The 143,484-nt window shown below is 48.5% G+C and overlaps 1 protein-coding gene, 1 long non-coding RNA gene and 3 other non-coding genes across 14 annotated transcripts; 4 read left to right on the top strand and 1 right to left on the bottom strand.

Annotated features, from left to right (window-relative positions):
• The first annotated feature begins 7,133 nt into the window (after positions 1–7,133).
• trnag-ucc (transfer RNA glycine (anticodon UCC)) lies at positions 7,134–7,205 on the top strand. Its single transcript has one exon. It is a non-coding gene; the product is annotated as a tRNA-Gly (tRNA).
• A 5,106-nt stretch (positions 7,206–12,311) lies between these two features.
• trnag-ucc (transfer RNA glycine (anticodon UCC)) lies at positions 12,312–12,383 on the top strand. Its single transcript has one exon. It is a non-coding gene; the product is annotated as a tRNA-Gly (tRNA).
• A 30,229-nt stretch (positions 12,384–42,612) lies between these two features.
• trnae-uuc (transfer RNA glutamic acid (anticodon UUC)) lies at positions 42,613–42,685 on the top strand. The gene has a single exon. It is a non-coding gene; the product is annotated as a tRNA-Glu (tRNA).
• Positions 42,686–51,834: 9,149 nt separating this feature from the next.
• LOC137314522 (uncharacterized) lies at positions 51,835–65,689 on the bottom strand. 4 transcript variants are annotated; one of them, XR_010961218.1, is made up of 3 exons: positions 65,480–65,689; positions 55,095–58,556; positions 51,835–52,904 (listed from the first exon to the last, which is right to left on the bottom strand). It is a non-coding gene; the product is annotated as an uncharacterized lncRNA (long non-coding RNA). The 4 variants fall into 4 exon arrangements; XR_010961217.1 differs by lacking the exon at positions 51,835–52,904 and having other exon boundaries at positions 53,712–55,409; positions 58,228–58,556; XR_010961216.1 differs by lacking the exon at positions 51,835–52,904 and having other exon boundaries at positions 53,712–58,556.
• A 7,891-nt stretch (positions 65,690–73,580) lies between these two features.
• On the top strand, positions 73,581–138,328 carry LOC137314562 (NACHT, LRR and PYD domains-containing protein 3-like). Of its 7 annotated transcripts, XM_067979867.1 has the most exons (13): positions 73,582–73,758; positions 80,602–80,768; positions 123,571–123,736; positions 126,256–126,349; positions 128,786–128,952; positions 129,269–129,440; positions 129,546–129,611; positions 132,090–133,827; positions 135,618–135,704; positions 135,864–136,034; positions 136,201–136,371; positions 136,521–136,688; positions 136,861–138,328. In XM_067979867.1, the coding sequence occupies exons 4-13, from the start codon at positions 126,286–126,288 to the stop codon at positions 136,946–136,948; spliced, it is 2,892 nt and encodes a 963-aa protein (XP_067835968.1). In that variant the 5' UTR covers positions 73,582–73,758; positions 80,602–80,768; positions 123,571–123,736; positions 126,256–126,285; the 3' UTR covers positions 136,949–138,328. The 7 variants fall into 7 exon arrangements, with proteins under 7 accessions (XP_067835974.1, XP_067835968.1, XP_067835969.1 ...); XM_067979873.1 differs by lacking the exon at positions 135,618–135,704 and having other exon boundaries at positions 73,581–73,758; XM_067979868.1 differs by lacking the exon at positions 73,582–73,758 and having other exon boundaries at positions 80,570–80,768.
• The last annotated feature ends 5,156 nt before the right edge of the window (positions 138,329–143,484 follow it).

Raw genomic sequence — 143,484 nt, 5'->3', positions numbered from 1 at the left:
TGCCTTGTAGATGGTGGAATGGCTTTGGGGAGTCAGGAGGTGAGTCACTCGACGCAGAATACCGAGCCTCTGACCTGCTCTCGTAGCCATAGTATTTATATGGCTGGTCCAGTTCAGTTTCTGGTCAATAGTGACCACCAGGATGTTGATGGTGGGGGATTCGGCGATGGTAATGCCGTTGAATTTCAAGGAGAGGTGGTTAGACTCTCTCTTGTTGGAGATGGTCATTGCCTGGCACTTATCTGGCGCGAATGTTACTTGCCAGTTATGAGCCCAAGCCTGGATGTTGTCCAGGTCTTGCTGCATGCGGGCTCGGACTGCTTCATTATTTGAGGGGTTGCGACGGGAACTGAACACTGTGCAATCTTCAGCGAACATCCCCATTTCTGACCTTATGATGGAGGGAAGGTCATTCATGAAGCAGCTGAAGATGGTTGGGCCGAGGACACTGCCCTGAGGAACTCCTGCAGCAATGTCCTGGGGCTGAGATGATTGGCCTCCAACAACCACTACCATCTTCCTTTGTGCTAGGTATGACACCAGCCACTGGAGAGTTTTCCCCATGACTCCCATTGACTTCAATTTTACTCGGGTTCCTTGGTGCCACACTCAGTCAAATGCTGCCTTGATGTCAAGGGCAGTCACTCTCACCTCACCTCTGGATTTCAGCTCTTTTGTCCATGTTTGGACCAAGGCTGTAATGTGGTCTGGAGCCGAGTGGTCCTGGCGGAACCCAAACTGAGCATCGGTGAGCAGGTTATTGGTGAGTAAGTGTCACTTGATAGCACTGTCGACGACACCTTCCATCACTTTGCTGATGATTGAGAGCAGACTGATCGGGCGGTAATTGGCCGGATTGGATTTGTCCTGCTCTTTGTGTATGAGATTTTTGGACTGGTATATAATGTGTATCTCAGTCTGCACTAAAAGAATTGATACTCTATCTTTAAATCTCATTCTACGAGTACATTCTGAACAGATATCTAATTTCTTTCTCTGGTTTACTATCTTTCAATATTTCTCACTCTGATACTCTACCTGAGTTTTGGACTTTTGTGCAATTTGTGTCATATGATACACATTTCGAATGGATATTGCATGTATTAAAGTCATGTGTCTGAGAGTTCTGGGCCAGTATTCAGTTTGAATCTCGGGGTACATTATTGGGATTCATTCTGTACCTTTGAATCGGGTACCATGTGTGATTTCTATCTGGTATTTAATTCGTAGCTAATGTTGCTCTATTGTGAGATTGACACAGTGCCTTTCACTCTGAGCGTGTGATTTTGGACTGGGATTTTTGTATCTACCTGTCAGCGGGACTGAGTTAGGGGGAAATGGAACAGTGTCTACCTCACCTGCTCTGCTTGACTGTTGGATTGAAAATGTGTCTCTGGAAATTGTGATCAGTGTGGGACTGACTACTTCTGCTGTCTGAGACTGTGGAACTGATGACCTGTCTGTGTCTCTGTGGTCTGTGAGTGATAATATACCTACTGTGTGTGAGAAGGAGCTGGCTGCATTGTTCCTTCTGCCTCGTGTGGAGGAAGCATCACATTTATTCTGGATCGTTCAAGGGTTTGCCTGTAGAAAGAAAATTATCTCTTGTTACTCAGGAACATGTGAGGTAGAAAATACAGAAGTGATCAGTTTAATATCTATTGTAAACAATTTTACAACACCAAGTTATAGTCCAGCAATTTTATTTTAAATTCACAAGCTTTCGGAGATTTTCTCCTTCCTCAGGCAAATGTTTCAAGATCTCCTTGAAGCCTACGCATTTATACATATTGAACAATAATACATGGTGTTTACAGACTGCCCCTGCAACTGGGATCTTGGGTTCATGTCACGCTACACGTTACCCCACCAGCGAACGTGTAGCGTGACATGTAGCGTTACCCCACCAGGGTAACGTGTAGCGTGACATGAACCCAAGATCCCAGTTGCAGGGGCAGTCTGTAAACACCATGTATTATTGTTCAATATGTATAAATGCGTAGGCTTCAAGGAGATCTTGAAACATTTGCCTGAGGAAGGAGAAAATCTCCGAAAGCTTGTGAATTTAAAATAAAATTGCTGGACTATAACTTGGTGTTGTAAAATTGTTTACAATTGTCAACCCCAGTCCATCACCGGCATCTCCACATCATGACTTTAATATCTATGTTCATGATCATTTTGAATATCCACAAATGAAATCCAGTGATACAAACAGTGTAAGTGTCTGACTCCACTGCAGTACTTCAGCACTCAGCTTCTGCATACCAGTTGTGTTGGGCTGTTTTACAACAATTTAATGACATCCAGACACGGCCCAACCCCTGCACTGATCCATGAATGGGACTACCCGATGGGGCATGGACCTTTGTACTGGTCAGGTTTCTAATCTCCTCTCCCATGGGACTAACCGTTCAACCGAAACCAAACAGCCGCTGTTTAAAATGTGACCTTCACATTTCTCACCTGATGCCTGCAATAGATGCTCTTTGTATAACTCCCCACATCCTTACTGTCCGGCTCTGTTTCCACTCTTCACTGTCCAATCACAATAAATAGGGTGAGGCTGGAACTAAACCAGGGCCATTCATTACTGGTTTGGGTAGAGAAAGCAGCAATGATTTTAATAGCAGGTTCTTCCCATTCTCTCTCCCTTCCCTTAGACACACCCTGTCCACACACAGCCCGAGAATGACCTCTCCCTTCCCACCTCTCACTCCATGTTCCGGGACCAGTTCCTGATCCACTCCGCCTCTTACAATCAGCCCCCCGGACTCCCCCTGAACTTCCCCCGGACTCAATGCCGATCTCTGAGCCCATCTGCGGACACGGTCCCGAAGCGATGATCTGTTGTAACGAGGATGCTCTTTGCTCCCTTCCCCCGGGGGCCGTGATCTCTCCATTCCCGGCTGCTTTAAACCATCTTCTTCCGCTCACTGAGGGAATGGCGCCCACAATTCCCAATCCAAGAATCGATGGAAACTTTCCCCAATTGGAATTTTTCGAAGTCTGAGCAAAGGAAGTGGGGCTGGGGGAAAGGTCAGAGGGAACGGGGTCCACAGGCAGTGCAGGAACAGGTACCAGAATGGGAAACAGATGGGATTCCACCAGTGCCCAACGCTGGAATCCAGACTGACTTTACAATCTCCAACTATTAAACTAGATGTTTCCATCCCTGCTGTTTCTCTCGGGGTCTTTTGATGGTAAAGAGCCTTTCAGAGATAAAGTGAGCGGCTGTGAAATCAGCCAAAGGATTCTCTTCATTAATGGCCCCTATAATGTGTGACTGAGAGAGTATTTCTCAAACCAATCCTGGAGAAACATGGGAGGAAAGTGGGAGTCGGTGTATTTGATGGGACCGTGTAGGGTTAATATCAGACAGCAACAGTCGCAGATTAATTTAACCGGAGTGAAACTGTAGGTCACTGAGAGTAATATCGAACAGCCCTGAGCTGTAAAACTGCAGATAGTACAACAGGCATTAGAGGGTTAAATGTGGCCCATTGTTTCTGTCCCTCTCTGTACTGTCCCTGAGTGTGGGATTAATAGTGTTTCTGACCCTTGTACAATATCAGTGAGAGATCAGATTGCATCTTCTGTCTCTCCAACGCGATCTTTCTGGATAAAACGGCACTTTACCGGTCAGTCTGGAACTAATACTGTTAACGTCTGTCTGTCACTGTGTCTCACCGCTCTCTCTGTCTCTCTCACCGTGTCTGCCTCCCTCTCTCTCTCTGGTGCTGTATATGAAGGTGGATACTGCTATTGAGCGTGATTTGGACACAGATAGGGAGTGTAAGACTGATACTGTCTCTCTCTCTCTCTCTATTGCTGGACATGAAAGTGGGATACTGTCTGATATAAAATAGAGAGAATGAGATGTCCGGGCCGGGCCTCACTGTAACTGGGGATGTGTTCGGCTCCAGTCCCAGTTCATGGTCATAATCTTTTCACAGTTTCAGGGCGAGAGACTCTGTGAGACGGTAACACTGGCGGAGAAACTCCGCGACATAACTCAAACCCAACACACGAGATTCTCCAAATAAGCTGGATTAAGGTGTTTGTAAAACGCTGAACCCGTCTGGGAGGGGATGTGTGGGGAGATAGAACAGGGAAACAGACTGAAATGGAGGAGCCGAGTTTACTTGTTATTGAATGGACTGTATTTAGGCAGGAATATTAACGATTTCTCATTGTAACGGGGCTTATTTGAAAGCTTCGGGTTTTGGGAACCCTTGAATATGAAGCCTGGGTCTGTCAGGGTTTGTGCGGAGCGCTGAGGTTCGGTTCTATTATCGATAAACGGTTTGAAACTGTCGGATGGAGAGAACTAGAGGTGGAGTTGGAAGATCAGAGGCCGCTCTCCGCTCTTTCACTCTGACTGTCTCCTCCCCTCCCGATTTCTCTGTTTAATCCCCCATATGGAACCAAAGCGGGTCGGTGGACTCTAAACACGGTTTACTCGCTAACAGGTCGAAAGGCGAGTAATGTTCCTGATCTCCTGGGCACCAGGCAATTCACTGTTATTTGTTTCTGTACAGAGTTACATTTCAGTGATTCCCCAGTGAGTTTGATGCGTTCTGTAAATAATCCAACAAAATAGAACAGAAACGGAGCGAAGCGCTGAATTCCACAGATGTAGAAAGGTTAGTCGAGCAGTTCTGGTGAATCTTTACGAGCCCAGCATGGCAAGTAGTTTAAATAAATACAAGAAATCTGGTGATGTGTGGGCTGGGGTATGTCAGTCACCGTTTAAAATACCGGACTGTGGTCACTGCCCCGACTCCAGTCCCATTAATACCTCATCTCGTCCACAACGAGACAAAAGCAGCTCAAAGCCACACTGGTAGCATGATATCAGCGTCTCCCTTCAGACAGTAACCAGCCCTTTCACAGATACAGAGGGTGGCTCTGAAAGGAGCCTTTACATCGAGTTACATTGAAACTACAGCACAGAAACAGGCCATTCGGCCCAACTAGTCTATGCCGGCGTTTCTGCTGCTCATGAGCCTCCTCCTTCCTTACTTCATCTAACCCTATCGGCATATCCTTCTATTCCTTTCTCCCTCATGTGCTGATCTATCTTCCCCTTAAATGCCTCTCTGTTATTTGCCTCAGCTACTCCTCATAGTTGCAAGTTCCACATTCCAACCACTCTCTGGGTAAAGCAATTTCTCCTGAATTCCCTATTTGATTTATTAGCGACTATTTTATATTTATTACCTGAAGTTTTGGACTCCCCACAAGTGGAAACATTTTCTCTACATCTATCCTAACAGACCCTATCATTATCTTAAAAACCTCGATCAGATCAACCCTCAGCCTTCTCTTTTCGAGTGAAACGAGACCCAGTCTGTTCAGTCTTTCCTGATAAGAATATCCTCTCATTTCTGGTATCATCCTTGTGAATCTTGTTTGCACCTTCTCCAATGCCCCTATGTCTATAATATGGAGACGAGACCTGTTCGCAGTATTCCAAGTCTGGTCTAAACAAGGTTCTATACAAGTTTAACATAACTTCTTTGCTTTTCAACTCTATCCCTCTAGAAATGAATCCTAGTGTTTGATTTGTCTTTTTATGACCTGATTAACCTGGGTCGCTACTTTTGGTAATTTGTGTATCTGTACCACTAGATCCCTTTGCTCCACTATCCCGTTTAGACTCTTATTATCCAAGCAGTGTGTGACCTCCTGATTGTTCATTCTGCAAGTTTATTAATGTCCTCTTGCATTTTGATGCATTCTTCCTTTGTATTAACTAAATCCCCCAATTTCGTGTCGTCCACAAATTTTGGAATTGTACTTCCGATTCCCGAATCCAAATCGTTAATGTAAATTGTGAAGAACAGTGGTCCCAGCAACTGGAACTCCACTTCCCACCTTTTGCCAGTCTGAGTAGCGACCCTTAACCTCTATTCTCGGCTTTCAGTTTTGCAGCCAACTTCTTATCCATTCTGCCACCTGACCCTCACTCCACGTGCTCTGAACTTAGCCATGAGTCTACAATGTGGTACATTATAGAAGGCCTTCGGAAAATCCAAGTATATCACATCTACTGCATTAAACTTGTCTACACTTTCTGTTCCTTCTTCAAAGATTTCAATAAGGTTGGTCCTGTCCTTTGGGTTATCAGATTAAGCCTTGGCCGGTTAACTTGCTCTTGGAGCTCACAATGCTGGTTTTCTTCGGCAGCAGCACGGCCTGGATTTCAGACAACACCCTGAGCGATGGTCACCCGTCCCAGCAGCTTGTTGAGCTCCTCGTCGTTACGGATGGCCAGCTGCAGGTGTCTGGGGATGATGCGGGTCTTCTTGTTGTCCCGGGCCGCGTTACCGGCCAGCTCGAGGATTTCAGCCGTCAGATACTCGATGCACAGCGGTCAGATAGACCGGGGCTCCGGCAAGCACATGTTCAGCATAGTTCCCCTTTCGCAGGAGCCTGTGAACACGGCTAACAGGGAACTGCAGTCCGCCCCGGGATGAGCGAGACTTGGCCTTGGACAGAGCTTTACCGCCGGTTTTTCCTCTTCCAGACATTTCCACAATCTCACAAACACTTTCACAAAGAATGAAGAAATCCTCCCGCACTCGCCCTTCTTATACCTTCTGGAGGAGTACAGTGGGGGCACTTGTGATGGGTCTCTCTCAGAGTGTCTACATTGCCCGCTCACCCTCACAGATATTCTATCTTTGAACTGCTGTAATATTGACCATTAGTAATATTGCTGATCCTCCTCCTTTCCCTATTTCCCTGTCCTTTCTAAAGATCTTATAGACTTGAATATTAAGCTGCCATTCCTGCCCAGTTCGTCGTCAGGTCTCTGTCATGATTTAATGGAAGTATTTAGCTTTACTCAATGGCTGATGTGAGCTGTGGTAAAATGTATTTCCAGCTGGTCAAGTATTGCAGGTATCGACTATCTCTGCAGTCCGATGTAAGGTGGAGAATTACTGGCTGGTGTGGAATTTCCATTGATTGGGGGTTAGCGAAATCGACTGGGCGGAAACAGGAACTGCAACAGAGCGAGAAAGGATCCGTCAGAAACCAGTTAAAATGAAGAACAAATTCCAACAGCCTGCAGTGTCTGTTCAGGATCTGATGTTTGGGAAATATTGTATTTTCGATTATTTTCAGCGATGGTGGTATAGTGGTGAGCATAGCTGCCTTCCAAGCAGTTGGTCCGGGTTCGACGCCCGGCCATCGCAATTAAGTGTTCTTATTGGTTTATTTCCATCAGAAACTCTTAAGTTTGCAATCGAATTTGATGCAGTTCAGTTCGATATTGTTTCCGAAACATCATCGGGTGTAATTATAGTCAAATGTTTTCAACCTTCATTTCTTTTCCCGACAGAAGGAAAAGAGGAAAAACATGCTGGAAATATTGAGTTACCAAGGGTCGAATGAGAGTGAGGAAGGGAAATGATATGTTAGCCTTTATTGTAAGGGTGTTGTAATATAAGAGTAAGGAGGTCTTGCTGCAATTGGAGTACGAGGAGATATTGTGTAAAATTGGCTAATATTCGGTGGAGTTTAGAAGAATGAGAGGTGATCGCATTGAAATGTATAAAATTCTTAGACGGCTTGACAGGGTAGATGCTGAGAGTCTGATTCCCCTGGCTGGAGAGTCAAGAACTAGAGCTCATAGTCTCAAGATAAGCGGTCGGCCATTTAGGACCGACATGAGGAAACATTTCTTCACTCAAAGGATCGTGAATCTTTGGAATTCTCTGCACCCCAGAGGGCTGTGGATGCTCAGTCGTTGATTTATATTCACAACTGGTTTGGGGAGAGAAAGCAGCAATGATTTTAATAGCAGGTTCTTCCCATTCTCTCTCGCTTCCCCTGGACACACCCTGTCCACACACAGCCCGAGAATGACCTCTCCCTTCCCCCTCTCACTCCATGTTCAGGGACCAGTTCCTGATCCACTCCGCCTCTTACAAACATCCCCCGGACTCCCCCTGAACTTCCCCCCGACTCAATGCCGATCTCTGAGCCCATCTGCGGACACGGTCCCGAAGCGATGAGCTGCTGAAACGAGGCTGCTCTTTGCTCCCTTCCGCCGGTGGCCGTGATCTCTCCATTCCCGGCAGTTTTAAACCATCTTCTTCCGCTCACTGAGGGAATGGCGCCCACAATTCCCAATCCAAAAATCGATGGAAACTTTCCCCAAGTGGAATTTTTCCGAGTCTGAGCAAAGGAAGTGGGGCTGGGGGAGAGGTCAGAGGGAATGGGGTCCACAGGCAGTTCAGGAACAGGCACCAGAATGGGAAACAGATGGGATTCCACCAGTGCCTAACGCTGGAATCCAGACTGACTTTACAATCTCCAACTATTAAACTACATGTTTCCATCCCTGCTGTTTCTCTCGGGGTCTTTTCATGGTGAAGAGCCTTTCAGAGATAAAGTGAGCGGCTATGAAATCAGCCAAAGGATTCTCTTCATTAATGGCCCCTATAATGTGTGACTGAGAGAGGATTTCTCAAACCAATCCTGGAGAAACATGGGAGGAAAGTGGGAGTGGGTGTATTTGCTGGGACCGTGTAGGGTTAATATCAGGCAGCAACAGTCGCAGATTAATTTAACCGGAGTGAAACTGTAGATCACTGAGACTAATATCGAACAGCCCTGAGCTGTAAAACTGCAGATAGTACAACAGGCATTAGAGGGTTAAATGTGGCCCATTGTTTCTGTCCCTCTCTGTACTGTCCCTGAGTGTGGGATTAATAGTGTTTCTGATCCTTGTACAATATCAGTGAGAGATGAGATGGCATCTTCTGTCTCTCCAACGCGATCTTTCTGGATAAAACGGCACTTTACCGGTCAGTCTGGAACTAATACTGTTAACGTCTGTCTGTCACTGTGTCTCACCGCTCTCTCTGTCTCTCTCACCGTGTCTGCCTCCCTCTCTCTCTCTCTGGTGCTGTATATGAAGGTGGATACTGCTATTGAGCGTGATTTGGACACAGATAGGGAGTTTAAGACTGATACTGTCTCTCTCTCTCTATTGCTGGACATGAAAGTGGGATACTGTCTGATATAAAATAGAGAGAATGAGATGTCCGGGCCGGGCCTCACTGTAACTGGGGATGTGTTCGGCTCCAGTCCCAGTTCATGGTCATAATCTTTTCACAGATTCAGGGCGAGAGTCTCTGTGAGACGGTAACACTGGTGGAGAATCTCCGCGTCATAACTCAAACCCCAACACATGAGATTCTCCAAATAAGCTGGAAGAAGGTGTTTGTAAAACGCTGAACCCGTCTGGGAGGGGATGTGTGGGGAGATAGAACAGGGAAACAGACTGAAATGGAGGAGCCGAGTTGACTTGTTATTGAATGGACTGTATTTAGTCAGGAATATTAACGATTTTTCATTGTAACGGGGCTTATTTGAAAGCTTCGGGTTTTGGGAACCCTTGAATATGAAGCCCGGGTCTGTCAGGGTTTGTGCGGAGCGCTGAGGTTCGGTTCAATTATCGATAAACGGTTTGAAACTGTCGGATGGAGAGAACTGGAGGTGGAGCTGGAAGATCAGAGGCCGCTCTCCGCTCTGTCACTCTGACTGTCTCCTCCCCTCCCGATTTCTCTGTTTCATCCCCCATATGGAACCAAAGCGGGTCGGTGGACTCTAAACACGGTTTACTCATTAACAGGACGAAAGGCGAGTAATGTTCCTGATCTCCTGGGCACCAGGCAATTCACTGTTATTTGTTTCTGTACAGAGTTACATTTCAGTGATTCCCCAGTGAGTTTGATGCGTTATGTAAATAATCCAACAAAATAGAACAGAAATGGAGCGAAGCGCTGAATTCCACAGATGTAGAAAGGTTAGACAAGCAGTTCTGGTGATTCTTTACGAGCCCAGCATGGCAAGTAGTTTAAATAAATACAAGAAATCTGGTGATGTGTGGGCTGGGGTCAAAAAGTCACCGTTTAAAGTGCCGGACTGTGGTCACTGCCCCGACTCCAGTCCCATTAATACCTCATCTCCTCCACAACGAGACAAAAGCAGCTCAGAGCCACACTGGTAGCGTGATATCAGCGTCTCCCTTCAGACAGTAACCAGCCCTTTCACAGATACAGAGGGTGGCTCTGAAAGGAGCCTTTACATCGAGTTACATTGAACCTACAGCACAGAAACAGGCCATTCGGCCCAACTAGTCTATGCCGGCGTTTCTGCTGCTCATGAGCCTCCTCCTTCCTTACTTCATCTAACCCTATCGGCATATCCTTCTATTCCTTTCTCCCTCATGTGCTGATCTATCTTCCCCTTAAATGTCCCTCTGTTATTTGCCTCAGATACAACCTCGTAGTTGCAAGTTGCACATTCTAACCACTCTCTGAGTAAAGCAATTTCTCCTGAATTCCCTATTTGATTTATTAGTGAATATTTTATATTTATTACCTGAAGTTTTGGACTCCCCACAAGTGTAAACATTTTCTCTACATCTATCCGAACAAACCCTATCATTATCTTAAAAACCTCGATCAGATCAACCCTCAGCCTTCTCTTTTATTCTGAAACGAGACCCAGTCTGTTCAGTCTTTCCTGATAAGAATATCCTCTCATTTCTGGTATCATCCTTGTGAATCTTGTTTGCACCTTCTCCAATGCCCCGATGTCTATAATATGGAGACGAGACCTGTTCGCAGTATTCCAAGTCTGGTCTAAACAAGGTTCTATACAAGTTTAACATAACTTCTTTGCTTTTCAACTCTATCCCTCTAGAAATGAATCATAGTGTTGGATTTGTCTTTTCATGACCTGATTAACCTGGGTCGTTACTTTTAGTAATTTGTGTATCTGTCCCACTAGATCCCTTTGCTCCTCTATCCCGTTTGGACTCTTATTTTCCAAGCAATGTGTGACCTCCTGATTCTTCATTCTGCAAGTTTATTAATGGCCACTTGCATTGTGATGCTTTCTTCCTTTGTATTAACTAAATCCCCCAATTTGGTGTCGTGCACAAATTTTGGAATTGTACTTCCGATTCCCGAATCCAAATCGTTCATGTAAATTGTGAAGAACAGTGGTCCCATCACCTGGAACTCCACTTCCCACGTTTTGCCACTCTGAGTAGCGACCCGTAACCTCTATTCTCGGCTTTCAATTTTGTACCCAACTTACTGTTCATTCTGCCACCTGACCTGACTCCACGTGCTCTGAACTTAGCCATGAGTCTACAATGTGGTACATTATAGAAGGCCTTCGGAAAACCCAAGTATATCACATCTACTGCATTAAACTTGTCTACACTTTCTGTTCCTTCTTCAAAGATTTCAATAAGGTTGGTCCTGTCCTTTGGGTTATCAGATTAAGCCTTGGCCGGTTTACTTGCTCTTGGAGCTTACAATGCTGGTTTTCTTCGGCATCAGCACGGCCTGGATATCAGACAACACCCTGAGCGATGGTCACACGTCCCAGCAGCTTGTTGAGCTCCTCGTCGTTGCGGATGGCCAGCTGCACAGGTGTCTGGGGATAATGCGGGTCTTCTTGTTTGTCCCGGGCCGCGTTGCCGGGCAGCTCGAGGATTTCAGCCGTCAGATACTTGATGCACAGCAGCCAGATAGACCGGGGCTCCGGCACCCACACGTTCAGCATAGTTCCCCTTTCTCAGGAGCCTGTGAACACGGCAAACAGGGAACTGCAGTCCGGCCTGGGATGAGAGAGACTTGGCCTTGGACAGAGCTTTACCGCCGGTTTTTCCTCTTCCAGACATTTCCACAATCTCACAAACACTTTCACAAAGAATGAAGAAATCCTCCCGCACTCGCCCTTCTTATACCTTCTGGAGGAGTACAGTGGGGGCAGTTGTGATGGGTCTCTCTCAGAGTGTTTACACTGCCCGCTCACCCTCACTGATATTCTATCTTTGAACTGCTGTAATATTGACATTCAGTCATATTGCTGCTCCTCCTCCTTTCCCTATTTCCCTGTTCTTTCTAAAGATCTTATAGACTTGAATATTAAGCTGCCATTCCTGCCCAGTTGGTTGTCAGGTCTCTGATTTAATGGAATTATTTAACTTTACTCAAAGGCTGATGTGAGCTGTGGTAAAATGTATTTCCAGCTGGTCAAGTATTGCAGGTATCGACTGTCTCTTCAGTCCGATATCAGGTGAAGAATTACTGGCTGGTGTGGAATTTCCATTGATTGGGGGTTGGTGAAATCTACTGGGCGGAAACAGGAACTGCAACAGAGCGAGAAAGGATCCGTCAGAAACCAGTTCAAATGAAGAACAAAATCCAACAGCCTGCAGTGTCTGTTCAGGATCTGATGTTTGGGAACTATTTTATTGTTGATTATTTTCAGCGATGGTGGTATAGTGGTGAGCATAGCTGCCTTCCAAGCAGTTGACCTGGGTTCGATTCCCGGCCATCGCAATTAAGTGTGCTTATTAGTTTATTTCCATCAGGAACTCTTAAGTTTACAATCGAATTTGATGCAGTTCATAATCGAGTGTAATTATAGTAAAATGTTATCAACCTTCATTTCTTTTCCCGATCGAAGGAAAAGAGGAAAAACATGCTGGAAATACTGAGTTACCAAGGGTCTAATGAGAGTGAGGAAGGGACATGATCTGTTAGCCTTTATTGGAAGGGTGTTGGAATATAAGAGTAAGGAGGTCTTGCTGCAATTGTAGTATGAGGAAATATTGTGCAAAATTGGCCAATATTGGTTGGAGTTTAGAAGAATGAGAGTTGATCGCATTGAAATGTATAAAATTCTTAGACGGCTTGACAGGGTAGATGCTGAGAGTCTGATTTCTCTGGCTGGAGAGTCAAGAACTAGAGCTCATAGTCTCAAGATAAGGGGTCGGCCATTTAGGACCGACATGAGGAAACATTTCTTCACTCAAAGGATTGTGAATCTTTGGAATTCTCTACACCCCAGAGGGCTGTGGATGCTCAGTCGTTGAGTTATATTCAAAGCTGAGATCGATAGATTGTTGGACTCGAGGGGAATCAAGGGATATGGGGATCGGCGGGAAAGTGGAGTTGAGATCGAAGATCAGCCATGATCTTATTGAATGGCGGAGCAGGCTCGATGGGCCATATGGCCTATTCTGCTGCTATTTCTTATGTTCTTATGAAAAGAGCTTTATTTCCAAGTGTGCTGACGACAATAATTTAGGTAGCACAGTAAACATTGTAGATGGGAGCAGAAATTTGCAAAGGCACATTGATAGATTAAGTGAATGGGTGAAACTGTGGCAGATGGAGTTCAACGTGGGGAACTGTGAGGTCATCCCTTTGGACCATAAAACGATAGATCAGTGTATTTTCTAAATGGCAAGAAGCTAGGAACTGTGGGGGAGGATAGAGATTTAGGGGGTCCAATACATAAATCACTAAAAGTGATCACTAATTCACTAAAACAATGTTAAAATGGAGATTAAATTTTGATCTTTATCTCAAGGGAATTGGAAAAAAAAGCAGTGCTCTGGTGAGGCATCATTTAGAGTTCCGTGCTCAGTTCTGGGCACCGCACTCTCTCTAATGGCTTGGAATGAGAAGGGGTTTTTCATTAAAGGAAGCTCACTGAAATACAGGGTTTTTGAAGAGTTATGATCAGAAATGGGAGCGGAGCTCATTTCCTGCTTCACACTGTTACAACACATTGAGGAGAACAGCATCAATGAAGATAAAGGGAATGAAATGAAATGTGTCACACAGTTACATCTCGCTGCTCTGTCTGACCATTTTAGTCGCTACTTCCCTGTAGAGGGATTTGAAAATTTGAAGGAAAAGCGTTGGGTGAAAATCCTTTTGCTTTGGGAAATCCTGAATCAATAATGAGGCTAAACTTGATGCCTGAGCAAGAAAACGAGCCGGTGCGACTCACCTGTGAACACATTGAAAACACGCCACAAGTCATTCAGATTGTCATCTTTTTGGATCAGTGCTTTCAAAGAATATCCTCTGTTATGATTCGTGTTCTGTTGTTGCTGCCGTTCACAACAACCAACCTGTGCGAAATGGGATTTTCGACTTTGACAAGGTTAAAAACAAGAGAAAGAAACTCAAAAGCGCACCTGAGATGCGTGAAGCACTTTCATCCTGTGATCCAGATTGGAACGAGATCATGACCAACTGACAGACCCAACCCTCACATTGAGGAAGTGAAACTCAACCTGATCTTCTTTTACTGTATTTATACTGTATTTAAAATGTTTTTCAAGCAACGTCGATGTCTAATTTTGGTTATTACTTGAAGTGAAGTGAAGAGCGAGCATGGACTGACCTTTATTGGGATTTGATGCAAACTCCAGTCTGAAGTTATTATTGTTTGGGGTCTCTGGGGGAAGTGTTTTTCTTCCACTGGGTCACGAGAAAAATAGTTTCAGAAAATCTGTTCTACATTGTACGGTCAGTGTCTGTTCATCAAACTCGCTCTGAATTTCTCAGTCTGTCTTTCCAGAATCGGTTCTGTGGGCGACGCGGGCAATCGAACATTGACCCAGAACCTGCGACTAATGGCGGCCGCAGAGCTCACAATCCACCGCGCCCCAGAAACCCCTCTATCTCTCCAAGGCGCTGATTTCTCCGGCCGTCGGCCCTTGCCGCACCTGCGCATTGCGCCCCTTCGAATGGAGATAGATCGTATTCTACCGCGCGGGACATTCTGGGTAATCTCATCCGCCATTGAAATCCCATCTTGCTGATAATTCTGTGATGGGGTTTTTAAGGGCGAGGTTTATACAATCAAAAGCAAAATAATGCGAATGCTGGAAATGTGAAATATAAAGAGAAAATGCTGGTAATCCACATCAAGTGAGGCAGCATCCGTCGAGAAAGCCATCCTTAGGTTTCTGGTTGGAACTAGCGAACGTGCTTTTGGAGGAAGCAGCAATGAGCTCAAGGCCGTTTTCTTTACTTTGCAGACAGCCGACAGCTTAACATGTTGGTGCTGAGGCACAGGAGACCTCTTTTCCTTTCTCAAACCTAAAAGCTTTCTGTGTCTGCCCGAACACGGCTGTTTTGCTCGAGCACTTGCCTCTGCTCACCAGCAGGGAGTGCCTTTGAGTAACAACACGTCAAACCGCTTTCAGGACAAAAAGTCTTCCGTCAGTCAACCAGACAGACAGGGCTCTCGCTGCTCCCTCAAGCTGGAGGCGGCTGTTCCTTCCCGGTGACCTCGTCTGCCTTCCGCAGGCTCGGGCTCTTCTCAGCATCATTCAAGATTACTGTGGCTTCCCGTTCTGCTGTTGCTCACTTGCTGATGTACGATATCGCCGATTGGAGCAAAGTATTGATTGTATTCAGGGAGGGGCTAACCCAAGGCAAGATTTCTCTGCTGGTCATGGAGCTGCTTGGAGACGAGTGCAAAGCAGCTACTGTGAAGGGCAGGGACCGAGTAAATCTCCGTCAGGCCCACGTGACTGCACGAGTCGGGGTGTTCAAAACGGTGAACAATCACGAAACAGAAGGATCTTTGCTGCTTCCCTTCGATCGCTCAGCTGGTAGAATAGAGGACTACAGTGGAAAACAAAGCAGAGTCACCCTTAGGTTGCTGGTTTAATTTCGGCTCCAAGCAGCGAATGTGATTTTGGAATAAGAAGCAGTGAGATCAAGGCCGCTCACTGTGGCTTCCCGTTCAGCTGTTGCTCACTTGCTGATGTTCGATACCGCCGATTGGAGCAAAGTATTGAATATATTCAGGGAGAGGGCAATTCGTGGCGCTGCTTGGAGGCGAGTGTGAGGCGATCATTGTGAAGGGCAATTTCCCCAACACAGGTGGGGTATTTGCTCCAATAGTAGAGAGTTCACTGAACATGCGAGAAATAGCGGGATCGATACCCAATTCTCCACTCATTTTTTAACTTGGGGAATTGTCCCAAAACAAAAATGGTGTCAGTTTTCAGTAAATCCGCAACCCACGGAAATCCGAAGCTTCGATGAAGAGAGGTCAAGGGGCAGAAAATATTTTGGTGTGCTGCAGTAAGCAAAAGGTTTTGATTTTGGTGTTTAGCAAAGATGGAAAGATGAAGTGAGACATGGAAAAAAGCTTCACAGGTCCTGATATCATTTCTGTGGATTGAACTCAGGATTTACAAAGATAATAAAACTAATGCATTCTTTGCTGTGTTAAGAGCGTACGAACGATGGAGACTGCCAGGCAGCAGTCACAGTTCGGACAGTTTGCAAGCTATCTAAAGTCATAAAGTAATGGACAGTTGGCAAAAACAATCCAGTCAGGCAGGAGTTGACCTGACAATCTTCTGATTTGTCATTAGACACGATATCCACTGCTCCACGGTGTGCAGAGAAAGTAGCAGCTCACACTGCCACAACGCTGCGGTATGAGCAGGAAATGAGTCAGTCTCGGTCATGCACACGTGACTCCACCAGTCCGGGGGTGTCAAAAGGCGCACAGTGAATATTTACCAAAGAGAGCAATCTTGGCTGCTTCCCTTCGATCGTTCAGCTGTTACAGCGGAGGACTGCAATACAATTAACAGATAAAAGTCATCCTTAGGTTTCTGGTTGGAACTAGCGAACGTGCTTTTGGAGTAAGCAGAAATTAGCTCAAGGCCGTTTTCTTTACTTCACAGACAGCCAAAAGCTTAACATGTTGGCGCTGAGGCACAGGAGACCTCCGATCCTTTCTGAAACCAAAAGCTTTTTGTTTCCGCCCGAAAATGGCTGTTTTGCTCGAGCACTTGCCTCTGCTCACCAGCAGGGCGCACCTTTGAATAACAACACGTCAAACCGCACTCACTTTCAGGCAAATAAGCCTTCCATCAGTCAGTCAGACCGACACACAGACAGAGCTCTCGCTGTTTCCTCAAGCTCGGGCTGATGTTCTTTTCCGATGACCTCGTCTGCGTTCCGCAGGCTCGGGCTCTTCTCGGCATCATTCACGATTACTGTGCCTTTCCATTCTGCGGTTGCTCACTTGCAGATAGTCGATACCGCGGATTGGAGAAAAGTATTGAAAAAATTCAGTGAGGTGGCAATTCGTGGCGCTGCTTGGAGGCGAGTTTGAAGCGACTATTGTGAAGGGCAATTTGATTTGCCAAGCAGGGGAATTAGCTCAAATGGTAGAGTGCTCGCTTTGCATGCGAGAAGTAGCGGGATCGATGCCCGCATTCTCCACTCACTTTTTTACCTTCGGGAATTGTCCCGAAACAAAAATGGTGTCAGTTCTCAGCAAATCCAGAACCCACGTCAATCCGAAGCTTCGATAAATAGAGGTCAAGGAGCAGCAAATCTTTTGGTGTGCTGCAGTAAGCAAACGTTTGTGATCTTGGTGTTTAGCAAAGATGGAAAGATGAAGTGAGACATGGAAAAAAGCTTCACAGGTCCTGATATATTTTCTGTGGATTGAACTCAGGATTTACAAAGTTAATAAAACTAATGCACTCCCTGCTGTGTGAAAAGCACACGAACGGTGGAGACTGCCAGACAGCACTGCCAATTAGGTTAGTTTGCAAGCTATCCAAAGTCATAAAGTAGTGGACAGTTTGCAAAAACAATCCAGTCAGGTCGGAGTCGACCAGACAATCTTCAGACTTGTCATGAGACAAGGTATCTCCTGCTCCACTGGCCAAGCCTGTGCAGAGAAAGTAGCAGCTCGCACTCCCACAGCGCTGCGGTCTGAGCAGGAAATGAGTCAGTCTCGGTCATGCACACATGATTCCACGAGTCCGGGAGTGCAAAAGGCTCACAGTGAATATTTACCAAACAGAGCAATCTTGGCTGCTTCCCTTCGATCGTTCAGCTAGTCCAGCGGAGGACTGCAATACAATTGACAGATAAAAGTCATCCTTAGGTTTCTGGTTGGAACTAGCGAACGTGCTTTTGGAGTAAGCAGAAATTAGCTCAAGGCCGTTTTCTTTACTTTACAGACAGCCAAAAGCTTAACATGTTGGCGCTGTGGCACAGGAGACCTCATTTCTTTTCTTCAACAAGAAAGCTTTTTGTGTCTGCCCGAAAACGGCTGTTTTGCTCGAGCACTTGCCTCTACTCACCAGCAGGGCGGACCTTTGAATAACAACACGTCAAACCGCACTCACTTTCAGGCAAATATGCCTTCCGTCAGTCAGACCGACAGACAGACAGAGCTCTCACTGTTTCCTCAAGCTCGGGCTGCTGTTCTTTTCCGACGACCTCGTCTGCGTTCCGCAGGCTCGGGCTCTTCTCGGCATCATTCACGGTGACTGTGCCTTCCCGTTCTGCGGTTGCTCAATTGCGAATACTCGATACCGCGGATTGGAGCAAAGTATTGAAAAAATTCAGGGAGGGTGCAATTCGTGGCGCTGCCTGGAGGCGAGTATGAAGGGATTATTGTGAAGGGCAAATTCTTCCTCGCAACTGGGGAATTAGCTCAAGTGGTAGAGTGCTCGCTTAGCATGCAAGAACTAGCGGGATTGATACCCCCATTCTCTACTCACTTTTTCACCTTGGGGAGTTGTCGCGAAACAAAAATGGTGTCAGTTTTCAGCCAATCGAAAACCCACGTGAATCCTCAGCTTCGACAAAGAGAGGTCAATGGGTAATCAATCTTTTGGTGTGCTGTGGTAAGCAAACGTTTTTGATTTTGGTGTTTAGCAAAGATGGAAAGATGAAGTGAGACATGGAAAAAAGCTTCACAGGTCCTGATATCTCTTCTGTGGATTGAACGCAGGATTCACAAAGTTAATAAAACGAATGCACGCCCTGCTGTGTGAAAAGCGCATGAACGGTGGAGACTGCCAGGCAGCACTGCCAATTAGGTTAGTTTGCAAGCTATCTAAAGTCATAAAGTAATGGACAGTTGGCAAAAACAATACAGTCAGGTCGGAGCTGTCCAGACAATCTTCTGATTTGTCATTGGACACGATATCCACTGCTCCACTGGTCGAGGGTTTGCAGAGAAAGTAGCAGCTCACACTGCAACAGCGCTGCGGTCTGAGCAGGAAATGAGTCAGTCTCGGTCATGCACACGTGACTCCACGAGTCCGGGAGTGTCAAAAGGCGCACAGTGAATATTGACCAAAGAGAGCAATCTTGGCTGCTTCCCTTCGATCGTTCAGCTGGTACAGCGGAGGACTGCAATACAATTAACAGATCAAAGTCATCCTTAGGTTTCTGGTTGGAACTAGCGAACGTGCTTTTGGAGTAAGCAGAAATTAGCTCAAGGCCGTTTTCTTTACTTTCCAGACAGCCAAAAGCTTAACATGTTGGCGCTGAGGCATAGGAGACCTCCTTTCCTTTCTGAAACCTGAAAGCTTTTTGTGTCTGCCCGAAAACGGCTGTTTTGCTCGAGCACTTGCCTCTGCTCACCAGCAGGGCGTACCTTTGAATAACAACACGTCAAACCGCACTCATTTTCAGGCAAATCAGCCTTCCATCAGTCAGTCAGACAGACAGACAGAGCTCTCGCTGTTTCCTCAAGCTCGGGCTGCGGTTCTTTTCCGATGACCTCGTCTGCGTTCCGCAGGCTCGGGCTCTTCTCGGCATCATTCACGATTACTGTGCCTTCCCGTTCTGCGGTTGCTCACTTGCGAATAGTCGATACGGCGGATTGGAGCAAAGTATTGAAAAAATTCAGGGAGGTCGCAATTCGTGGCGCTGTTTGGAGGCGAGTGTGAAGCGACTATTGTGAAGGGCAATTGGTCTCGCTAAGCAGGGGAATTAGTTCAAATGGTAGAGCGCTCGCTCAGCATGCGAGAAGTAGCGGGATCGATGCCCGCATTCTCCACTCACTTTTTTACCTTGGGGAATTGTCCCGCAACAAAAATGGTGTCAGTTTTCAGCAAATCCAGAACGCACGTCAATCCTCAGCTTCGATGAATAGAGGTCAAGGAGCAGCAAATCTTTAGGTGTGCTGCAGTAAGCAAAAGTTTTTGATTTTAGTGTTTAGCAAAGATGGAAAGATGAAGTGAGACATGGAAAAAAGCTTCACAGGCCCTCATATCTTTTCTGTGGATTGAACTCAGGATTTACAAAGTTAATAAAACTAATATACTCCCTGCTGTGTGAAAAGCGCACGAACGGTGGAAACTGCCAGGCAGCACTGCCAATTAGGTTAGTTTGCAAGCTATCTAAAGTCATAAAGTGATGGACAGTTGGCAAAAAACAATCCAGTCAGCTAGGAGTTGTCCAGACAATCTTCTGATTTGTCATGAGACACGATATCCACTGCTGCACGGTGTGCAGAGAAAGTAGCAGCTCACACTGCCACAGCGCTGCGGTCTGAGCAGGAAATGAGTCAGTCTCGGTCATGCACACGTGACTCCACGAGTCCGGGAGTGTCAAAAGGCGCACAGTGAATATTTACCAAAGAGAGCAATCTTGGCTGCTTCCCTTCGTACAGCGGAGGACTGCAATACAATTATCAGATAAAAGTCATCCTTAGGTTTTTGGTTGGAACTAGCGAACGTGCTTTTGGAGTAAGCAGAAATTAGCTCAAGGCCGTTTTCTTTACTTTACAGACAGCCTACAGCTTAACATGTTGGCGCTGAGGCACAGGAGACCTCCTTTCCTTTCTTGAACCTGAAAGCTTTTTGTGTCTGCCCGAAAACGGCTGTTTTGCTCTAGCATTTGCCTCTGCTCACCAGCAGGGAGTGCCTTTGAGTAACAACACGTCAAACCGCACTCACTTTCAGGCAAATCAGCCTTCGATCGGTCAGTCAGACAGACAGAGCTCTCGCTGTTTCCTCAAGCTCGGGCTGCTGTTCTTTTCCCATGACCTCGTCTGCCTTCCGCAGGCTCGGGCTCTTCTCGGCATCATTCACGATGACTGTGCCTTCCCGTTCTGCGGTTGCTCACTTGCGAATACTCGATACCGCGGATTGGAACAAAGTATTGAAAAAATTCAGGGAGGTGGCAATTCGTGGCGCTGTTTGGAGGCGAGTGTGAAGTGAATATTGTGAAGGACAAGTGGTCTCGCTAAGCAGGGGAATTAGCTCAAATGGTAGAGCGCTCGCTTAACATGCGAGAAATAGCGGGATCGATGCCCGCTTTCTCCACTCACTGTTTTACCTTGGGGAATTGTCACGAAACAAAAATGGTGTCAGTTTTCATCAAATCCAGAACCCACGTCAATCCTCAGCTTCGATGAATAGAGGTCAAGGAGCAGTAAATCTTTTCGTGTGCTGCAGTCAGCAAAAGTTTTTGATTTTAGTGTTTAGCAAAGATGGAAAGATGAAGTGAGACATGGAAAAAAGCTTCACAGGCCCTGATATCTTTTCTGTGGATTGAACCCAGGATTTACAAAGTTAATAAAGCTAATATACTCCCTGCTGTGTGAAAAGCGCACGATCGGTGGAGACTGCCAGGCAGCACTGCCAATTAGGTTAGTTTGCAAGCTATCTAAAGTCATAAAGTGATGGACAGTTGGCAAAAAACAATCCAGTCAGCTAGGAGTTGTCCAGACAATCTTCTGATTTGTCATTAGACACGATATCCACTGCTCCACGGTGTGCAGAGAAAGTAGCAGCTCACACTGCCACAGCGCTGCGGTCTGAGCAGGAAATGAGTCAGTCTCGGTCATGCACACGTGACTCCACGAGTCCGGGAGTGTCAAAAGGCGCACAGTGAATATTGACCAAAGAGAGCAATCTTGGCTGCTTCCCTTCGATCGTTCAGCTAGTACAGCGGAGGACTGCAATACAATTAACAGATAAAAGTCATCCTTAGGTTTCTGGTTGGAACTAGCGAACGTGCTTTTGGAGTAAGCAGAAATTAGCTCAAGGCCGTTTTCTTTACTTCACAGACAGCCTACAGCTTAACATGTTGGCGCTGAGGCACAGGAGACCTCCTTTCCTTTCTGAAACCTGAAAGCTTTTTGTGTCTGCCCGAAAACGGCTGTTTTGCTCGAGCACTTGCCTCTGCTCACCAGCAGGGCGTACCTTTGAATAACAACACGTCAAACCGCACTCACTTTCAGGCAAATCAGCCTTCCATCAGTCAGACAGACCGACAGACAGACAGAGCTCTCGCTGTTTCCTCAAGCTCGGGCTGCTGTTCTTTTCCGATGACCTCGTCTGCCTTCCGCAGGCTCGGGCTCTTCTCGGCATCATTCACGATTACTGTGCCTTCCCGTTCTGCGGTTGCTCACTTGCGAATACTCGATACCGCGGATTGGAACAAAGTATTGAAAAAATTCAGGGAGGTGGCAATTCGTGGCGCTGTTTGGAGGCGAGTGTTAAGCGACTATTGTGAAGGGCAAGTGGACTCGCTAAGTAGGGGAATTAGCTCAAATGGTAGAGCGCTCGCTTTGCATGCGAGAAGTAGCGGCATCGATGCCCGCATTCTCCACTCACTGTTTTACCTTGGGGAATTGTCCCGAAACAAAAATGGTGTCAGTTTTCATCAAATCCAGAACCCACGTCAATCCTCAGCTTCGATGAATAGAGGTCAAGGAGCAGTAAATCTTTTCGTGTGCTGCAGTCAGCAAAAGTTTTTGATTTTAGTGTTTAGCAAAGATGGAAAGATGAAGTGAGACATGGAAAAAAGCTTCACAGGCCCTGATATCTTTTCTGTGGATTGAACCCAGGATTTACAAAGTTAATAAAACTAATATACTCCCTGCTGTGTGAAAAGCGCACGATCGGTGGAGACTGCCAGGCAGCACTGCCAATTAGGTTAGTTTGCAAGCTATCTAAAGTCATAAAGTGATGGACAGTTGGCAAAAAACAATCCAGTCAGCTAGGAGTTGTCCAGACAATCTTCTGATTTGTCATTAGACACGATATCCACTGCTCCACGGTGTGCAGAGAAAGTAGCAGCTCACACTGCCACAGCGCTGCGGTCTGAGCAGGAAATGAGTCAGTCTCGGTCATGCACACGTGACTCCACGAGTCCGGGAGTGTCAAAAGGCGCACAGTGAATATTGACCAAAGAGAGCAATCTTGGCTGCTTCCCTTCGATCGTTCAGCTAGTACAGCGGAGGACTGCAATACAATTAACAGAGAAAAGTCATCCTTAGGTTTCTGGTTGGAACTAGCGAACGTGCTTTTGGAGTAAGCAGAAATTAGCTCAAGGCCGTTTTCTTTACTTCACAGACAGCCTACAGCTTAACATGTTGGCGCTGAGTCACAGGAGACCTCCTTTCCTTTCTGAAACCTGAAAGCTTTTTGTGTCTGCCCGAAAACGGCTGTTTTGCTCGAGCACTTGCCTCTGCTCACCAGCAGGGCGTACCTTTGAATAAAAACACGTCAAACCGCACTCACTTTCAGGCAAATCAGCCTTCCATCAGTCAGACAGACCGACAGACAGACAGAGCTCTCGCTGTTTCCTCAAGCTCGGGCTGCTGTTCTTTTCCGATGACCTCGTCTGCCTTCCGCAGGCTCGGGCTCTTCTCGGCATCATTCACGATTACTGTGCCTTCCCGTTCTGCGGTTGCTCACTTGCGAATACTCGATACCGCGGATTGGAACAAAGTATTGAAAAAATTCAGGGAGGTGGCAATTCGTGGCGCTGTTTGGAGGCGAGTGTGAAGCGACTATTGTGAAGGACAATTGATCTTGCTAAGCAGGGGAATTAGCTCAAATGGTAGAGCACTCGCTCAGCATGCGAGAAATCGCGGGATCGATGCCTGCATTCTCCACTCACTTTTTTACCTTGGGGAATTGTCCCGAAACAAAAATGGTGTCAGTTTTCAGCAAATCCAGAACCCACGTTAATCCTCAGCTTCGATAAATCGAGATCAATGAGCAGCAAATCTTTAGGTTTGCTGCAGTCAGCAAAAGTTTTTGATTTTGGTGTTTAGCAAAGATGGAAAGATGAAGTGAGACATGGAAAAAAGCTTCACAGGTCCTGATATCTTTTCTGTGGATTGAACTCAGGATTTACAAAGTTAATAAAACTAATATACTCGATGCTGTGTGAAAAGCGCACGAACGGTGGAAACTGCCAGGCAGCACTGCCAATTAGGTTAGTTTGCAAGCTATCTAAAGTCATAAAGTGATGGACAGTTGGCAAAAAACAATCCAGTCAGCCAGGAGTTGTCCAGACAATCTTCTGATTTGTCATGAGACACGATATCCACTGCTGCACGGTGTGCAGAGAAAGTAGCAGCTCACACTGCCACAGCGCTGCGGTCTGAGCAGGAAATGAGTCAGTCTCGGTCATGCACACGTGACTCCACGAGTCCGGGAGTGTCAAAAGGCGCACAGTGAATATTTACCAAAGAGAGCAATCTTGGCTGCTTCCCTTCGTACAGCGGAGGACTGCAATACAATTATCAGATAAAAGTCATCCTTAGGTTTTTGGTTGGAACTAGCGAACGTGCTTTTGGAGTAAGCAGAAATTAGCTCAAGGCCGTTTTCTTTACTTTACAGACAGCCTACAGCTTAACATGTTGGCGCTGAGGCACAGGAGACCTCCTTTCCTTTCTTGAACCTGAAAGCTTTTTGTGTCTGCCCGAAAACGGCTGTTTTGCTCTCGCATTTGCCTCTGCTCACCAGCAGGGAGTGCCTTTGAGTAACAACACGTCAAACCGCACTCACTTTCAGGCAAATCAGCCTTCGATCGGTCAGTCAGACAGACAGAGCTCTCGCTGTTTCCTCAAGCTCGGGCTCTTCTCGGCATCATTCACGATGACTTTGCCTTCCCGTTCTGCGGTTGCTCACTTGCGAATACTCGATACCGCGGATTGGAACAAAGTATTGAAAAAATTCAGGGAGGTGGCAATTCGTGGCGCTGCTTGGAGGCGTGTGTGAAGTGACTATTGTGAAGGACAAGTGGTCTCGCAAAGCAGGGGAATTAGCTCAAATGGTAGAGCGCTCGCTTTGCATGCGAGAAGTAGCGGCATCGATGCCCGCATTCTCCACTCACTGTTTTACCTTGGGGAATTGTCCCGAAACAAAAATGGTGTCAGTTTTCATCAAATCCAGAACCCACGTCAATCCTCAGCTTCGATGAATAGAGGTCAAGGAGCAGTAAATCTTTTCGTGTGCTGCAGTCAGCAAAAGTTTTTGATTTTAGTGTTTAGCAAAGATGGAAAGATGAAGTGAGACATGGAAAAAAGCTTCACAGGCCCTGATATCTTTTCTGTGGATTGAACCCAGGATTTACAAAGTTAATAAAGCTAATATACTCCCTGCTGTGTGAAAAGCGCACGATCGGTGGAGACTGCCAGGCAGCACTGCCAATTAGGTTAGTTTGCAAGCTATCTAAAGTCATAAAGTGATGGACAGTTGGCAAAAAACAATCCAGTCAGCTAGGAGTTGTCCAGACAATCTTCTGATTTGTCATTAGACACGATATCCACTGCTCCACGGTGTGCAGAGAAAGTAGCAGCTCACACTGCCACAGCGCTGCGGTCTGAGCAGGAAATGAGTCAGTCTCGGTCATGCACACGTGACTCCACGAGTCCGGGAGTGTCAAAAGGCGCACAGTGAATATTGACCAAAGAGAGCAATCTTGGCTGCTTCCCTTCGATCGTTCAGCTAGTACAGCGGAGGACTGCAATACAATTAACAGATAAAAGTCATCCTTAGGTTTCTGGTTGGAACTAGCGAACGTGCTTTTGGAGTAAGCAGAAATTAGCTCAAGGCCGTTTTCTTTACTTCACAGACAGCCTACAGCTTAACATGTTGGCGCTGAGGCACAGGAGACCTCCTTTCCTTTCTGAAACCTGAAAGCTTTTTGTGTCTGCCCGAAAACGGCTGTTTTGCTCGAGCACTTGCCTCTGCTCACCAGCAGGGCGTACCTTTGAATAACAACACGTCAAACCGCACTCACTTTCAGGCAAATCAGCCTTCCATCAGTCAGACAGACCGACAGACAGACAGAGCTCTCGCTGTTTCCTCAAGCTCGGGCTGCTGTTCTTTTCCGATGACCTCGTCTGCCTTCCGCAGGCTCGGGCTCTTCTCGGCATCATTCACGATTACTGTGCCTTCCCGTTCTGCGGTTGCTCACTTGCGAATACTCGATACCGCGGATTGGAACAAAGTATTGAAAAAATTCAGGGAGGTGGCAATTCGTGGCGCTGTTTGGAGGCGAGTGTTAAGCGACTATTGTGAAGGGCAAGTGGACTCGCTAAGTAGGGGAATTAGCTCAAATGGTAGAGCGCTCGCTTTGCATGCGAGAAGTAGCGGCATCGATGCCCGCATTCTCCACTCACTGTTTTACCTTGGGGAATTGTCCCGAAACAAAAATGGTGTCAGTTTTCATCAAATCCAGAACCCACGTCAATCCTCAGCTTCGATGAATAGAGGTCAAGGAGCAGTAAATCTTTTCGTGTGCTGCAGTCAGCAAAAGTTTTTGATTTTAGTGTTTAGCAAAGATGGAAAGATGAAGTGAGACATGGAAAAAAGCTTCACAGGCCCTGATATCTTTTCTGTGGATTGAACCCAGGATTTACAAAGTTAATAAAACTAATATACTCCCTGCTGTGTGAAAAGCGCACGATCGGTGGAGACTGCCAGGCAGCACTGCCAATTAGGTTAGTTTGCAAGCTATCTAAAGTCATAAAGTGATGGACAGTTGGCAAAAAACAATCCAGTCAGCTAGGAGTTGTCCAGACAATCTTCTGATTTGTCATTAGACACGATATCCACTGCTCCACGGTGTGCAGAGAAAGTAGCAGCTCACACTGCCACAGCGCTGCGGTCTGAGCAGGAAATGAGTCAGTCTCGGTCATGCACACGTGACTCCACGAGTCCGGGAGTGTCAAAAGGCGCACAGTGAATATTGACCAAAGAGAGCAATCTTGGCTGCTTCCCTTCGATCGTTCAGCTAGTACAGCGGAGGACTGCAATACAATTAACAGAGAAAAGTCATCCTTAGGTTTCTGGTTGGAACTAGCGAACGTGCTTTTGGAGTAAGCAGAAATTAGCTCAAGGCCGTTTTCTTTACTTCACAGACAGCCTACAGCTTAACATGTTGGCGTTGAGGCACAGGAGACCTCCTTTCCTTTCTGAAACCTGAAAGCTTTTTGTGTCTGCCCGAAAACGGCTGTTTTGCTCGAGCACTTGCCTCTGCTCACCAGCAGGGCGTACCTTTGAATAAAAACACGTCAAACCGCACTCACTTTCAGGCAAATCAGCCTTCCATCAGTCAGACAGACCGACAGACAGACAGAGCTCTCGCTGTTTCCTCAAGCTCGGGCTGCTGTTCTTTTCCGATGACCTCGTCTGCCTTCCGCAGGCTCGGGCTCTTCTCGGCATCATTCACGATTACTGTGCCTTCCCGTTCTGCGGTTGCTCACTTGCGAATACTCGATACCGCGGATTGGAACAAAGTATTGAAAAAATTCAGGGAGGTGGCAATTCGTGGCGCTGTTTGGAGGCGAGTGTGAAGCGACTATTGTGAAGGACAATTGATCTTGCTAAGCAGGGGAATTAGCTCAAATGGTAGAGCACTCGCTCAGCATGCGAGAAATCGCGGGATCGATGCCTGCATTCTCCACTCACTTTTTTACCTTGGGGATTTGTCCCGAAACAAAAATGGTGTCAGTTTTCAGCAAATCCAGAACCCACGTTAATCCTCAGCTTCGATAAATCGAGATCAATGAGCAGCAAATCTTTAGGTTTGCTGCAGTCAGCAAAAGTTTTTGATTTTGGTGTTTAGCAAAGATGGAAAGATGAAGTGAGACATGGAAAAAAGCTTCACAGGTCCTGATATCTTTTCTGTGGATTGAACTCAGGATTTACAAAGTTAATAAAACTAATATACTCGATGCTGTGTGAAAAGCGCACGAACGGTGGAAACTGCCAGGCAGCACTGCCAATTAGGTTAGTTTGCAAGCTATCTAAAGTCATAAAGTGATGGACAGTTGGCAAAAAACAATCCAGTCAGCCAGGAGTTGTCCAGACAATCTTCTGATTTGTCATGAGACACGATATCCACTGCTGCACGGTGTGCAGAGAAAGTAGCAGCTCACACTGCCACAGCGCTGCGGTCTGAGCAGGAAATGAGTCAGTCTCGGTCATGCACACGTGACTCCACGAGTCCGGGAGTGTCAAAAGGCGCACAGTGAATATTTACCAAAGAGAGCAATCTTGGCTGCTTCCCTTCGTACAGCGGAGGACTGCAATACAATTATCAGATAAAAGTCATCCTTAGGTTTTTGGTTGGAACTAGCGAACGTGCTTTTGGAGTAAGCAGAAATTAGCTCAAGGCCGTTTTCTTTACTTTACAGACAGCCTACAGCTTAACATGTTGGCGCTGAGGCACAGGAGACCTCCTTTCCTTTCTTGAACCTGAAAGCTTTTTGTGTCTGCCCGAAAACGGCTGTTTTGCTCTCGCATTTGCCTCTGCTCACCAGCAGGGAGTGCCTTTGAGTAACAACACGTCAAACCGCACTCACTTTCAGGCAAATCAGCCTTCGATCGGTCAGTCAGACAGACAGAGCTCTCGCTGTTTCCTCAAGCTCGGGCTCTTCTCGGCATCATTCACGATGACTTTGCCTTCCCGTTCTGCGGTTGCTCACTTGCGAATACTCGATACCGCGGATTGGAACAAAGTATTGAAAAAATTCAGGGAGGTGGCAATTCGTGGCGCTGCTTGGAGGCGTGTGTGAAGTGACTATTGTGAAGGACAAGTGGTCTCGCAAAGCAGGGGAATTAGCTCAAATGGTAGAGCGCTCGCTTTGCATGCGAGAAGTAGCGGCATCGATGCCCGCATTCTCCACTCACTGTTTTACCTTGGGGAATTGTCCCGAAACAAAAATGGTGTCAGTTTTCATCAAATCCAGAACCCACGTCAATCCTCAGCTTCGATGAATAGAGGTCAAGGAGCAGTAAATCTTTTCGTGTGCTGCAGTCAGCAAAAGTTTTTGATTTTAGTGTTTAGCAAAGATGGAAAGATGAAGTGAGACATGGAAAAAAGCTTCACAGGCCCTGATATCTTTTCTGTGGATTGAACCCAGGATTTACAAAGTTAATAAAGCTAATATACTCCCTGCTGTGTGAAAAGCGCACGATCGGTGGAGACTGCCAGGCAGCACTGCCAATTAGGTTAGTTTGCAAGCTATCTAAAGTCATAAAGTGATGGACAGTTGGCAAAAAACAATCCAGTCAGCTAGGAGTTGTCCAGACAATCTTCTGATTTGTCATTAGACACGATATCCACTGCTCCACGGTGTGCAGAGAAAGTAGCAGCTCACACTGCCACAGCGCTGCGGTCTGAGCAGGAAATGAGTCAGTCTCGGTCATGCACACGTGACTCCCCGAGTCCGGGAGTGTCAAAAGGCGCACAGTGAATATTGACCAAAGAGAGCAATCTTGGCTGCTTCCCTTCGATCGTTCAGCTAGTACAGCGGAGGACTGCAATACAATTAACAGAGAAAAGTCATCCTTAGGTTTCTGGTTGGAACTAGCGAACGTGCTTTTGGAGTAAGCAGAAATTAGCTCAAGGCCGTTTTCTTTACTTCACAGACAGCCTACAGCTTAACATGTTGGCGCTGAGGCACAGGAGACCTCCTTTCCTTTCTGAAACCTGAAAGCTTTTTGTGTCTGCCCGAAAACGGCTGTTTTGCTCGAGCACTTGCCTCTGCTCACCAGCAGGGCGTACCTTTGAATAACAACACGTCAAACCGCACTCACTTTCAGGCAAATCAGCCTTCCATCAGTCAGACAGACCGACAGACAGACAGAGCTCTCGCTGTTTCCTCAAGCTCGGGCTGCTGTTCTTTTCCGATGACCTCGTCTGCCTTCCGCAGGCTCGGGCTCTTCTCGGCATCATTCACGATTACTGTGCCTTCCCGTTCTGCGGTTGCTCACTTGCGAATACTCGATACCGCGGATTGGAACAAAGTATTGAAAAAATTCAGGGAGGTGGCAATTCGTGGCGCTGTTTGGAGGCGAGTGTGAAGCGACTATTGTGAAGGACAATTGATCTTGCTAAGCAGGGGAATTAGCTCAAATGGTAGAGCACTCGCTCAGCATGCGAGAAATCGCGGGATCGATGCCTGCATTCTCCACTCACTTTTTTACCTTGGGGAATTGTCCCGAAACAAAAATGGTGTCAGTTTTCAGCAAATCCAGAACCCACGTTAATCCTCAGCTTCGATAAATCGAGATCAATGAGCAGCAAATCTTTAGGTTTGCTGCAGTCAGCAAAAGTTTTTGATTTTGGTGTTTAGCAAAGATGGAAAGATGAAGTGAGACATGGAAAAAAGCTTCACAGGTCCTGATATCTTTTCTGTGGATTGAACTCAGGATTTACAAAGTTAATAAAACTAATATACTCGATGCTGTGTGAAAAGCGCACGAACGGTGGAAACTGCCAGGCAGCACTGCCAATTAGGTTAGTTTGCAAGCTATCTAAAGTCATAAAGTGATGGACAGTTGGCAAAAAACAATCCAGTCAGCCAGGAGTTGTCCAGACAATCTTCTGATTTGTCATGAGACACGATATCCACTGCTGCACGGTGTGCAGAGAAAGTAGCAGCTCACACTGCCACAGCGCTGCGGTCTGAGCAGGAAATGAGTCAGTCTCGGTCATGCACACGTGACTCCACGAGTCCGGGAGTGTCAAAAGGCGCACAGTGAATATTTACCAAAGAGAGCAATCTTGGCTGCTTCCCTTCGTACAGCGGAGGACTGCAATACAATTATCAGATAAAAGTCATCCTTAGGTTTTTGGTTGGAACTAGCGAACGTGCTTTTGGAGTAAGCAGAAATTAGCTCAAGGCCGTTTTCTTTACTTTACAGACAGCCTACAGCTTAACATGTTGGCGCTGAGGCACAGGAGACCTCCTTTCCTTTCTTGAACCTGAAAGCTTTTTGTGTCTGCCCGAAAACGGCTGTTTTGCTCTCGCATTTGCCTCTGCTCACCAGCAGGGAGTGCCTTTGAGTAACAACACGTCAAACCGCACTCACTTTCAGGCAAATCAGCCTTCGATCGGTCAGTCAGACAGACAGAGCTCTCGCTGTTTCCTCAAGCTCGGGCTCTTCTCGGCATCATTCACGATGACTTTGCCTTCCCGTTCTGCGGTTGCTCACTTGCGAATACTCGATACCGCGGATTGGAACAAAGTATTGAAAAAATTCAGGGAGGTGGCAATTCGTGGCGCTGCTTGGAGGCGTGTGTGAAGTGACTATTGTGAAGGACAAGTGGTCTCGCAAAGCAGGGGAATTAGCTCAAATGGTAGAGCGCTCGCTTTGCATGCGAGAAGTAGCGGCATCGATGCCCGCATTCTCCACTCACTGTTTTACCTTGGGGAATTGTCCCGAAACAAAAATGGTGTCAGTTTTCATCAAATCCAGAACCCACGTCAATCCTCAGCTTCGATGAATAGAGGTCAAGGAGCAGTAAATCTTTTCGTGTGCTGCAGTCAGCAAAAGTTTTTGATTTTAGTGTTTAGCAAAGATGGAAAGATGAAGTGAGACATGGAAAAAAGCTTCACAGGCCCTGATATCTTTTCTGTGGATTGAACTCAGGATTTACAAAGTTAATAAAACTAATATACTCGATGCTGTGTGAAAAGCGCACGAACGGTGGAAACTGCCAGGCAGCAATGCCAATTAGCTTAGTTTGTAAGCTATCTAAAGTCATAAAGTGATGGACAGTTGGCAAAAAACAATCCAGTCAGCCAGGAGTTGTCCAGACAATCTTCTGATTTGTCATTAGACACGATATCCACTGCTCTACGGTGTGCAGAGAAAGTAGCAGCTCACACTGCCACAGCGCTGCGGTCTGAGCAGGAAATGAGTCAGTCTCGGTCATGCACACGTGACTCCACGAGTCCGGGAGTGTCAAAAGGCGCACAGTGAATATTGACCAAAGAGAGCAATCTTGGCTGCTTCCCTTCGATCGTTCAGCTAGTACAGCGGAGGACTGCAATACAATTAACAGAGAAAAGTCATCCTTAGGTTTCTGGTTGGAACTAGCCAACGTGCTTTTGGAGTAAGCAGAAATTAGCTCAAGGCCGTTTTCTTTACTTTACAGACAGCCAAAAGCTTAACATGTTGGCGCTGAGGCACAGGAGACCTCCTTTCCTTTCTTAAACCTGAAAGCTTCAAAGTCTGCCCGAAAACGGCAGTTTTGCTCTAGCATTTGCCTCTGCTCACCAGCAGGGAGTGCCTTTGAGTAACAACACGTCAAACCGCACTCACTTTCAGGCAAATCAGCCTTCGATCGGTCAGTCAGACAGACAGAGCTCTCGCTGTTTCCTCAAGCTCGGGCTGCTGTTCTTTTCCGATGACCTCGTCTGCCTTCCGCAGGCTCGGGCTCTTCTCGGCATCATTCACGATTACTGTGCCTTCCCGTTCTGCGGTTGCTCCCTTGCGAATACTCGATACCGCGGATTGGAACAAAGAATTGAAAAAATTCAGGGAGGTGTCAATTCGTGGCGCTGTTTGGAGGCGAGTGTTAAGCGACTATTGTGAAGGGCAAGTGGACTCGCTAAGTAGGGGAATTAGCTCAAATGGTAGAGCGCTCGATTTGCATGTGAGAAGTAGCGGGATCGATGCCCGAATTCTCCACTCACTTTTCTACCTTGGGGAATTGTCCCGAAACAAATATGGTGTCATTTTTCAGCAAATCCAGAACCCACGTCAATCCTCACCTTCGATAAATCGAGATCAATGAGCAGCAAATCTTTAGGTGTGCTGCAGTCAGCAAAAGTTTTTGATTTTGGTGTTTAGCAAAGATGGAAAGATGAAGTGAGACATGGAAAAAAGCTTCACAGGTTCTGATATCTTTTCTGTGGATTGAACTCAGGATTTACAAAGTTCATAAAACTAATGCACTCCCTGCTGTGTGAAAAGCGCACGAACGGTGGAGACTGCCAGGCAGCATTCCCAATAAGGTAAGTGTGCAAGCTATCTATAGTCATAAAGTAATGGACAGTTGGCAAAAACAATCCAGTCAGGTAGGAGTTGTCCAGACAATCTTCTGATTTGTCATTAGACACGAAATCCACTGCTCCACTGGTCTCGGGTGTGCAGAGAAAGTAGCAGCTCATACTGCCACAGCGCTGCGGTCTGAGCAGGAAATGAGTCAGTCTCGGTCATGCACACGTGACTCCACGAGTCCGGGAGTGTCAAAAGGCGCACAGTGAATATTGACCAAAGAGAGCAATCTTGGCTGCTTCCCTTCGATCGTTCAGCTAGTACAGCGGAGGACTGCAATACAATTAACAGAGAAAAGTCATCCTTAGGTTTCTGGTTGGAACTAGCCAACGTGCTTTTGGAGTAAGCAGAAATTAGCTCAAGGCCGTTTTCTTTACTTTACAGACAGCCAAAAGCTTAACATGTTGGCGCTGAGGCACAGGAGACCTCCTTTCCTTTCTTAAACCTGAAAGCTTCAAAGTCTGCCCGAAAACGGCAGTTTTGCTCTAGCATTTGCCTCTGCTCACCAGCAGGGAGTGCCTTTGAGTAACAACACGTCAAACCGCACTCACTTTCAGGCAAATCAGCCTTCGATCGGTGAGTCAGACAGACAGAGCTCTCGCTGTTTCCTCAAGCTCGGGCTGCTGTTCTTTTCCGATGACCTCGTCTGCCTTCCGCAGGCTCGGGCTCTTCTCGGCATCATTCACGATTACTGTGCCTTCCCGTTCTGCGGTTGCTCCCTTGCGAATACTCGATACCGCGGATTGGAACAAAGAATTCAAAAAATTCAGGGAGGTGTCAATTCGTGGCGCTGTTTGGAGGCGAGTGTTAAGCGACTATTGTGAAGCACAATTGGTTTCACTAAGCAGGGGAATTAGCTCAAATGGTAGAGCGCTCACTTAGCATGCGAGAAGTAGCGGCATCGATGCCCGCATTCTCCACTCACTGTTTTACCTTGGGGAATTGTCCCGAAACAAAAATGGTGTCAGTTTTCATCAAATCCAGAACCCACGTCAATCCTCAGCTTCGATGAATAGAGGTCAAGGAGCAGTAAATCTTTTCGTGTGCTGCAGTCAGCAAAAGTTTTTGATTTTAGTGTTTAGCAAAGATGGAAAGATGAAGTGAGACATGGAAAAAAGCTTCACAGGCCCTGATATCTTTTCTGTGGATTGAACCCAGGATTTACAAAGTTAATAAAGCTAATATACTCCCTGCTGTGTGAAAAGCGCACGATCGGTGGAGACTGCCAGGCAGCACTGCCAATTAGGTTAGTTTGCAAGCTATCTAAAGTCATAAAGTGATGGACAGTTGGCAAAAAACAATCCAGTCAGCTAGGAGTTGTCCAGACAATCTTCTGATTTGTCATTAGACACGATATCCACTGCTCCACGGTGTGCAGAGAAAGTAGCAGCTCACACTGCCACAGCGCTGCGGTCTGAGCAGGAAATGAGTCAGTCTCGGTAATGCACACGTGACTCCACGAGTCCGGGAGTGTCAAAAGGCGCACAGTGAATATTGACCAAAGAGAGCAATCTTGGCTGCTTCCCTTCGATCGTTCAGCTAGTACAGCGGAGGACTGCAATACAATTAACAGAGAAAAGTCATCCTTAGGTTTCTGGTTGGAACTAGCGAACGTGCTTTTGGAGTAAGCAGAAATTAGCTCAAGGCCGTTTTCTTTACTTCACAGACAGCCTACAGCTTAACATGTTGGCGCTGAGGCACAGGAGACCTCCTTTCCTTTCTGAAACCTGAAAGCTTTTTGTGTCTGCCCGAAAACGGCTGTTTTGCTCGAGCACTTGCCTCTGCTCACCAGCAGGGCGTACCTTTGAATAACAACACGTCAAACCGCACTCACTTTCAGGCAAATCAGCCTTCCATCAGTCAGACAGACCGACAGACAGACAGAGCTCTCGCTGTTTCCTCAAGCTCGGGCTGCTGTTCTTTTCCGATGACCTCGTCTGCCTTCCGCAGGCTCGGGCTCTTCTCGGCATCATTCACGATTACTGTGCCTTCCCGTTCTGCGGTTGCTCACTTGCGAATACTCGATACCGCGGATTGGAACAAAGTATTGAAAAAATTCAGGGAGGTGGCAATTCGTGGCGCTGTTTGGAGGCGAGTGTGAAGCGACTATTGTGAAGGACAATTGATCTTGCTAAGCAGGGGAATTAGCTCAAATGGTAGAGCACTCGCTCAGCATGCGAGAAATCGCGGGATCGATGCCTGCATTCTCCACTCACTTTTTTACCTTGGGGAATTGTCCCGAAACAAAAATAGTGTCAGTTTTCAGCAAATCCAGAACCCACGTCAATCCTCAGCTTCGATAAATCGAGATCAATGAGCAGCAAATCTTTAGGTTTGCTGCAGTCAGCAAAAGTTTTTGATTTTGGTGTTTAGCAAAGATGGAAAGATGAAGTGAGACATGGAAAAAAGCTTCACAGGTCCTGATATCTTTTCTGTGGATTGAACTCAGGATTTACAAAGTTAATAAAACTAATATACTCGATGCTGTGTGAAAAGCGCACGAACGGTGGAAACTGCCAGGCAGCACTGCCAATTAGCTTAGTTTGCAAGCTATCTAAAGTCATAAAGTGATGGACAGTTGGCAAAAAACAATCCAGTCAGCCAGGAGTTGTCCAGACAATCTTCTGATTTGTCATTAGACACGATATCCACTGCTCCACGGTGTGCAGAGAAAGTAGCAGCTCACACTGCCACAGCGCTGCGGTCTGAGCAGGAAATGAGTCAGTCTCGGTCATGCACACGTGACTCCACGAGTCCGGGAGTGTCAAAAGGCGCACAGTGAATATTGACCAAAGAGAGCAATCTTGGCTGCTTCCCTTCGATCGTTCAGCTAGTACAGCGGAGGACTGCAATACAATTAACAGAGAAAAGTCATCCTTAGGTTTCTGGTTGGAACTAGCCAACGTGCTTTTGGAGTAAGCAGAAATTAGCTCAAGGCCGTTTTCTTTACTTTACAGACAGCCAAAAGCTTAACATGTTGGCGCTGAGGCACAGGAGACCTCCTTTCCTTTCTTAAACCTGAAAGCTTTAAAGTCTGCCCGAAAACGGCAGTTTTGCTCCAGCATTTGCCTCTGCTCACCAGCAGGGAGTGCCTTTGAATAACAACACGTCAAACCGCACTCACTTTCAGGCAAATCAGCCTTCGATCGGTGAGTCAGACAGACAGAGCTCTCGCTGTTTCCTCAAGCTCGGGCTGCTGTACTTTTCCGATGACCTCGTCTGCCTTCCGCAGGCTCGGGCTCTTCTCGGCATCATTCACGATTACTGTGCCTTCCCGTTCTGCGGTTGCTCCCTTGCGAATACTCGATACCGCGGATTGGAACAAAGAATTGAAAAAATTCAGGGATGTGGCAATTCGTGGCGCTGTTTGGAGGCGAGTGTTAAGCGACTATTGTGAAGGGCAAGTGGACTCGCTAAGTAGGGGAATTAGCTCAAATAGTAGAGCGCTCGCTTTGCATGCGAGAAGTGGCGGGATCGATGCCCGCATTCTCCACTCACTTTTTTACCTTGGGGAATTGTCCCGAAACAAATATGGTGTCAGTTTTCAGCAAATCCAGAACCCACGTCAATCCTCAGCTTCGATAAATCGAGATCAATGAGCAGCAAATCTTTAGGTGTGCTGCAGTCAGCAAAAGTTTTTGATTTTGGTGTTTAGCAAAGATGGAAAGATGAAGTGAGACATGGAAAAAAGCTTCACAGGTCCTGATATCTTTTCTGTGGATTGAACTCAGGATTTACAAAGTTAATAAAACTAATGCACTCCCTGCTGTGTGAAAAGCGCACGAACGGTGGAGACTGCCAGGCAGCATTCCCAATAAGGTAAGTGTGCAAGCTATCTATAGTCATAAAGTAATGGACAGTTGGCAAAAACAATCCAGTCAGGTAGGAGTTGTCCAGACAATCTTCTGATTTGTCATTAGACACGAAATCCACTGCTCCACTGGTCTCGGGTGTGCAGAGAAAGTAGCAGCTCACACTGCCACAGCGCTGCGGTCTGAGCAGGAAATGAGTCAGTCTCGGTCATGCACACGTGACTCCACGAGTCCGGGAGTGTCAAAAGGCGCACAGTGAATATTGACCAAAGAGAGCAATCTTGGCTGCTTCCCTTCGATCGTTCAGCTAGTACAGCGGAGGACTGCAATACAATTAACAGATAAAAGTCATCCTTAGGTTTCTGGTTGGAACTAGCGAACGTGCTTTTGGAGTAAGCAGAAATTAGCTCAAGGCCGTTTTCTTTACTTTACAGACAGCCTACAGCTTAACATGTTGGCGCTGAGGCACAGGAGACCTCCTTTCCTTTCGTAAACCTGAAAGCTTTTTGTGTCTGCCCGAAAACGGCTGTTTTGCTCTAGCATTTGCCTCTGCTCACCAGCAGGGAGTGCCTTTGAGTAACAACACGTCAAACCGCACTCAATTTCAGGCAAATCAGCCTTCGATCGGTCAGTCAGACAGACAGACAGACAGAGCTCTCGCTGTTTCCTCAAGCTCGGGCTGCTGTTCTTTTCCGATGACCTCGTCTGCCTTCCGCAGGCTCGGGCTCTTCTCGGCATCATTCACGATTACTGTGCCTTCCCGTTCTGCGGTTGCTCACTTGCGAATACTCGATACCGCGGATTGGTACAAAGTATTGAAAAAATTCAGGGATGTGGCAATTCGTGGCGCTGTTTGGAGGCGAGTATTAAGCGACTATTGTGAAGGGCAAGTGGACTCGCTAAGTAGCGGAATTAGCTCAAATGGTAGAGCTCTCGCTTTGCATGCGAGAAGTAGCGGGATCGATGCCCGCATTCTCCACTCACGTTTTTACCTTGGGGAATTGTCCTGAAACAAATATGGTGTCAGTTTTCAGCAAATCCAGAACCCACGTCAATCCTCAGCTTCGATAAATCGAGATCAATGAGCAGCAAATCTTTAGGTGTGCTGCAGTCAGCAAAAGTTTTTGATTTTGGTGTTTAGCAAAGATGGAAAGATGAAGTGAGACATGGAAAAAAGCTTCACAGGTCCTGATATCTTTTCTGTGGATTGAACTCAGGATTTACAAAGTTAATAAAACTAATGCACTCCCTGCTGTGTGAAAAGCGCACGAACGGTGGAGACTGCCAGGCAGCATTTCCAATAAGGTAAGTGTGCAAGCTATCTATAGTCATAAAATAATGGACAGTTGGCAAAAACAATCCAGTCAGGTAGGAGTTGTCCAGACAATCTTCTGATTTGTCATTCGACACGAAATCCACTGCTCCACTGTGTGCAGAGAAAGTAGCAGCTCACACTGCCACAGCGCTGCGGTCTGAGCAGGAAATGAGTCAGTCTCGGTCATGCACACGTGACTCCACGAGTCCGGGAGTGTCAAAAGGCGCACAGTGAATATTGACCAAAGAGAGCAATCTTGGCTGCTTCCCTTCGATCGTTCAGCTAGTACAGCGGAGGACTGCAATACAATTAACAGAGAAAAGTCATCCTTAGGTTTCTGGTTGGAACTAGCGAACGTGCTTTTGGAGTAAGCAGAAATTAGCTCAAGGCCGTTTTCTTTACTTCACAGACAGCCTACAGCTTAACATGTTGGCGCTGAGGCACAGGAGACCTCCTTTCCTTTCTGAAACCTGAAAGCTTTTTGTGTCTGCCCGAAAACGGCTGTTTTGCTCGAGCACTTGCCTCTGCTCACCAGCAGGGCGTACCTTTGAATAACAACACGTCAAACCGCACTCACTTTCAGGCAAATCAGCCTTCCATCAGTCAGACAGACCGACAGACAGACAGAGGTCTCGCTGTTTCCTCAAGCTCGGGCTGCTGTTCTTTTCCGATGACCTCGTCTGCCTTCCGCAGGCTCGGGCTCTTCTCGGCATCATTCACGATTACTGTGCCTTCCCGTTCTGCGGTTGCTCACTTGCGAATACTCGATACCGCGGATTGGAACAAAGTATTGAAAAAATTCAGGGAGGTGGCAATTCGTGGCGCTGTTTGCAGGCGAGTGTTAAGCGACTATTGTGAAGGGCAAGTGGACTCGCTAAGTAGCGGAATTAGCTCAAATGGTAGAGCGCTCGCTTTGCATGCGAGAAGTAGCGGGATCGATGCCCGCATTCTCCACTCACTTTTTTACCTTGGGGAATTGTCCCGAAACAAATATGGTGTCAGTTTTCAGCAAATCCAGAACCCACGTCAATCCTCAGCTTCGATAAATCGAGATCAATGAGCAGCAAATCTTTAGGTGTGCTGCAGTCAGCAAAAGTTTTTGATTTTGGTGTTTAGCAAAGATGGAAAGATGAAGTGAGACATGGAAAAAAGCTTCACAGGTCCTGATATCTTTTCTGTGGATTGAACTCAGGATTTACAAAGTTAATAAAACTAATGCACTCCCTGCTGTGTGAAAAGCGCACGAACGGTGGAGACTGCCAGGCAGCATTCCCAATAATGTAAGTGTGCAAGCTATCTATCGTCATAAAGTAATGGACAGTTGGCAAAAACAATCCAGTCAGGTAGGAGTTGTCCAGACAATCTTCTGATTTGTCATTAGACACGAAATCCACTGCTCCACTGGTCTCGGGTGTGCAGAGAAAGTAGCAGCTCACACTGCCACAGCGCTGCGGTCTGAGCAGGAAATGAGTCAGTCTCGGTCATGCACACGTGACTCCACGAGTCCGGGAGTGTCAAAAGGCGCACAGTGAATATTGACCAAAGAGAGCAATCTTGGCTGCTTCCCTTCGATCGTTCAGCTAGTACAGCGGAGGACTGCAATACAATTAACAGAGAAAAGTCATCCTTAGGTTTCTGATTGGAACTAGCGAACGTGCTTTTGGAGTAAGCAGAAATTAGCTCAAGGCCGTTTTCTTTACTTTACAGACAGCCTACAGCTTAACATGTTGGCGCTGAGGCACAGGAGACCTCCTTTCCTTTCGTGAACCTGAAAGCTTTTTGTGTCTGCCCGAAAACGACTGTTTTGCTCTAGCATTTGCCTCTGCTCACCAGCAGGGAGTGCCTTTGAGCAACAACACGTCAAACCGCACTCAATTTCAGGCAAATCAGCCTTCGATCGGTCAGTCAGACAGACAGACAGACAGAGCTCTCGCTGTTTCCTCAAGCTCGGGCTGCTGTTCTTTTCCGATGACCTCGTCTGCCTTCCGCAGGCTCGGGCTCTTCTCGGCATCATTCACGATTACTGTGCCTTCCCGTTCTGCGGTTGCTCACTTGCGAATACTCGATACCGTGGATTGGAACAAAGTATTGAAAAAATTCAGGGAGATGGCAATTCGTGGCGCTGTTTGGAGGCGAGTGTTAAGCGACTATTGTGAAGGGCAAGTGGACTCGCTAACTAGCGGAATTAGCTCAAATGGTAGAGCGCTCGCTTTGCATGCGAGAAGTAGCGGGATCGATGCCCGCATTCTCCACTCACTTTTTTACCTTGGGGAATTGTCCCGAAACAAAAATGGTGTCAGTTTTCAGCAAAACCAGAACCCACGTCAATCCTCAGCTTCGATAAATCGAGATCAATGAGCAGCAAATCTTTAGGTTTGCTGCAGTCAGCAAAAGTTTTTGATTTTGGTGTTTAGCAAAGATGGAAAGATGAAGTGAGACATGGAAAAAAGCTTCACAGGTCCTGATATCTTTTCTGTGGATTGAACTCAGGATTTACAAAGTTAATAAAACTAATATACTCGATGCTGTGTGAAAAGCGCACGAACGGTGGAAACTGCCAGGCAGCAATGCCAATTAGGTTAGTTTGCAAGCTATCTAAAGTCATAAAGTGATGGACAGTTGGCAAAAAACAATCCAGTCAGCCAGGAGTTGTCCAGACAATCTTCTGATTTGTCATTAGACACGATATCCACTGCTCCACGGTGTGCAGAGAAAGTAGCAGCTCACACTGCCACAGCGCTGCGGTCTGAGCAGCAAATGAGTCAGTCTCGGTCATGCACACGTGACTCCACGAGTCCGGGAGTGTCTGAAGGCGCACAGTGAATATTTACCAAAGAGAGCAATCCTGGCTGCTTCCCTTCGTACAGCGGAGGACTGCAATACAATTATCAGATAAAAGTCATCCTTAGGTTTTTGGTTGGAACTAGCGAACGTGCTTTTGGAGTAAGCAGAAATTAGCTCAAGGCCGTTTTCTTTACTTCACAGACAGCCAAAAGCTTAACATGTTGGCGCTGAGGCACAGGAGACCTCCTTTCCTTTCTGAAACCAAAAGCTTTTTGTTTCCGCCCGAAAATGGCTGTTTTGCTCGAGCACTTGCCTCTGCTCACCAGCAGGGCGCACCTTTGAATAACAACACGTCAAACCGCACTCACTTTCAGGCAAATATGCCTTCCATCAGTCAGTCAGACCGACAGACAGACAGAGCTCTCGCTGTTTCCTCAAGCTCGGGCTGCTGTTCTTTTCCGACGACCTCGTCTGCGTTCCGCAGGCTCGGGCTCTTCTCGGCATCATTCACGGTGACTGTGCCTTCCCGTTCTGCGGTTGCTCAATTGCGAATACTCGATACCGCGGATTGGAGCAAAGTATTGAAAAAATTCAGGGAGGGTGCAATCCGTGGCGCTGCCTGGAGGCGAGTATGAAGGGATTATTGTGAAGGGCAAATTCTTCCTCGCAACTGGGGAATTAGCTCAAGTGGTAGAGTGCTCGCTTCGCATGCAAGAAGTAACGGGATTGATACCCCCATTCTCTACTCACTTTTTTACCTTGGGGAGTTGTCCCGAAACAAAAATGGTGTCAGTTTTCAGCCAATCGAAAACCCACGTGAATCATCAGCTTCGACAAAGAGAGGTCAATGGGTGATCAATCTTTTGGTGTGCTGCAGTGAGCAAAAGTTTTTGATTTTGGTGTTTAGCAAAGATGGAAAGATGAAGTGAGACATGGAAAAAAGCTTCACAGGTCCTGATATCTCTTCTGTGGATTGAACGCAGGATTCACAAAGTTAATAAAACTAATGCACGCCCTGCTGTGTGAAAAGCGCATGAACGGTGGAGACTGCCAGGCAGCACTGCCAATTAGGTTAGTTTGCAAGCTATCTAAAGTCATAAAGTAATGGACAGTTGGCAAAAACAATACAGTCAGGTCGGAGCTGTCCAGACAATCTTCTGATTTGTCATTGGACACGATATACACTGCTCCACTGGTCGAGGGTTTGCAGAGAAAGTAGCAGCTCACACTGCCACAGCGCTGCGGTCTGAGCAGGAAGTGAGTCAGTCTCGGTCATGCACACGTTGCTCCACGAGTCCGGGAGTGTCAAAAGGCGCACAGTGAATATTGACCAAAGAGAGCAATCTTGGCTGCTTCCCTTCGATCGTTCAGCTGGTACAGCGGAGGACTGCAATACAATTAACAGATAAAAGTCATCCTTAGGTTTCTGGTTGGAACTAGCGAACGTGCTTTTGGAGTAAGCAGAAATTAGCTCAAGGCCGTTTTCTTTACTTTCCAGACAGCCAAAAGCTTATCATGTTGGCGCTGAGGCACAGGAGACCTCCTTTCCTTTCTGAAACCTGAAAGCTTTTTGTGTCTGCCCGAAAACGGCTGTTTTCCTCGAGCACTTGCCTCTGCTCACCAGCAGGGCGTACCTTTGAATAACAATACGTCAAACCGCACTCACTTTCAGGCAAATCAGCCTTCCATCAGTCAGTCAGACCGACAGACAGACAGAGCTCTCGCTGTTTCCTCAAGCTCGGGCTGCTGTTCTTTTCCGATGACCTCGTCTGCGTTCCGCAGGCTCGGGCTCTTGGCATCATTCACGATTACTGTGCCTTCCCGTTCTGCGGTTGCTCACTTGCGAATACTCGATACCGCGGATTGGAACAAAGTATTGAAAAAATTCAGGGAGGTGGCAATTCTTGGCGCTGTTTGGAGGCGAGTGTGAAGCGACTATTGTGAAGGGCAATTGGTCTCGCTAAGCAGGGGAATTAGCTCAAATGGTAGAGCGCTCGCTTTTCATGCGAGACGTAGCGGGATCGATGCCCGCATTCTCCACTCACTTTTTTACCTTCGAGAATTGTCCCGCAACAAAAATGGTGTCAGTTTTCAGCAAATCCAGAACCCACGTCAATCCTCAGCTTCGATGAATAGAGGTCAAGGAGCAGTAAATCTTTAGGTGTGCTGCAGTAAGCAAAAGTTTTTGATTTTAGTGTTTAGCAAAGATGGAAAGATGAAGTGAGACATGGAAAAAAGCTTCACAGGCCCTGATATCTTTTCTGTGGATTGAACTCAGGATTTACAAAGTTAATAAAACTAATATACTCCCTGCTGTGTGAAAAGCGCACGAACGGTGGAAACTGCCAGGCAGCACTGCCAATTAGGTTAGTTTGCAAGCTATCTAAAGTCATAAAGTGATGGACAGTTGGCAAAAAACAATCCAGTCAGCTAGGAGTTGTCCAGACAATCTTCTGATTTGTCATTAGACACGATATCCACTGCTGCACGGTGTGCAGAGAAAGTAGCAGCTCACACTGCCACAGCGCTGCGGTCTGAGCAGGAAATGAGTCCGTCTCGGTCATGCACACGTGACTCCACGAGTCCGGGAGTGTCAAAAGGCGCACAGTGAATATTTACCAAAGAGAGCAATCTTGTCTGCTTCCTTTCGTACAGCGGAGGACTGCAATACAATTATCAGATAAAAGTCATCCTTAGGTTTTTGGTTGGAACTAGCGAACGTGCTTTTGGAGTAAGCAGAAATTAGCTAAAGGCCGTTTTCTTTACTTTACAGACAGCCTACAGCTTAACATGTTGGCGCTGAGGCACAGGAGAGCTCCTTTCCTTTCTTGAACCTGAAAGCTTTTTGTGTCTGGACGAAAACGGCTGTTTTGCTCTAGCATTTGCCTCTGCTCACCAGCAGGGAGTGCCTTTGAGTAACAACACGTCAAACCGCACTCACTTTCAGGCAAATCAGCCTTCGATCGGTCAGTCAAACAGACAGACAGACAGAGCTCTCTCTGTTTCCTCAAGCTCGGGCTGCTGTTCTTTTCCGATGACCTCGTCTGCTTTCCGCAGGCTCGGGCTCTTCTCGGCATCATTCACGATTACTGTGCCTTCCCGTTCTGCGGTTGCTCACTTGCGAATACTCGATACTGCGGATTGGAACAAAGTATTGAAAAAATTCAGGGAGGTGGCAATTCGTGGCGCTGTTTGGAGGCGAGTGTTAAGCGACTATTGTGAAGGGCAAGTGGACTCGCTAAGTAGGGAAATTAGCTCAAATGGTAGAGCGCTCGCTTTGCATGCGAGAAGTAGCGGCATCGATGCCCGCATTCTCCACTCACTTTTTTACCTTGGGGAATTGTCCCGAAACAAAAATGGTGTCAGTTTTCAGCAAATCCAGAACCCACGTCAATCCTCAGCTTCGATAAATCGAGATCAATGAGCAGCAAATCTTGAGGTGTGCTGCAGTCAGCAATTGTTTTTGATTTTGGTGCTTAGCAAAGATGGAAAGATGAAGTGAGACATGGAAAAAAGCTTCACAGGTCCTGATATCCATTCTGTGGATTGAACTCAGGATTTGCAAAGTTAATCAAACTAATGCATTCCCTGCTGTGTTAAAAGCGCACGAACAGTGGAAACGGCCAAGCAGCACTGCCAATTTGGTCAGTTTGCAAGCTATCTAAAGTCATAAAGTAATGGACAGTTTGCAAAAACAATCCCGTCAGATAGGAGTTGACCAGACAATCTTTTGGTTTGTCATGAGACACGTTAACCACTGCTCCACTGGTCTCGGGTGTGCGGAGAAAGTCGCAGCTCACACTCCCACAGCGCTGCGGTCTGAGCAGGAACCGAGTCAGTCTCGGTCATGCACACGTGACTCCACGAGTCCGGGAGTGTCAAAAGGCGCACAGTGAATATTTACCAAAGTGAGCAATCTTTGCTGCATCCCTTCGATCGTTCAGCTGGTACAGCGGAGGACTGCAATACAATTAACAGATAAAAGTCATCCTTAGCTTTCTGGTTGGAACGAGCGAACGTGCTTTTGGAGTAAGCAGAAATTTCCTCAAGGTCGTTTTCTTTACTTTACAGACAGCCGACAGCTTAACATGTTGGCGCTGAGGCACAGGAGACCGCCTTTCCATTCTGAAACCACAAAGATTTTTGTATCTGCCCGAAAACGGCTGTTTTGCTCGAGCACTTGCCTCTGCTCACCAGCAGGGAGTGCCTTTGAATAACAACACGTCAAACCGCACTAACTTTCAGCAAATAAGCCTTCCATCAGTCAGTCAGACCGACAGACAGACAGAGCTCTCGCTGTTTCCTCAAGATCGGGCTGCTGTTCATTTCCGACGACGTGGTCTGCCTTCCGCAGGCTCGGGCTCTTCTCGGCATCATTCACGATGTCTGTGCCTTTCCCTTCTGCTGTTGCTCAATTGCGAATACTCGATACCGCGGATTGGAGCAAAATATTGAAAAAATTCAGGGAGGTGGCAATTCGTGGCGCTGCTTGGAAGCGAGTGTGAAGCGATTATTGTGAAGGACAGTTTAACTTTTGTAACTGGGGAATTATCTCAAATGGTAAAGCGCTCGCTTAGCTTGTGAGAAGCAGTGGGATGGATACCCGCCTTCTATCCTCACTTTTTCTACCTTGGGGAATTGTTCCGAAACAAAAATGGTGTCAGTTTTCAGCAAATCCATGAGCCACGTCAATCCTGAGCGTCGATAAAGAGAGGTCAAGGAGCAACAAACCTGTTGGTGTGCTGCAGTAAGCAAAAGTTTTTGATTTGGAGGTTTAGCAAAGATGGAAAAATGAAGTGAGACATGGAAAAAAGGTTCACAGGTCCTGATATCTTTTCTGTGGATTGAACTCAGGATTTACAAAGTTAATAAAACTAATGTGCTCCCTGCTGTGTGAAGAGCGCACGAACGATGGAGACTGCCAGGCAGCACTGCCAATTAGGACAGTTTGCAAGCTATATAAAGTCATAAAGTAATGGACAGTTTGCAAAAACAATCCAGCTAGGTAGGAGTAGACCAGACAACCTTCTGATTTTTTTCATTAGACACGATCTCCTCTGCTCCACTGGCCCAGGTTGTGCGGAGTAAGTAACAGCTCAAACTCCCACAGCGCTGCGGTATGAGCAGGTACCGAGTCAGTCTCAGTCATGCACCCGTGACTCCACGGGTCAGGGAGTGCCAAAAGGCGCACGATGAACAATCACCAAAAAGAGAGCGATTTGCTGCTTCCCTTCGATAGCTCAGCTGGTAGGAGTGGAAAATAATAGTTAATTAAACTCAAAGCAAATTCATCCTTAAATCACTGTTACAATTCCAGTTTGAAGGAACGTGTCTGCTTTTGCATTAAGCAGCAATTAGCTCAAGGCCACTCTTTCAACTTTCCAGGCAGCCTCCAGCTCAACATGTCGACACCTCTTTTCCTTTCTCAAACCTGAAAGCTTTCTGTGTCTGTCCGAACACGGCTGTTTTGCTCCAGCATTTGCATCTGCTGACCAGCAGGGAGTGCCTTTGAGTAACAACACGTCAAAACGCACTCACTTTCAGGCAAAGAAGTCTTTTGTCAGTCAGTGGGACAGACTGGGCTCTCGCTGCTCCCTCAAGCTGTTCCTTTCCGGTGACCTCGTCTGTCTTCCCCAGGCTCGGGTTATTCTCCGCATCCATTCACGATTACTGTGGCTTCCCGTTCTTCTGTTGCTCACTTGCTGATGCTCGATACCGCCAATTGGAGCAAAGTATTGATTGTATTCAGGGAGGGGGCCAACCCAAGGCAAGATTTATCTGCTGGTCATGGAGCTGCTTGGAGGCGAGTGCAAAGCAGGTACTGTGAAGGGCAATTTACAAGAAACAACCTCAAATATGGAATAAAGCGGGCAATAGAAACATGGATACAGAATTGGCTAAGGTGGAGGAAACAGACTGTAGATGTTGTTTTTCCGACTGGAGGGAGGTGTACAGTGGTGTTCCCCAGGGGTCGGTGCTGGAAACGTTGCTTTTCTTGATATATATTAATGACTTGGCCCTGGGTGTACAGGGAACAATTTCAAAATGTGCAGATGACCCAAATTTGGAAGTGTAGTAAACAGTGAGGAGGATAGTGATAGACTTCAAGAGGATATAGACAGGCTGTTGGCATGGGCGGACACATGGCAAATGATATTTAACGCAGACAAATGCGAAGTGATGCATTTCGGTCGGAAGAATGAGGAGAGGCAATGTAGACTAAAGGGCACAACTCTAAAAGGGGTACAGGAACAGAGAGATCTGGGGGTATATGTGCACAAATCATTGAAGGTGGCAGGGCAGGTTGGGAAAGCGGTTAAAAAGCATACGGGATCCTGGGCTTTATAAATAGAGGCATAGAGTACTAAAGTATGGAAGTCATGATGAACCTTTATAAAACACTGGTTCGGCCACAACTGAGTATTGTGTCCACTTCTGGGCACCGCACTTTAGGAAAGATCTGAAGGCCTGAGAGAGGGTGCAGAAGAGATTTACTAGAATGATACCAGGGATGAGGGGCTTTAGTTATGTGGATAGACTGGAGAAGCTGGGGTTGTTCTCCTTGGAACAGAGATGGTTGCGAGGAGATTTGATCGAGGTATTCAACACCATGAAGGGGCTAATCAGAATAGATAGAGAGAAACCATTCCCATTGTCGGAAGGGTCAAGGACCAGAGGACATCGATTGAAGGTGATTGGCAAAAGAACCACAGGTGACATGAGGAAAACCTTTTTTACACAGCGAGTGGTTCGGATCTGGAATGCACTGCCCGAGGGGGTGATTCAATCATGGAAAGAAAAGAAAATGCAGGGATAAGGTGGGGGAGTTGGACTAGCTAGATTGCTCTTGCGCAGAGCCGGTGCGGATGCGATGGGCCAATTGGCCTCCTTCCGTGCTGTCACCTTTCTGTGATTCTGGTCGAGTGCTCGCTCAGCATGTGAGAGATAGCAGGATCGGTTCTTGCATTCTCCACTCACCTTTTCACTTGGGTCAATTGTCCAGAAACAAAAGTGGCGTCAGTTTTTAGCGAGCCCAAGGTCCATGTACTTCTTAAGCTTCACTGCGTGCTACGGTACAGAGAGGTCAAGTGGTAGCAAATCTTTTGGTGTGCTGCAGGAAGCAAAATTCTTGATCTTCGTCTTGAGCAAAGATGGGGAAAAAAACTTAACGATGCCTTCTTTGAGAATTGAACTCAAGATCTTCAGATTATGAGATTGACGCGCTGCCTGCTGTGCTAAGAAGGCACTTGAAGCATAAATGTCCAGGCAGCACTACCAAGTCGGACAGTTTGTAAGGTGTAAAGTCATAAGCTAATTGACAGTTTGCAAAAACCATCCATCCAGGTGGAAATCGAACCAACAATCTCCTGAATTCTGGTCAGACACGTTATTCATTTCTCCACTTGCCCAGGGTGCGGCAAGTAATTAGGAGCTCACACTCCCACAGCGCTGCGGTATGAGCAGGTACCGAGTGAGTCTCAGTCATGCCCACACGACTCCACGAGTCCGGGAGTGTCAATCGGCGCACGGTGAACAATCACTAAAGAGAGGGACCTTTGCTGCTTCCCTTCCATAGCTCAGCTGGTAGTGCAGAAAACTTGTAGAGATTAAGACTTGAAAGGAAAATCGCTGGTTTAATTCTGGCTCAAAGTACATTGCCACCAATCCCATGTGTTTTAATTTTGCACACTAATATGTGGGACTTTATCAAAAGCCTTCTGAAAATCCAAATAAAACACATCCACTGGTTCTCCCTTATCTATTCTGCCAGTTACATCCTCAAAAAACTCCAGTAGGTTTGTCAAACATGATTTCCCTTTCATAAATCCATGTTGACTTTGTCGAATCCCGTTGATATTTTCTGAGTGTCCTGTTATCACATACTTTATAATAGACTCTCACATTATCCCTACTACTGATGTTAGGCTAACCGGTCCGTAGTTCCCTGTATTCTCTCTCCTTCCTTTTTTAAACAGTGGGGTTATATTTGCCACCCTCCAATCTGTAGGAACTGTTCCATAATCGATAGAATTTTGGAAGATGACGACTAATGCATCCACTATTTCCATGGCTTACTCTTTTAGTGCTCTGGGATGCAGGTTATCAGGCCCTTGGGATTTATCGGCTTTCAGTCCAATTATTTTCTCCAGCACTATTCGTTTACTAATACGAATTTCCTTTAATTCCTCCTTCTCACTAGTCCATTGATTCTGGAGCATTTCTGGGAAATTATTTGTGTCCTCTTCCGTGAAGACAGAACCAAAGTATTTGTTTAATTGCTCTTCCATTCCCTTGTTCCCCATTATAAATTCTCCCTTTTCTTACTGTAATGGACCTACTTTTGTCTTCACTGATCTTCTTCTATTTACATACTTGTAGAAGTTTGTACAGTCCACTTTTATGTTCCTTGCAAGTTTACTCTCATACTCTATTTTTACTCTCTTAATCAATCGCTTGTTCCTTTTTTGCTGAATTCTAAACCGTTTCTAATCCTCAGGCTTGCTACTTTTTCTGGCAACTTTATATGACTCCTCTTTGGAGCTAATACTACCCTTAATTTCTTGTGTTGGCCATGGTTGGCCATTTTTCCATTTGTGTTTTTGTGCCAAAAAAGAATGTGTAACTGTTGCAATTCATGCATTCGTTCTTTAAATGTTAGCCATTGCCAATACACCGTCATGCCTTTTAATGAAGCTTCCCAATCTATCATAGCCAACTCACTCCTCACACATTCGTAGTTTCCTTTGTTCAGATTTAGGATCCTAGTTTAGGATTGAACGACTTCACTTTCCTTCTTAAAGAAGAATTCTATTATGTTATGGTCACTCTTCCCTAAAGGACCACGCACAACAAGATTATTAATTAACCCCTACTCATTGCACAATACCCAATCTAGGACAGCCTGTTCCCTGGTTGGCTCCTCAACGTACTGGTCTAAAAGACCATCTCGTACACACCCCAGGAATTCATCCTCCACAGTATGATGGTGATTTGGGTTTAGCCAGTCTATATGTAGATGAAAATCACCCATGATTATTGAAGTACCCTTGTTACATGCATCTCTCATTTCCTTTTTGATGCTGTCCCCAACATTACCACTACTGCTTAGAGGCCTATTGAAAACTTCCACCAGTGTGTTATGCCCCTTGGTGCTTCTTAACTCCACCGAGACTAATTCCACAGCGGCCATCTTGACAAAATGGCCGCATGTACGGCGGCCATCTTGGTCAAAAAGGCAGTAAGTAGGCGGCCATATTGGACAAAATGTCGGCAGCACGGCGGCCATCTTGGACAAAATGGCGGCAGGTATGGCGGCCATCTTGGACAAAACGGCTGCAAGTGCGGCGGCCATCTTGGTCAAACTGGCGGGAAGTACGGAGGCGCTCTTGGACAAAATGGCGGTTATTACGGCAGCCATCTTGGACATAATAGCGGCAAGTACCTCAACGCTGTTCTACAGGAAGAGAAGGAGGCCATTCAGCCCCTCGAGCCTGTTACACAGTTAGAAGAGACCATTCAGCCCCTCAAGGATATTGCACAGGAAAAGGAAGAGGCCATTCAGCACTTCGAGCCTGTTAAATAGGAACTGGGTGTCATTCAGCCCCTCGAGCCTGATAAGTCGGAACGGGAAGAGGCCATTCAGTCCCTCGAGCATGATATACCGGAACTGAAGGCCAATCAGCCCCTCAAGCCTGTTACATAGCAACAGGCGGAGTCCATTCAGCCTCTCGAGCCTGTTGTACGGGAACTGAAGGCCATTCAGCACATAGAGCCTATTGCATGTGAATAGGGCTAGGTCATTCAGCCCTTCGTGTCTGTTATACAGGAACTGGACGCCGTTCAGCCCCACGAGCCTTTTAGGTAGGAACAGTAGGAGGCTATTCAGTTCCTTGAGCCTGTTCGGCCATTCAATTAGATATGTACCTTAACTCCATCTATCCGCCTTAGCTCCGTAACCCTAAATATCCTTACCTAACAACAATCTATCAAACACATTTCATGAACTTTCAATTGAGCCCCAGCATTAACAGCTTTTTGAGGGAGAGAGTTCCAGATTTCCATGATCCTTTATGTGAAGAAGTGCTTCCTGACATCACCACTAATTTTAAGGTTATGCCCCCTTGTTCTGGATTCCCCACCAGAGGAAGTAGTTTCACTCTCTCTAACCGAGCAACTCCTTTCATCATCTTAAACACTTCAATTGGATCACCCATTAATCTTCTATATTCAAGGGAATACAAGCCTAGTCTATGCAACCTGTCCTCATAATTTAATTCTTTTAGCCCCGATATCATATTTGTGAAACGGCGCTACACCCCCTCCAAGGGCAATATATCCTTCCTGAGGTGCAGTGCCCAGAATTGAATGCAGTCCTCCAGATGGGCTCTAACCAGAGCTCTGTACAGCTGGAACATAACTTCCACCCCTTTATATTCCAGCCCTCTTGAAATAAAGTCCGACATTCTATTTGCCCTTTTAATTAATTTCGTAACTGTCCACTAGCTTTTAATGATCTCTGTACTTTGATCCCTAAATCTCTCTGCTCCTCCACAGTTCCGAGCTCCTCACCATTTAGAAAACTCTCTGATCTATCTTTCTTAGATCCGAAGTGGATGACCGCACATTTCCCCACATTGAACTCCATTTGCCACAGTTTTACCCACTCACATAATCTCTCAATATCCTGGGAATGCTTGGTGGTTTTGTTTGGTTGGAGAATGCTTTACATCGGATCGTTATATTAAAACGATTACAATTGTTTTTTTTTATTTTGTAGAGTTTGAACAAGATCATTATTCCCCGATCAATAAAATGTCTGTGTTTTTCAGATAGTGGCGACAGTTCAGAGATAGTTGCCTTTTACCTACTTTAACGAAGTGAAATTTTGCTGATTTAAAATCAGCTGTATTTCTAAGCTTGAAAAAGCAGCTCCTCTGTTAGGTGAGGCTTCAATCCCAATGTCTCAGTGTTTCCGTTTGTCCTGATATCAATGTAACATTTGAATGGCTCCAGGTAATGAACAGTGAAAGCCCTTCAGATTATGTCAGCCACTCGTTCTATCCAGTGCCTAATAGTGCCTGCTCTTCAGAGGGTGACAGATTCACACTACACTGGACCTTGTTTTAGACTTTAGCTGCCAAACAAATTGGTGAAACAGTAAGAGAATAAACACATAGTAGCAGTAAGACAACAGTTTTACTGTAAAGTTCAACCAGATCCTTATTGGAAAAGAAAATATATCTGTATATATATATATATATATATATATTGCATAGACTATAGCACGGCAAGAAAGAGACCATTCGGCCCATTTGGGTAAATCAGTGTCTCCGGGATTCCCTTTTTTACTACAACAACAATAACAACATTATCTATATTTGTACACTACATGGAATTGCATCGAATGTACAGCAGAGAGACAGGGTCCTTTCGGCCCGCCTGGGTAAGGAAATATCCCACAGAGTTCCCACAGTGAGCAAGTGATCCCAAAGTGCAACCAGTGAGAGTGCCCCATTGATCCACAGTGTCCCAGTGACCCACAGTTCACCCAGTGATCCCACAGTGATCGCAGAGTGACCCAGTGATCCTACAGTGCATCCAGTGATCCAAAGTGTCCCAGTGATCCCAGAGTGTCCCAGTAATCCCAGAGTGTCCCAGTGCTCTCAAAGTGATCCCAATGATCCCACAGTGCAGCCAGTGTTCTCACAGTGCACCCAGTGATTGCACGGAGCACCCAGAGGTCCCAGGATCCAAACTGCATTTGTGTAAAAGTTGCAGAGACTTTCTTTGTACATATTTATATCAATATATATATATATATATATATATGTACAAAATATTTATATATTACATAGAATGGGTAAAGTAATTTCTCCGGTAACGCCACGAAGCTGAAACAAAATGGTGCCAGTAAGGCGGCCATCTTAAATAAAATGGAGGCCATTGTCCCAGTGATCCCTCAGTCAGCCAATAATTCCACGATGATCCACTGATCCCACAGTGTCACAGTGATCCCACAATGTCACAGTGAACCTGCAGTGTCCTAGTAATCCTACAGCAACCCGTGATCCCACAGTGCTCCCAGTGATCCCACAGTGACCCAGGCAAATCTCACGTGAGCCACATTGAGTGCAGCCTGTGGTGAAGGCCTCGGTCAGTTCGCTGTGGAGAGAAAGCCTCTTGTCCAAGGATTCATCCTCCTCCCAAAAATTGTCTTTCCACATCTTCATGTTACAGCATTTCCACAAAAAAATATCCGCTGTAGGGAGAGAGATGGTGAAAAGCAATTGATTAAAAACAAAGCAAGTGATTGAAAAGGCACAGCAAGAGCCCAGAGCTCCCTCACACTCACTCACACATACACATTCACACTCACTCACTCACTCCATTACACAGGCAGGCAATCTCTCAGCAAACACCACTGACAAACAAAATCCCCAGTTACAAAGCAGAGAATCAAAAGAAAAGAGAGAAATATTGTGAGAGAGAGAGAGACAGAAAGATGCTCGGGCAGACTGAACAGCACAAGTTGCTTCTCTCTCTCCAATACAAGTTTGCACGGTTTTCATCTCCTGCTTTGCCACTCACTCCCTCACTCACCCACTCCCCCTCACCCCTCCCCTAAAAAGTGCTGGTCTGTCAGCCTGTCCTAGTTCGTGTTTGCTGCTGGGTCCAAATTGCCCCTGTGCTCATTTTCTCTTCTGTTTCTGGAGCAGGGGACAAAAAGCCCGGGCATTTTTTGCTACTTCACCCTTTATGCTGCAGTTTGCAAAGGTGAACGAACTTTCCCTTTGCTCTTTTCTCTTGTTTTAATTCGCAGTGGATAAAAAGCCTATAGTTTGTATTCAACTTACAGTTTGTGGCTTTTTCCAATCAGCCAAAGAGTTCAAATAAATTCATGACATATAAAAGAGCCAAAGCGAAAAAGTTTTTTAAAAAACCTAATACACAGCATGATCCCTCACTCAGTTACAGGGTCAATCACTCAGCAACATTCATTTACACGGAAACAAAGCCCAGTTTATAAAGGAGAAGAATCTAAAGAGTAAAAGATTGAGAGACAATCTTTGTCGACAACAACAACTTGTATTTATATATTACAGCAACTGCTATAACATCAATTTGTTTATATATTAGTATATGTGTATTATTACAACTACTGTTACAAAGCTTCCATAAGGGCAGTTGGGGAAAAGCAGAGCGGGAAATGGGACTAATTGGATAGCGCTTTCAAAGAGCTGGCACAGGCACAATGGGCTGAATGGCCTCCTCTTGCACCGTACCTTCAATGAAACCATGAACAACATCTTCAACGCCGTGAACGTGAAAAAAAATGGCCACCAGTCAGGCGGCAATCCTACTCAGCAGTAAGGCGGCCAACTTACTTGGAGGGCAAGATGGTTATATTGAGAAAATTGGCCGCCATGAAGCTTAAAGAAAATTGCCGGCCTGATCCTTGAACTAAATGGCCGTCAATAGGGCATCCATCTGACTGAGTGGTAAGGCAGCCATCTAACTGAGGGACAAGGCCGCAATGAATTTTAATCAATATGGTCCCTCTGACCTTGAATCTAAATGGTCACCAGTAAGACAGCCATCTTACTGAGGGACAAGGAGAAGCTTGTTCTGGTGAGAGATACGGAAAGGGTTAATTTGCTGTCCCTGTTAAATCACTGTTGCATTACAGTTAAAGATACAAACTGAGTGAGAATCGCACTGGCTGGTGTTTAACACAAAGACAGCGGTTCAGTGAGGGAATTAAACACCAAATGTGAACTTCGGCAAAAAAAAGATTAACATTTGGTTATTTGGACGTAATGGTTCAACAAAAGGAGAGAGCAGACATTCGGAGGAAAGGTCCGATTAGCCATTTTGTGTAGAGAATGCAATTCTAGCTTCTATTAAATAAATCAGAGTAAAATTGGACTCAATCTGAATGTCGTTCTGATCTGGGATTTAATTCATTTCTCCATTATTCATATTTTTCTTCAATCTGAAACAATAACAGTATTTGTAACAGAAACAGAACAGGAGAGTGCTGTGGGACCCTGTCCAGTATATTATCACTGCAGCAGAGGTAAAGCTGCAGTGTGATTTATTAGAGAATCCAGCAGCTCGCTGGGAAAGTTACACATGGTCCAGATGGAGGAGCAAAAAGGTGCAAAGTGGTTTTTACTTTAATTTGGGGCAATTACTTTTTATCTCCACGATGCTCTTTTTCCTAAACAAACTTTAGGCACAAACTATGGCTTTATAACGAAAACAATCATTTATTATTAATTCAATAGAAAAAGAAATGACATTAGAATTTAAATAACACCTTGGGTTAATGTCCGATTTAGAATTGCTGTAACAAAAATAAAACAACACATTCTCAATTCTCAAAATGCATAACCGTTTGGAAATCAAATGCCTATCTTAGAGTTATTCCATAACGAAAGTTATGTACTGATGGTTGGCTCAAGCTAGCCGAGAAGATTCCAGGTATTTTGATGGATACCGTTGTCGTGTCGCGTGACTTTTTCTTATATCCAGGTCATCTGCTTCACAGGCAATCTATAAACCAGCATCGAGGCATCAAGCTGGGAGGCAGCGAGCAGTCAGGAAGATTCCAGGTGAGGTGGTGCTGCCAGGAAGCGAAAAGTGAGGGTGGAGCAGTTATGGTGGATCTATGTCTCTCTCCACTCAACTTCTGCCCAGCTTTTAAAGACCGTTTCTACACAGAACAACACATCTGGGACGCTGGCTTGTCAACAACAGGTTCCTAAAAATACAACCCACGATTGATTGACACTTCACTTGTTTTCTCTCAGTGTCCACAACGTAACCAAGTTAAGTCGGCAGGAGTTCAAACGACCTCTCGCCCCCCTGGAATCGTTCTTGTTGCTATGGTGATCTATCCCCTGCTGTCTGATATTTTACAATGTGTCATTAACAATCTTTCAACAGCCCTTCCACCTTTTAATCGTCCCTTTCCTTCAGACATGATGAAGCCGATTTAGTCTCAGGCTTTCGTTTATCGTATGATTATTTACTACACAGAGCAGCTGGGAAACTCCTGCAGTAAGCAACGGTCAGGGTCAGGTACACAAGACTGAGTGACTTTATTGTGCAGCCTCCAGGCATCATCTTTAGAAATGTCAAAATTAAATCCACAAGAGTGTTACCCCAGAACAAACATGAGATGTCTGGCCTGCTTCATCTGCTGCTGTTCTGCTGGTCAGCACTCTCACACACTCCAGGCTGATTACACAGTTTCTTTGTTTATTTAATGCTTTCTGAGACCTATTTTCACTCCCGTCTCTACCCTCCTGTCACTTTATATGTTTGTCCATGTTTCACCCTGTCTGTTCTCTTTTTATATGGTTGATCTCTGTTTATTTTCTGAGTGTTTTTCTATCTTGTTATTTCCACTTCTACTGTAATTTCAGTCTCTGTCGCTGTTTATCTCTCGATCTTTTTCTGTTACTCTTAGTTTTTATCTGTACGCCTCCCTTTCTCTCTCTCTCGGTCTGTTTGTCGCTGCCTATATCCTCTCTCTGCCTTCTCTGTCTTTTTCCCATCTGCCTCCCTGTCTCTCTCGCTCGTTCTCTCTCTCTCTCTCTCTCTGACTTCATCTGTCTTTTTATCTTTCCACCTCTCTCTCCGTATCCTTCTCTCTCTTTCTGTTTTCCTCTGTCTATCTCTGTCTTTGTTTCTCCCTGTGGATCTACTTTTCCCTTTTATTTCTCTCTATTTCTTGCTGCTTCCCTTTTCATCTGTCTTTATTTCATTCTGTCTGTTTCTCACTCTCTCCAGCTCTGCTTCTGTTTACTTCTTTCTCTCTGTTTCTAGTTTACTTTTCGATCTCTTCTTTGCATCTGTTTCTGTATTTCATTGCATTTCTTTCAATATCTGTTTTAATCTTTGTATTTCTCCCCCTCTCCTGTTTTCTATTAGTCTCCATGCTTTCTATTCCACTTTCTCTCTTTCTGTTACTGTCTCTTTATGTCTTACACTCCCCTGCTCTGCCTCTCCCTCAGTCTCTAGTTATTTTAAATGGATTTCCTCCGTCTATTTACCTCTCCGTTTCTATCACGTTGTAATTCTTTATCAATGTCTCTCGTTCGTTCCATCCATGTCTGCTTTCTCTCTCTCTCTCATAATATATGTGCTTTCTTTCTGTCTTTATTTTTCTCTCCTGTCTTAATAACTCTCTCTTTATTTCTCTGCATCGCTGAATAACTCTGTCTCTGCCCTTATTTATTACGATCTCTCTCACATTCTCTGCCTTTTATGTGAATCTGTCTTAATTTTCTGCGCTTTTTAAATCGTTACATGTTTTTTGTCCGTGTGCCTCTCTCCGTCTGTCTCTCTCCATCTCTCTGTCGTTCTCGCTCTGTCTGACCCTCTCTGTCTGTCTCACTCTCTCTGTCTGCCTCTTTCTGTCTGTCTTCTCCCTCTGTCTCTCGCTCTCTCTGTCTCTCTCTGTCTTTCTTTCTCTCTGTCTCTCTCTCTATCGGTCTCGCTCTGTCTGTCTCTCGCTGTCTGCCTCTCTCTCGCTCTGTCTCACTCGCTCTGTCTGCCTCTCTCTGGCTCTGTCTCTCTCTCTATCTCTCTCTGACTGTCTCTCTCTCTCTCTTTCTGTCTCTCTCTCTATGTCTCTCCCTCTCTGCTCTCTCTCCCTTTCTCCCTCTCCATTTATATGGAGTGCGCAAATTCCAATTAGACCCTAAACAGCTACTTTAATTCCCAGCATTGCCCATTTATCGGGGTGGTGATTTAATTCAAGTCCAGCTGAGCTCCTTCGTGCTGACATTTCGAGAAAAAATTCAAGTGTCGTCTGTGGAGTAAATGCTGTCTCAATTGGTCAGATTATCAATACAATATAACATCAGAATCAGATTTCACATCATTTCAGGACTCTGTGCTGATAATATAAAATATAATTTCTATCCGCTGGGAAGTGTAGGGGATGGAGAATGAAATGGGATTTAGTTCTAGTGCTTGAAACCCTTCAGCTCTTTCTATCGTTTCATTTATTTAACAATTAGATTGAGTGGGTATTTCACCCCGTTCTTCAGCTCTTCTCTGAATTTAGTCTGGGTCAGGACATAAATACACGTGTTTGTGCAGGAACTGAGAAGCTGCAGCATCTTTGATGAGTGATTTGTGATATAACAAGGGTCAGTGTGAGAGTAAAATGACCGAATGTCTGCAATTCACATGTAAATGTAAAAGACAACCTGTGTCAGCCACAACAGTATAAAACTGCCCGATATACTGAAGAGTAAAATGATGGATTTCTTTCGGTTCTCCATCTCTGCATCACTCTGATTCTCTCCATTGCTGCGGCCCCGGAGTCCCCTGCGGACTCGACTGGACACTAAAATACGCCTGACAGTCAGAACATTGAACAGAAAAATCAGACAGACCGGGAGACAAGGGGTTAAAATGAGGTGAAACATGTCAAATGCGGCCCATGCGGGGGAAGTACGGAAGCTCGGTTTACCCACACAAAATCAGGGAACATTATCAATTATAAATTGAGGTTCATATATAAAGTACGTGGGGACACTTTCTAAACAGCCCAGCATACTCACTGTTCCCAGATCCACAGCCGCCGTTCTCTCGGTGCAATATTTAGTTTTCAGCTTCTCGCAACAAATGGCCACAAATCGATCAAAGGTGAAAGCGACTGTGAGCCAGACAGAAACCACCGTGGTTGCAAAACCCAAGAACCTAATAAAGCTGCACACAGGAGTAATGTCCAGGAATGACCGTGGGAAATACATCACATTAATCACCGTCAATATCGGATCAGTGATAACGACCAGGAGATCGGCCACTGCCATTCCCACCAGGTAGCGACTGATACATTTGGAGAGACCGCACTTTCCTCGGGACAGGATCACAATCGCCACCAAGTTAACTGTAAGAGAGAGAAAAGGAAGCAGAGAAATTACTGATCAGACCTGGAGCCAAAGCAGCAGTTTGAGAGGATCTGGGGTGAAATTTCCCGCTTTGTTGCTGCATCGAAGGGTGGAAAGTGATTCATTGACCTGGGCAGCGCTTTCGGGCAGAGAGATGTTTTTTTTTTAAACACAATGATCAATAACGAATTGGGAGATGAATACAGGAAATGAATAAAGTGAGCACCGAATCCAATGGAAGGGCTGCGTGAGGGCACAGTGCGGTGGGGAAGGGAGAAAGGGTTTTGAACACCGGCAATCCATCGGATTAAAGCCGCATTTGGGTTCCAAACGGACGGGGAAGGAGAAGGAAAGGTGAGGAAGTTGAGGGGACAGGGGGAGAAGCAGCTTGTGTGTTGCTCTGGTTTAATAGAGTCGACAGTGAGTGAGATTGGGAAGGAGTCCAGGAAAAGAGTAGTGTAGATGAACGTATGCGGGCTGGAGGTGAGTGAGGAGCAGATGGTTTGGGAAAACGGACAAACTGAAGGAACCGACGAGGAGACAGAGGATTCATTGCAGTGGGAGGATAGGCTGGGATTCACAGGGAGAGACTGCAGCAGAGTGTTATATGAAATCTAATCTATCGCTCCCACGAACACAATCCAACTAATACATTCAACAGTTCATTTATGTGGTTATTGGTGTCGGGGAACATGTGTTGGGTATAAAATGTCCAAAATAAATTTAATTTGCACATTCAATTAAACTTAAAATGAAAATAATTAATCAAATCAACCACGTTGTTTATTGAATTCAGGCTAGCTTTAAAAATACAGAATCCGAATATTTCATTATGATCAAGAAATTACTGATTCTATCATTTAAGCAAATTCTAATTATGTTTAGTGTCAAGTTGGAAAACAAGGAACATTCACAAAAACAGACTGAGGACCTGAGGGATATAAACATGAGGAGCGAGTCCCACAATAAAAACTCACCCAAACTGACCGCATCATAATAACACCTTCAAATCACATTTTCTCTGTTTAATTGTACTGGAAGTTTCAGCAGTTCATTCTGATGAATTATTCACACAACAGCCTCTCGCTTTCCCTCTCAATCGCCCTCTCTATCACTCACTCTACACTCTTTCCAAAGTAGATTTTCATATCCGATTAAATCCTATCATCCTGTGCCTGCATTCTGTTCACCAGCCCCGGGTTCCACCGATCCTATTTTCAGTGTCAATTTGTTAAATAGTGAAGCCTCTGTAGAATCGTTTAAAATTTCTACCGATCATCCAATTCTCCACCTGTTCACCTACACTGTTCACTTCCTCTGCAAATCATGGAATAAACAGAATCAAATGCCTCTCCCAGGCAGATCTCACAATAATTGAGATTCCTTCTCCTGTAATTATGAAGTGAAGTGATAGATGGCGGGACTTTTCAATTAACAAAACGCCAAAATTACACTTATAATCTACAGAAGGGTTCTGATTCCAACAGGTACGGTGCAAACTGAGACAACATAACATCAAAACATTTCATTTCACAGCGAAGTCCAGTGACAGTCAGTGAATTCATCCACAGTGAAGCAGAGAATGAGATGTGAAAGAATGAGCAGAAAACTCAGTTCAGGAACCAGACATCTGAAGCGGCGTCAGATACACACATAATGAAATAATGTTTCATAACAGTGATCACCAATAAATACCCCACTGACCTGGCCCAACACCCATACCCCACTGACCTGGCCCCACATCCTACCCCACTGACCTAGCCCAACACCCATGCCCCACTGACCAGGCCCCACATCCTACCCCACTGACCTGGCCCCTCATGCATACCCCACTGACCTGGCCCCACACCATTACCTCACCAAACTGGACGCACACACACACACCGCACTGACCTGGACCCACACCCATACCCACCGACCTGGCCCCACAACCACACCCCACTGACCCGGCCCTACACACATACCCCACTGACCCGGCGCCACACCCATACCACTCTGAACCGGCCCCACACTCATACCGCACTTACCTGGCCTCATACCCATATTCAACTGACCTGGCCCCACACCCATACACACTGACACGACTCCGCGCCCATACACCACTGATCCGGACACGCTCCCATAAATCACTGACCCGGCCGCACACCCATACCCACTGAACCGGCCCCACACCCATACCACACTGACGTGGCCCCACCCTTACCTCACCAACCTAGCCCCACACACAGACACACCGCACTGACCTAGCCCCACACACATACCCCACCTCCCTGGCCCCACACCCATACCCCACTTACCGGGCCACGCGCTCAAACCTCACTGACCCGAACCCACACCCACACCACATTGACCTGGCCCCACAACCTACCCCACCGACCTGGCCCAACACCCATACCACATTGACCTGGCCCAACACCCATACCCCACCGACCTAGCCACACACACCAACACCCCACTGCCTTGGCCTCACACACATACCCCACTGACCTGACCCCACACCGATATCGCACTGACCTCGCCCCACACCTGTATCCCACTGACCTGGCCCCATACCCATACCCCACTGACGTGGCCCCACACCCATACCTCACTGACCTGGCCCCACACCCATACCCCAATGACCTGGCCCCACACCCATACCCAGTGACCTGGCCCCACACCCATACCCCACTGACCTGGCCCCACACCCATAACCCACTGACCTGGCCCCACACCCTACCCCACCGACCTGGCCCCACACCCGTACCCCACTGACCTGGCCCCACACCCTTACCTCACCAAACTGGCTCCACACATACACCGCACTGACCCGGCACCACACCCATACCCTCTGACCCGGCGCCACACCCTTACCCTCTGACCCGGCCCCACACCCATACCACACTGACGTGGCCCCACACACCAACACCCCACTGCCTTGGCCTCACACACATACCCCACTGACCTGTCCCCACACCGACACCGCACTGACCTGGCCCCACACCCATACCACACCTCCCTGGCCGCACACCCATGCCCCACTGACCGGGCCACGCGCCCATACCTCACATACCCCATTGAGCTGGCCCAACACCCATACAACACTGACCTGGCCCTACACCCATACCCCACTGACCTGGTCCGACACCCTACCCCATTGACCTGGCCCCACAACCTCCCCCATCGACCTGGCCACACACCCTACCCTACCGACCTGGCCCAACACCCATACCCCACTGACCTGTCCCCACACCGACACCGCACTGACCTGGCCCCACACCCGTATCCCAATGACCTGGTCCCAAAGCCATACCCCACTGACCGGGCCACGCGCCCATACCCAACTGATCTGGCCCCACACCCATACCTCCTGACACGGCCCAGACACATACCCCACTAACCAGGCCCCACACCTATACCCAACTGACCCGGCCCCACACCCATTACTCACTGACCCGGCCCCACACCCATACCCAACTAACCCGGCCCCAGACACAAACCCCTCTGTTCTGGCCCCACACACATACCTCACTAAACCGGCCCCACACACATACCTCACTAACCCGGCACCGCACCCATACCTCACTGACTCGGCCCCACACCCGTACCGCTCTGACCCGGCCCCACACCCATACCGCACTGATCTGGCCCAATAACCATATGTCACTGACCTAGCCCCACACCTGTACCCCTCTGATCCGGACCCTTGCCCATACCCCACTGACCTGGCCCCACACCCATACCCCACTGACCTGGCCCAACACCCATACCCCACTGACCTGTCCCCACACTGACACCGCACTGACCTGGCCCCACAGCCATATCCCACTGACCTGGCCCCACACCCATACACTACTGACCCGGTCTCGTGCCCATACCCCACTGACCCGACCCCACACCCACAACACACTGACCCGGCCTTGCGCCCATACCCCACTGAGCCGGCCCCACACCCACACCGCACTGACCTGGCCCCACACCCATACCCCCTGACACGGCCCAGACACATACCCCACTAACCAGGCCCCACATACATACCCATCTGACCCGGCCCCACACCCATAACTCACTGACCTGGCCCCACACACACACCTCACTGCCCCGGCCCCACACACATACCTCTCTGCTCCTGCGCCACACCCATACCCCTCTGACCCGGCCCCACACCCATAACCTTCTGACCCGGCCCCACACCCATACCCCACTGACCTGGCCCCATACCCATATCCCACTGAACTGGCCCTATACCTGTATCCCACTGATCCTTACCCGTGTCCATATCCCACTGACCGGACCAGGCGCCCATACCCCACTGACCCGGCCACACACCCACACCCCACTGACCTGGCCGCACACTCATACCCCCTGACACGGCCCAGACATATACCCCACTGATCAGGCCCCACACCCATACCCATCTGACCAGGCCACAGACCAATACTTCACTGGCCCCACACCCATACCCCACTGGCTCGAACCCACACCCATACCCCATTGACACGGCCCCAGACCCATACCACTCTGAACTGGCCCCACACTCATAGACCTCTGACCCGGCCCGACACCCACAGCCCACTGACCACGCCCCACACCCAGACCCCACTGACCCGGCCCCACACCCCACTGACCCGGCCCCACACCACACCCCGCCGACCGGTCCCCACACCCGCACACCACTGACCCGGCCCCGCACCCCACTGACCCGGCCCCACACCCACACACCACTGACCCGGCCCGACACCCACACCCCACTGACCCGGCCCCACACCCACACCCCACTGACCCGGCCCGACACCCACACCGGACTGACCCGGCCCGACACCCACACCCCACTGACCCGGCCCCACACCCACACCCCACTGACCCGGCCCCACACCCACACTCCACTGAACCGGCCCCACACACACACCCCACTGACCACGCCCCACACCCAGAACTCACTGACCCGGCCCCACACACAAACACCACTGACCCGGACCCACACCCCACTGACCCGACCCCACACCCACACCTAGACACCACTGACAGGGAGCAAGAGGTTATTCTACAAGTTTAATTTCTGAATTATGAAGTTTGATGTGTAACAGGAAGTGAATGTGACAGGAGACGAGTGCAGCATTAAGTGTGACACTTACAGGAAGTGTGCGTTAGAAATAAGACTTTTATTTCATCACTAGTGCATCTCGATGGCCTTGCTCATACTGGGCCAGATGAACTGGAATGTGTTCTCACTGTTTGTTGAAACAGGCCAGAATGGGAGGCGGACATGTGTGAATGTTCACTATAATACCAGCAGTGCTGGGAGGACTGAATAACTCGTGGAATAATAATCTCCATTAAATAAGTATTCACACAGGAGTTATCAATTTCAGAAAAGTATTATTAAACCATGGCAACAGAAAGTCTTATGAATTGTACATATCTGCACAACCTACTGCTGTACTTTAATATTATTTTTCTGGATTAATAACAACTCTTCAAATTTTTTAATCGTATCTACTCCTGGTATGCCGAATACATAGATATGAGTTTATACTGAATGTTTCATGGTCTGAATATATCGATAGGAGTTTACACTGAACGTGTCATGGTCTGAATATATAGATAGGACTTTTCACTGAATGTTTCATGGTCTGAATATATAGATAAGAGTTTACACTGAATGTTTCATGGTCTTTCGGATATAAGTTGGAACCAACGCCTCTTGTACTGAGATCTGACAGATTGTTACCCTGGCAATAGAGGAACTCACTCAACCAAAGTTACTGAAAAGGACATAACAAAAACACCATCACGTGTTTGGAGTTTCGGAAAGACGAAGATTAACCCTGAACATTCAGACAATTTTTCGAACCATGAAGCTGCGATTCCAGCAACGGATTTTTTACACCACAAGAACTGATATTGGGGCTTTACTGAATTCACTATCAGTTCCAGCTCGACAGAACATTAAGCAGCACCGCATCCACAGAAGGACTTCGATAAAACAGTCACATTGTTAAAAGCAGACACCGCCTGCTCTCAAAATCTGACTGTCTTAAACCATCTAAACCTGTAACTGTTAACATTTAAATTACTGAAACATCTGATCGTCACATTCTTTGTACATCTGGAATGTTACAAAATTTGGATAAACGACATTTCTGGAAACTCCAGTTAGTGTTTAAGATGGTGTTTATATTTTCTACTAAAAGCAGACCCCATAATAATCAGGTAATTGTGATGAAAGAGCACAGAAATGAATCTGAATTATATCGGGACAAACATCACTCTCAGTTTAATAAAACGACCCCTCGGCCGAGCCCGAGAGCTGGATCATGTGATCACCCAGAACATTTATTCTGACAACACACAGAATAATCAATCGGAAGAAATTTTACAAATCATTATTAGAATACGATTTACGTATCATTTTATCACCAGTTTATATTTAAGTGATAATCATTTAATTCAACTTCAATTGTGAAATCCAGAAATAGATTTACTGATGGGAAATAACATTAAGTTAAACCCAGTATCCAGTTCAGAATTGTAAGATGATTGATTTTGATAGTTGGATATGAAGTATATTTGAATTCAGTTACACTGTCTGGTACAACATTAACACACAGTGTAATATCGATATTATGGGGGTCATAAAGGTGGGTTGTTTCCGAGTTGGAACTGGGGGCGGAGACACTGTATATCTGCTGGGCTTTGCCTCAGACTGGAGTCACCTCTTAGATCAAACCCCTTTTCTCTAAAACACACACAAGATTAATTTGTGACTGTGTGTTTTGAGACAGACACTGATCTCACTTCACATTACATTGCACGGCCTCATGCTGAATAATTGTCCTCGGTGATTAGACTCTCCCAGTCTCATTCTCACAATTTCCCCCCGAAGCTTTGTGGACTGTCTACAGGACCAGTGTTTATCTGAAGAAATGGGACTTTCTCTTACATTACTCCCCAGTCGATCTATGGAAGCTCTTTGAATCGGAAGGGTTCTCTCTGGTTGCTGCTCTCACAATCCTGTGCTGGTTCACCTGCTGTTGTTCCTCAGTCTCCAATCCCTGTTTACTTCCAGCTGTGGACTTTACTGAATCACTCCGTCATTCACCGGGAGATCTAATTCTGGAAGGGCAGAAAATGAGACCAATACTGACGGTGTGGATGATAATCTAATCGATAATTTCCCTCGCTACAGAAATTTATGTCCCTCACTGAATCCGCCCCTTCCATTGGTTCAAAACAAATGATTGATACCCCCACCCGCCAATCAGGGCCTGTTCCCACTCACAGAACCGCCCCCACATGTTTTGAACTGACAGAAAGGGCGGAAGTCACTCTCATATGAGAATCTCTATTGGAGTTTTTTGCGGATGTAAATTCGCAGGGTAGATGAAGGGGATCCAGTGGATGTTGTATATTTGGATTTTCAAAATGCATTCGATAATTTGCCACATAAAAGGTTGTTACACAAGATAAGTGCTCATGTGATTGGGGGTAATATATCAGCATGGATTGAGGATTGATTAACGGACAGAAAACAGAGAGTGGGGATAAACGGGTCATTTTCAGGTTGGCAGGCTCTAACTAGTGGAGTTGCACAAGGATCAGTGCTTGGGCCTCAGCTATTTACAATCTATATTCATGACTTAGATGAAGACACCGAATGTAATGTATCCAAGTTTGCTGACGATACAAAGCTAGGTGGGAAAGTAAGCTTTGAGGAGGACATAAAGAGTCTGCAAAGGGGAATAGACAGGTTTAGTGAGTGGGTAAGAAGGTGGCAAATGGAGCATAATGTGGTGAAATGTGATGTTATTCACTTTAGTGGGAAGAATAGAAAAACAGAATATTTTAAATGTTGAGAAACAATTACATTTTAGCGTTCAGAGAGATCTGTGCGTCCTGGTACAAGAAACACAGAAAGTTAACATGCAGGTACAGAAAATAAATATTAAGGCAAATGGCATGTTGGCCTTTATTGCATGGGAGCTGGAGTCTCAGAGTAAAGAAGCTTTCCTACAATTGTACTGAGCTTTGGTGAGACCTCACCTGGAGTATTGTTTACAGTTTTGGTCTCCTTATCGAAGAAAGGGTATACTTGCCTTACAGGCGGTGCAACGAGGGTTTACTAGATTGATTTCTGGGATGAGGGGGTCTTTCTATGAGGACAGATCAAGTAGAATGGGCCTATACAGTCTGGAGTTTAGAAGAATGAGAGGTGATGTTTTTGAATCATGTACAATTCTAAGGGCTTGAGAGGGTCGATGCTGAGAGGTTGTTTCCCTTGGCTGGATAGTCTCGAACAAGGGGGCATAGTCTCAGGATAAGGGGTCGGACATTTAGGACTGAGATATCCACCACACTCAGAGGTATTCTCTCCCCAGAGGGCTGTGGATGTTGAACAAGGCTGAGATCGATAGAGTTTTGGATTCTAAGGGATTCAAGGGAAATGGGGATCGGGCAGGAAAGTGAATTTGCCATCGATGATCAGCCAGGATCTTATTGAATTCCGGAACTGACTGGAGTGACCGCCCTGCGCCTGCATCAATTCTTATGTTCTTACGTGGATACCCAGGGGATGGACCGGGCTGTGAGACCGGGCGGGAGAGCGGGCGGGAAGAGCGGGAGTGCGGCTCCTCACTGACTGAGGCCCGGGGTTCAGGGAGAAGGAGATTTCTCGGAGCTGCTCCCTCCATACCCAGAGCCGCCAACACGTTCCCGGGCCCAGAGAGAGGGAGAAGGCGATCGCTCACATCCCCCTCGATCACCCGAACTCCCATCCAACTCACTCCACACTCACTCACATCCCCTCCCTCCATCCTCACTCAAATCTCAGTCCCTCCATCCTCATTCACACTACACCCTCCCTCCACACACACTCACACATCCCCATCCGTCCAAACTCATTCACATCCCACTCCCTCCAATTTCATTCAAATCCCCGTCCCTCAAACGCACACTCACATCCCTCTCCCGCCTCGTTCACTCACATCCCCCTCCCTCCACACTCACTCACACCCCCATCCTCCACCCTCACTCACATCCCCTCCCTCTTCCCTCATTGACACATCACCATCCCTCCAGAATCACCCACGTATCCCCATCCCTCCACCATCCCTCACATTCTCCACGCTCCAACCTCACTCACATCCGGCCTTCCACGCTCAATCACATCCACCTCCCTCCAACTGCATTCACATCCCACTCCCTCCACCACCATTCACATATCACCCTCCCTCCACAATTACTCACACATCCCCATCTCTCCACGATCATTCATAACTCCGTCCCGACACCATCACTCAGATCCCACTTCCTCCCCTCTCATTCACAACCCCCTCCGTCCACTCATTTCCCCATCTCTCCACGCTCAGTCATACCCGCATCCCTTCACAAACACTCACATCCCCCTCCCTCCACCCACACTGACACATCTCCCTCGATCCACCCACACGAACACACCCCCTTCCCTCCACGCTCACTCACACACCCCATACCTCCACCATCACTCACAACTAACTCCCTCCATCCTCACTAACATCCCCCTCACTCCACCCACACTCATAAATCCCCTTCCCTCCACGCTCTCTCACACAGCCCCATTCCTTCGCCGTCAATCACAACCAACTCCCTCCATCCTCACTTGCATCCCCCTCGCTCCACCCTCACTCACGTCACCGTCATTCCACACTCATTCACATACCCCTCCCTCCACACGCACTCACATCCCCCTCACTCATATCCCCCTCCTTCCACCCACACATTTCCCTCCTTACAGCCTCACTCGCTGGGGGAGAGTGATGTGTGAGTGAGAGTGGAGGGAGGGGTATGTCCCATTGAAGGTCGAGGGAGTGAGGTGAGTGTGAGGGTGGAGGGAGTGGGATGTGTGAGTGAGAGGGAATGGAGGGGAATACTAGTGAGATTGAAGGGAGGGGATCAGAGTGAAGGTGGAGGCAGGGGGATGTGAATGAGGGTGGAGGGTGGGGGTGTGTGAATGAGGATGGAGGGGCTGTGTGAGTGAGGGTGGAGGGAGGGGGATGTTGAGTGAGGATGGAGGGAGGGAGGTAATATGTCTGAAAGGGCTGAAGGGGGGATATTTGTGTGAGGGTGGAGGGAGGGCGATATGTCGGTATGGGCTGAGGGAGTGTGATGAGAGTGTGGGTGGAGAGAGGGGAATGTTTTAGAGAGGATGGAGGGAGGGCGATATGTCGGTAAGGGCTGAGGGAGGGTGATGTGAGTGAGGGTGGAGAGAGGGGGATGTGAATGAGGGTGGATGGAGGGGGATGTGTGAGTGAGGGTGGAGGGAGGGGGATGTGAATGAGGGTGGAGGGAGGCGGATGTGTTGGAGAAGTTGGAGGGAGCGGTTTGTGTGAGTTACGGTGGAGAGAGTGGGATGTGTTCGTGAGGATGGAAGGAGTGGGATATATGAGTGAAGCTGAAGGGAGGTGGATGTGAGTGAGGGTGGAGGGAGGGGGATGTTTTAGTGAGGATGGAGGGAGTGGGATATGTGAGTGAAGGTGAAGGGAGGTGGATGTGAGTAAGGGGGAGGAACGGGGATTTGTGAGTGAGCGTGGAGGGTGGGGGTTGTGTGAGTGACTCTGAAAGGAGGGGGATGTGTGAGTTTGGGTGGAGGGAGGGTGATGTGAATGAGCATGGATGGAGCAGGATGTTTGAGTGACAGAGGAGGGAGAGGGATATGTGAATGATGGTGGAGGGAGTGGGATGTGTGAGTAACGGTGGAGTGTGACACATGTGATTGAGTGTGGAGGGAGGGTAATGTGATTGTGCGTGGGGGGACGGGGATGTGCGTGCATGTGGAGGTAGGGGATGTGAGTGTTGGTGGAGGGAGGGGCATTTGAGTAAAATTGGTGGGAGTGGGATGTGAATGAGGTTGGACGGATGTGGATGTTTGAGTGAGTGTGGAGGGAGGGTTATGTGTGACTGAGGATGGAGGGCCGGGGATTTGAGTGAGGATGGAGGGCCGGGGATTTGAGTGAGGGTGGAGGAAGGGGATGTGATTGAGCATGGAGGGCGGGACGTGAGTGAGGATGATGGGAGTAGGATGTAACTGAGTGATGGTGGAAGGAGGGTGATGTATGAGTGAAGGTGGAGGGAATGGGATGTTTCTGTGATGGAGGTGGGAGGTGAAGTATGAGTGAGGGTGGTGGGAGTGGGCTGTTTGAGTGATGGTGGAGGGAGTTGGATGTGTGAGTGAGTGTAGAGGAAGGGGGATGTGATTGAGGGCGGAAGGACGGTGATGTGTGAGTGAGGGTGGAGGAAGGGGGATGTGTGAGTGAAGGTGGAGTGAGAGGGATATGGGTGAAGGTGGAGGGAGGGGGATTTGTGAGTGACGGTGGAGTGAGGGGGCTGAGTGAGTGAGGATGGAAGGAGGGAGATGTGAGTGCGGATTGACGGAGGAGGATGTTAGAGAGGGTGGAGGGAGTGCGATTTCAGTGAGGCCAGTGGGAGTGGGAAATGTGAGTGACGGTGGAGGGAGGTGGATATGTGATTGAGTTTGAATGCGGGGTATGTGTGAGTGAGGTTGGAGGGAGGGGGATGCGTGAGTGAGGTGTAGGGAAGGAGTTGTGTGAATGAGGGTAGTTGTAGGGTAATGGGATTGATGCTGTTAGGAGGGGGATGTGATTGAGTGTGTTGGGTGTGGCATACGAGTGAGGGTGGAGTGTGGTGGATGTGAATGAGGGTGAAGATATTGGGATGTGTGAGTGAGGGTGGAGGGAGGTGGATATGTGAGTGAGGTCGTAGGGAGGGGACTGTGTGAGTGAGTGTGGAGGGAGAGGAATGTGAGTGATGGTGGAGGGTGGGGGATGTGAATGAGGATGAAGGTTGTGGGATGTGCGAGTGAGGGTGGAGGGAGGTGGACATGTGATTGAGGGTGGAAGGAGTGGTACGTGATTGAGTGTGAAGGGAGTGGGATGTGTGAGAGACGGTGAAGCGAATGGGATGTGTGTGACGGTGGAGGGAGGGGGATGTGTTATTGAGGGGGAGGAAGGTGTATGCGAGTGAGGGAGTTGTGAGTGTGGAGTGACGGTGATGTGATGAGGGTGAAGAGAGGGGCTGCGAGTGAGGGGGGCGGACGTGTGAGTTAGTGTGAAGGGAAGGGGATGTGAGTATGTGTGAAGGGATGCGGGTGTGACTGAGCGTGGAGAGAGGGGGAAATGAGTGTGGGTGGAGGGAGAGAGTTGTGAATGATGGTGGAGAGTTTGGGATATGTGAGTGATTGCGGAGGAAGCGTGATGTATGAATGAGAGTGCAGGGAGTGGGATGTGAGTGAAGGTGGAGGGCGAGATATGAGTGTGGTTGGAGGGAGGGGTATGTGAGTGAGAGTGGAGGTAATGGGATGTGAATGAGTGTTGAGGGAGGGTATTGTGAGTGATGATGGAGGGATGGGGATGCGTGGTGATGTGTGAATGAGGGAAGAGGGAGCAGTATGTGAGTGAGTGTGGAGGGAGGGGTTTTTGGGTGAAATTAGAGGGTTTGGGATGGGAGTGAGTGTGGAGGGAGGGTGTTGTGGGTGGACGTGGAAGGAGGTGGATGTGATTGTGGGTGGAGGGAGGGGGCTGTGATTGTGGGTGGAGGGAGGGGGTGTGAGTATGTGTGGATGGTGGGGGATGTGAGTGAGTGTGGAGGGAGGGGAATGAGAGCAAACTTGGAGGGAGGGGATGTGAGTGAGTGTGGAGGGAGGGTGTTGTGGGTGGACGTGGAAGGAGGTGGATGTGATTGTGGGTGGAGGGAGGGGGCTGTGATTGTGGGTGGAGGGAGGGGGTGTGAGTATGTGTGGATGGTGGGGGATGTGAGTGAGTGTGGAGGGAGGGGAATGAGAGCAAACTTGGAGGGAGGGGATGTGAGTGTGGGTGGAGGGAGGGGGTGTGAGTGAGGGTGGAGTGTTGGGGATGTGAGTGTGGGTGAAGGGAGGGGGATTTGAGTGAAATTGAATGGAGTGGGATGTGACCGAGGTTGGACGAATGGGGATGTGTGAGTGACTGTGGAGGGAGGGGGATGTGTGAATGGGGGTGGACGGCAGGGGATTTGAGTGAGGGTGAAGGGAGGGGATGTGAGTGAGCGTGCAGAGCGGGATGTGAGTTAGGATGGAGAGAGTCGGATGTGATTGAGGGTGGAGGGAGGGGATGTGAGTGAGGATGGAGGGAGTCGAATATGAGTGAGTGTGGAGGGAGTGAGCTGGAAGTTAGGGTGGAGTGAGGGGTGTGTGATCGATCGCCTTCTCCCTCTCTCTGGGCCCGGGAACGTGTTGGCGGCTCTCGGTATTGAGGGAACAGCTCAGAGAAATCTCCTCCTCCCTGAACCCCGGGCCTCAGTCAGTGAAGAGATGCACTCCCGCTCTCCCCGACCGTTCTCACTGCCTGCTCCATTCCCATGGATGCAGGACAAGAACATAAGAATTGGTGCGGGAGTAGGCCATATGGCCTCTTCAGTGAGCTCCCAAATTCAATAAGACCATGGCTGATTTTCGACTTCAAATTAACTTTCCTGCCCGATCTCCATTTCCCTATATTCCCTAAGAGTCCAAAACTCTATCGATCTCAGCCATGAATATTTTCAACGGTTCAACACCCACAGCCCTCTGGGGGAGAGAATTCCACAGATTCACAAACCTCTGAGTGAGGAAATTTCTCCTCATCTCAGTCCGAAACTAAAATGTCCGACGCCATATCCTGAGACGATGCCTCCTTGCTCGAGGCAATCCAGCCAGGGGAAACAACCTCTCAGCATCTACCCTGTCAAATCCCTCAGAATCGTATTGCTCTCAATCTTCTAAACTCTCATTCTTCTCAACTCCAGAGCGTATAGGCCCATTCTACTTAATCTCTCCTCATAGGACAACGCCTTCATCTCAGGAATCAATCTAGTGAACCTTTGTTGCACCGCCTGTAAGGCATGTACACCCTTTCTTAGATAAGGAGACCAAAATTGTACACATTACTCCAGGTGAGGTCACATCAAAGTCCAGTACAATTGTCGGAAAACTTCTTTAATCTTATACTCCAACCCCCATGCAATAAAGGCCAACATGCTATTTGCCTTCATAATTGTTTGCTGCACCTGCATGTTAACTTTCTGTGATTCTTGTACGAGGACACCCAGAAATCTCTGAACACCAAAATTTTATTGTTTCTCACCATTTAAAATATATTCTGTTTTTCCATTCTTCCCACAAAAGTGAATAACCTCACATTTCCCCACATTATACTCCATCTGCCATATTCTTGCCCACTCACTGAACCTGTCGATATCCCTTTTCAGACTCTTTATGTCCTCCTCACAGCTTACTTTCCCACCTAGCTTTGTATCGTCAGCAAACTTGGATACCTAACACTCAGTGCTTTCATTTAAGTCATTAACATATAGTGTAAATAGCTGAGGCCCCAGCACTGATCCATGTGGCACTCCACGAGGTACAGCCTGCCAACCTGAAAATGACCCGTTTATCCCGACTCTCCGTTTTCTGTCCGTTTACCAATGCTCCATCCTCAATATTACCCCCAACCCAATGAGCCCTTACCTTGCGTAACACACTTTTGTGTGGCAACTTATTGAATGCCGTTTGAAAATTTAAAAATACAATATCCACTGGTTCCCCTTTATCGACCCTGCTCGTGACATCCTCAAAAAACTCCAATAGAAATTCACCGAGGCGAGTGATTCCGCCCTTTCTATTATTTTTTATTCGTTCATGGGATGTCGTCGTCGCTGGCGAGGCCGGCATTTATTGCCCAGCCCTAATTGCCCTTGAGAAGGTGGTGGTGAGCCGCCTTCTTCAACCGCTGCAGTCTGTGTGGTGAAGGTTCTCCCACAGTGCTGATCGGAAGGGAGGTTCTATTCTATTGGTTCATAACAAGCGGGCGTGGGGCTGTGTGTGGGACCAGGCCCTGATTGGCGGGTGGGGTTATCAATCACTTGTTTTGAACCAATGGAAGGGGCGGACTCAATGAGCGGCAATCATTTCTGCAGCGAGTGAAAGTGTCGATTCGATTCTCCTTCACACCGTCAATATTGGTCTCATTTTCAGCCCTGCCATAATTAGATCTCCCGGTGAATGACGGAGTGATTGAGAAAAGTCCACAGCTGGAAGTAAACAGGGATTGTAGACTGAGGAACAACAGCAGGGGAATCAGCACAGGATTGTGAGATCAGCAACCAGAGAGAATCCTTCCGATTCAAAGAGCTTCCATCGATCGACTGGGGAGAAAGGTAAGAGAAAGTCCCATTTACTCAGATAAACACTGGTCCTGTGGACAGTCCACAAAGGTTACAAGCTAATGGGGAAATGGTGAGAATGAGACTGGGAGAGTCTGATCACAGAGTACAATTATCCAGCATGAGGCCGTGCAATGAAACGTGAAGTGAGATCAGTTTCTGTCTCAAAGCACACAGTCACAAATGAATCTTGTGTGTGTTTTAGAGTGAAGGGGTTTGATCTAAGAGGTGACTCCAGTCTGAGGCAGTGCCGAGCAGATATGCAATGTCTCCCCGCCCCCAGCACCAACTGTGAATGAACCCACCTTTATGGTCCCCATAATATCAATATTACACTGTATTAATGTAGTACCAGTCAGTGTTACCGAATTCAAATATATTTCATATCCAACTATCAAAATCAATCATCTTACAATTCTGAACTGGATACTGGAATTAACTTAATGTTATTTCCCATCAGTAAATCTATTTCTGGATTTTAGAATTGCAGTTGAATTAAATGACAGTTTACATATAAACTGGTGATAAAATGATACGTAAATCGTATTCGAATAATGCTTTAAGCAGAAAATATATTCACTGTCTTTCAGCCCTTTTAAACACGAACTGGAGTTTCCAGAAATGTTGTTTATCCAAACTTTGTAACATTCCAGATGTATAAAGAATGTGACGATCAGATGTTTTGCCATCGAATTCAGTATTGTGGCAGTAATTTAAATGGCCACTGCTAACAGTTACATGTTTAGATGGTTTATGACAATCTGATTTTCAGAGCAGATGGGGTCTGTTTTTAATAATGTGACTGTTTGATCCTTCTGTCGATGCGGTGCTGCTTAATGTTCTGTCGAGCTCGAACTGACGGTACATTCAGTAAATTCCCAGTATCAGGTCTCGTGGTGTAAAAAAATCTTTATTGGAATGGCAGCTTCGTGGTTAGAAAAAGTGTCTGAATGTTTAGGGTTAATCTTCATCTTAACTAAACTCTAAACACGATGGTGGTTTTTGTCATTTCCGTTTCAGTTATTTTCCATGAGTGATTTCCTCTACTGCCATGGTAACAATCTGTCAGATCTCAGTACAAGAGGTGTTGGTTCCAATTTATGTCCGAAAGACCATGAAACATTCAGTGTAAACTCTTCTCTATATATTCAGACCATGAAACGGGACACCCAAATTTCTCTGAACACCAACGTTCAATAGTTTCTTACGATTTAAAAAATATCCTGTTTTTCTATTCTTCTGACCAAAGTGAATAACCTCACATTTCTCCATCTGCCACCTTCTTGCCCACTCACTTAACCTGTCTATATCTCTTTGCAGACTCTTTGTGTCCTCCTCACAGCTTACTTTCCCACCTACCTTTTATCGTCAGCAAAATTGGAGACATTACACTCGGCCCCTTCATCTAAGTCATAGAATCGTTGCAACACAGAGGGAGGCCATTCGACCCGTCGACCATGCTCCGAATCTATGCAAGAGCAATCCAGCTAGTCCCACTCCCCTGCCCTATCCCCAGAGCCCTGCAATTTTTGTTCCCTTCAAGTATTTATCCAATTCCCTTTTAAAGGCCATGATTGAACCGGGGCGGGCCCAGAGAGAGAAGTATGAGTGAGATTGGAGGGTGGAGGATGTGAGCGATGGTGAAGGGAGGGGGGTGTAAGTGACTGTGGTGGGAGGACGATGTGAATGATGATGGAGGGAGTGGGATATGTGAGAGAGGGTAGAGGGAGTGGAATGTGTGAGTGACGGTGGAAGGAGGGGGATGTATGAGAGAGGGTGGAGGCAGGGAAATGTGTGAATGAGGATGAAGGGAGGTGGATGCGTGATTGAGGGTGGGGGTTGGGGGATGTGAATGAGGATGGAGGTATGGCGATGGGAGTGAGGGTGGAGTGAGAGGATGTTTGAGTGAGGGTGGTGGGAGAGGGTATGAGTGAGGGTAGAAGGGTGGATGTGTGTGAGGCTGGATGGAAGGGGTTGTGAGTGAGTTTGGAGGGAGGGGATGTGAGTGAGTGTATTGCGAAGAGGATGTATGACTGATGGTGGAGTGTGGAGGATGTGTAAGTGAGGGTGGAGTGTGGGGTATGAGTGTTCGAGGGTGAAGGGAGGGGGATGTGAGTGACAGTGGAGGCAGGGTGATGTGTGAGTGACGGTGGAGCGAGATGAAAGTGTGAGTGGGGGTGGTGTGAGGGGTATGTCTGAGTGAATGTGGAGTGAGGGTGATGTGTGAGTGAAGGTGGAGGGATGGTGATGTGAGTGAGGATAGAGGTAGGGCGATGTAAGTGAGGTTGGGGGTGTGGGTTTTGAGTGAGGGTGGAGGGAGGAGGATGTTTGAATGAGGGTGAATGGAGATGAATGTGAATGAGGGTGGACGGAGTGGGGTGTGTGAGTGACGGTGGAGGTAGAGGGATGTGAATGAGAGTGGAGGGAGGGCCATGTGAGTGAGGGTGGAGGAAGGGACGTGTGAGTGAGGGTGCAGGGTGGTGGATGCGTTATTTTGGGTGGAGGGAAGAGGATGTGAATTAGGGTAGAGGAATTGTGATGTGTGAATGACAGTGGAGAGAGGGGGCTGTCTGAGTGAGGGTGGAGTGATGTGGATGTATGAGTGAGAGTGGAGGAAGGGGGATGTGAGTGAGGGTCGACGACGTGGGATGTGTGATTGAGGTTAGAGGGATGATGAGTGAGTGAACATGGATATAGAGGGATGTGAATGAGGGTGGAGGGAGGGGATGTGAGTGAGTATGGAGGGAAGGGGTTGCGCGTGAGGGGGAGGGAGTGGGATGTGTGAGTGAGGATGGTGGGAGGGGGATGTGTGAGTGACAGTGGAAGGAGATGGATGTGTGAGTGATGGTGGAGGGTGGGCCGTTCGTGAGTGAGGGTGAGGTGACGGGATGCGATTGCGGGCGGAGGCAGAGGATGTGTGAGTGAGTTTGGAGGGAGGTGGATGTGTGATTGACTCAGGATGGATGAGTGGTGGGAGGAGGATTTGTGAGTGAGGATGGAGGGAGGGTTAGGAGTGAATGATGGTAGAGAAAGGAGGATGTGTGAGTGAGGGTGGAGGGCGGGGAATGAGTGAATAAGGTTGGAGGAATGGTGTGTGTTTGAGTGTGCAGTTAGTGGGATGATTGTATAAGGGTGGAGGGATGGGATTTATGAGTGAGGGTGGATGGGGATGTGTCAGTGAGGGTGGATGGAGGGCGATGTGAGCGAGGTTGGTGGTAGGTCAATGTGAGTGAGGTTGGATGGTGGGGTCTGACTGAGGGTGGGATGTTTCAGTTAGGGAGGAGGGCAGAGAATGTGAATGAGGATGGAGGGTGTGGGGTGTGTGAATTAGGGTGGAGGGAATTTGATGTGTGAGTGAGCGTGGAGTGAGGGGGATGTGTGAGTGAGGGTGGAAGGAGAGGAATGTGTGAGTTAGGGTGGAGGGAGTGGAATGTGAATGACTGTGAGGGGATATGAGTGAGTGTGGAGGGAGGGGATGTGTGAGTGAGGTTGGAGAGAGGATGACGTGAGTGAGGGTGGAGCGAGGTGAATATGTGATTGATGGAGGAGGGACGGGGAAGTATATGTGAGGGTAGAGGGAGGTGGATGTGGGTGAGTTAGAGTGGAGGGAGGAGTATGTGAATAAGGGTGGACGGAGTGGGATATGTGAATTAGGGTGGAGGGAGGAGTATGTGAATAAGGGTGGAGGGAGTGGGATGTGTGAGTTAGGGTGGAGGGAGGAGTATGTGAATAAGAGTGGACAGAGTGGGATGTGTGAGTTACAGTGAAGGGAGGGGAATGTGTGAGTGAGCGTGGAGTGATGGTGATGTCTGAGTGAGTGTGGAGGGAGGGGGTTGTGTGAGTGAGGGTAGTGGGAGTGGTTATATGAGTTAGGATGGAGGCATGGAGATGTGAATGAGGGTGGAGGGAGGTGGATATGTGAGTGAGTGTTGTGGAAGGGGGTTGTGTGTGGGGGGTGGCGTAGGGAGGGAAATGTGTGAGTGCCTGTGAAGTGAGGGGGAAATGTGAGTCAGGGTGGAGGGAGGGGGATGTTCATGAGGGTGCAGTAACGGTGATGTGAGTGAGAAGGGAGGGAAGGGAATGTGAGTGAGGGTGGGGACAGGAGGATGTATGATTGAGCGTGGAGGGAGGGGAATATGAGTGAGGGTAGAGGGAGGTGAATTTGAGTGAGAAGGGAAGGAGGCGGATGTGAATGAGGTTGATAGGAACGATGTGAGTGAGTGTAGATGGAGGAGTTTGTATGTGATGATGGTAGCACGGGGTTGTGAGTGAGGCTGGAGGGAGGCGGAAGTGTGAGTGAGAGTGGAGGGAGGGGATTGTGAGTAAGGTTGATGGGACCAATGTGAATGAGGCTGGAAGGAAGTGGATGTGTGAGTGTGAGTGGAGGGAGGGGATTGTGTGTTATGGTGGAGGGAGGGGGATGTGTGAGTGAGAGTGGAGGGAGGGTGTTATGAGTCAGGGTGGAGGGAGCAGGATGTGTGTGAGGGTGGAGGGAGTCGTATGTGAGTGAGGCTGGACGGAAGTGGATGTGAGTGAGAGTGGGGTGAGGGGGATGTGAAAGAGGATCTAGGGATAGGGATATGAATGCGTGTTGAGGGAGGGTGATCTGAGTAAGAGTGGAGAGAGGGGCATGTGCTTGAGGGTGGAGTGAGGGGGATGTGTGTGAGGGTGGATGGAAGTGGATGTGAGTGAGTGTGGAAGGAGTGGGATGTGAATGAGTGTTGTGGGAGGGTGAGGTGAGTGAGAGTGGAGGGAGGAGATGTGAAACAGGGTGGAGTGATGGGGATGTGGTACAGGGTGAGGGTGCAGGGAGGGGGATGTGTGCGAGGGTGGAGGGAGGGGATGTGTGTGAGGGTGGAGGGAGGTGGTGTGTGTGAGTGTGGAGGGAGGGGGATGTGTGTGAGGGTGGAGGGTGGAGGATGTGAGAGACGGTGGAGGGATAGGGATGTGGGTGACTGTGGAGGGAGAGGCACGTGAATGAGGGTGCACGGAGGGTCATGTGAGTGACTGTGTTGTCCCTCTCTCTGGGCCCGGGAACGTGTGGCAGCTCCAGGGAGTGTGCTTGTGGCTCAGATAAATCTCCCCCTCCCTGAACCCCGGGCTTCAGTCAGTGAGGAGCTGCACTCCCGCACTCTCCGCCCGGTCTCACTGCCTGGTATCACCGCCCGGTCCATCCCCTGGGTCACCTCATAAGAACATACAAAATAGGAGCAGGGCTGGGCCATCCGGCCCCTCGATCCTGCTCCGCCATTCAATAAGATCATGGCTGATCTTCAACCTCAACTCCACTTTCCCGTCTGATCCCCATATCCCTTGAGTCAATTACAGTCCAAAAATCTCTCAATCTCAGCCTTGAATATACTCAACGATTGACCATCCACAGCCCCCCGGGGAAAAAGAAATCCAAAGGTTCACAACCCTCTGAATGAAGAAATTTCTCCTCATCTTATTCTTAAAAGTCTGACCCCGTATCCTGAGACTATGCCCCCTTGTTCTAGACTATCCAGCCAGGGGAAACAACCTCTCAGCATCGACCCTGTCAAAACCCCTCAGAATCTTATATGATTCAATAATATCACCTCTCATTCTTCGAAACTCCAGAGAGTATCGGCCCATTCTACTCAATCTCTCCTCATAGGACAACCCTCTCATCCCAGGAATCAATCCAGTGAACCCATCTTGCACTGCCTGTAAGACAAGTATATCCTTCCATAGATAAAGAGACCAAAAGTGTGCACAGTACTCCAGGTGAGGTCTCATCAAAGCCCGATACAATTCTCGGAAGAATTCCTTACACTTGAACTCCAACCCCCTTGCAATAAAGGCCAAAATGCTATTTGCCTTCATGATTGTTTGCTGTACCTGCATGTTAACTTTCTTTGTTTCTTGTACGAGGACACCTCTGAACGCTAAAATGTAACAGTTTCTCACCATTTAAAAAATATTCTGTTTTTCTTTGCTTCGGACAAAAGTGAATAACCTCACATTTCCCCACATTATACTCTATCTGCCATATTTTTGCCCACTCACTGAAGCTGTCTATATCACTTTGCAGACTCTTTGTGTCATCCTCATTGCTTACTTTCCCACCTAGCTTTGTATCGTCAGCAAACTTGGATACACAGCACTCGGTGCCTTCATCTAAGTCATTAATATAGATTGTAAATAGCTGAGGCCCCAGCACTGATCCTTGTGGCACTCCACTGGTTACAGCCTGCCAACCTGAAAATGACTCGTTTATCCCGACTCTCTGTTTTCTGTTCGTGAACCAATTCTCAATCCTCAATATTAGCCCAACCCAATGAGCCCTTCTCTTGTGTAACAAACTATTGTGTGGCAATTTATTGACTGCCTTTTGAAAATCGAAATAAGCAACATCCGCTAGTTCCCCTTTATCTACCCTGCTCGTGACATCCTCAAAAAACTCCTACAGAGATTCGCATAGGCGAGTGACTTCCGCCCGTTCTATTATTTTTTTATTCGTTCATGGGATGTGGACATCGCTGGCGAGGCCAGCATTTATTGCCCAGCCCTAATTGCCCTTGAGAAGGTGGTGGTAAGCCGCCTTCTTCAACCGCTGCAGTCTGTGTGGTGAAGGTTCTCCCACAGTGCTGATCGGAAGGGAGGTTCTATTCTATTGGTTCATAACAAGCGGGCGTGGGGCTGTGTGTGGGACCAGGCACTGATTGGCGGGTGGGGTTATCAATCACTTGTTTTGAACCAATGGAAGTGGCGGACTCAATGAGCGGCATTCATTTCTGCAGCGAGGGAAAGTGCAGATTAGATTCTCCTTCACACCGTCAGGATTGGTCTCATTTTCTGCCCTGCCATTATTAGATCTCCCGGTGAATGACGAAGTGATTGAGAAAAGTCCACAGCTGGAAGTAAACAGGGATTGTGGACTGAGGAACAACAGCAGGTGAATCAGCACAGGATTGTGAGAGCAGCAACCAGAGAGAACCCTTCCGATTCAAAGAGCTTCCGCAGATCGACTGGGAAGAAAGGTAAGAGAAAGTGTCATTTCCTCAAATGAACACTGGTCCTGTAGACAGTCCACAAAGGTTACAAGGTAAAGGGGGAAATGGCGAGAATGAGACTGGGAGAGTCTAATCACCGAGTACAATTATCCAGCATGAGGCAGTGCAATGAAATGTGAAGTGAGATCAGTTTCTGTCTCAAATCACACAGTCACAAATGAATCTTGTGTGTGTTTTAGAGTGAAGGGGTTTGATCGAAGAGATGACTCCAGTCTGATGCGGAGCCCATCAGGTTTAAAGTGTCTCCCCGCCCCCTGCACCAACTTGGAAAGAACCCACCGTTCTTGTCTCCATAATATCGATATTATACTGTGTGTTAATGTAATGCCAGACAGTATTACTGAATTCAAATATATTTCATATCCATCAAAATCAACCATCTTACAATTCTGAACTGGATACTGGGTTTTGCTTAATATTATTTCCCATCAGTAAATCTATTTCTGGATTTCACACTTGCAGTTGAATTAAATGATTATCATTTAAATATAAACTGGTGATAAAATGATACGCAAATCTTATTTAATGGATTGTAAAAATTCTTCCAATTGATTATTTTGTGTGTTGTCAGAATAATGTTTTGGGTGATCACCTGATCCAGCCTCTGCCGAGGGTTCTTTTTAATAAACTGAGAGCGATGTTTGTCCCCATACAATCCAGATTCATTTCCGTGCTCTTTGATTCGATAGAAGTGTTCAAAATCATGGCGATTTAGATTAAGTAGATAAAGTGAAACAGCTCCCATTGTTGGAAGGGTCAAGAACCAGATGACGCACATTTAAGGTGATTGGCGAAAGAACCAAATGCAGTGAGTTTAATGGTCTGGAATGCGCTGCCTGACAGGGTGGTGGAAGCAGATTCAAAAGCGAATTGGATAAATTGTGTAAGGGAAAATATTTGCAGGTCTACGTGGAAAGAGCGGGGGAATGGGATTAAATGTAATGCTCTGACTAAGAGCCGGCACAGGCTCGATGGCCTGAATGGTCTCCTTCGATGCTGTAATCATTCCGTTATTCTATCCAATTCCTTTTTCAAGTTACTATTGAATCTGCTTCCACCACCCGTTCAGGTAGTGCATTCCAGATCATAATATCTGGCCACATCAAAATGCAAATCTCTTCATCTCCCCCCGCCTGCTTCTTTTGTCAATTATCTTAAATCTGTGTCCCCTGGTTATCGACACATATTAATCTTAAAAGCCTTTTTCTAACCATCCGTTTATCGATTTATAATTATGTTTAATCTAACTTAACAGGTATAAATAGAGGATCGTGTTTTCAAAATATCAGTGAGAGACAGGCCCTTGAGATTAATGTACAAGTCTGGCGTGCCATGTAACTTTCATATTACAAAGCGATCATAAATAATACCGTTGTTAAGAAATGGCGGGGTGAAAATATGTTTTTGAAAAACAAGCATAATTGCAGCGACACAAAGTTCAAAACACTTTTTTTCCATTTGGCAGCTGTAAGTTGCCAGCGAGCTCAAGGAACGGAAACGAGATCTGTTGCATTGCCCGTCTCTGCTGACAACGGTTTGTAAACTGGAGAATGGGTGTAAAGTAGATCAGTTGCATCGCCCCCCTCTGCTGACTGAGGTTTGTAAACTGGAGAGTGGGGGGTAAAGTAGATCTGCTGCATCGCCCCCCTCTGCTGACTGAGGTTTGTAAACTGGAGAATGGGTGTAAAGTAGATCTGTTGCATCGCCCCCCTCTGCTGACTCAGGTTTGTAACCTGGAGACTGGGGTAAAGTAGATCTGTTGCATCGCCCCCCTCTGCTGACTGAGGTTTGTAACCTGGAGACTGGGCGGTAAAGGAGATCTGTTGCATCGCCCCGCCTCTGCTGACTGCGGTTTGTATCCTGGAGACTGGGGGGTAAAGTATATCTGTTGCATCGCCCCCCTCTGCTGACTGCGGTTTGTAACCTGGAGACTGGGGGGTAAAGTAGATCTGTTGCATCGCCCGCCTCTGCTGACTGCGGTTTGTATCCTGGAGACTGGGGGGTAAAGTAGATCTGTTGCATCGCCCCCCTCTGCTGACTGCGGTTTGTAACCTGGAGACTGGGGGGTAAAGTAGATCTGTTGCATCGCCCCACTCAACTGACTGAGGTTTGTAACCTGGAGACTGGGGGGGTAAAGTAGATCTGTTGCATCGCCCCCCTCTGCTGACTGAAGTTTGTAACCTGGAGACTGGGGGGTAAAGTAGATCTGTTGCATCGCCCCCCTCTGCTGACTGAGGCTTGTAACCTGGAGACTGGGGGGTAAAGTAGATCTGTTGCATCTCCCCCCTCTGCTGACAGCGGTTTGTAACCTGGAGAATGGGGGGTAAAGTAGATCTGCTGCATCGCCCCCCTCTGCTGACTGAGGCTTGAAACCTGGAGACTGGGGGGTAAAGTAGATCTGTTGCATCGCCCGCCTCATCTGGCTGCGGTTTGTATCCTGGAGACTGGGGGGTAAAGTAGATCTGTTGCATCGCCCACCTCTGCTGACTGCGGTTTGTATCCTGGAGACTGGGGGGTAAAGTAGATCAGTTGCATCGCCCCCATCTGCTGACTGAGGTTTTAAACTGGAGAGTGGGGGGTAAAGTAGATCTGCTGCATCGCCCCCCTCTGCTGACTGAGGTTTGTAAACTGGAGAATGGGTGTAAAGTAGATCTGTTGCATCGCCCCCCTCTGCTGACTCAGGTTTGTAACCTGGAGACTGGGGTAAAGTAGATCTGTTGCATCGCCCCCCTCTGTTGACTGAGGTTTGTAACCTGGAGACTGGGCGGTAAAGGAGATCTGTTGCATCGCCCCGCCTCTGCTGACTGCGGTTTGTATCCTGGAGACTGGGGGGTAAAGTAGATCTGTTGCATTGCCCCCCTCTGCTGACTGCGGTTTGTAACCTGGAGACTGGGGGTAAAGTAGATCTGTTGCATCGCCCGCCTCTGCTGACTGCGGTTTGTATCCTGGAGACTGGGGGGTAAAGTAGATCTGTTGCATCGCCCCCCTCTGCTGACTGAGGCTTGTAACCTGGAGACTGGGGGGTAAAGTAGATCTGTTGCATCGCCCCACTCAACTGACTGAGGTTTGTAACCTGGAGACTGGGGGGGTAAAGTAGATCTGTTGCATCGCCCCCCTCTGCTGACTGAGGTTTGTAACCTTGTGACTGGGGGGTAAAGTAGATCTGTTGCATCGCCCCCCTCTGCTGACTGAGGCTTGTAACCTGGAGACTGGGGGGTAAAGTAGATCTGTTGCATCGCCCCCCTCTGCTGACTGCGGTTTGAAACCTGGAGACTGGGGGGTAAAGTAGATCTGTTGCATCGCCCGCCTCATCTGGCTGCGGTTTGTATCCTGGAGACTGGGGGGTAAAGTAGATCTGTTGCATCGCCCACCTCTGCTGACTGAGGTTTTTAACCTGGTGACTGGGGGGTAAAGTAGATCTGTTGCATCTCCCCCCTCTGCTGACTGAGGTTTGTAAATTGGAGACTGGGGGGTAAAGTAGATCTGTTGCATCGCCCCCCTCTGCTGACTGAGGTTTGTAACTTGGAGACTGGGGGGTAAAGTAGATCTGTTTCATCGCCCCACTCTGCTGACTGTGGTTTGTAACCTGGAGACTGGGGGGTAAAGTAGATCTGTTGCATCGCCCCCCTCAGCTTACTGAGGCTTGTAACCTGGAGACTGGGGGGTAAAGTAGATCTGTTGCATCTCACCCCTCTGCTGACAGCGGTTTGTAACCTGGAGAATGGGGGGTAAAGTAGATCTGTTGCATCGCCCACCTCTGCTGACTGAGGTTTGTAAACTGGTGACTGGGGAGTAAAGTAGATCTGTTGCATCGCCCCCCTCTGCTGACTGCGGTTTGAAACCTGGAGACTGGGGGGTAAAGTAGATCTGTTGCATCGCCCCCCTCTGCTGACTGAGGTTTGTAACCTGGAGACTGGGGGGTAAAGTAGATCTGTTGCATCGCCCCCCTCTGCTGACTGCGATTTTTAACCTGGAGACTGGGGGGTAAAGTAGATTTGTTGCATCGCCCCCCTCTGCTGACTGAGGCTTGAACCTGGAGACTGGGGGGTAAAGTAGATCTGTTGCATCGCCCTCCTCTGCTGACAGCGGTTTGTAACCTGGAGACTGGGGGGTAAAGTAGATCTGTTGTATCTCCCCCCTCTGCTGACTGCGGTTTGTAACTTGGAGACTGTGGGGTAAAGTAGATCTGTTTCATCGCCCCACTCTGCTGACTGTGGTTTGTAACCTGGAGACTGGGGGGTAAAGTAGATCTGTTGCATCGCCCCCCTCTGCTGACTGAGGCTTGTAACCTGGAGATTGGGGGGTAAAGTAGATCTGCTGCATCGCCCCCCTCTGCTGACTGAGGTTTGTAACCTGGAGACTGGGGGGTAAAGTAGATCTGTTGCATCGCCCCCCTCTGCTGACTGAGTTTTGTAACCTGGAGACTGGGGGGTAAAGCAGATCTCTTGCATCGCCCCCCTCTGCTGACTGAGGCTTGTAACCTGGAGACTGGGGGGTAAAGTAGATCTGTTGCATCCCCCCCCCCTCTGCTGACAGCGGTTTGTAACCTGGAGAATGGGGGGTAAAGTAGATCTGCTGCATCGCCCCCCTCTGCTGACTGCGGTTTGAAACCTGGAGACTGGGGGGTAAAGTAGATCTGTTGCATCGCCCCCCTCTGCTGACTGAGGTTTGTAACCTGGTGACTGGTGGGTAAAGTAGATCTGTTGCATCTCCCCCCTCTGCTGACTGAGGTTTGTAACTTGGAGACTGGGGGGTAAAGTAGATCTGTTTCATCGCCCCACTCTGCTGACTGTGATTTGTAACCTGGAGACTGGGGGGTAAAGTAGATCTGTTGCATCGCCCCCCTCTGCTGACTGAGGCTTGTAACCTGGAGACTGGGGGGTAAAGTAGATATGTTGCATCTCCCCCCTCTGCTGACAGCGGTTTGTAACCTGGAGAATGGGGGGTAAAGTAGATCTGTTGCATCTCCCCCCTCTGCTGACTGAGGTTTGTAACTTGGAGACTGGGGGGTAAAGTAGATCTGTTTCATCGCCCCACTCTGCTGACTGTGGTTTGTAACCTGGAGACTGGGGGGTAAAGTAGATCTGTTGCATCGCCACCCGCTGCTGACTGAGGCTTGTAACCTGGAGATTGGGGGGTAAAGTAGATTTGCTGCATCGCCCCCCTCTGCTGACTGCGATGTGTAACCTGGAGACTGGGGGGTAAAGTAGATTTGTTGCATCGCCCCCCTCTGCTGACTGAGGCTTGAACCTGGAGACTTGGGGGTAAAGTAGATCTGTTGAAGCGCCCTCCTCTGCTGACAGCGGTTTGTAACCTGGAGACTGGGGGGTAAAGTAGATCTGTTGCATCTCCCCCCTCTGCTGACTGCGGTTTGTAACCTGGTGACTGGGAGTTTAAATAGATCAGTTGCATCGCCCCCCTCTGCTGACTGAGGTTTGTAACCTGGAGACTGGGGGGTAAAGTAGATCTGTTGCATCTCCCCCCTCTGCTGACTGAGGTTTGTAACTTGGAGACTGGGGGGTAAAGTAGATCTGTTTCATCGCCCCAATCTGCTGACTGTGGTTTGTAACCTGGAGACTGGGGGGTAAAGTAGATCTGTTGCATCGCCCCCCTCTGCTGACTGAGGCTTGTAACCTGGAGATTGGGGGTTAAAGTAGATCTGCTGCATCGCCCCCCTCTGCTGACTGAGGTTTGTAACCTGGAGACTGGGGGGTAAAGTAGATCTGTTGCATCGCCCCCCTCTGCTGACAACGGTTTGTATCCTGGAGACTGGGGGGTAAAGTAGATCTGTTGCATCGCCCATCTCTGCTGACTGAGGTTTGTAACCTGGTGACTGGGGGTAAAGTAGATCTGTTGCATCTCCCCCCTCTGCTGACTGAGGTTTGTAACTTGGAGACTGGGGGGGTAAAGTAGATCTGTTTCATCGCCCCACTCTGGTGACTGTGGTTTGTAACCTGGAGACTGGGGGGTAAAGTAGTTCTGTTGCATCGCCCCCCTCTGCTGACTGAGGCTTGTAACCTGGAGATTGGGGGGTAAAGTAGATTTGCTGCATCGCCCCCCTCTGCTGACTGAGGTTTGTAACCTGGAGACTGGGGGGTAAAGTAGATTTGTTGCATCGCCCCCCTCTGCTGACTGAGGCGTGAACCTGGAGACTGGGGGATAAAGTAGATCTGTTGCATCTCCCCCCTCTGCTGACAGCGGTTTGTAAACTGGAGAATGGGGGGGCGGGGGGTAAAGTAGATCGGTTGCATCGCCCCCCTCTGCTGACTGCGATTTGTAACCTGGAGACTGGGGGGTAAAGTAGATCTCTTGCATCTCCCCCCTCTGCTGACTGCGGTTTTGTAACCTGGAGACTGGGAGTTTAAGTAGATCAGTTGCATCGCCCCCCTCTGCTGACTGAGGTTTGTAACCTGGAGACTGGGGGGTAAAGTAGATCTGTTGCATCTCCCCCCTCTGCTGACTGAGGTTTGTAACTTGAAGACTGGGGGGTAAAGTAGATCTGTTTCATCGCCCCACTCTGCTGACTGTGGTTTGTAACCTGGAGACTGGGGGGTAAAGTAGATCTGTTGCATCGCCCCCCTCTGCTGACTGAGGCTTGTAACCTGGAGATTGGGGGGTAAAGTAGATCTGCTGCATCGCCCTCCTCTGCTGACTGATGTTTGTAACCTGGAGACTGGGGGGTAAAGTAGATCTGTTGTATCGCCCCCCTCTGCTGACAACGGTTTGTAACCTGGAGACTGGGAGGTAAAGTAGATCTGTTGCATCGCCCCATTCTGCTGACTGAGGTTTGTAACCTGGAGACTGGGGGGTAAAGTAGATTTGTTGCATCGCCCCCCTCTGCTGACTGAGGCTTGAACCTGGAGACTGGGGGGTAAAGTAGATCTGTTGCGTCTCCCCCCTCTGCTGACTGCGGTTTGTAACCTGGAGACTGGGAGTTTAAGTAGATCAGTTGCATCGCCCCCCTCTGCTGACTGAGGTTTGTAACCTGGAGACTGGGGGGTAAAGTCGATCTGTTGCATCGCCCCCCTCTGCTGAATGGGTCGATATGAGGAAGAGGTTTCTGATACTTTGCCCCGAGACGCCACTTGCAGTGTCTGATCCAACCAGTGATATGGACACGTGTCTTCTGGGAATTTAACTTGTTCAGTCCCAGTCTGTGTTGGATTTTACAAGTTGTTGATGGTTCAAGGTTGGGTTTCATCATCCTGCCGCTTGTCCCCAACACAAAATACACACGGATACTCAGTCACTCACTGATATACAGAGGCATCGTCTCTCTCACACACGTTCACTCAGAGTCACTCACTGATATACAGAGGCATCGTCTCTCTCACACACGTTCACTCAGAGTCACTCACTGATATACAGAGGCATCCTCTCTCACACACTCACTCCGAGTCACTCACTGATATACAGAGGCATCCTCTCTCTCACACACACTCACTCATTCACTGATATACAGAGGCACCCTCGCTCACACTCACTCATTCACTGATAGACAGAGGCATCCTCTCTCTCACTCTCACTCACTGATATACGCACACATCCTTTCTCACTGTGTCTCTTACACGGTACCCTGCCATTGTGTGGTGACCCAGTGCCTTCCCCAAAGTGTTTGATACTGTATCATTACCCGTGTGTTTCACTCCAAACCCAATGACATTATATAGGAACAGGAGGAGGCCGTTCAGCCACTCGAGCCTGTTACACTGGAATTGGGGGAGGCCGTTCAGCCCCTCGAGCCTGTTACACAGGAACAGAAGGAGGCCGTTCAGCCCCTCGAGCCTGTTACACAGGAACAGGAGGAGGCCATCCGGCCCCTCGAGCCTGTTACACAGGAACAGGAGGAGGCCATTCAGCCCCTCGAGCCTGTTATACTGGAACAGGAGGAGGCCATTCAACCCCTCGAGCCGGTTACACCGGAACAGGGGGAGTCCGTTCAGCTCCTCGAGGTTGTTACACAGGAAAAGGAGGAGGCCATTCATCCCCTCGATCCTTTCCCGCCATTCTATTAAATCGTAACCGATCTGTACTTCAACTTCCTATCACCTCAACACACCTAATAAAAGGGTAGATTTGATTCCCTGTTACTTTGTACTGAAAACAGAATCTGACTCTATTGGGGAAACTGGAAACCAGGGACACAGACAGACTAAGTGAGTGAGGAAAACTGTGGGAGATGGTGTTTAATGTGGGCAAGTGTGAGGTCATCCACTTTGGATCAGAAAAAGACAAATCGGAATATTTTCTGAATGGGAAGAGTGTGGGAACTGTGGATGAGCAGATAAATTTAGGGGTCCAAGTACATAAATCTCTAAAACCCAGTGGGCAGGTACACGAAGTGATCAAAAAGACTAATGTAATGTTGGCCTTTATCTCAAGGGCTGGAATATGAAGTGGAGGAAGTTATGTTACATATTTCCATAGCTCTGGTTAGAGCCCGTCGAGAGCTCGATCAATCAATGAGGTAGATTTTAAGGAGCGTCTTGAAGGAGGAGAGAGAGGCGCAGAGGTTTAGCGAGGAAATTCCAGAGCTTGGGGTCCAGGCAGCTGAAGGCACGGCCGCCAGTGGTGAAGCAATGGAAATGGGGGGATCGGCAAGAGGCGAGATTTGTAGGAGCGCATAGATCGCGGAGGGTTGTAGGGCTGGAGGAGGTTACAGAGATGGGGAGGGGGGAGGGTCGTGCAGGGATTTCAAAACCAGGATGAGAATTTTAAAATGGAGGCGTTCCCAGACCGTGAGCCAATGTAGGTCAGTGAGCAAAGCGGGTGATGGGCGAACGGGACTTTGTGCGAGTTCTGACATGGGCAGCAGAGTTTAGGATGTTTATGGAGGGTGGAAGATGGGAGGACGGGCAGGAGAGTATTGGAATAGTGGAGTCTGGAGGTGAGAAAGGAATGGATGAGTCTGATTAACCGTCTGATTCACACTCCCGCCAGGGGGAGGATGGCGGTGGATTGAGATGATGGCGGTGGATTGAGATGATAGCGGTGGATGGGGACCGGTTGATCTTCTCCAGGGGGAGGATGGCGGTGGATTGAGATGATGGCGGTGGATGGGGACCGGTTGATCCTCTCCAGGGGGAGGATGGCGGTGGATTGAGATGATGGCGGTGGATGGGGACCGGTTGATCGTCTCCAGGGGGAGGATGGCGGTGGATTGAGATGATGGCGGTGAATGGGGACCGGTTGATCTTCTCCAGGGGCAGGATGGCGGTGGATTGAGATGATGGCGGTGGATGGGGACCGGTTGATCTTCTCCAGGGGCAGGATGGCGGTGGATTGAGATGATGGCGGTGGATGGGGACCGGTTGATCCTCTCAAGGGGGAGGATGGCGGTGGATTGAGATGATGGCGGTGGATAGGGACCGGTTGATCCTCTCCAGGGGGAGGATGGCGGTGGATTGAGATGATGGCGGTGGATGGGGACCAGTTGATCGTCTCCAGTCCTCTGGATTCTTCCATCAGTCAGGTCGCGACCCCGCCGGATTGCTGACATCACACAAGCGCGCTGCATCCGGGCCCGCGCTGAGTCGGTGAAACGGCCGAAAGGGTTTAAAAATCTGGAGACACGTGACCCTTTCTGCGGTCGGTCAATCAACTGAGAGAGGGCGGTGCCTGTGGGGGAGGCGTTCATTTGTCCCGAGTGTGCAGTGCGCAGACCCTGCCCCGGAAGGGCCCCGGGGGAGGAGTCAGTTGGGGATGACAGGGGGACGGACTTGTCAATCGGGTTTGATCCAATAGGGACAAAATCTATGGGGGGAGTTGGAGAATGAGAGAGAGCCCCTGACATTAATCAGTGATGGGTGGGGAGGGGGGAGAGGGAGGAGGGGGGAGAGGGAGAAGGGGGGAGAGGGAGAATGAGAGAGAGCCCCTGACTTTAATTAGTGATGGGTGGGGGGAGGGGGAGAATGAGAGAGAGCCACTTACTTCAATCAGTGATGGGTGGCGGGAGGGGGGAGGGAGAATGAGAGAGCCCCTGACTTTAATCAGTGATGGGTGGGGGGTGGGGGGAGGGGGAGAGGGAGAATGAGAGAGAGCCCCTTACTTTAATCAGTGATGGAGGGGGAGAGGGAGAATGACAGAGAGCCCCTTACTTTAATTAGTGTTGGGTGGAGTGAGGGGGAGAGGGCGAATGAGAGAGAGCCCCATACTTTAATCAGTGATGGGTGGAGGGAGAGGGAGAGGGCGAATGAGAGAGAGCCCCATACTTTAATCAGTGATGTTTGGGGGGAGAGGGAGAGGGAGAATGCGAGAGAGCCCCTTCCTTTAATCAGTGATGGGTGGGGGGAGAGGGAGCGGGAGAATGAGCGAGAGCCCCTTCCTTTAATCAGTGATGGGTGGGGGGAGAGGGAGAATGAGAGCGAGCCCCTTAATTTAATCAATGATGGGTGGGGGGAGAGGGAGAGGGAGAATGAGAGAGCCCCTTACTTTTATCAGTGAAGGGTGGTGGGAGGGGGAGAAGGAGAATGAGAGAGAGCCCCTCACTTTAATCAGTGATGGGGGAAGGGTGAGAGGGAGAATGAGAGAGAGCCCCTTCCCTTAATCAGTGATGGGTGGGGGGAGAGGGAGTGGGAGAATGCGAGAGAGCCCCTTACTTTAATCAGTGATGGGTGGGGGGAGGGTGAGAGGGAGAATGAGAGGGAGTCCCTCACTTTAATCAGTGATGGGTGGGGGGAGAGTGGAGAGGGAGAATGAGATAGAGCCCCTTACTTTAATCATTGATGTGTGGGGGGAGTTGTGGATGGACAATGCGAGAGAGACCCTTACTTTCATCAGTGATGGGTGGGGGAGGGGGCAGAGGGAGTATGAGAGCGAGCCCTCAACTTTCATCAGTGATTGGCGGGGGGAGGGGGAGGGGGAGAATGAGAGAGAGCCCCTCACTTTAATCAGTGATTGGGGAGGGGTGAGAGGGAGAATGAGAGAGAGCCCTCAACTTTAATCAGTGATGGGGGAGGGGTGAGAGGGAGAATGGGAGAGAGCCCCTTACTTTAATCAGTGATAGGTGGGGGGAGGGGGGAGATTGAATGAGAGAGAGCCCCTTCCTTTAATCAGTGATGGGTGGGGGGAGTTTTGAGGGAGAATGAGAGAGAGCCCCTTACTTTAATCAGTGTTGGGTGGAGGGAGGGGGAGAGGGAGAATGAGAGAGAGCCCCTTACTTTAATCATTGATTGGCGGGGGGAGAGGGAGCGGGAGAATGAGAGAGAGCCCCTTACTTTAATCAATGATGGGAGGGGGGAGAGGGAGAATGAGAGAGAGCCCCTTACTTTAATCACTGATGGGTGGGGGGAGGGGGAGAGCGAGAATGAGAGAGAGCCCCTTACTTTAATCAGTGATGGGTGGGGGTAGGGGAGAGGGATAATGAGAGAGAGCCTCTTACTTTAATCAGTGATGGGTGGGGGTAGGGGAGAGGGATAATGAGAGAGAGCCTCTTACTTTAATCAGTGATGGGTGGGGGGTGAGGTCGAGGGAGAATGACGGAGAGAGCCCCTTACTTTAATCAGTGATGGGTGGGGGTAGAGGGAGAGGGAGATTGAGAGAGAGCCCCTTACTTTCGTCAGTGATGGGTGGGGGGAGAGGGAGAGGGAGAATGAGAGAGTGCCCCTTAATTTAATCAGTGATGGGCGGGGGTTAGAGGGAGAATGAGAGGGAGCCCCTAACTTTAATCATTGATGGGCGGGGGTTGGAGGGAGAATGAGAGGGATCCCCTTACTTTAATCATTGATGGGTGGGGGGAGGGGGAGAGGGAGAATGAGAGAGAGACCCTGACTTCAATCAGTGATGGGTGTGGGGAGGGGGAGAGGGAGAATGACAGAGTGCCCTCTACTTTAATCAGTGATGGGCGGTCGGAGGGGGAGAGGGAGAATGAGAGGGAGCCCCTTACTTTAATCAGCGATGGGCGGAGGGAGAGAGAGAATGACAGAGAGCCCCTCACTTCAATCAGTGATGGGCGGGGGGAGAGGGGAGAGGGAGCCCCTTACTTCAATCAGTGATGGGCGGGGGGAGGGGGGAGAGGGAGAATGAGAGAGAGCCCCTGAAATTAATCAGTGATCGGTAGGAGGAGAGGGAGAATGAGACAGAGCCCCTTACTTTCATCAGTGATGGGTGGGGGGAGAGGGAGAATGAGAGAGAGCCCCTTACTTTTTTCAGTGTTGGCTGGGGTGGGGAGAGAGGGAGAATGAGAGAGAGCCCCTTACTTTAATCAGTGATGGGTGGGGTGAGGGGGGAGAGGGAGAATGAGAGAGAGCCCCTCACTTTAATCAGTGATGGGTGGGGGGAGAGGGGAGAGGGAGAATGAGAGAGAGCCCCTTACTTTCATCAGTGATGGGTGGGTGGAGAGGGAGAGGGAGAATGAGAGAGAGCCCCTTACTTTCGTCAGTGATGGGTGGGGGGAGAGGGAGAGGGAGAACGAGAGAGTGTCCCTTAATTTAATCAGTGATGAGCGGGGGATAGAGGGAGAATGAGAGGTTGCCTCGAACTATAATCATTGATGGGCGGGGGTTAGAGGGAGAATGAGAGGGAGCCCCTTACTTTAATCAGTGAAGGGAGGTGGGAGGGGAAGGGGGAGAGGGAGAGGGAGAATGAGAGAGCCCCTTACTTTAATCAGTGAAGGGAGGTGGGAGGGGAAGGGGGAGAGGGAGAGGGAGAATGAGAGAGAGCCCCCCTTCCCTTAATCAGTGATGGGTGGGGGGAGAGGGAGTGGGAGAATGCGAGAGAGCCCCTTACTTTAATCAGTGATGGGTGGGGGGAGGGTGAGAGGGAGAATGAGAGGGGGCCCCTCACTTTAATCAGTGATGGGTGGGGGGAGAGTGGAGAGGGAGATTGAGATCGAGCCCCTTACTTTAATCATTGATGTGTGGGGGGAGTTGTGGATGGAGAATGCGAGAGAGACCCTTACTTTCATCAGTGATGGGTGGGGGAGGGGGCAGAGGGAGTATGAGAGCGAGCCCTCAACTTTCATCAGTGATTGGCGGGGGGAGGGGGAGAGTGAGAATGAGAGAGAGCCCCTCACTTTAATCAGTGATGGGGGAGGGGTGAGAGGTAGAATGAGAGAGAGCCCTCAACTTTAATCAGTGATGGGGGAGGGGTGAGAGGGAGAATGGGAGAGAGCCCCTTACTTTAATCAGTGATAGGTGGGGGGAGGGGGAGAGGGAGAATGAGAGAGAGCCCCTGACTTTAATCAGTGATGGGTGGGGGGAGGGGGGAGATTGAATGAGAGAGAGCCCCTTCCTTTAATCAGTGATGGGTGGGGGGAGGGGGGAGATTGAATGAGAGAGAGCCCCTTCCTTTAATCAGTGATGGGTGGGGGGAGTTTTGAGGGAGAATGAGAGAGAGCCCCTTACTTTAATCAGTGTTGGGTGGAGGGAGGCGGAGAGGGAGAATGAGAGAGAGCCCCTTACTTTAATCATTGATTGGCGTGGGGAGAGGGAGAGGGAGAATGAGAGAGAGCCCCTTACTTTAATCAGTGATGGGTGGTGGGAGAGGGAGAATGAGAGAGAGCCCCTTACTTTAATCAGTGATGGGTGGTGGGAGAGGGAGAATGAGAGAGAGCCCCTTACTTTAATCAGTGATGGGTGGGGGTAGGGGAGAGGGATAATGAGAGAGAGCCTCTTACTTTAATCAGTGATGGGGGAGGGTGGAGAGCGAGAATGAGAGAGAGCCCCTTACTTTAATCAGTGATGGGTGGGGGTAGGGGAGAGGGATAATGAGAGAGAGCCTCTTACTTTAATCAGTGATGGGTGGGGGTAGGGGAGAGGGATAATGAGAGAGAGCCTCTTACTTTAATCAGTGATGGGTGGGGGGAGAGGTCGAGGGAGAATGACGGAGAGAGCCCCTTACTTTAATCAGTGATGGGTGGGGGTAGAGGGAGAGGGAGATTGAGAGAGAGCCCCTTACTTTCGTCAGTGATGGGTGGGGGGAGAGGGAGAGGGAGAATGAGAGAGTGCCCCTTAATTTAATCAGTGATGGGCGGGGGTTAGAGGGAGAATGAGAGGGAGCCCCTTACTTTAATCATTGATGGGCGGGGGTTGGAGGGAGAATGAGAGGGATCCCCTTACTTTAATCATTGATGGGTGGGGGGAGGGGGAGAGGGAGAATGAGAGAGAGACCCTGACTTCAATCAGTGATGGGTGTGGGGAGGGGGAGAGGGAGAATGACAGAGTGCCCTCTACTTTAATCAGTGATGGGCGGTCGGGGGGGAGAGGAAGAATGAGAGGGAGCCCCTTACTTTAATCAGCGATGGGCGGAGGGAGAGGGAGAATGACAGAGAGCCCCTCACTTCAATCAGTGATGGGCGGGGGGAGAGGGGAGAGGGAGCCCCTTACTTCAATCAGTGATGGGCGGGGGGAGGGGGGAGAGGGAGAATGAGAGAGAGCCCCTGAAATTAATCAGTGATCGGTAGGAGGAGAGGGAGAATGAGACAGAGCCCCTTACTTTCATCAGTGATGGGTGGGGGGAGAGGGAGAATGAGAGAGAGCCCCTTACTTTTTTCAGTGTTGGCTGGGGTGGGGAGAGAGGGAGAATGAGAGAGAGCCCCTTACTTTAATCAGTGATGGGTGGGGTGAGGGGGGAGAGGGAGAATGAGAGAGAGCCCCTCACTTTAATCAGTGATGGGTGGGGGGAGAGGGGAGAGGGAGAATGAGAGAGAGCCCCTTACTTTCATCAGTGATGGGTGGGGGGAGAGGGAGAGGGAGAATGAGAGAGAGCCCCTTACTTTCGTCAGTGATGGGTGGGGGAAGAGGGAGAGGGAGAACGAGAGAGTGTCCCTTAATTTAATCAGTGATGGGCGGGGGATAGAGGGAGAATGAGAGGTTGCCCCGAACGATAATCATTGATGGGCGGGGGTGAGAGGGAGAATGAGAGGGAGCCCCTGACTTTAATCAGGAATGGTTGAGTCGAGGGGGGAGAGGGAGAATGAGAGAGAGCCCCTCACTTTAATCAGTGATGGATGGGGGGAGAGTGGAGAGGGAGAATGAGAGAGAGCCCCTTACTTTAATGAGTGATGGGTCGGGGGAGGGGGGAGAGGAAGAATGAGAGAGAGCCCGTTACTTTAATCAGTGATGGGTGGGGGGAGTGGGAGAGGGAGAATGAGAGAGAGCCCCTTATTTCAATCAGTGATGTGTGGGTGGAGTGGGAGAGGGAGAATGAGAGAGAGCCCCTTACTTTAATCAGTGATGTGTGGGGGGAGTGGGAGAGGGAGAATGAGAGAGAGACCCTTACTTTATTCAGTGATGGGTCGGGGGAGGGGGGAGAGGAAGAATGAGAGAGAGCCCCTTACTTTATTCAGTGATGTGTGGGTGGAGTGGGAGAGGGAGAATGAGAGAGAACCCCTTACTTTAATCAGTGATGTGTGGGGGAAGTGGGAGAGGGAGAATGAGAGAGAGACCCTTACTTTATTCAGTGATGGGTCGGGGGAGGGGGGAGAGGAAGAATGAGAGAGAGCCCCTTACTTTATTCAGTGATGGGTCGGGGGAGGGGTAGAGGAAGAATGAGAGAGAGCCCCTTACTTTAATCAGTGATGGGGAGGGGGAGAGGGAGAATGAGAAAGAGCCCCTTGCTTTAATCAGTGATGCGTGGGGGGAGTGGGGAGGGAGAATGAGAGAGAGCCCCGAACTTAAATCAGTGATGGGTGGGGGGAGTAGGAGAGGGAGAATGAGAGAGAGCCCCTGACTTTAATCAGTGATGTGTCGGGGGATTGGGAGAGGGAGAATGAGAGAGAGCCCCTGACTTTCATCAGTGATGGGTGGGGGGAGGGGGGAGAGGGAGAATGAGAGAGAACCCCTTACTTTATTCAGTGATGGGTCGGGGGAGGGGGGAGAGGAAGAATGAGAGAGAGCCCCTTACTTTATTCAGTGATGGGTCGGGGGAGGGGGGAGAGGAAGAATGAGAGAGAGCCCCTTACTTTAATCAGTGATGGGGAGGGGGAGAGGGAGAATGAGAGAGAGACCCTTCCTTTAATCAGTGATTGGTGCGGGGAGGGGTCAGAGGGAGAATGAGAGAGAGCCCATTACTTTAATCAGCGATAGGTGGGGGAGGGGGGAGAGGGAGAATGAGAGAGAGCCCCTGACTTTAATCAGTGATGGGTGGGGGGTGGGGTGTGAGGGGAGGGCGGAGAGGGAGAATGAGAGAGAGCCCCTGACTTCAATCAGTGATGGGTCGGGGGCGGGGTGAGAGGAAGAATGAGAGAGAGCCCCTTATTTCAATCAGTGATGGGTCGGGGACGAGGGAGAATGAGAGAGAGCCCCTGACTTAAATCAGTAATGGGTGGGGGAGGGGAGTGAGGGAGAATGAGAGAGAGCCCCTGACTTTAATCAGTGATGGGTGTGGGGAGGGGGAGAGGGAGAATGAGAGAGAGAGCCCCTTACTTTCATCAGTGATGGGTCGGGGGAAGGGGGAGAGGAAGAATGAGAGAGAGCCCCTTACTTTAATCAGTGATGGGTGGGGGAGGGGGAGAGGGAGAATGAGAGAGAGCCCCTTACTTTAATCAGTGATGGGTGGGGGAGGGGGAGAGGGAGAATGAGAGAGGGCCCCTTACTTTGATCAGTGATGTGTCGGGGGAGAGGGAGAATGAGAGAGAGCCCCTTACTTTAATCAGTGATGGGTGGGGGGAGGGAGAATGAGAGAGAGCCCCTGACTTTAATCAGTGATGGGTGTGGGGAGGGGGAGAGGGAGAATGAGAGAGAGCCCCTGACTTTCATCAGTGATGGGTGGGGGGGAGGGAGAATGAGAGAGAGCCCCTGACTTTCATCAGTGATGGGTGTGGGGAGGGGGAGAGGGAGAATGAGAGAGAGTGCCTCACTTTCATCAGTGATGGGTGGGGGAGGGGGAGAGGGAGAATGAGAGAAAGCCCCTGACTTTAATCAGTGATGGGTGGGGGGAGAGAGAGAATGAGAGAGAGCCCCTTTCTTTAATCAGTGATGTGTCGGGGGAGGGGGGAGTGCAAGAATGATAGAGAGCCCCTTACCTTAATCAGTGATGGGTCGGGGGCAGGGGGAGAGGAAGAATGAGAGAGAGCCCCTTACTTTAATCAGTGATGGGTGGGGGGAGGGGGGAGAGGGAGAATGAGAGGGAGCCCCTGACTTTAATCAGTGATGGGTGGAGGGAGAGGGTGAGGGAGAATGAGAGAGAGCCCCTGACTTTAATCAGTGATGGGTGGGGCGAGGGGGGAGAGGGAGAATGAGAGAGAGCCCCTCACTTTAATCAGTGATATGTGGGGGGAGTGGGAGAGGGAGAATGAGAGACAGCCCCTTACTTTATTCAGTGATGGGTACGGGGAGGGGGGAGAGGAAGAATGAGAGAAAGCCCCTTACTTTAATCAGTGATGGGGAGGGGGAGAGGGAGAATGAGAGAGAGCCCCTTACTTTAATCAGTGATGCGTGGGGGGAGTGGGGAGGGAGAATGAGAGAGAGCCCCGAACTTAAATCAGTAATGGGTGGGGGGAGGGGGAGAGAGAGAATGAGAGAGAGCCCCTTACTTTAATCAGTGAAGTGTGGGGGGAGTGGGAGAGGGAGAATGAGAGAGAGACCCTCACTTTATTCAGTGATGGGTCGGGGGAGGGGGGAGAGGAAGAATGAGAGAGAGCCCCTTACTTTAATCAGTGATGGGTGGGGGGAGGGTGGAGAGGGAGAATGAGAGAGAGCCCCTTACTTTAATCAGTGATGGGTCGGGGAGAGGGAGAATGAGAGAGAGCCCCTTACTTTAATCAGTTATGCGTGGGGGGAGTGGGAGAGGGAGAATGAGAGAGAGCCCCGAACTTAAATCAGTAATGGGTGGGGGGAGGGGGAGTGGGAGAATGAGAGAGAGCCCCTTACTTTAATCAGTGATGTGTGGGGGGAGTGGGAGAGGGAGAATGAGAGAGAGCCCCTGACTTTAATCAGTGATGGGTCGGGGGAGGGGTGAGAGGAAGAATGAGAGTGAGCCCCTTCCTTGAATCAGTGATGGGTGGGGGAGGGGTCAGAGGGAGAATGAGAGAGAGCCCCTTACTTTAATCAGTGATGGGTGGGTGGTGGGGTGTGGGGGGAGGGGGGAGGGGGTAAATGAGAGAGAGCCCCTTACTTTAATCAGTGATGGGTTGGGGGAGGGGGAGAGGGAGAATGAGAGAGAGCCCCTTACTTTCATCAGTGATGGGTGGGGGGAGGGTGACGGGGAGAATGAGAGAGAGCCCCTTACTTTAATCAGTGATGCGTGGGGGGAGTGGGGAGGGAGAATGAGAGAGAGCCCCGAACTCAAATCAGTAATGGGTGGGGGGAGGGGGAGAGAGAGAATGAGAGAGAGCCCCTTACTTTAATCAGTGATGTGTGGGGGGAGTGGGAGAGGGAGAATGAGAGAGAGCCCCTGACTTTAATCAGTGATGGGTGGGGGGAGGGGTGAGAGGAAGAATGAGAGAGAGCCCCTTCCTTTAATCAGCGATAGGTGGGGGAGGGGGGAGAGGGAGAATGAGAGAGAGCCCCTGACTTTAATCAGTGATGGGTGGGGGGTGGGGTGTGGGGGGAGGGGGGATGGGGAGAATGAGAGAGAGCCCCTTACTTTAATCAGTGATGGGTCGGGGGAGAGGGAGAATGAGAGAGAGCCCCTTACTTTAATCAGTGATGGGTCGGGGGAGAGGGAGAATGAGAGAGAGCCCCTCACTTTAATCAGTGATGGGTGGGGGTGAGGAGAATGAGAGAGAGCCCCTTACTTTAATCAGTGATGTGTCGGGGGAGAGGGAGAATGAGAGAGAGCCCCTCACTTTAATCAGTGATGGGTAGGGGGAGGGGGGAGAGGAAGAATGAGAGAGAGCCCCTTACTTTAATCAGTGATGCGTGGGGGGATGGGGGAGGGAGAATGAGAGAGAGCCCCAAACTTAAATCATTAATGGGTGGGGGAGGGGGAGAGGGAGAATGAGAGAGAGCCCCTTACTTTAATCAGCGATGGGTGGGGGAGGGGGGAGAGGGAGAATGAGAGAGAGCCCCTTACTTTAATCAGCGATGGGTGGGGGAGGGGGGAGAGGGAGAATGAGAGAGAGCCCCTTACTTTAATCAGTGATGGGTGGGGGAGGGGGGAGAGGGAGAATGAGAGAGAGCCTCTTCCTTTCATCAGCGATGGGCGGGGGGAGAGCGAGAATGACAGAGAGCCCCTTACTTCAAACAGTGATGGGTGGGGGGAGAGGGAGAATGAGAGGGTGCCCCTTTCTTTAATTAGTGATGGGTGGGGGGAGGGGGAGGGGAAGGGGGAGGGGGAGAGGGAGAATGAGAGAGAGCCCCTTACTTTAATCAGTGATGGTCGGGGGGAGGGTGGAGAGGGAGAATGAGAGAGAGTCCCTTACTTTAATCAGTGATGGGTGGGGGGAGTGGGAGAGGGAGAATGAGAGAGAGCCCCTTACTTTATTCAGTGATAGGTTGGGGGAGGGGGAGGGGTAGGGGGGAGAGGAAGAATGAGAGAGAGCCCCTTCCTTTAATCAGTGATGGGTAGGGGGTGAGGGGGAGAGGGAGAATGAGAGAGAGACCCTTACTTTCATCAGTGATTGGTGGGGGAGGGGGAGAGGGAGAATGAGAGAGAGCCCCTTCCTTTAATCAGTGAATGGCGGGGGGAGAGGGAGAATGAGAGAGAGCCCCTGACTTTAATCAGTGATGTGTGGTGGAGAGGGGAGAGGGAGAATGAGAGAGAGCCCCATACTTTATTCAGTGATGGGAGGTGGGAGGGGGAGTGGGAGAGGGAGAATGAGAGAGAGCCACTTACTTTAATCAGCGATGGGCGGGGGGAGAGGGAGAATGACAGAGACCCCCTTACTTTAATCAGTGATGGGTGGGGGTGAGGTGGAGGGAGAATGAGAGAGAGCCCCTTACTTTAATCAGTGATGGGGAGGGGGAGAGGGAGAATGAGAGAGAGCCCCTTACTTTAATCAGTGATGCGTGGGGGGAGTGGGGAGGGAGAATGAGAGAGAGCCCCGAACTAAAATCAGTTGTGGGTGGGGGGAGGGGGAGAGAGAGAATGAGAGAGAGCCCCTGACTTTCATCACTGATGGGTGGGTGAGGGGTAGAGTGAGAATTTAAGAGAGCCCCATACGTTAATCAGCGATGGGTGGGGGGAGGGGGTGAGGGAGAATGAGAGAGAGTCCATTACTTTCATCAGCGATGGGTGGGGGAGGGGGAGAGGGAGAATGAGGGAGAGCCCCTTACTTTAATCAGTGATGGGTGGGGGGTGGGGGAGAGGGAGAATGAGAGAGAGCCACTTACTTTAATCAGTGATGGGTGGGGGGAGGGTGACGGGGAGAATGAGAGAGAGCCCCTTACTTTAATCAGTGATGCGTGGGGGGAGTGGGGAGGGAGAATGAGAGAGAGCCCCGAACTCAAATCAGTAATGGGTGGGGGGAGGGGGAGAGAGAGAATGAGAGAGAGCCCCTTACTTTAATCAGTGATATGTGGGGGGAGTGGGAGAGGGAGAATGAGAGAGAGCCCCTGACTTTAATCAGTGATGGGTGGGGGGAGGGGGGAGAGGGAGAATGAGAGAGAGCACCTTCCTTTCATCAGTGATGGGTGGAGGGAGGGGTCAGAGGGAGAATGAGAGAGAGCCCATTACTTTAATCAGCGATAGGTGGGGGAGGGGGGAGAGGGAGAATGAGAGAGAGCCCCTGACTTTAATCAGTGATGGGTGGGGGGTGGGGTGTGGGGGGAGGGGGGATGGGGAGAATGAGAGAGAGCCCCTTACTTTAATCAGTGATGGGTCGGGGGAGAGGGAGAATGAGAGAGAGCCCCTTACTTTAATCAGTGATGGGTCGGGGGAGAGGGAGAATAAGAGAGAGCACCTCACTTCAATCAGTGATGGGTGGGGGGGAGGGAGAATGAGAGCGAGCCCCTGACTTTAGTCAGTGATGGGTGGGGGAGGGGGAGAGGGAGAATGAAAGAGTGCCCCCTACTTTAATCAGTGATGGGTGGGGGGAGGGGTGAGAGGAAGAATGAGAGAGAGCCCCTTCCTTTAATCAGCGATAGGTGGGGGAGGGGGGAGAGGGAGAATGAGAGAGAGCCCCTGACTTTAATCAGTGATGGGTGGGGGGTGGGGTGTGGGGGGAGGGGGGATGGGGAGAATGAGAGAGAGCCCCTTACTTTAATCAGTGATGGGTCGGGGGAGAGGGAGAATGAGAGAGAGCCCCTCACTTTAATCAGTGATGGGTGGGGGGAGGGTGAGAGGGAGAATGAGAGAGAGCCCCTTACTTTAATCAGTGATGTGTCGGGGGAGAGGGAGAATGAGAGAGAGCCCCTCACTTTAATCAGTGATGGGTAGGGGGAGGGGGGAGAGGAAGAATGAGAGAGAGCCCCTTACTTTAATCAGTGATGCGTGGGGGGATGGGGGAGGGAGAATGAGAGAGAGCCCCAAACTTAAATCATTAATGGGTGGGGGAGGGGGAGAGGGAGAATGAGAGAGAGCCCCTTACTTTAATCAGCGATGGGTGGGGGAGGGGGGAGAGGGAGAATGAGAGAGAGCCCCTTACTTTAATCAGCGATGGGTGGGGGAGGGGGGAGAGGGAGAATGAGAGAGAGCCCCTTACTTTAATCAGTGATGGGTGGGGGAGGGGGGAGAGGGAGAATGAGAGAGAGCCTCTACCTTTCATCAGCGATGGGCGGGGGGAGAGCGAGAATGACAGAGAGCCCCTTACTTCAAACAGTGATGGGTGGGGGGAGAGGGAGAATGAGAGGGTGCCCCTTTCTTTAATTAGTGATGGGTGGGGGGAGGGGGAGGGGAAGGGGGAGGGGGAGAGGGAGAATGAGAGAGAGCCCCTTACTTTAATCAGTGATGGTCGGGGGGAGGGTGGAGAGGGAGAATGAGAGAGAGCCCCTTACTTTAATCAGTGATGGGTGGGGGGAGTGGGAGAGGGAGAATGAGAGAGAGCCCCTTACTTTATTCAGTGATAGGTAGGGGGAGGGGGAGGGGTAGGGGGGAGAGGAAGAATGAGAGAGAGCCCCTTCCTTTAATCAGTGATGGGTAGGGGGTGAGGGGGAGAGGGAGAATGAGAGAGAGACCCTTACTTTCATCAGTGATTGGTGGGGGAGGGGGAGAGGGAGAATGAGAGAGAGCCCCTTCCTTTAATCAGTGAATGGCGGGGGGAGAGGGAGAATGAGAGAGAGCCCCTGACTTTAATCAGTGATGTGTGGTGGAGAGGGGAGAGGGAGAATGAGAGAGAGCCCCATACTTTATTCAGTGATGGGAGGTGGGAGGGGGAGTGGGAGAGGGAGAATGAGAGAGAGCCACTTACTTTAATCAGCGATGGGCGGGGGGAGAGGGAGAATGACAGAGACCCCCTTACTTTAATCAGTGATGGGTGGGGGTGAGGTGGAGGGAGAATGAGAGAGAGCCCCTTACTTTAATCAGTGATGGGGAGGGGGAGAGGGAGAATGAGAGAGAGCCCCTTACTTTAATCAGTGATGCGTGGGGGGAGTGGGGAGGGAGAATGAGAGAGAGCCCCGAACTTAAATCAGTAATGGGTGGGGGGAGGGGGAGAGAGAGAATGAGAGAGAGCCCCTTCCTTTAATCAGTGATGGGGAGGGGGAGATGGAGAATGAGAGAGAGCCCCGAACTAAAATCAGTTGTGGGTGGGGGGAGGGGGAGAGAGAGAATGAGAGAGAGCCCCTGACTTTCATCACTGATGGGTGGGTGAGGGGTAGAGTGAGAATTTAAGAGAGCCCCATACGTTAATCAGCGATGGGTGGGGGGAGGGGGTGAGGGAGAATGAGAGAGAGTCCATTACTTTCATCAGTGATGGGTGGGGGAGGGGGAGAGGGAGAATGAGGGAGAGCCCCTTACTTTAATCAGTGATGGGTGGGGGGTGGGGGAGAGGGAGAATGAGAGAGAGCCACTTACTTTAATCAGTGATGGGTGGGGGGAGGGTGACGGGGAGAATGAGAGAGAGCCCCTTACTTTAATCAGTGATGCGTGGGGGGAGTGGGGAGGGAGAATGAGAGAGAGCCCCGAACTCAAATCAGTAATGGGTGGGGGGAGGGGGAGAGAGAGAATGAGAGAGAGCCCCTTACTTTAATCAGTGATGTGTGGGGGGAGTGGGAGAGGGAGAATGAGAGAGAGCCCCTGACTTTAATCAGTGATGGGTGGGGGGAGGGGGGAGAGGGAGAATGAGAGAGAGCACCTTCCTTTCATCAGTGATGGGTGGAGGGAGGGGTCAGAGGGAGAATGAGAGAGAGCCCATTACTTTAATCAGCGATAGGTGGGGGAGGGGGGAGAGGGAGAATGAGAGAGAGCCCCTGACTTTAATCAGTGATGGGTGGGGGGTGGGGTGTGGGGGGAGGGGGGATGGGGAGAATGAGAGAGAGCCCCTTACTTTAATCAGTGATGGGTCGGGGGAGAGGGAGAATGAGAGAGAGCCCCTTACTTTAATCAGTGATGGGTCGGGGGAGAGGGAGAATGAGAGAGAGCACCTCACTTCAATCAGTGATGGGTGGGGGGGAGGGAGAATGAGAGCGAGCCCCTGACTTTAGTCAGTGATGGGTGGGGGAGGGGGAGAGGGAGAATGAAAGAGTGCCCCCTACTTTAATCAGTGATGGGTGGGGGGAGAGGGAGAATGAGAGAGAGCCCCTTACTTTAATCAGTGATGGGTGGGGGAGGGGGAGGGGGAGGGGGAGAGGGAGAATGAGAGAGAGCCCCTTACTTTAATCAGTGATGGGTCGGGGGAGAGGGAGAATGAGAGAGAGCCCCTTCCTTTCATCAGTGATGGGTGGGGGGGGGGGGGAGAGGGAGAATGAGAGAGAGCCCCTTCCTTTCATCAGTGATGGGTGGGGGGGGGGGAGGGAGAATGAGAGAGAGCCCCTGACTTAAATCAGTGATTGGTGTGGGGAGGGGGAGAGGGAGAATGAGAGAGAGCCCCTTCCTTTAATGAGTGATGGGTGGGGGGAGGGGGGAGAATGAGAGAGAGCCCCTTACTATAATCAGTGATGGGTCGGGGGAGGGGGAGAGGAAGAATGAGAGAGAGCCCCTTACTTTAATCAGTGATGGGTCGGGGGAGGGGGAGAGGAAGAATGAGAGAGAGCCCCTTACTTTAATCAGTGATGGGTAGTGGGAGGGGGGAGAGGAAGAATGAGAGAGAGCCCCTGACTTTAATCAGTGACGGGTATGGGGGGGGAGGGGGAGGGGGAGGAGGAGGGGGAGAATGAGACTGAGAGAGAACCCCTTACTTTGATCAGTGATGGGTGGGGGGAGGGGGAGAGGCAGAATGAGAGAGAGCCCCTGACTTTAATCAGTGACGGGTATGGGGGGGGAGGGGGAGGGGGAGGAGGTGGGGGAGAATGAGACTGAGAGAGAGCCCCTTACTTTAATCAGTGATGCGTGGGGGGAGGGGGGAGGGAGAATGAGAGGGAGCCACTTCCTTTCATCAGCGATGGGCGGGGGGAGAGGGAGAATGACCGAGACCCCCTGACTTTGATCAGTGATGGGTGGGGGTGAGGAAGAGGGAGAATGAGAGAGAGCCCCTTACTTAATCAGTGATGGGTAGGGGGAGGGGGAGAGGAAAAATGAGAGAGAGCCCCTTCCTTTAATCAGTGATGGGTAGGGGGAGGGGGGAGAGGAAGAATAAGAGAGAGCCCCTGACTTTAATCAGTGACGGGTATGGGGGGGAGGGGGAGGGGGAGGAGGAGGGGGAGAATGAGACTGAGAGAGAACCCCTTACTTTGATCAGTGATGGGTGGGGGGAGGGGGAGAGGCAGAATGAGAGAGAGCCCCTTACTTTAATCAGCGATGGGTGGGGGAGGGGGAGAGGGCGAGGGAGAGGGAGAGAGAGCCCCTTACTTGAATCAGTGATGGGCGGTGGGAGGGGGAGTGGGAGAGGGAGAATGAGAGGGAGCCACTGACTTTAATCAGCGATGGGCTGGGGGAGAGGGAGAATGACAGAGACCCCCTGACTTTGATCAGTGATGGGTGGGGGTGAGGGTGAGGGAGAATGAGAGAGAGCCCCTTACTTTAATCAGTGTTGGGTGGGGTGGGGAGAGAGGGAGAATGAGAGAGAGCCCCTTCCTTCAATGAGTGATGGGTAGGGGGGAGGGGGAGGGGGAGAGGGAGAATGAGACAGAGCCCCTTACTTTAATCAGTGATGGGTGGGGGGAGAGGGAGAGGGAGAATGAGAGAGAGCCCCTTACTTTAATCAGTGATGGGCGGGGGGGGGGAGGGGGGAGAGGGAGAATGAGAGAGTGCCCCTGACTTTGATCAGTGCTGGGTGGGTGAGCGGGAGAGGGAGAATGAGAGAGAGCCTCTTACTTTAATCAGTGATGGGTGGGGGAGAGGGAGAGGGAGAGGGAGAATGAGAGAGAGCCCCTGACCTTCGTCAGTGATGGGTGGGGGGAGAGGGAGAGGGAGAATGACAGAGAGCCCTTGACTTTCGTCAGTGATGGGTGGGGGGAGAGGGAGAGGAAGAATGAGAGGGAGCCCCAAACTTTAATCATTGATGGGCGGGGGTTTGAGGGAGAATGAGAGGGAGTCCCTTACGTTAATCAGTGATGGATGGGGGAAGGAGAGTCGGAGAATGAGAGAGAGACCCTTACTTTCATCAGTGATGGGCGGTGGGAGGGGGTGGGGGAGAGGGAGAATGAGAGGGAGCCCCTGACTTTAATCAGCGATGGGTGAGGGGAGGGGGAGAGGGAGAATGAGAGAGAGTCCATTACTTTCATCAGTGATGGGTGGGGGAGGGGGAGGGGGAGGGGGAGTGGGAGAATGAGAGAGAGCCCCTTCCTTTAATCAGTGATGGGGGAGGGGGAGAGGGAGAATGAGAGAATGAGAGAGAGCCCCTTACTTTAATCAGTGATGGGTTGGGGGAGAGGGAGAATGAGAGAGAGCCCCTTACTTTAATCAGTGATGGGTGGGGGGAGGGTGACGGGGAGAATGAGAGAGAGCCCCTTACTTTAATCAGTGATGGGCGGTGGGAGGGGGAGTGGGAGAGGGAGAATGAGAGGGAGCCACTTACTTTAATCTGCGATGGGCTGGGGGAGAGGGAGAATGACAGAGACCCCCTGACTTTGATCAGTGATGGGTGGGGGTGAGGGAGAGGGAGAATGAGAGAGAGCCCCTTACTTCAATCAGTGTTGGGTGGGGTGGGGAGAGAGGTAGAATGAGAGAGAGCCCTTTACTTTAATGAGTGATGTGTGGGGGGAGTGGGAGAGGGAGAATGAGAGAGAGCCCCTTACTTTATTCAGCGATTGGTAGGGGGAGGGGGTAGAGGAAGAATGAGAGAGAGCCCCTGACTTTAATCAGTGATGGGTAGGGAGTGAGGGGGAGGGGGAGAGGGAGAATGAGAGAGAGCCCCTTACTTTCATCAGTGATGTGTGGGGGAGGGGAGAGGGAGAATGAGAGAGAGTCCCTTACTTTTATCAGCGATGGGTGGGGGACGGGGGAGAGGGAGAGTGAGAGAGAGCCCCTTACTTTAATCAGTGATGGGTGGGGGAGGGGGAGAGGGATCATGAGAGAGAGCCTCTTCCTTTAATCAGTGAATGGCGGGGGGAAAGGGAGAATGAGAGAGAGCCCCTTGCTTTGATCAGTGATGGGCGGTGGGAGAGGGAGAATGAGAGGGAGCCACTTACTTCAATCAGCGATGGGCGGGGGGAGAGGGAGAACGACAGAGACCCCCTGACTTTGATCAGTGATGGGTGGGGTGGGGAGAGAGGGAGAATGAGAGAGAGCCCCTTACTTTAATCAGTGATGGGTGGAGGGAGAGGGGAGAGGGAGAATGAGAGAGAGACCCTCACTTTAATCAGTGATGGGCGGGGGGGGGAGGGGGAGAGGGAGAATGAGAGAGAGCCCCTGACTTTAATCAGTGATGTTTTGGGACAGTGGGAGAGGGAGAATGAGAGAGAGCCCCTTGCTTTATTCAGTGATGGGGAGGGGGAGGGGGAAGAGGAAGAATGAGAGAGAGCCCCTTACTTTAATCAGTGATGGGGAGTGGGAGAGGGAGAATGAGAGAGAGCCCCTTACTTTAATCAGTGATGGGTGGGGGGAGAGGGAGAGGGAGAATGAGAGAGAGCCCCTTACTTTAATCAGTGATGGGTGGGGGGAGAGGGAGAGGGAGAATGAGAGAGAGCCCCTGATTTAATCAGTGATGGGCGGGGGGAGAGGGGAGAGGGAGAATGAGAATGAGAGAGAGCCCCTTACTTTCATCAGTGATGGGTGGGGGGAGAGGGAGAATGAGAGAGAGCCCCTTACTTTAATCAGTGATGTGTGGGGGGAGTGTGGAGGGAGAATGAGAGAGAGCCCCTCATTCCATCAGTGATGGGCGGGGGGAGAGGGGAGAGGGAGTTAGAGAGAGAGCCCCTTACTTTCATCAGTGACGGGTGGGGTGAGGTGCGATGGATAATGAGAGAGAGCCTCTTACTTTAATCAGTGATGGGTGGGGGAGAGGGAGAGGGAGAGGGAGAATGAGAGAGAGCCCCTGACCTTCGTCAGTGATGGGTGGGGGGAGAGGGAGAGGGAGAATGACAGAGAGCCCTTGACTTTCGTCAGTGATGGGTGGGGGGAGAGGGAGAGGAAGAATGAGAGGGAGCCCCAAACTTTAATCATTGATGGGCGGGGGTTTGAGGGAGAATGAGAGGGAGTCCCTTACGTTAATCAGTGATGGATGGGGGAAGGAGAGTCGGAGAATGAGAGAGAGACCCTTACTTTCATCAGTGATGGGCGGTGGGAGGGGGTGGGGGAGAGGGAGAATGAGAGGGAGCCCCTGACTTTAATCAGCGATGGGTGAGGGGAGGGGGAGAGGGAGAATGAGAGAGAGTCCATTACTTTCATCAGTGATGGGTGGGGGAGGGGGAGGGGGAGAGGGAGAATGAGAGAGAGCCCCTTCCTTTCATCAGTGATGGGGGAGGGGGAGAGGGAGAATGAGAGAGAGCCCCTTACTTTAATCAGTGATGGGTTGGGGGAGGGGGAGAGGGAGAATGAGAGAGAGCCCCTTACTTTAATCAGTGATGGGTGGGGGGAGGGTGACGGGGAGAATGAGAGAGAGCCCCTTACTTTAATCAGTGATGCGTGGGGGGAGTGGGGAGGGAGAATGAGAGAGAGCCCCGAACTCAAATCAGTAATGGGTGGGGGGAGGGGGATAGAGAGAATGAGAGAGAGCCCCTTACTTTAATCAGTGATGTGTGGGGGGAGTGGGAGAGGGAGAATGAGAGAGAGCCCCTGACTTTAATCAGTGATGGGTGGGGGGAGGGGGGAGAGGGAGAATGAGAGAGAGCCCCTTACTTTAATCAGTGATGGGTCGGGGGAGGGGTCAGAGGGAGAATGAGAGAGAGCCCATTACTTTAATCAGCGATAGGTGGGGGAGGGGGGAGAGGGAGAATGAGAGAGAGCCCCTGACTTTAATCAGTGATGGGTGGGGGGTGTGGTGTGGGGGGAGGGGGGATGGGGAGAATGAGAGAGAGCCCCTTACTTTAATCAGTGATGGGTCGGGGGAGAGGGAGAATGAGAGAGAGCCCCTTACTTTAATCAGTGATGGGTCGGGGGAGAGGGAGAATGAGAGAGAGCCCCTCACTTTAATCAGTGATGGGTGGGGGGGAGGGAGAATGAGAGCGAGCCCCTGACTTTAGTCAGTGATGGGTGTGGGGAGGGCGAGAGGGAGAATGAGAGAGAGCCCCTTACTTTCATCAGTGATGTGTGGGGGAGGGGGAGAGTGAGAGTGAGAGAGAGCCCCTTACTTTAATCAGTGATGGGTGGGGGAGGGGGAGAGGGATAATGAGAGAGAGCCTCTTCCTTTAATCAGTGAATGGCGGGGGGAAAGGGAGAATGAGAGAGAGCCCCTTGCTTTGATCAGTGATGGGCGGTGGGAGGGGGAGTGGGAGAGGGAGAATGAGAGGGAGCCACTTACTTCAATCAGCGATGGGCGGGGGGAGAGGGAGAACGACAGAGACCCCCTGACTTTGATCAGTCATGGGTGGGGTGGGGAGAGAGGGAGAATGAGAGAGAGCCCCTTACTTTAATCAGTGATGGGTGGAGGGAGAGGGGAGAGGGAGAATGAGAGAGAGCCCTTTACTTTAATGAGTGATGGGCGGGGGGGGGGAGTGGGAGAGGGAGAATGAGAGAGAGCCCCTGACTTTCATCAGTGATGGGTGGGGGTGGGGGAGGGGAGAGGTAGAATAAGAGAGAGCCACTTACTTTAATCAGTGATTGGCGGGGGGAGAGGGAGAATGGGAGAGAGCCCCTTACTTTTATCAGTGATGTGTTGTTGAGGGGGAGAGGGAGAATGAGAGAGAGCCCCTTACTTTAATCAGTGATGGGTGGGGAGAGCGGAGAGGTAGAATGAGAGAGAGCCCCTTACTTGAATCAGTGATGTGTGGGGGGAGTGTGGAGGGAGAATGAGAGAGAGCCCCTGACTTTAATCAGTGTTGGGTGGAGGGAGGGGTTGAGGGAGAATGAGAGAGAGCCCCTTATTCCATCAGTGATGGGCGGGGGGAGAGGGGAGAGGGAGTTAGAGAGAGAGCCCCTTACTTTCATCAGTGATGGGTGGGGTGAGGTGCGATGGATAATGAGAGAGAGCCTCTTACTTTAATCAGTGATGGGTGGGGGGAGAGGGAGAGGGAGAATGACATTGCGCCCCTTAATTTAATCAGTGATGGGCGGGGATGAGAGGGAGAATGAGAGGGAGCCCCTTACTTTAATCAGTGATGGGCGGTGGGAGGGGGAGGGGGAGGGGGAGAGGGAGAATGACAGAGAGGCCCTTACTTTAATCAGTGATGGGTGGGGGGAGAGGGGAGAGGGAGAATGAGAGGGAGCCCCTTACTTTAATCAGTGTTGGGTGGGGTGGGGAGAGAGGGAGAATGAGAGAGAGCCCCTTACTTTCATCAGTGATGGGTGGGGGGAGGGGGCAGCGGGTGAATGAGAGGGAGCCCCTTCCTTTCATCAGTGATGGGTGGAGGGAGAGGGGAGAGGTACAATGAGAGAGAGCCCCTTACTTTAATCAGTGATGGGTGGAGGGAGAGGGGAGAGGGAGAATGAGAGAGAGAAGCTTACTTTAATCAGTGATGGGTGGGGGGAGGGGGAGGGGGAGGGGGAGAGGGAGAGGGAGAATGGGAGAGAGCCCCTTAATTTAATCAGTGATGGGTGGGGGGAGGGGGGTGAGGGAGAATGAGAGAGAGCCCCTTTCTTTAATCAGTTTTAGGTTGGTGAGGGGGAGGGGGAGAAGGAGAGAGAGCCCCTTTCTTTAATCATTGATGGGCGGGGTGGAGAGGGAGAATGAGAGAGAGTCCCTCACTTTAATCAGTGATGGGAGGGGGGAGGGGGGTTGGGAGAATGAGAGAGAGCCCCTTCCTTTAATCAGTGATGGGTGGGGGATGGGGGAGAGGGAGAATGAGAGGGAGCCCCTTCCTTTAATCAGTGATGGGTGGTGGGAGGGGAAGAGGGAGAATGAGAGTGAGCCCCTTACTTTAATCATTGATGGGCGGGGTGGAGAGGGAGAATGAGAGAGAGTCCCTAACTTTAATCAGTGATGGGCGGGGGGAGGGGGGGTGGGAGAATGAGAGAGAGCCCCTTCCTTTAATCAGTGATGGGCGGGGGGAGGGGGAGAGGGAGAATGAGAGAGAGCACCTTACTTCAATCAGTGATGGGTGGGCGGAGGTGGGAGAGGGAGAATGAGAGAGAGCCCCTTCCTTTAATCAGTCATGGGAGGGGGGAGGGGGGGGTGGGAGAATGAGAGAGAGCCCCTTCCTTTAATCAGTGATGGGTGGTGGGAGGGGAAGAGGGAGAATGAGAGTGAGCCCCTTACTTTAATCATTGATGGGCGGGGTGGAGAGGGAGAATGAGAGAGAGTCCCTAACTTTAATCAGTGATGGGCGGGGGCAGGGGGGGGTGGAAGAATGAGAGAGAGCCCCTTCCTTTAATCAGTGATGGGCGGGGGGAGGGGGAGAGGGAGAATGAGAGAGAGCACCTTCCTTTAATCAGTCATGGGCGGGGGGAGGGGGAGAGGGAGAAGGAGAGAGATCACCTTTCTTTGATCAGTGATGGGCGGGGGGTGAGGGAGAATGAGAGAGAGCCCCATACTTTAATCAGTGATGGGTGGGGGGAGGGGGAGAGGGAGAATGAGAGAGAGCCCCTTACTTTTATCAGTGATGGGAGGGGGGAGAGGGAGAAGGAGATAGAGCCCCTTACTTTAATCAGTGATGGGTGGGGGAGGGGGAGAGGGAGAATGAGAATGACAGAGAGCCCCTTGCTTTAATCAGTGATGGGCGGGGGAGAGGGATAGGGAGAATGAGAGAGAGCCCCTTTCTTTAATCAGTGATGGGTGGTGGGAGGGGGAGAGGGAGAATGAGAGAGAGCCCCTTCCTTTAATCAGTGAATGGGCGGGGGAGAGTGAGAGGGAGAATGAGAGAGAGCCCCTTCCTTTCATCAGTGATGGGTGGGGGGAGGGGGGAGAGGGAGAACGAGAGAGAGCCCCTTACTTCAATCAGTGATTGGTGGGGGGAGGGTGAGAGAGAGAATGAGAGAGAGCCCCTTAATTTAATCAGTGATGGGTGGGGGAGGGGGAGAATGAGAGAGAGCCCCTTACTTTAATCAGTGATGGGTGGGGGGAGGGGTTTGAGGGAGAATGAGAGAGAGACCCTTACTTTAATCAGTGTTGGGTGTGGGAGACGGAGAATGAGGGAGTGCCCCTTACTTTAATCAGTGATGGGCGGGGGGAGGGGGAGAGGGAGAATGAGAGAGAGCCCCTTCCTTTCATCAGTGATGGGTGGGTGAGCGGGAGAATGACAGAAAGCCCCTTCCTTTCATCAGTGATGTGTGGGGGGAGGGATGTGAGGGAGAATGACAGAGAGCCCCTTACTTTAATCAGTGATTGGCGGGGGAGGGGGGTGAGCGACAATGACAGAGAGACCCTTACTTTGATCAGTGATGGTTGGGGGAGGGGGAGAAATAGAATGACGGAGATCCCCTTACTTTTATCAGTGATGGGCGCGGGGAGGGGGTGAGCGAGAATTACAGAGAGCCCCTTACTTTAATCAGTGATGGGTGGGTGGAGGGGGGAGGGGGGAGTGCGAGAATGACAGAGAGCCCCTTACTTTGAACAGTGCTGGGCGGGGGGAGCCGGAGAGACGGAGAATGACAGGTTGCCCCTTAATATAAACAGTCCAAATTGTTTCCTAGTTTTTTGTAAAATACTGACTGTTCAGATTTCCCACATTCCTGATTTCATCGAATCATAGAATCATAGAAGTTGCAACATGGAAACAGGCCCTTCGGCCCAACATGTCCATGTCGCCCAGTTTGTACCACTAGCAAGTCCCAATTGCCTGCACTTGGCCCATACCCCGCTCTACCCATCTTACCCATGGAACTGTCCAAATGCTTTTTAAAAGACAAAATTGAACCCGCCTCTACTACTGCCTCTGGCAGCTCGTTCCAGACACTCAAAAACCGTTGAGTGAAAAAATTGCCCCTCTGGACCCTTTTGTATCTCTCCCCTCTCACCTTAAATCTATGTCCCCTCGTTATAGACTCCCCTACCTTTGGGAAAAGATTTTGTCCATCGACCTTATCACTGCCCCTCATTATTTTATGGACTTCTATAAGATCACCCCAAAACCTCCTACTCTCCAGGGAAAAAAGTCCCAGTCTATCTAACCTCTCCCTATAAGTCAAACCATCAAGTCCCGGTCACATCCGAGTAAATCTTTTCTGCATTCTTTCTAGTTTAATAATATCCTTTCTATAATAGGGTGACCAGAACTGCACACAGTTTTCCAAGTGTGGCCTTACTCATGTCCTGTACAACTTCAACAAGACATCCCAACTCCTGCATTCAATGTTCTAACCAATGAAATCAAGCATGCCGAATGCCTTCTTCACCACCCTATCCACCTGTGACTCCACTTTCAAGGAGCTATGAACCTGTACTCCTAGATCTCTTTGTTCTATAAATCTCCCCAACGCCCTACCATTAACGGAGTAGGTCCTGGCCCAATTCGATCCACCAAAATGCATCACCTCACATTTATCTAAATTAAACTCCATCTGCCATTCATCGGCCCATTGGCCCAATTCATCAAGGTCCCGTTGCAATCCCAGATAACCTTCTTCACTGTCCACAATGCCACCAATCTTGGTGTTATCTGCAAACTTACTAACCATGCCTCCTAAATTCTCATCCAAATCATTGATATAAATAACAAACAACAGCGGAACCAGCACCGATCCCTGAGGCACACCGCTGGACACAGGCCTCCAGTTTGAAAAACAACCCTCTACAACCACCCTTTGTCTTCTGTCATCAAGCCAATTTTGTATCCAATTGGCTACCTCACCTTGGATCCCATGAGATTCAACCTTATGTAATAACCTACCATGCGGTACCTTGTCAAAGGCTTTGCTGAGGTCCATGTAGACCACGTCTACTGCACAGCCCTCATCTATCTTCTTGGTTACTCCTTCAAAAAACTCAATCAAATTCGTGAGACATGATTTTCCTCTCAAAAAACCATGCTGACTGTTCCTAATCAGTCCCTGCCTCTCCAAATGCCTGTAGATCCTGTCCCTCAGAATACCCTCGAACAACTTACCCACTGCAGATGTCAGGCTCACCGGTCTGTAGTTCCCAGGCTTTTTTTTTTTTATTCGTTGACGGGATGTGGGCGTCGCTGGCAAGGCCGGCATTTATTGCCCATCCCTAATTGCCCTCGAGAAGGTGGTGGTGAGCCGCCTTCTTGAACCGCTGCAGTCCGTGTGGTGACGGTTCTCCCACTGTGCTGTTAGGAAGGGAGTTCCAGGATTTTGACCCAGCGACAATGAAGGAACGGCGATATATTTCTAAGTCGGGATGGTGTGTGACTTGGAGGGGAACGTGCAGGTGGTGTTGTTCCCATGCGCCTGCTGCCCTTGTCCTTCTAGGTGGTAGAGGTCGCGGGTTTTGGAGGTGCTGTCGAAGAAGCCTTGGCGAGTTGCTGCAGTGCATCCTGTGGATGGTGCACACTGCAGCCACAGTGCGCCGGTGGTGAAGGGAGTGAATGTTTCGGGTGGTGGATGGGGTGCCAATCAAGCGGGCTGCTTTGTCCTGGATGGTGTCGAGCTTCTTGAGTGTTGTTGGAGCTGCACTCATCCAGGCAAGTGGAGAGTATTCCATCACACTCCTGACTTGTGCCTTGTAGATGGTGGAAAGGCTTTGGGGAGTCAGGAGGTGAGTCACTCGCCGCAGAATACCCAGCCTCTGACCTGCTCTCGTAGCCACAGTATTTATATGGCTGGTCCAGTTAAGTTTCTGGTCAATGGTGACCCCCAGGATGTTGATGGTGGGGGATTCGCCGATGGTAATGCCGTTGAATGTCAAGGGGAGATGGTTAGACTCTCTCTTGTTGGAGATGGTCATTGCCTGGCACTTATCTGGCGCGAATGTTACTTGCCACTTATGAGCCCAAGCCTGGATGTTGTCCAGGTCTTGCTGCATGCAGGCTCGGACTGCTTCATTATCTGAGGGGTTGCGAATGGAACTGAACACTGTGCAGTCATCAGCGAACATCCCCATTTCTGACCTTATGATGGAGGGAAGGTCATTGATGAAGCAGCTGAAGATGGTTGGGCCGAGGACACTGCCCTGAGGAACTCCTGCAGCAATGTCCTGGGGCTGAGATGATTGGCCTCCAACAACCACTACCATCTTCCTGTGTGCTAGGTATGACTCCAGCCACTGGAGAGTTTTCCCCCTGATTCCCATTGACTTCAATTTTACTTGGGCTCCTTGGTGCCACACTCGGTCAAATGTTGCCTTGATGTCAAGGGCAGTCACTCTCACCTCACCTCTCGAATTCAGCTCTTTTGTCCATGTTTGGATCAAGGCTGTAATGAGATCTGGAGCCGAGTGGTCCTGGCGGAACCCAAACTGAGCATCGGTGAGCAGGTTATTGGTGAGTAAGTGCCGCTTGATATCACTGTCGACGACACCTTCCATCACTTTGCTGATGATTGAGAGTAGACTGATGGGACGGTAATTGGCCGGATTGGATTTGTCCTGCTTTTTGTGGACAGGACATACCTGGCCAATTTTCCACATTGTCGGGTGGATGCCAGTGTTGCAGCTGTACTGGAACAGCTTGGCTCGAGGCGCAGCTCGTTCTGGAGCACAAGACTTCAGCACTACAGTTGGGATGTTGTCGGGGCCCATAGCCTTTGCTGTATCCAGTGCACTCAGCCGTTTCTTGATATCACGTGGAGTGAATCGAATTGGCCGAAGACTGGCTTCCGTGATGGTGGGGATATCGGGAGGAGGCTGAGATGGATTATCCACTCGGCACTTCTGGCTGAAGATGGTTGCAAACGCTTCAGCCTTGTCTTTTGCACTCACGTGCTGGACTCCGCCATCATTGAGAATGGGGATGTTTGCAGAGCCTCCTCCTCCCGTTAGTTGTTTAATTGTCCACCACCATTCACAACTGGATGTGGCAGGACTGCAGAGCTTTGATCTGATCCGTTGGTTGTGGAATCGCTTAGCTCTGTCTATAGCATGTTGCTTCCGCTGTTTAGCATGCATGTAGTCCTGAGTTGTAGCTTCACCAGGTTGGCACCTCATTTTTAGGTACGCCTGGTGCTGCTCCTGGCATGCTCTTCTACACTCCTCATTGAACCAGGGTTGATCCCCTGGCTTGTTGGTAATGGTAGAGTGAGGAATATGCCGGGCCATGAGGTTACAGATTGTGCTGGAATACAATTCTGCTGCTGCTGATGGCCCACAGCGCCTCATGGATGCCCAGTTTTGAGCTGCCAGATCTGTTCTGAATCTATCCCATTTAGCACAGTGGTAGTGCCACACAACACGTTGGATGGTGTCCTCAGTGCGAAGACGGGACTTCATCTCCACGAGGACTGTGCGGTGGTCACTCCTACCAATACTGTCATGGACATATGCATTTGCGACAGGTAGATTGGTGAGGACGAGGTCAAGTAAGTTTTTCCCTCGTGTTGGTTCGCTCACCACCTGCCACAGGCCCAGTCTAGCAGCTATGTCCTTCAGGACTCGGCCAGCTCGGTCAGTCGTGGTGCTACCTAGCCACTCTTGGTGATGGACATTGAAGTCCCCCACCCAGAGTATATTTTGTGCCCTTGCTACCCTCAGTGCTTCCTCCAAGTGGTGTTCAACATGGAGGAGGACTGATTCATCAGCTGAGGGAGGACGGTAGGTGGTAATCAGCAGGAGGTTTCCTTGCCCATGTTTGACCTGATGCCATGAGATTTCATGGGGTCCAGAGTCAATGTTGAGGACTCCCAGGGCCACTCCCTCCTGACTGTATATCACTGTACCGCCACCTCTGGTGGGTCTGTCCTGCCGGTGGGACAGGACATACCCAGGGATGGTGATGGAAGAGTCTGGGACGTTGGCTGAAAGATATGATTCTGTGAGTATGGCTATGTCAGGCTGTTGCTTGACTAGTCTGTGGGACAGCTCTCCCAATTTTGGCACAAGTCCCCAGATGTTAGTAAGGAGGACCTTGCAGGGTCGACTGGGCTTGGTGTTTTGCCGTTGTCGTGTCCGGTGCCGAGTCGTCCGATGCCGGGTGGTCCGTCCGGTTTTATTCTTATTATGACTTTTCGTAGCGAGATTTTACAACTGAGTGGCTTGCTAGGCCATTTCAGAGGGCAATTAAGAATCAACCACATTGCTGTGGGTCTGGAGTCACATATAGGCCAGACCGGGTAAGGACGGCAGGTTTCCTTCCCTAAAGGACATTAGTGAACCAGATGGGTTTTTACGACAATCCGGTAGTTTCATGCTTTTCCCTGCCGCCCTTCTTAAACAAAGGCACAACATTTGCTACCCTCCAATCTTTAGGCACCTCACCTGTAGCTGTCGATGATTCAAATATCTCTGCTCGGGGACCCGCAATTTCCTCCCTAACCTCCCATAACGTCCTGGGATACATTTCATCAGGTCCCGGAGATTTATCTACCTTGATGCCCGTTAAGACTTCCAGCACCTCCCTCTCTGTCATATGTACACTCCTCAAGACATCACTATTTATTTCCCCAAGTTCCCTCACATCCATGGCTTTCTCAACTGTAAATACCGATGTGAAATATTCATTCAGGATCTCACCCATCTCTTGTGGTTCCGCACATAGATGACCTTGTTTATCCTTAAGAGGCCCTACTCTCTCCCCAGTTACTCTTTTGCCCTTTATGTACTTGCAGAAGCTCTTTGGATTCTCCTTTGCCTTATCTTCCAAAGCAATCTCATGTCCCCTTTTTGCCCTCCTGATTTCTCTCTTAACTCTACTCCGGCAATCTCTATACTCTTCAAGGGTTCCACTTGATCCCAGCTGCCTCTGCATGTCATATGCCTCCTTCTTTTTGAATAGGGCCTCAATCTCCCGAGTCATCCAAGGTTCCCTACTTCTACCAGCCTTGCCCTTCACTTTATAAGGAATGTGCTTACCCTGAACCCTGGTTAACACACTTTTGAAAGCCTCCCACTTACCAGACGTCCCTTTGCCTGCCAAGAGACTCTCCCAATCAACTTCTGAAAGTTCCTGTCCAATACCATCAACATTGGCCTTTCCCCAATTTAGAATTTTAACTTTTGGGCCAGACCTATCATTCTCCATAGCTATCTTAAAACTAATGGAATTATGATCACTGGTCCCAAAGTGATCCCTCACTAACACTTCTGTCACCTGCCCTTCCTTATTTCCCAAGAGGAGGTCAAGTTTTGCCCTCTCTCTCGCCGGCCATCCACATCCTGAATGAGAAATTCCTCCTGAATACACTCAACAAATTTATCTCCATCCAAGCCCCTCATGCTATGGCTGTCCCAGTCAATGTTGGGAAAGTTAAAGTCCCCTACTATTACCACCCTATTTTTCTTGCAGCTGTCTGTAATCACCTTACATATTTGCTCCTCAATTTCCCGTTGACTATTTGGGTGTCTGTGGTACAATCCTGTCAAAGTGATCTTTCCCTTCTTATTTTTCATTTCTACCCATATAGACTCAGTGGGCGAACCCTCGGATATATCCCCTCTCACTACTGCCGTGATGTTCTCCCTAATCAAGAACGCAACCCCACCTCCTCTCTTACCTCCTGCTCTATCTTTCCTATAGCATCTGTACCCTGGAACATTGAGCTGCCAGTCCTGCCCCTCCCTTATCCATGTTTCAGTAATATCAATAACATCCCAGTCCCATGTACCCATCCATGCCCTGAGTTCATCTGCCTTGCCCATCAGACTTCTTGCATTGAAATAAATGCAGTTTAATCTGGACTTCCCTTGGTCTTTGCCCTGCTTTCTCAGACCATCTGTCCGGTCATGTTCTGTACACTCTCCCTTCCTGCCTTTTGTTTCTGTCACCACTTTACTTCCCACTGACTTCCTGCATCTGTTCCCATCCCCCTGCAACATTAGTTTAAACCCTCCCCAACAGCACTAGCAAACACTCCCCCTAGGACATTGGTTCCAGTCCTGCCCAGATGCAGACGGTCCAATTTGTCCTGGTCCCACCTCCCCCAGAACCGGTTCAAATGGCCCAGGAATTTGAATCCCTCCCTCTTGCACCATCTCTCAAGCCACGTATTCATCCTAGCTATCCTGTCATTCCTACTCTGACTAGCCCGTGGCACTGGTAGCAATCCTGAGATTACTACCTTTGTGGTCCTACTCTTTAGTTTAACTCCTACCTCCCTAAATTCAGCTTGTAGGACCTCATCCTGTTTTTTACCTATATCGTTGGTGCCGATATGCACCACGACAACTGGCTGTTCACCCTCCCCCTCCAGAATGTCCTGCAGCCGCTCCGAGACATCCCTGACCCTTGCACCAGGGAGGCAACATACCATCCTGGTGTCTTGGTTGCGTCCGCAGAAACGCCTGTCTATTCCCCTTACAATCGAGTCCCCATATCACGAGAGCTCTGCCACTCTTTTTACTGCCCTCCTGTGCAGCAGAGCCAGCCACGGTGCCATGAACCTGGCCACTGCCACCTTCCCCTGGTGAGCCATCTCCCACAACAGTATCCAAAACGGTATACCTGTTTTGGAGGGAGATGACCGCAGGGGACCCCTGCACTGCCTTCCTACCCTTCCTCTGTCTGTTGGTCACCCATTCACTATCTCCCTCAGTAATTTCCATTGACTTCAGTAACATTAACTTCCAGCGAATATCCTGCAATTTTCTGCGTCTGGCCCGAGGGACTTCAAATCTCGGTTTGTTCTTCTTCGAGCAGGTTAAGTGGAGATTTCATAGTGGAGTTTTGATTGGGTAGATATGGAGAAACTGTTTCCACTGGCAGGAGGGTCGCTAACCAGAGGACGCAGATTGATGAGAATTGGCAATAAAGCCAGGGGGGAGATGAGTGGAATTTTCTTTACGCAGCGAGTTGTTCTGATCTGGAACCGAATGCCTGATAGGGCTGTGGAAGCAGATTCGTGTTTAAAATCTACCCCAATGACTCTGTCTATAACCGATGCTCTGTCTGTCCAGTCGCTCGCGGTGAACAAATTTGTTTAGTAACTTTCAAAATGGAATTGGATAAACACTTGTAAAGGAGAAAGGTTGCAGGACCATTGGGAAAGTGCAGGGGAGTAGGATTAAATGGATAGCTCTTTCAAAGAGCCAGCACAGACAGCAGGGGCCGAATGGTCTCCTTCTGTTCTGTCTGCTTCAAATCAATGGGGGGATTGTAAATCGAAGCATTTACATCATTTGAGCACTTAATACGAAACTTAACTCGCATCAAAACCACGTGAATCATCAGGTAGGAAGAGTAAAGGCAACGCGAGGTTTCGGGTTATGCGCCTCACGATCTTAAAATGTCAGTAACATTCAGCGGAAGAGGTGACAGCGAGGTTGATGTGCGCTGACACGCCCTGGAGGGCTCCACTCAGATTGTGTCGAGCGGAGAGGAAGGCGGGGAGATCAACCGAATCCACGAGTACCACAGTCCTGACTGGGGACAGGGAGAGCAAGGCGGAGAGATCAGCATAATCCCCGAGTACCAGAGTCTTCAATGGGGACAGGGAGAGCAAGGCGGAGAGATCAGCATAATCCCCGAGTATCAGAGTCCTGACTGGGGACAGGGAGAGCAAGGCGGGGAGATCAGCCGAATCCCCCAGTACCAGAGTCTTCACTGGGTACAGGGAGAGCAAGGCGGGGAGATCAGCAGAATCCCCGAATATCAGAATCTTCACTGGGGACAGGGAGAGCAAGGCGGAGAGATCAGCCGAATTCCCGAGTACCAGAGTCTTCACTGGGTAAAGGGAGAGCAAGGCGGGGAGATCAGCCGAATCCACGAGTTACCAGAGTCCTGACTGGGGACAGGAAGAGCAAGGCGGGGAGATCAGCCGAATCCCCGAGTACCAGGGTCTTCACTGGGGACAGGAGCCGTGCGGACCAGATCTCATGTCGCTTCAGTCTTTTCATTGGATGAATTGGGTGAGTGACTGAGAATGTCTCAGAGTGGGGGATTATATCGAAGGAAACACATTTCTACATTAAGTGCAGAGCTCGTCGCACACACGGTTCTGGGTAGAACCGGATGGTGATCAGAATGAAAGATAAAACCTTATGCAGAGAATTAATCAACACCAAATGCCGTTGATCCCATTATTCTCAGGTGAATGTTCGGGTCGAATTGAAACCCAGAGCTACTTTAATCAGAACACAGTGGAATTGAATAAACCTTCTTGTAAAAAAAACAAATTGAAGGGGGAACTGAGAGGGTTTCAAAATGTCTGCCCCTGAGTGACACAAAGTAAAAGCAACATGCTGAAACTTGCAGAGACAGAGGCGAACGGTTTCCGTTTTTGGGAACTCACTTCCTCCAACTTTTTATCGATAAGAGCAAGAGGTTTTAGTACTTTGCACGTTGTCTGCACTTGCTGTGTCTGATTCAACGTTTGATATGGAAAAGTATCTTCTGGAAATTTAACTTGTTAAATACCGGTCTGTGTAGGATTTTAGAAGTGGTTGATGGTTAAAGGTTAGATTTCATCATCCTGCTGCTTCTCCCCAACAGAAAATACACACAGATACTCTGTCACTCATTGATATACAGAGGCATCCTCTGTCTCCCTCTCTCACACACACACTCACTCTTTTCTCTTTCTCTCTCCTCTCTCTCCCTCTCACATATGCACACACTCAGTCAGTCCCTCACTAATACACTGTGTGTCTCCCTCCATCACATATACACACACCTGCTCAGAGTCACTCAGATATACAGATGCATCCTCTCTCTCTCGCTCTGTCTCTCTCATAGACACGCACTCATTCAGCTGTTCACTGATACACTATGTATCTGGCTCCCTCACATAAACGCACATTAAGAGTCTCACAGTTATACAGAGGCATCCATTGTCTCTCTCTCATACTTATACAATCCTCAGTTGCCCACTGATAAAATCTGTTCCACGCTCCCTCTCTCATATACACACACACATTCAGATTCATTCATTGATACAGATACGCAAGCACTTCCCCTATCTCTCTCTATGAAACACACACAGAGTCACTGACTGATGTACACACGCCTCCTCTCCCTCTCATATGGTGCACTGCCATCGTTTGGGGTCGGTGCCCTCGAGTGCCTGCCCCGCCTCTTGTGTAAACTGTCATCCTGTGGTAACACAGTGCCCTCCCCGCTCCGTTGTATCAGACACGGGAGAATTTCATCCTTGGGTGACACCGTGCCCTCGCTAAAGTGTGAGTTCTTCGATCATATCCATTGTGTTTGGAGAGTGGCCCCGATAAATCTTTCAACTCCAATTCCCCATCAACTATTGATATTTTTGGGGATAGTGATTTGATTTATCCTAAAACTAAGAGTGGGCCATATTTGTTTACACATTCTACTTCAAATCATTCACTTACTGATCCTGATTTTATCTAATCAGAAATATTTTATTACAGGCATGAGAATGAGTTGTAATCTATCGTCCAGTTGTGTACATCAATGACCATTTATAGCAAAATAAAAACTAGTTAATTGCTGAGAGCTTCTATTTTCTTTTGTTCTCTTAAATATGGTCAACGTTCCCTCCACATTCCCACACTGAGGTGTTGTTATAACAGATAATAATTATTTGACGGTTAAATATTCCAAATAAAAGCTCTCACTTGTAGTTACAAACGTTCCGTCCCCACCCCCACATGCCATAACTTTGGAATTTGCAGCTAACTGGAGAAACATCCAGCCTCTGAGTCAGGAACTGTCAATTCAAGACGGTTAGAAACCCAGTCCACAGCTGTGAACAGGACTTTTACTCATTGGAGTGTCCACAATAAACAGTAACACTCAAAGCAGGGGAAATCTCTTCTTTCTGTGATAAATCAGTCCCATGTTATGTTATGTAAATATTCAGTGAAGTGAACTCTCTACAATAGTCACACTTCCCAGTCACGGTGTTGGGGCAGTACAGCTGCCTTCTGTGGGTCGAACCATGTCGCTGAAGATATTGTCCCATCAACTCTCCCTGTTTGTCAATGATGCCACTAAAATACACTTGGAAATTGGGAATCTGGCCCATGGATGGAGTTCAGCCAGAAAATATAAAGGAATGGCCACTGATTCAAAAATAGCAAATGTGATCCCAAAAACAGGGGCAGGACATGGAGAAGGAATTGCCTCTAACTGGGGCTGGAGAATGAAACGATCACATATTGTGGTCGGGGTGGTAAAGAGACATGGAATGTGGAACAGAGTTCATCAAACAGTTTGTTCATTCAATCAAATATTTTTTATTCAATTGTTTAAGTTTCAATTACTTTTATTTTAATTAAACATTCGAGGAAAAGTGCACATTACATTCTACTTCACACCGTCAATATTGGTCTCATTTTCTGCCCTGCCATCATTAGATCTCCCGGTGAATGACGGAGTGATTGCGAAAAGTCCACAGCTGGAAGTAAACAGGGATTGTCGACTGAGGAACAACAGCAGGTGAATCAGCACAGGATTGAGAGAGCAGCAACCAGAGAGAACCCTTCCGATTCAAAGGCTTCCATAGATCGACTGGGGAGAAAGGTAAGAGAAAGTCCCATTTCCTCAGATAAACACTGGTCCTGTCGACAGTCCAGAAAGGTTACAAGGTAAGGGGGGAAATGGTGAGAATGAGACTGGGAGAGTCTGATAACCGAGTACAATTATCCAGCATGAGGCCGTGCAATGAAATGTGAAGTGAGATCAGTTTCTGTCTCAAAACACACAGTCACAAATGAATCTTGTGTGTGTTTTGGAGTGAAGGGGTCTGATCTAAGAGGTGACTCCAGTCTGAGGGACAGCCCAGCAGATATATAGTGTCTCCCCGCCTCCAGCACCAACTCGGAAAGAACCCGTCTTTATGGTCCCCATAATATCGATATTACACTCTGTGTTAATGTAGTACCAATGTAACGAATCTTACAACACCAGGTTATAGTCCAACAGTTTTATTTGAAAATCATAAGCTTTCGGAGGCTTTCTCCTTCGTCAGGTGAGTGTCGGAATCCTTGAACATTACCGCATTTATGGTCACAGAACAATGCCTGGGTGATTGCAGATAATCTTTCCAACTGCTCGTTGTCAAGACAATCAACGGGATTGAACAGTGTTCAGACAGTGAAACATTAGGTACCAGACTACTGAATATAGAGTTGGAAAGATTATCTGTAATCACCAGGCATTGTTCTATGACTATCAATGCGGTACCTTCCGTGGAATCCCACACTCAGCTGACGAAGGAGAAAGCCTCCGAAAGCTTGTGATTTTCAAATAAATTTGTTGGACTATAAACTGGTGTTGTAAGATTCGTTACATTTGTACACCCCAGTCCATCACCGGCATCTCCACATCAATGTAGTACCAAACAGCGTTACCGAATTGAAATATATTTCATATCCAGCTATCAAAATAAATCATCTTGCAATTCTGAACTGGGATGCGAAGTTTTACACAATGTTATTTCCTATCAGTAAATCTATTTCTGGATTTCACGTTTGCAGTTCAATTAAATGATTATCATTTCAATATAAATTGGTGATAAAATGATAGGGACATTTTATTTTTAATAAAGATTTGTAAAATTTCTTCCATTTGATAATTTTGTGGTTTGTGTCAGAATAAAGATCATCCTAAAACCGATTTCTTCGACCAAAATGATGGCCATTTTCATTCTGATTCCGCTTCTGTGATGCACCTTGGGATGTTTTTTCGAGGTTAAAGGTTCTGTGGCAATGCAAGTTGTTGCTGTTGTGTGCTTTTATACTAGTGTCAGTGTGAGTGAAACAGCAGCAACTGAATTTTACAAAATCCCAAACTTGGTTATAAATTAATGCCGGTGAATAACTTCAACTATAGTTTGGAGAAATTACTGATCCGAGACATAATCACTTTTACATTTCCACAGTGATGAAAGGAAAGGACATTGACTGATAGTTTGATTGGTCGGCACGTCCGTGAGATACACGCACACAGCGAGACACACACAGGTGATTGTATAAAAACAGTACAATCTGCCACTTGACTATTTATGGTGTTTATTGAGATTGTAAGAACCCTGGCGACATTCCATAAATTAGGACTGTGCATCACCGAAATGTTTAAAGTTACACAATTCATAACATTAATATTAGAACAGTGGTAAATCTCCTCACCTCTTACAGTGCTCATTAGTGTTAATATTAGAACAGTGGTAAATCTCCTCACCTCGTACAGTGCTCATTAGTGTTAAAATTAGAACAGTGGTAAATCTCCTCACCTCCTAAAGTGCTCATTACTGTTAATGTTAGAACAGTGGTAAATCTCCTTACCTCCTAAAGTGCTCATTACTGTTAATAATTGAACAGTGATAAATCTTACCTCCGACAGTGCTCACTAGTGTTAATATTAGAACAGTGGTAAATCTTCTCACCTCCTACTGTGCTCATTAATCAGCTGCTGACACCATGAGGAATGTGATGAATATTTTCTAACAGAAGCACCAACGAGGACACATCTCCATGAACACACGCACACTGTCACTGCCCATACAGACCAGAGGAATCACACCCTGCTATATATTGTATATGTGGATAGATATCATATTCATAAAGTAACAGGATTTAAAATCAAAACTCAACAAATCAAAAATACCAAACACTTATGTGAATAAAATAATACAATATCACCAGACTGTGTTAAACCGAGTGAAGGGTCATTTAATTCACCAATGATCACCCTGCTCCATATTTCCTTCCAGAATATTAACTACCTGAGGAATAAAGCTGTTTTTGATCTGCAATGTGCGAGTGAAGCTTACAAATTGGCCCTCCCAGTGCAGAGTCTCGGCCGACAGTAACTGGGTTGTGGAGATCAGCGGGACTTACTGGATTTCACGGGGCAGCTGTCTGTGTCACACCAGATGTGGAGTGTTGATCATAACACTCAGGAAATGCTCGATATTAGAGATAACAGCTGTTGCACTGATGGGGGAAGAGGGGCTTTGTAACATGTTTAACAAGGGAACGCTCTCCTGCTCATTTTAATATTTCTGTCTAACTCTCCTATTAATATTATATTTATTACAGAGCATCAGAATCTGGGAATTTGTCACCACCATGGCTGAAGGTTCAAACAGGGGAGAAAAGCCAACATCTTCAACAAGAATGAGAATGGACACAGGTAGGTTCAGAAAATTCTTCAAAATTGAATTTCTGTCCTGACAAAGGGTCCAGATCACGAGCAAGAACCTGCAGCTCACACTGGAAGAGGTTACTGCGCAGATACTGTGAAGATAGAGGGAAGTGAGTGACCATCTAGAGGGACAGTGCAGTCACAGGTGGAGGGATCTCCTGAGTACTGGAACTGTCCAATAGATACCTGGTGTTGGGAACTGTAAGGTGGATAGAGACAGTGACTCAGAGGATGGTCTTCCTGAGTAACAGTGTGAGATCGGGCAGCAGGGGGACACCCCGCGTGGGGCAGGGGGTGAGAGGCAGGTGGGTCACAGGAATGGTGGAATGAAAGTGGTGGGATATTCCATAGTCAGGGAATACACAGACTCTTCTGTAGCCCTGAGCAGGTCCCGAATGGTAAGTTGCCTCCCTGGTGTCAGAGGGAAGAACATCCTGGAACAGGTGGGACCATCTCTGGGATGGAAACGAGAGTAGTGAATAATTATGGTCGGAATCAATAACACGGAGAGAAATACATTTATGGTGGGAATATTAAGGCTCAGGTTCTAAACTAAAAACAAGGCTTCTCGCTGGTGATCTCCGAATTGGTTTGCACTGGGCTGCTTAAGGAGGTAGGCAAATGTGTGGCTGCAGGGCTGTAGCAGGAGGGAAGAGTACACGGTCTTCGGGACAAGAGTGAGTTCAGGGAGAAGGGAAGGGACAGTCACGGTCTGAACCGACCATCAATAGTTTTACAGACTGGGTGAATGGAGCAGGAGGGAAGGGTTCACGGTCTTCGCGACGAGAGTGAGTTCAGGGAGAAGGGAAGGGACGGTCACGGTCTGAACCGACCAACAATGGTTTTACAGACTGGGTGAATGGAGCAGGAGGGAAGGGTTCACGGTCTTGGGGACTGGCGTGAGTTCAGCGAGAAGGGAAGGGAAGGGACGGTCACGGTCTGAACCGACCAACAATGGTTTTACAGACTGGGTGAATGGAGCAGTGGGAGGGTTTCAGCTGATATGACTGGAGGATGGGGAAACTCCGGATCTGAGACTAGAGAGTGGAATTAATGAAACCTGGAGCAGGAACGAAGATTTATGAAACAGTGAAAATTTATTAGCAGGTAAAAAGGAAGGTGGTTTTGAAATATTGAGAGAGAAAGTCACTTGGTATTAAAAAAAACAAGAAACGAAAATGGGTCAACATTACAAAAAATCGGAGTTAGGATTGTGTGTTATGTCTGTGAATATACAGATCATTCCAAACACATTCGGAAAATCAGAAACATGACAGATGTGATCTGGTATCTGTAAGACAGGGCCTGAGTTTACACAAGGCTCAGAGCGAAATGCTCCTGGTTGTAACATTTTGAGGGGAGAGAAAAATACCCCTGCTCTCCAGTATTAATAAAGGTTCTATGACAGAGCTGGAACAATAACAAATTGTGTTTATGTTGCAAATTTAATGTAGTAAAACGACCCAGGGTGTGTGACAGGAGCGATTTTCAAACAAAATTTGTCACTGAATCAAATAAGGAGATATGAGGACAGGAGACCAAAAGCTTGGTCAAAGAGGTCGGTTTTAAGGAGAGTCTTAAAGGAAAACAGAGGGAGAGAGAGGAGAGGTTTCGAACATAAGGCTGTTCCAGGGAGCTGTGTTAAGATAGAATCCATATGTACACAGTTAACTAATAGGAAGGGAAATAGCACAATTCTCGGTGGGTTTTGCAGGCCAGCAATCAGTGGAGGTGAGATAGAGGGGAACTGGGGGAAACTGGTTGTGGATGAAGGTTTGGGGAGATACAAAATATTGCCTTTAATTTCTAAAAATGATGGTGGAAGTGAAAATGTTGGTGTACTGGAGGAGGATGTGGGCCCATAGTTAGAGGTAACTGTAGAGAAGGATTTCGATCTGAGAAACATCGCCGAGGTGGATAAATCACTGAGCCCAGAGATAACACACCCGAGGCTGTTAAAGGAAGTCAGAGAGGAGATAGGAGGGACTCTGATCACAATTTCCCAATCCTCCTTTGTTATCAAAAATATCCAGATGGACTGAAGGAGCCCAAGTAATGTCTCTGGTAAAATAAGGAGAGAGGGTCAACGACCAATTAGTCTCTGTCAGTAGTGGGCAAACTCCTCGAATCTGTAATTCCAGGTAAAATTTGTGAACATTTAGAGATACAGGGGAAGATCAGGGGGAGGGGGGGACAGGAACTGATTCGCTGCAGACAAGCCGTATTTGACAAATTTAATACAGCTTTGTTGAGAGGTGACCATATAGATCGATGGGATGCAGCACAGGTGGTGCATATGGGTTTTCAGAAGGTGTTTGATAATGTGGCTCCCAAGGAGGCTTCAGCCGTTTGGTATATGAGGAAATGTAGCCACCCGGATGGAAAGACAATAATGAGTTTAGTTTTGTCCATTTTTGTTCACAGATCGGAACACTGCAATCACTGAGTTCCTGACAAATTGCGACGATTACCAGCTGTTCCAGTTGACGAAATTCTACCGGGACAGACTAGAACAGGCGATTGAAGAAGTGGTGGACGGAGTCAGCTCATTGTTAACATACGAGTGGCATTTCAGTGGACAGGAACATCGGGTAAGTGGGAGGGACACAGAACAAGTTTGGATTATTTAAACATCACAGAACTAAAAGGATATCAGATCTTAGAATCATAGAATGTGACAGAATAGAAACAGGTAAAATAGGAAAGAAATGGATCAAACTGAAAATACAGTGAATCTGAAACAATGATGCGAAGAGGTGAAAATACCCGGTGGATCGGTCAGTGTCTGTACAAAGGACAGGGGAACGGTTCGGGTATAACTCTTGTGTGAACTGAAAACAAAAATGAAACAGTTTAACTGGGACTGCGAAAAGGAGAGACCAATATATTAATTATTATTCTTTACAGAAAGTCGTTGATCTCGTGGAGAAGGGAAACAGGACGGACAGTTCCAAACTTCTCCTAAATCTGGTGATGGAGAAAGGCTCTCGGGCCCGAAGGGTGATGTGGGAATCCTTTGTGAAAATGCACCATGCGGTACCAAAGTTGGACAAAATACTGAAAGAGATGCAGGAACTTGGTACGGTAAAATCAGACACTGAATTCAATTTCAGATTGAAACACTGCTGAACTTACAATAATATTACACAGATCTGATTTCATGAAAGCTCATTGATTTAAACAGGTCCTGATCCATTTGATTATATGAACATCGGACGAGGTTTATCTGAAATACCCAGTCACCTGAAAGGTAAGTGATGAAATGGAGATTTCAAACTGTTCATTTCACTTCTGAGAATCAGAATGTTTGACTGTAGACTTTTGTTTAGAGACTGTCAGAATCGGGGGATCAGAAATTCAAAGGGTGGATGAAACAGAATAAAAGTCCATTTTGATTACTCATTAATCCTGTGAAACCACAAAAGCATCTGGCAGGATCCGAATTCATGCAGCACTTCATACACATCTGTGAGGTGCCCTGGCATCGCAGAAAAATAATATTTTGCGTAGATTGAAGTTAAAATTCACTACGGATTTTGAATTATTGATAAATTTGCAAGTTTTGCATTGCTCCAATTAATCCAGCTGCATACATACCAGGCAGGATCCTGACACAGTGTGAATCCCCCGACACACCTGGCAGGATCCTGATACACTGTGAATCCCCAGACATTCCAGGCAGGATCCTGATACACTGTGAATCCCCATAAACATCAGGCAGGATACTGAAACACTGTGAAATCCCCATACACACCTGGCAGGATCCTGATACACTGTGAATCCTCATACACACCTGGTAGGAGCCTGATACACTGTGAATCCTCATACACACCTGGTAGGATCCTGATACACTCTGAACTCCATACACACCTGGCAGGATCCTGCTACACTCTAAAACCCAATACACACTTTGCTCGGTTCCGACACCCTGTGAGTCCGAATGCACACTTCCTATGTGCCGCCCTGATGTTCTGGGCTCAAAGTAAAGAGCGGTGCCTTGAGACGGATGCTGTGGGTTACTTGCACCCCTCGAAATCTGACACAGCATCAACTCGAGGGAATGAGGTGGAGAAATGCGAAATATTTAAATGTTATCATTACACAGCACAGAACGATACGCCAAAGGTTTCGATCTGATCTGAGAAGATGTACAGATGTTCACTCAATTGATCATTAATCCGTGGAGAAATGTGAGGGAAAGACAATGCTCAGGGTAATTAGGAAGTTATGGGCTGGCTTCCGAATGGCAATGAAAGAGACAACCTTATTCTACTGAAAGAATAGTCCTTTAACTCAAGGGTCTTTTTGCTCCTAATGTAATGACTAATGGAAACAGATTTGTAATTTCCCAAACTTTCATTGAAGGAAATTCAGACCAAAATGAAACAACGGAGTACAATTATTAGTAGAACAGTTGAAATGAACTGTGAATGTTTACTGCTCTAACATTACACTGAGTGATGTGGTCAGTAGTTCTAATTCTAATTCTAATTGGTGATATGACAGGACTGTTCGAAAAACACATTCAATATAGGTGTAAAACTGATGAAAAATTGTTCACAATTTCTGAAACACAACATAACAGGAGAATGATTAGAGACAGGAAAAGGCCATTTGGCCCAAATAAGCCTGTCCCTGTTAGAGAGATGACACCAACTACCCCTCCTCGCAGTGTATCCACAGAAACACGTTCAATTATCTCTTCACCCGACTTACTCTGCCCCTTTAGTGTCCTTCCCTGGTAACTGGTCTTCGCTTTCTGACCCTTTGGGTGAGAAAATTATCCTGATTTACCTTCGTATTTCTGACTTTCAGTTTTCTCCGTTATTAATTATTTTGATGATTGTGAGCCTGTTTCCTGCAGTAATGTTCTGAATTCCATTAAAACATTTCAATATCGAAGTTTCTTGCCCAAACAAAATACATCAAGCCCCATCACCCTTCCCTCGACCAATACTCCAATACCTGAAATCACCTCTGATTCCCCTCTGTACCTTAAGAATGGCAACAAGCTTTACCTGCGATCAGGTGACTATAGATGTACAGGTAATACCCCAGATAGCATACCCGAGTCCCGATTCTAAAAGTTTCCCCAATACCGAGGTTAAACAGTGGGACTTCTGTCCATTCACAGTCTGTCCCTCTCCCAATGCACACAGTACCGCAGATAACCTGCCCGAGGTCGAACACAATAACAGTGGGACTTCTGTCCATTCACAGTCTGTCCCTCTCCCAGTGCCCACATTATACCGGTAACCTTCCCGAGGTCTGATACAATAACAGTGGGACTTTTGTCCATTCACAGTCTGTCCCTCTCCCAATGCACACAATAATCTTGTTCCCATTTCCGCAGAAGGTCAGCACCATTGACGGTTTCATAGATTAATCGACACGAACCTCGAGTTTCACATAACTAGAATCAGGTCTGGATATGCCAAGAGATGTCCATGGTACAGGGCAGGGCTGATAATATTAACCATCAGAGGGAAAATATCACCGTCATAGAAATCTCCACGTTCAGTAAATATTAGAATCAAGTGAGGATTTGAAACTTCTCTCAGCCTTGTTAATTTTCAAGCGAGGTTTTCAGTAACTGAGTTTAATTTCCTGCTCGCACCTCTATTGAAGCTGTGAACTCAATCTCGGAACATTTTACTGATATTGAGAATTTGTTTTTATATCAATACAACTAACATTGAGAACCACTTTCTGTCTGTTCTAATTGAAGATGTTCAACAGAAACACAAGGAAACACTGCGGGTCCAAACTGAAACATTGAAAGTGAACACGATCCTAATAAAGGAGAAGGTTAAGATTTTCCAGCTGGTCACTCTATACACTGAGCTAACGGTCATTTCTACAGTTCGAGATCGGACACTTGTAGAACATGAACTGCTGGCAAGAGGCCGAGACCATGAAGAGTGGAGAGAGAAACATCTCCGGAGAGAACTGGAAAAAATCCGAACTGATCAATTGTTCCAGAGCAGTTTTTCCCAGAGAAAATCCAAATCTGGGAGTTCAGCAGCAGTGAGCGGAGTCGCGGGGATTGGAAAAACAACAATGGTACAAAAGATTGTTTATGACTGGGTCACTGGGAAAATATACCCACACTTTCAATTTGTTTTCAGTTTTAAATTCCGGGATTTGAACGCTATTAACTGTAGAATAAACCTGAGGAATCTGATACTGGATCTGTATCCTTACTTTGGGAATATTCTGGGAGAGCTCTGGAAGAACCCAGAGAGATTACTGTTTATATTCGATGGTTTAGATGAATTCAAGGACAGTATTGATTTTGCCGATAATCGGAGAAATACAAAAGCTCAGTACATGTGCACAGATCCTGAAGACCAGTGTGAAGTGTCTGACATTGTGTACAGTTTAATACAGCACAAGCTGCTCCCAGGATGTTCAGTGCTCGTGACCAGCCGCCCCACTGCATTACATTTATTGGAAAAGGCTGAGATCAGTGTCTGGGCTGAAATCCTGGGATTTGTTGGTGAAGAAAGGAAGGAATATTTCAACAAGTTTTTTGAAGATCAGATGGTGGCAGCAGCTGTTTTCAAACACGTGGGGGAGAACGATATCCTGCACACCATGTGTTACAACCCTTCCTACTGCTGGATCCTCGGTCTGTCACTGGGTCCCTTCTTCACACAAAGAGACAGGAAACAGCAGCGAGTTCCCAAGACCATCACCCAACTATATTCCTACTATATTTACAACATTCTGAAAAACCATGGCCGAGAGATTGAATCCCCCCGTCATGTGTTACTGAAGATCGGTGAGATGGCCTTCACAGGAGTCTCGGAGAAGAAGATTGTGTTTAGAAATGGAGATTTGATCAAGTCCAATCTGCAACCTTCCCAGTTCCTGTCTGGGTTCATGATGGAACTTTTGGAGAGAGATGATTCTGCCCAGAGTGTGGTTTACACATTCCCACACCTCACCATCCAAGAGTTTGTAGCCGCACTCGCACAATTCCTGACTCCAGATCCAGGGGACATTCGGAAACTCCTCAGTGAAGCCCACAGCAAGGAAGATGGGAGATTTGAGATATTTCTCCGTTTTGTTGTTGGTCTCTCCTCCTCACAGTCATCTCGGCCCCTGGTGGAGTTTCTGGGCCCATTTCTTCATCAAACAATCTGCGGAGTGATTGACTGGGTGAAGGAGAAGGTTGAAGGAGAGATTGGAAAGACAGAGAGTGAAACTGGTAAAAGGGACCTCCTGAATACATTCCACTACCTGTTTGAGTCTCAGAATCAAACACTGGCTCGGGTCACAGTGGGATCTCTGGAAACACTTACATTTAGTGGATTCAGACTGACCCCGATTGACTGTGCGTTGCTGTCTCATGTCATTGGACTCTGTGATACAATCAAACACCTCGATCTGTGGCACTGCTCCATTCGGTGTGAAGGACTCCAGCGGCTGGGACCCGCACTGCACAAATGCCAAGTGTTGAGGTAACTGTTTATTTGTCTCTAACTGTTAGGCCAATTGTAGAACAGTCACGGATTGTATTGTTGCTCCGTAATTAAGGGAAACATCAGTTCAGTTAAGCCAGAGAGATGCAGATTCAACACAAATATGACAAATGATAATAGGATCGGTTAGTAATTCCCTGAGGACTGAAGAATCTAAAATGGATCCTTGTGAACAATTCGGGATTGTACAGTTTTTCTCAGATCAGTAAATACAGGTCACTGAAAGAGTCTGATAATTTAATTCCAATGAATGATATTTATTGTTGTTTTTCTCACTGCCTGAGATACGTCCATTGAAGAGGCTCCTTCTCACTGTTACTTACACGTGGTCCGACACTAACTGCAACAGTCAGTGTGTCGGGGCATCCCACCCTCTTACCGAGATGTGGGGACAAGTGACGGTCACCAGACTGTCACTGTGAGGGAAGCAGAGATACCAAACATTCAGTAACAAAGAGCAAAACACAGCATTCGGGCAGTCAACCGCCAGTGGGCGAGCTGAGCTTTCCCCGCAGGACGGCGGTCCGTTATCTTAACTCATCAATGACACAGCCCTTCACACTCTCCAATACATCCACCATCTCTTCACCCAGCTGGCAGCACTCGTGCCTCTGAGTCATAAGGTCGTGGATTCAGGCCCCTCGCTCATTAATCCAGGCCGACACTTCAGTGGGATTTGGGAACTAAAATCTGCCGAGAGAAATTGTGTCAGTTCGGGGAATGGATTCAGTTTGTCTCTCACTCTCTGCCTGTTTGTGTTCATGATGTGGAGATGCCGGTGATGGACTGGGGTGGACAAATGTAAGGAATCTTACAACACCAGGTTATAGTCCAACAAATTTATTTTAAAATCACAAGCTTTCGGAGATTATCTCCTTCGTCAGATGACACAATTTCTCTCTGATATTACAGGAAACACTGAAAAATCTTCAGGAAATTAATAACCAGATTTCCCTGTCACTGACAATGAATCTCACTCTGCCCAACTCCTCATATATTCAGGGACTGTCAGTAAATGTATTTATTAAATAAAGTGCTGTCTGTGTGAAGCCTTTTAATGTCCCTCAGTCCGGTCTCATTCCCTGATGATCAGAATTACCCTCCTGGAGGTCAGTGATCGGTCCCGTCATGTTTGGGGAAACTTGTCTCATTTCTGGTCTTAAATCCCAGATTTCATGGGAATGCGGTGATTTTCCCCGAATTAAATGATAAAGTGATTATTACCTGTATTTTATGCAGCATTATGTTGATCTGTTTAACATCTCGGGGTGAGTTATATTGTGAAACAGCGCAAACGGCTGCTGTAAAATCCGTCCCCCAGGATTTTATGTAACAAGGAGAGTTTATTCTGTCCTGTGACAATTTTTCAATGTCCCTGTACTCCTAGTTTATAGGGGAGGGGAGTCTTTCATTTTATTCCCATTAAGCTGGCTCTACATTTATTTCAGGTGCAACGAGCCCGACAGTTTTTGGGGAATTTTCTGAAGTTCCCTCCCCGAGCGGGTCCTCACAAACAGGGGGCAGATTATGGGAAATTCCTGGATTGACTGCTCATTTGTTTACCCAGGAGGCGCCACCGCTGGCCGGTGTGTGTCTGTACTCCTGGACTAATACCCCACAACCAGTTAGATTTGTACCTTTTTACCGGCAGATTTTAGTTCCCAAATCATCTGACGAAGGAGATAATCTCCGAAAGCTTGTGATTTTAAAATAAATTTGTTGGACTATAACCTGGTGTTGTAAGATTCCTTACATTTGTTTGTGTTCAGACTGGCGAGCAATAAACTGGGAGATTCAGGAGTGAAACTACTGTCTGCGGCTCTGAGGAACCCGGACTGTAAAATACAGGAACTGCAGTAAGTATCAGACTGTGTGAGATTGTGTTTGTAATAACTGGATGTCTAACACTGTACATTAATGTCAGTATAAGTAATAATAATACAAATAAATACTGGGAATTTACTCTGATTCCCGTTATCTCTGCTCGTCTTTCTCTCTCTCTCTCTGATCTCCAGGTTACGGGATAACGATCTCACAGATTCTTGTACCGAAGATCTCGTCTCTGCTCTCAGTACAAACCGGTCACTGATGGTACTGAACCTGAGTTATAATAAACTGGGAGATTCAGGAGTGAAACTACTGTGTGTGACTCTGAGGAACCCGGACTGTAAAATACAGGAACTGCGGTAAGTATCAGAATGTGTGAGATTGCGTTTATAATAACTGAATGACTGAACACTGTACATTAATGTCAGTGTGAGTAATAATAATACATTAAACACTGGGGATTTGCTCTGATTCCTGTTATCTCTGCTCTGCTCTCTCTCCCTCCTCTCTCTGTCTGATCTCCAGGTTATGCGCTAACGGTCTCACAGCTTCTTGTACCGAGGATCTCTCCTCCGCTCTCAGTACAAACCGGTCACTGACGGGTCTGGACCTGAATTATAATGAACTGGGAGATTCAGGAGTGAAACTACTGTCTGCGGCTCTGAGTAAACCGGACTGTAAAATACAGGAACTGGAGTAAGTATCAGACTGTGTGAGATTGTGTTTATAATAACTGGATGTCTAAAATTGTACATTATTATTAGTATCAGTAATAGTGTTATTAATAAATTAATACTGGGGATTTAACCTGATTCATGTTATTTCTCTCTCTCTCTGATCCCCAGTCTGGATGATGTCGGTCTCACAGATTCTTGTACCAAGGATCTCGTCTCCGCTCTCAGTACAAACCGGTCACTGACGGGTCTGAACCTGGGATTAAACTCCTTTACAGACCGATCTGTCCCCGCTCTCCGCTCCCTCATACTGACCCGCAGGAGTCTGGAGCGGATCGGGTGAGTGTTTGTGTTAATGTTTAAAGTAATAAATAAAATATTAATGGGATTCAGTCCCTTTTATGGGTAATATTTGTCTGTAACTTTGATTGAAATATTAACCCCAGTCTCCCTGTTATTTACACCGTTGTTCAATCTGTTTATTTCCTGTTTAATCTTTAATCTGTTTCAGGCTTTGGGGGAATCGGTTCAGTCCAAATGGAAAGAGACACCTGGAGTCACTGCGGGAATCCAGACGCGGACTGAATGTGGGAGTGTGAACATTTCAATTTATGACCATTCCTGGTCTCATTATATGAACATTTCAATTTATAACCATTCCTGGTCTCATTATATGAACATTTCAATTTATAACCATTCCTGGTCTCATTATATGAACATTTCAATTTATAACCATTCCTGGTCTCATTATATGAACATTTCAATTTATAACCATTCCTGGTCTCATGATATGAACATTTTTGGCCGATTCTCTGTCCCTCCCCTTTAACCGGCCGCGCTCCAGGTTTAAATCCCAACGGCCCTTTAACGGTTTCCAGCTCGAGCTGAGCGAGCGTCGTCTCCCATTGTGACGTCAGAGGCCCAGCGACAGGGTCACGAGACTCAGTCACCCGGTCCCACAGCGCTGATTCTGCCGGATATCCGGGGCTGGATGGTCACCAATGGGACACTGGGTCAATGTACAGGCAGGAAGGGCCCAGGGTGGGGCTCAGTCTGGGCTGCAGTGGGACACTGGGTCAATGTACAGACAGGAAGGGCCCAGGGTGGGGCTCAGTCTGGGCTGCAGTGGGGCACTGGGTCAATGTACAGACAGGAAGGGCCCAGGGTGGGGCTCAGTCTGGGCTGCAGTGGGGCACTGGGTCAATGTACAGACAGGAAGGGCCCAGGGTGGCGCTCAGTCTGGGCTGCAGTGGGACACTGGGTCAATGTACAGACAGGAAGGGCCCAGGGTGGCGCTCAGTCTGAGCTGCAGTGGGACACTGGTTCAATGTACAGACAGGAAGGGCCCAGGGTGGGACTCAGTCTGGGCTGCAGTGGGACAATGGGTCAATGTACAGACAGGAAGGGCCCAGGTTTGGGCTCAGTCTGGGCTGCAGTGGGACACTGGGTCAATATACAAACAGGAAGGGCCCAGGATGGGGCTCAGTCTGGGCTGCAGTGGGACACTGGGTCAATGTGCAGACAGGAAGGGCCGAGGGTGGAGCTCAGTCTGGGCTGCAGTGGGACACTGGGTCAATGTACAGACAGGAAGGGCCCAGGGTGGGGCCCAGCCTGAGCTTTAGTGGGACACTGGGTCAATTTACGGAAAGAAAGGGTGCCTCTCCCAGTAAGGAGTCAGAATCTGGAACGTGCCCCTGTGCACCGTGCCTTCAGCTGCAGAAGGCCCTAGGCTCTGCAATTCACCCCCTAAACCTTTCCACCTCTCTCCCTCTCTCTCCTCCATTTTGATGCTCCTTATAACCTACCACTTGGACAAAGGTTTTGGCCACCTGCCCTTATAGTTCCTTATGTGGCTCAGTGTAAAGTTTTGTGTGATTGCTCCTGTAAAGTACCTTGGACGTTTTGCTAATATAAAGGCGCTATTTAAATGTAAGTTGTTGTCCGTGTGCTGTGTTAATAAAACTCCACCGTTTCATTCAGCTCAGGCCTGGTCTCCTCATTATTTAAAATAAAAATACTGGTGTTCGTTTTTTCAAATATTGAATAATTTTTCCTGGAAACTACATCACACCTCGTCCAACTGGCATCATAGATGTGACCATCGGTCTATTGAACTGGGAAGGTCTTACCCCGGGTGGGAGGGTCTGGATATACAATTTACACAAAATGGTGAGACGGACTGTGAGCAAAAGAGCTCATCTGGAACTTCACAAAATAGCTTCCCGACATTCAACGTAAAATGTGGGCAACGCAGCAAGATGGCGGCATGTACAGCAGCCACCTTTGACAAAATGGACGCAAGTGCAGCGGCCATCTTCGAAAAAATAGCGGCGAGTACACCAGCCATCTTGGACAAAAAAGCCGCAAGTACGTTGGCCATCTTGGACAAAATGGCGGCAACTATGGCACCCATCTTGTGCAAAATTGCTGCGAGAACAGTGGCCATATTGGAAAAAATCGCTGCAATTACGTACCCCATCTTGGACAAAATTACGGCATATATGGCAGCCACCTTGGGCAAAATGGCCGCAAGTACAGTGGCCATCGCCGAAAAAATGGCGGCAAGAAAGGCTGCCATCTTGGATAAAATAGATTTAAGAACAGTCACCATCTTGGATAAATTTATTTCAAGTACGTCGGCAACCTTGGACAGAATGGCGGCATGTACGGCGGCCTTCTTTGACAAAATTGCGGCAATTACGGCAGCCATCTTCAATGAAATCGACGCAAGTACGGACGCCAACCTGGACAAAAAGGCGGCAAGTACGGCGGCCATTTTCGACAAAAGGCGGCAATTACGGAGGTCATCTTGGACAAAATGGCGGCAAGTAACGCCGCCATCTTGGACAAAATGGCGGAAAATACGGAGGCCACCTTGGACAAAATGACGGCAAGTTCGGCGGCCACCTTGGACAAAATTGGGACAAAATGGCCGCAAGCACGTTGGCAATTTTGGATAAAATGGCGGCATATACGGCGGCCATCTTGGACAAAATGGCTGCAAAACGGCAGGCGCCTTCGCCAAAATGGCCGCAAGTACAGCGGCCATCTTCGAAAAAATGACGGCAAGAATGGCAGCCATCTGGCACAAAATAGCAGCAAATATTGAGGCCATCTTGACCAAATTGGTGGGAACTCCGGTGGCACCTTGGCCAAAATCGCAGCATGTATGGCGGCCACCTTGCACAAAATAGCGGCCAGTACGGCGACAATGCTGGACAAAATGGCCTTAAGTATGGCGGCGATCTTGCACAAAATGCCTGCTAGTACCGCCGCTATCTTGGACAAAAGGTCAGCAAGTATGGAAATCATCTTGGACAAAATGGCGGCAAATACGCAGCCATGTAGGACAAAATGTCAGTAAGTACCGTGCAGAGTGTCCCCATTGAAACCAAAGTGAACCCAGAATGTTCCAGTGCCCCCTCAGTACATCAGATTGCATGCACCCAGTCACCCCAGAGTGTTCCCTGAGTTCACACAGGGATCCCAGAGTGCACCCAGTCAAGCCAGAGTGATCCAGATTGCAAGCAGGTAACCAAGAGTGCACCCAGTCAATCCTGAATGAGCAGTCCAGTCAATCCAGAATGATCTGAAATGGCACCCAGTCACCCAGAGTGATCCCGGAGTGCTCCCAGGAATCCCAGATTGCACCCCATGATCCCAGATTGCACCCATTCACCCCAGAGTGATCCTGGAGTGGCAGTTTTTTTATTTAGACCATCACCACAACAACTACTAAAACAACAGCAACATATTTCATATATATTTGATACATATATATATATGCATATATATGTGTGTGTGTGTGTGTATTACAGCAGCCATCTTGGACAAATTGGAGGCAAGTACCGCACAGATTGTCCTCAGGGATCCGACTGTGACCCCAGAATGCCCCAGTGATCGCACAGTGGTCCCAGAGTGCACAGAGTCACCCCAGAGGGAGCCCAAAGTGCACCCAGGGAACCAAGACTGCACCCAGTCACTCCGGAGTGACCCCAGAGCACAAATAGGGATCCCAGATTGCACGCTGTCACCCCAGATTGATCACAGAGTGCACCCAGGATTCCCAGAGTGCTCCCAGTCCACCCAGAGTCCACCCAGGTATCCCATAGGGCACGCAGTGAAGCCAAAGTGCACCTAGTCACCCCAGAGTGACCTCAGAGTGCACCCAGGGGCACGAGATTGTACACAGTCACACCAGTGTGACCCCAGGGTACACCCAGTGAGCACAGAGAGCGCCCAGACATCCCAGAGTGATGATTAGTGGCAATCGTTTTATTTAGACCACCACCACAACTACTACTACTACAAAAAAAACTTGAATTAATATATGTATATATATTTATAAATATGTGCATTTACACAAAGCCAGCATGAGGGCAAGTATGGCAGCCATCTTGGACAAAATGGCCACAAGTGTGGCGGCCTCTGGGACAAAATGGCAATGATTACGGCAGCCATCTTGGACGAAATAGCAGCAACTACCCCACGGCTGGTCTACAGGAACAGAAGGGGGCCATTCAGCCCCTCTAGCCTGTTATATAGTTAAGGGCGGCCATTCAGCCCCTCATGGCTGTTACACGGGAACAGAAGGAGGCCAGTCATCAACTCGAGCCTGTTGCACAGGAAAAGGAGGATGTCATTCAGGCCCTCGAGCCGGTTACAACAGTCCTGGAGACCGATCAGCCCCTCAAGCATGTCACATAGGAACAGGAGGAGGCCATTCAGCCCTTCGAGCCTGTAATACAGGAACTGGAGCCAACCAACCACTCAAGTCTGTCAGGTAGCAACAGGAGGAGTCCATTCAGCACCTCGAGCTTGTTTTCTGGAAATGTAAGGCCATTCAGCCCCTCAAGACTGTTACACAGGAACAGGAGGAGGCCAGTAAGCTCCTCGAGCCTGTTACATTGGTACAGGAGGAGGCCATTCACCCTTCGAGTCTGTTATACAGGAGCTGGACGCCATTTAGCCCCTCGTGCCTGTTACATTGGAACAGGAGGAGACCATTCAGCTCCTCGAGCCTGTTCCACCATTCAATTGGATCATGACTGATCCGTGTCTTAACTCCATGTACCTGCCTTGGTTCCTTAATTCTTAATATCCTTGTCTAAAAAAATCTATCAATCTCCGTTTTGAAATTTCGTATTCACCCCCCGCCTCAACAGACTTTTATGGGAGAGAGTTCCAGATTTCCACTACCCTTTGTGTGAAGAAGTGCTTCCTGACATCACCCCTGAACGGCCTAGCACTAATTTAAAGGTTATGTTCACTTGATCTGGACTCCCTCACCAGAGGAAATAGTTTCTCTCTATCTGTCCTGTCAACTCCTTTAATCATGTTAAACACCTCATTTGATCACCCCTTAATCTTCTCTATTCAGAGGAATACAAGCCTAGTCAATGCAACCTGTCCTCATAATTTAACGCTTTTAGCCCTGAACTGCAGACCGGCTCGCCTAACATCAGTAATAGGGAAAATGCTAGAGCCTATTATAAAGGATGTGATAACAGGACACTTCGAAAATATCAACGGGATTGGACAAAGTCAACATGGATTCATGAAAGTGAAATCATGTTTGATAAATCTACTGGGTTTTTTTTAGGCTGTAACTGGTAGAACAGATAATGGAGTAGCAGTGGATGTGGTTTATTTGGATTTTCAGAAGGCCTTTGATAAAGTCCCATACTGGAGGTTAGTGTGCTAAATTAAAGCACATCGGATTGGGGGTAATACACTGGCATGGATTGAAAATTGGTTAACAGACAGGAAACAGAGAGTAGGAATAAATGGGTCGTTTCGGGGTGGCAGTGGTGTAACACACGGATCAGTGCTTGGGCTCCAGCTATTCACAACATATATTAATGATTTGGATGAGGGAACCAAATGTAATATTTCCAAGTTGCTGACGACAGAAAACTAGGTGGGATCGCGAGTTGTGAGGAGGATGCAAAGAGGCTTCAAGGGATTTAGACGAGTCGAGTGAGTGGGCAAATACATGGAAGATGCAGTATAACATGGATAAATGTGAAGTTAACCACTTCCGAAGGAAAAACAGAAAGGCAGTGTATTATTTAAGTGGTGATAGATTGGGGAGTGTTGATGTACAAATGGACCTGGGTGTCCTTGTACACCAGTCACTGAAAGCAAACATGCAGGTGCAGCAATCAGTTCGGAAGGCAAATGGTATGTTGGCCTTCATTGCAAGAGGATTTGAGTACAGGAGCAAGGATGTCTTACTGCAGTTATACAGGGCGTTGGTGAGACCACACCTGGAGCATTGCGTGCAGTTTTGGTTTCCTTACCTAAGATAGGATATAATTGCCATAGAGGGAGTGCAGCGAAGGTTCAACAGACTGATTCCTGGTATGACAGTACTATCATATGAGGAGAGATTGGGTCGACAAGGCTTGTGTTCACTAGAGTTTAGAAGAATGAGAGGGGATCTCATTGAAACCTATGGAATTTTCACAGGGCTGGACAGACTGGATGCAGGGAGGAAGTTTCCCCTGGCTGGGGGATCCACAACGAGGGGTCACAATCTCAGGATAGGTGGTAGGACATTTAGGACTGAGATGAGGAGAAATTTCTTTACTCAGAGGCTGGTGAACCTGTGGAATTCTCGACCACAGAGGGTTGTGGAGGCCAAGTCACTGAATATATTTAAGAAGGAGATGGATAGATTTCTAGACAAAAAAATATCAAGGGATATGGGGAAGGAGCAGGAATATGATATTGAGATCGAGGATCAGCCATTATCATATTGAAGGACGGACCAGGCTCGATGGGCCGAATGGCCTACTCCTGCTCCTATTTTCTATGTTTCTATGTTATCTGATCAAACTTGTTTATCTGTATTAGTGCCAATAATTCATCTATCTTCTTCCGAATGCTTCATGCATTCAGATAAAGAGCCTTTAATTTTAACTTTTTACTATTTTTCCCTGATTTGACCTTATTCACTAAGGTACTCTTGCCGTTACACTCTCTGTCCCTTCCTGACACACTCTGCTTAGCTTTACCCAAATCGCGACACTGCTCTCTGGCCTTAACTCTTCTCTTTAGATTTATAAATGTAACCTGACTCGAACCTCCCCCTCTCTTTTTAGTTTAAAGCCCTATCCATCGCCTTGGTTAT

Source organism: Heptranchias perlo, unplaced genomic scaffold (genome assembly GCF_035084215.1).
Source record: "Heptranchias perlo isolate sHepPer1 unplaced genomic scaffold, sHepPer1.hap1 HAP1_SCAFFOLD_52, whole genome shotgun sequence".
Classification (NCBI taxonomy): Eukaryota; Metazoa; Chordata; class Chondrichthyes; order Hexanchiformes; family Hexanchidae; genus Heptranchias; species Heptranchias perlo.
Note: the sequence above shows the minus strand (reverse complement) of the source record. Positions and strands in the feature narration are given on the sequence as shown.

What these genes read in the sequence shown, in the direction of transcription:
- LOC137314562 (XM_067979867.1), top strand. Translation starts at nt 126,286, where the DNA reads ATGGCTGAAGGTTCAAACAGGGGAGAAAAGCCAACATCTTCAACAAGA. An exon ending in GAAAGAGATGCAGGAACTTG is followed by an intron (nt 129,441 to 129,545) that starts GTACGGTAAAAT and finishes TGATTTAAACAG; the next exon opens with GTCCTGATCCATTTGATTAT. An exon ending in AGGAGTCTGGAGCGGATCGG is followed by an intron (nt 136,689 to 136,860) that starts GTGAGTGTTTGT and finishes AATCTGTTTCAG; the next exon opens with GCTTTGGGGGAATCGGTTCA.